The 111463-nt window shown below is 33.1% G+C and overlaps 3 protein-coding genes across 3 annotated transcripts; 1 reads left to right on the forward strand and 2 right to left on the reverse strand.

Annotated features, from left to right (window-relative positions):
• Window positions 1–391: 391 nt before the first annotated feature.
• Window positions 392–19889, reverse strand: LOC124359180. Its single transcript, XM_046811713.1, has 7 exons — window positions 19781–19889; window positions 17787–17881; window positions 12824–13090; window positions 12322–12510; window positions 5359–5580; window positions 2396–2515; window positions 392–736 (listed from the first exon to the last, which is right to left on the reverse strand). Exons 1-7 carry the CDS (start codon window positions 19842–19844, stop codon window positions 494–496), a joined length of 1200 nt encoding a protein of 399 aa, XP_046667669.1. The 5' UTR covers window positions 19845–19889; the 3' UTR covers window positions 392–493.
• Window positions 19890–39093: 19204 nt separating this feature from the next.
• Window positions 39094–58549, forward strand: LOC124359182 (aldehyde dehydrogenase 1A1). The gene is made up of 12 exons (XM_046811716.1): window positions 39094–39296; window positions 43820–43924; window positions 45976–46077; window positions 46663–46828; window positions 52405–52595; window positions 52743–52856; window positions 53493–53595; window positions 53904–54088; window positions 54821–54985; window positions 56998–57155; window positions 57332–57406; window positions 58365–58549. Exons 1-12 carry the CDS (start codon window positions 39261–39263, stop codon window positions 58435–58437), a joined length of 1473 nt encoding a protein of 490 aa, XP_046667672.1. The 5' UTR covers window positions 39094–39260; the 3' UTR covers window positions 58438–58549.
• Window positions 58550–60584: 2035 nt separating this feature from the next.
• On the reverse strand, window positions 60585–104612 carry LOC124359181 (aldehyde dehydrogenase, mitochondrial). Its single transcript, XM_046811715.1, has 10 exons — window positions 104163–104612; window positions 97840–97944; window positions 80383–80523; window positions 79308–79554; window positions 76709–76893; window positions 73514–73663; window positions 69305–69442; window positions 67154–67318; window positions 63927–64084; window positions 60585–61754 (listed from the first exon to the last, which is right to left on the reverse strand). The coding sequence occupies exons 1-10, from the start codon at window positions 104268–104270 to the stop codon at window positions 61607–61609; spliced, it is 1545 nt and encodes a 514-aa protein (XP_046667671.1). The 5' UTR covers window positions 104271–104612; the 3' UTR covers window positions 60585–61606.
• Window positions 104613–111463: the final 6851 nt, after the last annotated feature.

Raw genomic sequence — 111463 nt, forward strand, 5'->3', positions numbered from 1 at the left:
AAGTAACAGTATATGCAAATTTGATATAAATTAAAATTAATTTTCATGAGCTATTAAATCTCTTAAAACTCTCAAATAACACTTAATTACATCACATATTTATTTATATATTAACCGCCAGTTTCCTTACGAAACCTTGATTTAATTAATATCTTTGTTCCATAGAATTCACAATACGTATAGTAAAGATAGCTATTAAATAAACACATAAAATATGTAAATGTATAAATAAATACACAAATAAATATTTTGTAAATTGATTAAAGAGCATAATATATCTTTCTTTGGTAAGACCAATATAACTAATAGTTCAATGATCAATTTTAGTGTATTATAACGGTACGAAATTCGAGTAAAATTGTGGATGGATGGGAGAAAGGTACTGATACAGTTCTCATGAAACTCTTAAATCTTATTTAACTTAACATAATAACAGTTATTGGTAATCAGTAGTACGAATATTCCGGTGACAAATCTCGGTCCAATAAACATTTCACGATGGAAATTCTAGAAGACCGTCACATTCCACCTGCGGGACGTAGGTAACAGTCTCCGAGAAGCTGTGGTAGTCGCAGTAGTAGATGTAGCCCTTGCGGAGATCTGTAAGCTTGGGCCAGCCTGAGGGGTCGGCGGGGGAGCAGAGCGTGGAGGGTGGTTTGGTTAGGAACACGTTATTGTAGCCCACCACCACAGTGCAAGAGCTGGACCCCTCGTGGCGCACCAGCTTCCAGAACACCTGACCATACAAGGGTAAACACATAAGAGAGGTTAAACATTAGCGATAATGTTTTAAAGGTAAATCAAAACAACTTGGTCAATGAGATCTAATTTTAGTGAGATACATAACATTGGTGACGTTCTATATACGAATTAACGTCATAATGTGACTTCAAAATGCTACTTCCTGCCTGACAAATAGCCAAATACAAAGTAGTTAATTAATAGCAATCATATACTTCATTAAGATATCGCTATTATTCATTGAAATGTTGTCTTCCTTGTTGAATAAGAAAATTCATAGATTGGTGTGTTTTTGCATCGTATTCTTTCATATGCATTATTTGGAGGGGGAGGCGCTCCAAAGTCATCCTATGAGATTTTCAGATAGCAAAAGATAGAGATTAGGATTAGCTGTGGTCTCAAAGGTCACGAAGGTAAAGACAGATCATTTCGCAAGGAAGTGCTCTTAACCCCTCCCCCCCACCCCTATATGTTTATGAAGTTTCGGTGTCCACTTTCGAAAATATCACATTATTTAAGACCCATACCCACCCATTTGTTCAAATTCATAATAATAATCTCTTAAAAAAAACATTATGTATCTTAGTCCTTAAAATCTTTAACGTTCTTTCGATTAATGCCAAAACATTCGAATGCCTAGTGTGTTTTAAAAATAGACTGAGGCACTATCTCATGATAAAGGATTTTTTTCCATTCACGTTGTGTTTATGCAATCGGTTGCATTAGTTACTGTTTTGACTGCGTATCTAAGTTTCACAATGTTCCATATAACTTTGCTTCTTGAAACGATTACCTGATTTATTGATCTGATGAGCTACAATGGCTTATTGTTTGTTCACAACGATTACATCAGAGTATTTAATATTACTATTTAATGCTATTATTATTAATTTTTATATTAACAGGCTAAAGGCGTTCTGTATTAAAATAATCTTTCACTATCCGATTACTGAAAATTAAATTTAATAATATTAAAACTATTTTTATTATTTTAAAATGAACCCAAAATGTAAGCTTCGGTTCAATTTTAGGTAGCTATTAGCATTTTAAAGACGGTTTCAACACTTAAATGAAAACTTCTAGGAAAAAGCAAAAAGACCGCATATAAAATTTACCATTTATTTAAAGAATTCTTATTTAATCAGTTATCAGTGAAAAAATCTACACGAGCACGCCACCGTTTTAATACAAGTTTTTCGTATGAAGTGAATGTTTGTTATTGTGACCAAATTTTAAAATATACTTGTTCACTGTGAATACTTTAGTGAACATACTCTAAGAGTTTCTTGTAAATCTTGTATATATCTTTTAAAGTTCAATTTCAGCATCAAGAGGACAAAATAAAAGGATTTTGAGAAAAACATAATTATTAGTCAGCCAGACACCTCTATAGTTCAATAAGCTATTGGATTTGGTCGTTGACAAGAATTTCACATCTGAGTTCATGTAGAAGTAGGAACAGCATGGGTCTGACTTTTTATCACAAATCTTCCAAAATATACTATTGCACATTAGTGATCGTAATAATAATAGTAAAGTATCAACTTTAAAACTATCTTAGTTTCTATTTCCGATTATTATAAAATATTAATACTATTTATATATAAATAATTATATATAGCCAAAATTTAAGTACTAATGTATTACGTAGTACCTCAGGCACCGGAACTAGTTTCTTGGTGGGTTCCAAATATATCATCCTCTCTTGTCCCTTATTGTTTTTCAACTTAAGTACGCCGTAGGTGCCTGTGTACACGTCCAGCTTGTCATCGACCTGCATCAAACACTTTGCATTTTAGACTGGTGTATCTGTTGTAATAATATTTTTAACTCAGAAACGAAATATTTTGTATGTGTATAAATTTAAATTTAGACATATCTGACGATCAATCACAATCATATACATATATATGGATGTCATTCATATATATTTATATATAAATAATATATATATATATATATAATATATATAGTATATAATGTTTATATATGAATTTTGAAGATGAAGAACTCAGTGGACGACCATCAACCTCACGGATGGATGTCAACTCGGCCAGGGTGTGTGAACTCGTACGATCTGATCGAATATTACCCGTGAAAATTATTGCAGAAGAACTAAACATCAATCGATGAACGGTTCATCTAGTAATAACTAAAGATCTTGGTATGAGAAAGATTTGTGCAAAATGGTCCCCAAAAATCTCACACCACAACAGCGAGAAACACAGGAAAATGTGGCAGCCGATCTGTTAAAGCAAACGGAAATTAATCCAGAATTGTTGAGCCGTGTTATCACTCATGATGAAAGTTGGGTTTCAATACGATCCAGAGACAAAACGCCAAAGTTCGCTATGGTGCTCAAAGGGATCACCCAGACCAAAAACCTCGCATGTCAGTCAAAAGTGAAATGCATGCTTGTATGCTTCTTTGATTCATAAGGAGTGGGTGCCTCCTGGACAAACATTTAAACCAATATTACTACACAGAAATTTTACAAAGGCTTCGTAAAAGATTTCTTCCGTGTCCGTGCCAACATTGCTGATAATTGGATTCTGCATGAATATAAAGCCCCATCCCTTATTGCTCTGTCAGTACAGCAATTTTTAATTTTCAATGGTAATTTAGCTATATTTCACCCAAAAATACGTACTAAAAACTTTATATCTTGATGTATATAAAGTATTCTGACTATAGTATTCTAAATGGTATGTACAAGTAACTTTGAAAAAGTATTAAAATTGAAAACTTTACTTTGAACAATACTTGCAACGACATGTACTCTCTTGAAGATTTCCGTTAGTTATTAAGTGAATTCAAACCTTCATATTTCCTTGTGTATCAAAATAATACAATGATTCTTGTAAAAGAGAGCTAACATCAGTTAACAATAAATTTACCATATGAAAATTGTAATTCGACTATAAAATAGCTACTTATGCAAAACTCCACGCACACTTGTAGAGTAATAATTAAATAAAAAACCACCAATAATTAAATCGAAAACATGTATTCAAAAATAAGCCGAAAAACGAGTGTTGAAGTTTTATACCGACCCTTCCCCCTAACCAGCTAACACCGACGCCTTTGATTGCCCTCCGACTATCCAATCACAACGCCAGAGGGACTCGTTGTCAACCCCTATTGTAATTTTTTTAACAATGTAGATTACCAGAAAACCCTGCTGTCTTACTTTACCATTCCTACATCCGCGGACCCTTTCTTGAGAAATTACATTATTTATTTCACCTGATTATTTATATCACTAGTGGAATTCTAAAAAAATTTTCGCGAATATTTTCTTCCATAAATATTAAGTAAATAAATTTCAAATTTCCTATGCAGTAAATGCTACAATAAATACATACAATATATATATATATATATATATATATTATATATATATACATATACACACACACACACTTTTCCATCAAAATTGAAACATATACATGTAGAGATATACAAAAACAAACATCTAACTTCATGTGAAAGCTCAAATGAAAATATCTAACAAAAGTGATAAAACACCAAACAGTTTAACAGTAAATAGTCGTGTAACATTTCATCCAACTGCTAAGGGATAATTTTATAGAACTCCGATCTGTTTTAATGTCTTTTTTGTTTTTCGAGCCATTCTTTCCAAAACTACGTCTTCATTCAAATTTAATAGGCTTTTTTAAATTAAATAGAGTCCTCCAAAGTGGTTCCACTCCAACCTTTTTAGGATTTGAGTAATATATGAACATGAAATCAAGGAAATTGGGAGAATATTTTGTTTGTGCTTATGTCCCGAATGATGTCCATGTTGGAGGTAATGTAAATCCTATTCTAGAGCAGTGAGAAAAGAAAAAGATGCTGAGTAGTGGTTTTTATCTATGAACTAATAAGATCCTTGATTTCTGATTGCACATATGTTGAAGTAGCAGTGAAATATATGTCATGGGATAACAGGACATGATAGAATGCAGAGCTTCCGATTTCTGTAAATAATCATAACAAATCTTAGACTAGTAATGGTTAAGAGTTTTTAGCAATGATCGGTAAGATCGTCTATAACTATGGTCCGCGTAAAATTAACAACATAAAATCTATCTTCTGATGAGTCCCTGAACGTTAAGTGGTAGTCCCTCAGCATAATCATCTGGATTCATGATTACAGGTTAGATATCGTCAAGCATAAAGCTGGCTACTCACGAGTTAAGTTTATATATTAAAGTATGTTTGTTCTTTTATATTATAAATGTTTAATTTACAATCCATTCAAGAGTTCAACAATTAGTATAACACATGGCAAATAAAACAGAAAACACGAGTTTTAGTTTCATCCAGAGTTACGAAAACTGACTTGCATCGATCAGTATCATCACTGTCTTAAACGGATTATAAGTTCCGGTGTTTTACCTAGTCTTCATAGTAGATTATATTGTCACTGCTATCCAATGAATTTACAGCTAGGGTGTTACTCAGTTAGTTGCCTACCAATATGCTTGAACTGTACCCTTCACGTTTTTTGATTGGTTTTAAACTTTTCCTTATGGAATTTTTTGACCCTCAACACTATACAATTTTGATTACGGGTTAGTAAAGTGTGAATATTTTGCAATATATGTGATTCACCTGAGCTGAGAGACGCCTGACGGCGTTCTCGACGGATATCCAGTTACCAGCATTGAACTTCTGCCACTGTGGCGCGGCATTCACATAGTAGTAAGTCAGCATCTGTCCGGAGTTGAAGATGAAGTCGGCATCCGGGGAAAGGTGACCTTTGGCTAAGAAATTGCTTCCATTTAGGTATGAGCTACTGCCAAGAATCTTCTTAAATACTTCCTTTTGTCGTTTCTGAAAAAATCGTTCGATTCAAAACCTTAAAGATCTACATTTTACCGATAATGTTGTATACATTGAAGAGATAAAATTTTGAATTATTCCATATTACAGGACAATATTCTTGATCCAAATTAACTATTAAATTTGATTGCCAAAATTATACCTTAACTGTCTGCTATTTCAAGCACATAGTACAGTTAAATATTCTCGGAAGGATTCACTTCTGGTGGTGTATACCATCCAGTTGAACCTATAATGGGTACATCAAAATGTATGTGTCATTTACATTTGGTCTACCCTATGGATGACCAGGAGCAAACGCCATCAATATTGAAATTTTGGTAAAAAGTTGATCCTAATATACTGCGGAGGATCAGTGTTGGAGTGGGTGGATTACGTTTTAGTGCAGTCATTGAAGCATTATTGCTCCGAATTTTTTTACTGTGAACCGAATTGCATACAATTTATGGAATTAGGTTCATCTTACCCTTCACTTCAAAAGTGAAAATGATTTGAACTCCGCAACCACCCTGGGGGTGAATTTATTTTTTTTCCAAATAACCTCGGATATCGATAGAAGGCCTAATTTTAAGCAAAAAATCATCTATTACGTTTTTTCGAAAAATCCAATACTTTTCAAGTTATTGGCAATTGAAAATCGCAATTTTTTCACGTTTTTCATCGGTTTTTTGCAAATATCTCCAAAAATATACGTTTTATCGAAAACTGTATTAAGAACACAATTGTAGCAGGTACAACAATGAACCATTTGGTTTTTTATAAAGTACTCTAAGTGCAATATTAAGCTAGATATTAAAAATCAAAGTTTTTTATTTTGTCTGAAATTTAATCGATGTGGTCAATGCCATCTAGCGGCGAGTAGATGCATTTTAGGCATTCTAATAAAAAAGAGTTTTATAGTGCTTGAAATAAGCTTTAAAATGAGCACTATTAAAAGTCTTTTGCACGTAAAATAAGTGAGCTGTATTTGCAAATAAGAGGAGCATCTAATGTGTTTTATTTTAAATCAACGGGTTTCATAAGTGCCATTTCCACCAAAATTAAAATTAATCGTATTCTGCCTAGAATCAACTTTATTATGAAGATTTTGATAGATTGTATCAGTTTGGCTGCTTCAGGACACATATTTTTCAAAAAAAGTCACGATTAAAAAAAGATTCAAATTTTTTAAAAACACCTTTTTTCATAATAATCTAAAAATGACGACATATACGTATAAAAGTGTAGGGATGAAAAAATGTAGGTATATTTCTGACAAACAATTTGGATTTTTAGATTTTTCTGTCAAACAAAAATTGACGGAAATATGATTGTTTAAAGAGCGCGTGGCAGCGCAATCACACAGCCTCTCTTAAGCCCTTAACCCTTCAACCGTTTGAGAAAAAGGTTTTTTACTATATATGGCAATAAAGGATTTGTAGCTCTTTTAATTACCTTTACAATGGTTTTTTTTAAATTGTGATAGCATGAAAAATTGAAGGAGTTATGATCAAAAAACTTATCATATTTTTTTCTGCTTAGTAACTGAAAATTTCGGAGTGTGAATATTTGGAGTAAGTGTGAAAGTACGCAGTATAATAGAGATCCAAAACTATTGTAATGTGTATATATATATATATACATAATATGGCTCATATATTTGGAAACGTAGGCATGAATACATACCAACGTTCTTATATGTATAACACATTTGAGTGAATTTTATAAAATGTGTAAATATATTATTCAATAAATCGCAATTTTTTACTCTAAATTAAATTATTTTGAAATGTGTAATCAATATATATTTACTTTTTTTAATTTAGGGGTAGATTTAAGGGTAGAAAAGCTTAAGAATATGATAATCATTTTCGAGAGTGTGGAATAATATTTAAATCCTTTTCATTTTATCAAAACAATTTTTTAGAGAGGTAGATTTCAAGGGTTGAACGGGGGTTAAAAATTTGATAATTATTATAGAGAATATAAAATATTACTTACTCTATACTTACATCTTTTTATGTCATACCAAAGTATTTTTTTGTGATTTTTTCAATTTAGGGGTTGTTTGCAAGGGTTGTAAGATTTTCAAGGGGGTTGAAAATGATTTTAATATGAGGTAATTGTGTTAGAAAACACTTTACAATTTCACCACTTACTATTAAACATGTTTTCTAGCGATAAAATGGCTCAATGTCGATTTTTCCATTAAGGGGTTGTTTATACCCCTTAAAAATAATAGGCGGAGTTCAGATAATTTTCACTTTTGAAGTTGAGGGTAAGATGAGCCTAATTCCAAAATTTCATGCAAATCGGTTCACAGTAAAAAATTCGGAGGTAAGACCGTATTTTTTCGCTTCAATGACTGCACTATTTATAGTTTAATGATGTTTCTAGTTTAATCGTGTTGTTTACCTTGACCTACCCTCTTTAACAAAGCTAGCCCCCTTCTTCTAAGGTGATATAACAGATTTTACCCTCTATCTCTCCTCATGGGATCTCAACAGGAAGTGGTTCCTACCTTATCCATCCTGAATATCTGTTAATGCGAAGGTTCATTTAGGAATAAGTGAAATGGGAGGATTATCAGCTTTGTCCTAAGTGAACGGAAATGCGGTCAACGAGGATGTTACAACGAAGGGCTAAAATATTTGTCATTCTTATTCCTGTTCAAATAAAAGTGTGCAACATCTCACACGTTTAAATATTTGATAACTGTAGTTGTATTTGTAGTTAATTATAATCCGGGAATAGGCCTACAACATTTCACAACCTAAACGAATGCGGTTGGCATTATAGGAGGAGATATTTTTATCGATTTCACGAAAAACTAGGCTGTAGTATAGAATGCTAATTGACCCTATTCAGCCATGGGCGGATTTACCGTATCACACACGTTGCAGTGGCGAGGGGGCCCAGGATAATGTCTACTGTTCTTATTTGTAACGGGAACGTGTCAAGTTCGCAAATTAGTCAAGTTCGTGAATGACCGAATCGCAACGCTGTAAATAAAGAAGCACACAGATTTGTATTTCGAAATAAAAATATAGATGGCTGTAGAAGACAAAAAAACATTAGCAAAATACAGTGTTATATAAAATAAAAATGATACTTTAGTATTTATTTAATATTCAGCCTAACATTAAAAAAGGTTACGCTAAAAAAATATTTATTACTCGTTAATACTTGATGATAAATTAGGACAATTAAATTTTTAAGATAAACAATTACAATTATTTATATTTTTATTCACACAACATTTAATTACACGGAAATTACTGTTATTGTATTTTCCTAAGTACGCGACCAACAAAATTTTATTTCATGTTATTATACAGCAATAAAATTTACTAACGTTAATAGCACATAATTGTTAACTATTTAGGGCACCATCCAATTTTTGTGTTCACCAGAGATAAATGCGCACTTTTTATTATATTAAAGCAAATGCATTGTAACTAAATCACCTTGGTGTACCGAAAATAGTTTGATACACCAAAATATATCTATTAAAAATTTTATTACTTTATTAAAGTAATAAAAACAAATAATTAACTTCTTGGTGCACCAATACCTGTTTGGTGTACCGACCCATAAGCATTTACAAGTATTTAATTCATTATAACTATCGCGGTTGGGGCTGACAACACAAGATAGAGAGAGGGTCGAACAGTACAGTAGTAGTTGTTCATCACGCAGTAAAATATCTAAATTGTTGTTTGTTTACACTTGTGTAATCGTCGTAATGTGAATATCGTCTTCATTAAGTATTTTATTAAGTGTGGTCAGTGTTAATCGCAAACTCATGAGGACTACACCATGAAACGAACTTATGAGTCTGGTGCAACAAAGTGAAAGAAAAGAAAATAAAATTAAGAAAATCTTTTGAAACGAAAATACAGCATGTTGCAATTTTTTAAGAAGACCGACATAAGTTATCTGAAATCAGTCGATGAGATCGCAGAAGGTATGTCTATATCTAATTCTAATACAAGTATATCAGTTGATTAATGTTTTATTAACAAACGAAACGTTAACACTGAAGAGTTAGACAAAGTTGAACAATTGTTTATGTACATCTCACACTTTCTTTATCAAGATGAAACCAGGATTAATCTGATTTTCTCTTGCATGCCTGAATCTGAATTGTCTAAGTAATATTGAGCATGAAGCTATTGCAGAACCTGAGCTCATCCTTATGCCTAGGCATACTACTAGGCATTGGGAGTGCCGATGGCGAGTGGTCTAAGACGTCGGACTTTGAGTCTGAGTTAGAGATAGCGCAGGTTCGAATCCTGTCTGTGACCCTTGCACTTTTTATCAGTCCCATTGACCTTGTACTGTATCGACTCTCCCCCTTATTCTGTTTGATAAGATCCTCGCACAGGCCAGTGGCCTATGAGGACGGGCAGAATAAGGCTTAAAAGAGGATCGGCTTCTCCTGTTTTGTTAAAAAAAAAAAAAACGAGACAGAATTTGCCTGACATCGCACTGTGGTCACCAAACCCTACAAACGAAATTATAGATTTTTCACCAAAAACGTACCAAAAAATGTTGGCACAATTTAAAATCTAAAAAGAAATGTACTCAGAGTAATAACACTTTTTTTAAGCCCCTACACCAAAAACAATTTTTTACGATAAAATTATTGGGGAGAATAAAAAGGAAATCGGTTAATGTTTGAGACCTCTACGTTAGTCTTTTGCTATGTTTGTAAACTGTTTCCTAACCCTAAAGAAACTCGACATATCCTATTGAAGAGTTTTCTGATCGAGAATATTACAAGTATTAGATATCCCCAAAACATCAAAAGCTCATTTAACAGCTATGAAAAGTTTCTTTGCAAGAAGCCATATAAAAAGTAGAGTACATTATGAATTAATTTCTCAAATTTGAAAGTGTATGGTAACTGGAGGTAAGTTCTACATCGTGTATTAACTACTGTTAACCTGCTCCCAAGTATGTAAATCCGCTACTGCCCTTAGCCCGTGACTGTTATCAGCCTACCTATTAGTTATTATCCTCGTCTACAAAATAAACACGTTTACGAAAATAGAAGTAAAGTCTAGTAAAGAATCAAATATACGCAGTGTATAGAACGTTGTTTGTTGATTGCTTAGAACACACTCCTCTATCGCCTGCTTATATTTTATCTTCACACTGTGAAGAGCGTTAAGTATGCGACAAAAAGGACAAGTTGTTTGTAGAATGTTCTCTTTATTCTAAGTAGAGAGTAGTATTTAACCTGACTCGAATACATATACTGTAACTGATTTCCACACAAAATTATACCGCAGCAAAAACGATCCAGTTAACTGACCTCCTAAGCAACTGAATAATGAAGATTTTAGTTTTCTCTAAAAGGTATATTCTTATCGTTCACATACAAAAACACGGAATGCTATCTGGCGTGATGCAAACATATCACCAGGCGTTTGAGTAGTCGACGCGATACTACTTGTTAACTAACTGTACCAGCTGCAAACAACTTATTGGTCGACACTAGCTCGATCTAAATCAAAATAAAAAACCTTATTTGCTGAGCGTTAGCGAAGCCTATCACTCGAGCAGCTTGAACATTTTGAATTTCCGTCCGTCTGCCTGTTTACCCGCACGATTTCTAGAAAACTAACTGACCTATAGAAATGTTTAATAAAACCTCATTTCGATAAAGACAACGTCAAGTTGACATTGGTCTTATGGGTTGCAGCGCAGTAACGACAGGCGGACAACTCGTGTGTACATGTAACATCGCGCGACCGCGTGTTTGTGTCAACGTGCGAGTGATATTTGTTTATTTATTTATATGTGTAATGTGTATTTTTAATTTTATGATAAACCCATCCACCACCGTGGTTACTAAAAGTTCGACTATGAAGGTTAACCCTCAAAACATGTTACCATAACACACGAACTTTTATTGGGTTAACGGTAGTACACAAAACTTATTTAATTTGGGTAATTATAATCGATCCTGGGCTAACTGCAATGAATTATAACTTAAAACTACATTTCTACATAGACTAGCATAGGTTCTATGATCGTAAACGTCTATTCGTGGGGTTCAGCTAAGCGTAGGCCTACTTGATATAAATGAATGTTTGTATGTACGTCCTCGATAGAATCGAACTATATGACCGATGATTATGAAAATGTGTACGTATTTGTATTTTTCCACGGAGAAGGTTTATATGCTATGCCTATTGGTGTAACTCGCCACAAGGCGGCGTTGCAAACTAACCAAGTTTTCAAATAGCCTGCACATAATAAACGGCAATTACGAGAGAGTTACGTATATTAAATAGCTGCGTATACTACTATCTGAAGGCGCTATTTTATTATGTATATTTATCTTTAAAATAAATTTCTGGTTCAACCTAAAGTTTGAGTGTTAGACCACTTTATAATAAAGGACATGTACGTACGTGTACAATGGCTATAAACGTACACTTTTGACAGATTTTCTTGATGGTATCATCAAGATAAACTCTATATGGCGCTGGAAATATAATTCACTTGGACCAGAAGTGCTCATACACGGACAAAACTTACGAAAAGCGTGCGAAGCCTCTGGAAACAGCTAGTGAGCTGTAAAGTTAACATGCAATCCAAGCGAAGCAGTTTACGAAAAGTATGGTGTGATGTTCCCAACTTATTGTGATGTTAAGTTATAATATTAAAATCTCCCAATATCCATAAAATTAAAATAAACAGCAACACATTTTAAGATAATACTAAAGATAGTTAATTTACCTGTGTATAGAGCGTATTCGGACTGATTCCAGGAAACAGTTCCGTTGGTCCTATCTTGAAATTCCCCCGCTGGTTGGACTTGACCGCACCTTCGATGGAGTGTCCCGCGAGAGGGTGGTAGGTGTAGAGAGTGACTCCACGCGAGATGTTGTGACAAACCTCCACCAAAGGGAGCCATTCCTTCATCACCTGCATGAGAACGTTGATTAAGGATCGATTAGTTTTCTTCAATCCCAGTGCTTTCAAAACCTTCAGAATATCTTAGCCTTTATATACATAAAACATCAATTTTGTAACCATGGGAAGTCTTCAGGACCATTCGTTCAAAATTTGTATTTACCACTATCTTTTTACAATACATTTGCCAATGCTGCCACCAATCTTTTAAATTACTGTAAATAACATTACTACTTACAGTAGTAAACTGTTAGGAATAATTTCAGCAAAAATGAAGCATGATTAAAAGTCAATCGTTTATACAAATCCAAACTGAGAACATAACCTGATAGCCGAGTTGTATCACGGTGCCCTTGTAAATTCCGCTGCCGCAGCTCAGCTGTGATATCCAAATCTCGGAATCAGCGATAGAGTGAGAGCAGCGCAGTCCTCCCTCGGCCACACGCTTGGAGCCGATTTTGAGGCTTCCTCGGTCGCACTTGACATAAGCTGTCTCTTCGCCGTTGGCTTTCACGTTGTTCTTACTCCCCGGACAAGCTATCACCAAGTGCTTCCCTGTCTCGAGAGATATCACTCCCTGATTGTTCCTCACCTTTAAAAACATACATTGTTTATCTCTGAAAAGTTCTGTGTACTAGTAATTACAACTTATTACTTTTAGGTGATGATAATAATAGCCCTTGATATTTGGGTACGTCAAAATTCACTATCATTTTATATTTGTTTCTGAAAATTTAAAGACGGAATCCGTAATGAACCCAGATTTATACAGTCAGATAATTTAAACCAGTTTAAAGCTCTTCTGAAACGCATACTGGTGTAGAATGCGCTTTATTCTGTCGAAGAGTTCATGGCTGGCTGCTGTGAGAATTAGAATCAAAATTTAAATAAAAATTCATTAGTTAGAGCCCCGAGTCTCATGTTGAATGAATGTTGGCGTAAATGGTCAAGAGATGTATGTTTGAATGAGTATGGTAAGTATGAATGTGTATAATAGTAGGGATTTTAACTAATAACATAAACCTGACTTTTGCAATGCAATGTCTTATTGCCAAAATGTAATAAAAGAATAATAATTATTATTATTAGATGTATATTAAGTTTGGATTTTTCACTCATACTACAACCTGAACGGGTATAACGGTTTAACCCAGTTGTTCTTATATTTTATTACAAACATATTACGCTGTATAGAAACAGATGATGGTATAGAATCAGGTGATTGATCTATCATTGTTCAACGTATTTGATCGACCCTTCTATGTAGTAAGGACATCATATGACGTCACGTGAGCTCGGACGTCGCGGCGTCACGTCGCTAAAATGTGGATCTTGAACTACGTTGCTCGTTTTGGGGCCGACCATATATCCGTTGTCATTTCCCTTCTTTACAATTATGTTATTTTAATTTACCCACAAGATGAGGGTATTTATACCACCCCCTTGTTTAAAATGTAGTTTTTGAGCTTGTCTTTCGCGACCATTGTTAAATGTGGTTTTCCCGTGTTGTTGACCATCCCCCCGCGATGCCAAGTGACTCCGAGTGTGAACTATGTGCTTGTCTCTCACATATATGTGCCTACAGTCAGTGTGTCGAGCCTGTGACAGGATGAGGATACTTTGGGAGGAAGATACATCCCTGAAATGTATCGTGGTGGGTGTTACAGGAGAAGACGAGTTCGGTGAGTGGCACAACAGTTTTATTTAACCCTTTCCGCTTTGTGTACAACTCCCCCTTACTATCCACGGTTGAGTATATATTGTTTACTGTTATATCTAAAGCTAAATTATGTTAACTTGGTCATTACCCTAAAGCAAGCTAGTTATGCTCCGTATCGCTTAACTGGCATCTCTTTCTTCAAACCATTCATTGTCCTCCGAGTTTTGTTTGCCTTCCATGATTTTTTCTTAGGTTAAATTATTTGATTATTAAAAAGTTATTGTTAACTAGATGAAAGTCATATTAATATATTTCTTTATAATAGAATAAAACGTGTACTCAATGTTTGAATTACGTGTCATACATGGGGAAAACGTTTTTTTACTGTACTTTTTTGAATTGTTATCTGAGCGTTAGCGAATTACTCAAGAGGCTGGAAGAATCTCATGTCTGTCTGATGTCTGTTTCTGTATATGTCTGTCTGTCCGCAAGAAATCTCGAAAACTAAATGTGAATAGACTTTAAATTGTGCATGAAGCTTAATTTCTATACGAGGAACACTGAGTTAGATAATGACACATGTCATTCCATAGGTAACCATAATAACAATGAAAAAATAACAGCATGAATACATTTTTTAAACAAACTTAATACATTGCAAGAGATTTTAAAACATGAAATATTAACTCGTGCAGCCTAACTATCTACATACACATACAACATAAGTTTATAGTAACGGCGTGTATATTAAGTAGTATTACAATAAATGTGAATGTATCATGTTGCAAAATACCTCGAGAAAGATTTTATTTGTGATTTTGATTTTACGTGAGACTTCATTTCTACCAAGACAAGATGCATTTTATGATGGTGCATGTCCAACCATGGAATCTGGTTGTGTTATTAAAGCCTGTCACTCAGTAGGATGATGCAATTTTTCTTTTGTTTGCCGAAGGATGAGAAATGTCTTTTTTTGTCGTTCCATGTGTTAATAATGAAATGATATATAGACCTGAGATTTTGCATTGCAGCTCAGTAATGTTTGTTACGCGACACGTGTAGCGATGTACCTGTATTCCTATCTAGTTTATTATATGTTTGCATCATAAATTAGCCTTCCGATATTTAAACACTATGTCCTGTAATTTGTAACCTTTTTCTTATTTTATTTTCTGTAACTTTTTTGCTCTACGGAGTTTCCTTTGATGATTAATCACATAGCTAAATTTTATCTAACAAATAACTTGTTCTTCCTTCTTTGTTACAGATACTAAGCGTGGAGCAATTTTCATCGGTTATTATACTGGGTATCGAAGGGTTTTAAATATTAAGCAACACGTGTTTACCAATTAAAAGACAATAAAGTATGCACTGTATTACATTAAAATAACTTAGTCAAATTCTCGATATTGTATATGTGGATTTGGAGTAACTCCTTGTAGTAGGCTAATGTATTTTCTTAATACTTAAGTTAAGTTACTTAGACAAGGTGTCCAAAAATTCTCGGGCGGGTTAAATATATTTGAAACTTTTTAATATAGAACTATATAACTTGGTACATAATTACTGGAAAAAATCTAATTTAAAATATACAGGGTGATTCATGAAGTTCTCCCCCCACTTCTACAGCACATTGTACTAGTAAAAATAATGAAAAAAAGTGTTATATAAAAATAGGTCCGAAAACTGCATTTCGATGATTAATAAACAATAATGGGAAAATGTTTGCTTCATTTATTTTCGAACATTTGATGTAAATTTTTATTTAAAAAAAAAATACAACGTAATAAAACATGATATTTTTATTTACAAACAAATTTATTCAACAGTTAATCTTGTTTTCTCAATTTATCTCATCATTAAGGAACAAACATTTTGTTTTTGTTTTATTTTAACTAAATACCGTACGGTATTTCTTTACAGCTAGTAATGTATTATACTGAATAAAATCGATTTTTTGGTACTTATTTCTGTTTTATTTTAGACTTTGATTATATCAATTTTCTCAGAATTAAATTCTCTACAATTAATGTTTGTTGATTTTATGTATTTATTACCAATTTAACAAAGTTATTGTACATCAAACTTAAAAAAACATTGTTTCGTGCCCCGATTTTTTGCATTTAACCCTGAATCTCTCAAAAACTACTACAGGCACAGTTCTGAAACCTATTTTATTAGCTTTATCAGGTAAAAATACATAAGAATCCACGATATTTCTTACTTAATTAACCTTTCCAAAAGTTCAGTATGGCTTTATTTTACTCTTTACCCAGGAATTCAGGCGAAATCTTTCGCTAGCTGTAACTCGCTAACGAAGCGTTTTCGGACCTATGTTTATATAACATTTTTTCATTATTTTTACTAGTACAATGTGCTGTAGAAGTGGGGGGAGAACTTCATGAATCACCCTGTATACAGTGACCTGGTACATCCTCAGGGGTACGGCCCACAAGATAATAGATTGGTATGCACATCAAATTAAAAGTATTTATTAGTATAGATGCTGCAAACCTGACTTCAAATGGGCAACAGAGCCGGAAATAGCATCCGTTCAAAGTTAGCTTGAACTTACAATAGGGTAAACGTAACCAAGATCACGGGGTTTTATTAATTTATTCATAGGCAAACTAGATCAACTGATGATGATTGCCATTACAATGGCATCTAGGGATTCAAGCATTATTAGTTTATAATTTGCATTGCTTCACTGAAAATTCAAACCATCCAGACGGTAAACTAAGCAAGATAACAATATACCTTATACGATGTTTTTACTTAATTTAACCTAGAAATATAACAGTGCAGTTTTAAAGAACAATTTAAGGACACTGTATAATTTTAATTTTAATTAATTATATTGCTACGATTCTAGTAAAAGGCTACATTATAATTATAATGTGAATTTAGACCACATAAGTGTACTAACGTGCATAGTATACCACCGATTTCTAGCGGCAATATTTCTAAATTACAATTTTTTAAGTAGCTTTTTTACAAAGCGGGGGCGACGCGAAGCGATGGTTCAGGATGTTATAGAATGCGTATAATTTGGAGGTAATGCTCAGAATATTTTATGTCTTAACTATCGGCAAATGGAGAAATGGATGCATACCATTGCATTAATATAAGAATCGAGTACTAATTAATTAAAATTTGTTTATTTCAATCAAATTAACGCCTAAAAGATATATTTTATACATTCTCCTAAGAAATTTCGAAAGTATTTAGTTTTTATTATGGCGCACACTATAACCGTATGTGAAGAAGAATTTTAAATTATCATTATTAGCTATTTCATCTTTAATTAGAAAAGCCAGTAGTAAATCAGACTTGTAATAGAAATGGCTTCAAAAATTCTGTTTGATTAATTATGCAAAGCTAATATTGTGTAAATGAAACAAATCTTATAAAATTTATTTTTTAAGATAACAGAATTTTACTTTATCTTCTGTAAAAGACACCCAACAAGGAATCTCTTCACTGCAAGAAGTACACGTTATAACTGGTACTTCATGGTTTCACAAGATGAAGATTTGCTATTATATTTAAAACAGTAATACGATGATTACACTGTTTCTCATACAAGCCACCGACTTTGTAATATTTAATAAGCTCCATATACGACCTCAGGCATAATCCATTCCAAGTTATCCTGGACAACAGTCAGGACCAGAGGCTCGTTCTGACTCAAGTCCTTCTGCAACGACAGATTGCAGGATCCTGTAAGAAAGATTACATTAATGACTATGGCGGTATAACTTTGTATTCAGACGCTTTTTGGAAAAATTTTTGATGTGATCTCGTGTTATATTTTATTAATTTCAAGGTGACTCGGTTTTGGCAAGCTTATGTTTTAAGATGGCTTTCCTAAAGACAGTAATATATCGGGGAAATATTTAATTATGAATGCACAAGGATGCGTATGCATTTGAAATATTCATTTTAATTTTGTCAATTTGTCAACAGACCCAATGAAAACGTATTTGTATAACGAATATATTTTTACGGAAATTTCATGTTTCCTAATGGAATATAACTTAATCAAACAATTTTTAAAAGTGAAATATAACTTTGAAAATTTCCAAGGTTTTTAGTTAATACTTTCGATACAAATAAGGCGTAATTTTCTTCTATCAAGCTACTATATACGTATTGTAAGATATTCACATCAACCAGAGCCATGAACCTGACTACAAAATGGCCCTAAATCATTGCTTTTAAGGAATACATTTCCTCGACAAATTATTAAAAAAAACATATTTATCATCTTCATGAAAGCTATTCTAGGGTTGAAAACGAAACAAGTTTTAAAGAGCTCTGTTTAAATAATAATCCGAAGGTTGATTGTTCCACCTTATATTACTTGTATGCATACATGTATTCATAAACTGTCTCCTTATCTTGCTCCAAATATCATCGTAAGCACTATATTATAGATACATTTTAAGATTATTTTATTACTGGCCTACTTTTATTTAGTATACAGTAACTGTTCGATGACTTACTATCCTCTTGAGTGCGGTTTCGGATGTGGTAAGCGGTTAGTAGGTTTTGTTTATTTTTGTTTTGTTATATTATATTTTCGCACTAATATTCTTGTGAAGCCAAATGATTACAATCGAAAAAGCGTCATTTGGATAAATCAATATGGATGCCTCAAGAATTTATTCTTAATATTACTTGTTCGTTTTGTTGCTGATAACACTGTTGATGCCTGACACTGTATATACATCGATGACTGTATATGGTACGCAACAATGACTGTTTTTGTAGTTAATAGTCACCCAAAAGTCATAACTATTACAAAAATAATAATATTCAATACACTCCATGCACTCAAACGCTTTGTTTAGGTGTTACAAATTAAATTTGTAATGAACTTACTTTTTTAACTTGATATCGATAGGCTACTGTATTTCAAGTACCTCGATTTCCTGTGCATCCTTAAATTAAATGATTCGTATTTAATGTTATAATATATAACATTAAATGTCTTATATAAAGAGATATACCGTATTAGACTACAGATAGTAATCTACAGAAAAGAAACGTTTTGTGCCCGATAAGCGATTTATGCTAAATACTTTCTTGATTTCATCTGCATTTTTAAGGGGAAATAACCGCTTCCTTCTTCTATTTAAACTATACAACAGGTTGGAAAGCACTACCAAAGTCCTGATTAGTTCTTTTTTTAATATTAACTTTCTTTGTGACCTAACAAATTTAGCCATAGCCTACAGAAACTAAAACTATCTCTGATATGACAGGCTATGGTGCAATGAAAATAAATAACCAGGAAATGACAATACTGCCTGTTCAGGTAGTGCGTAGATGTCAGGGGTCGACGACTGGTCTTGTACCATGTACTTCGAATCAGCGTGACAAGTGATTGTTACTGTAGTTTGAAAGGCTTAAAGCCACTTAATGGATTCATCAAAACATCTTATATCATGAAAACTGCTTTTACTATGGACCTTCGTTTACTATAATCCTTCAGCTATTTCATTCTTAATTTTATTTTGTCCAGTTTTAAATAATTGTTAACATGTGACTTTCGTGAAAATTTGTGATATAATATTCGCAGTGTAAACTTGTTACATTGAATAAATTTTCTCTCACCTGTCTTGCATTGAGCACTTTGAACAATAACTACTACAACAAGGGTTACGGTAACCACCAACATTGCGTTGATAAGTCACTACAGAAGTTTCTCGTGAGACTACCGAACCTTATCAAACAAGTGTGTAAGATTAGCGGAAGTGTGAAAATGATTGCGGTTTGAGCGTGGTCGAAACGAATTGATGACGTGTTGCTCCTACGATAAAAATTTATAACGACTAGAATATGATCACAAGCTTTTTCAGGTGCATCCTCGATTTAAAATACAATACTAGAATATATACAGGGTGTACATTTGATCTGTGGCACCATTGATATCTCAAAAACGGCTACATTAACGAGAAAGTTGAAATCGAGTAACTCTATAGTGATAGTTAAAATATTGTTTTGTAATTTCGAAATTTTGGCTGTAGGCTAATTTTCCAATATAGTGAGCAGTTTTAAAATTTCTTATGGAACACTATATATTCCTGTCGTTTTGGATAACAACGGTTTTATTCTTGGTTTTTATCTTGAAATTAAAAAATCAAATTTTTAATTGTCATTAAAAAGTAGATGCTAACAGATATGTGCTACTTATCAACAACAAAAATAAAGATTGATAAACAGAAAATAATAGGCCGCAATAAACATTGCATGTACCATAAAACAAAACTGGACATACATTCTGTAAAATACCGAAGTGTTTAGTAGATTAGAAGCGTCCACGTAACGTACTGCATATCTTTAGTAACGTCGATCATGTTGTGAAAAGTATTGATTTTTTATTTACTGCTAGCCTTGTAATCTAATCTATTACCCTTTCTTCAAGTAAACTTTCCACACTTTTGAAGGAATCTGTTCACTTTAGGCTACATTATACCACATTCATACAACGATCTTCGCCTCTTTCCCAAACTATATATTACAACTTCTTTGGGCCCACCATATTATGGGTACATCACTGCCTTCAAGGCATAATACATAATTGGGCACAATTAAAGAAACGAGGATGTTATTGTTTTGTCCTCACAAAAAATTGATGTAACATTAGTTCTTTGTTAAAGTTTGTTATTGACGATGGAAGATAATATATACAAGGAAAAGTTAAAAGGATTTTTCATTCAGGACAAGCATTCGTTTAGTTAAATAAATTCAGTAACACTACCTTCGTAGCATAAGTAATATAAACGCCAATTCCTGATTAATAACATGGACGTCATAACATATCCTTTTTAAATGGCATATCAAGAACCTCTGAGATAAGGGAAGGTCATTGGAAGATATTCTGATCTCTTGATCCACTTAAGAATAATTGGACTATAATTTTAAATCACAATCAGAGTCCTGTGGCCCTGAAATCGGAGAATGAACAGTTTTATAAACACTAATAAAATAACTCGAATTTTTAAGCAACATTTCTCATTATTTTATTATATAGTTCCAGAAAATTTAGTGGCACTTTTACAGTTTTAGACCATTCGAGAGGAAACCTTAAGCTGGAGTCAAAGTTTTCTTAGTGAAAGCACCTATATTAATATGATGGGGTCTTGCAGCATTCGGGAGGAATCTGTAAGTTAAAGTCCAAGTTTCTGAGTGAAAACATTAATATGATGGGTACTTGCAGAATCAGAGTTTCCAGTGGCCCTCTGAACGCACTAAAGTAGAAAATTAAATCCAATTATAATTTCTATCTAGTAAATTGCAAATGCAGAAATTTTAACTGCAATGCACTTTTAACAACTTTCATAGTGAACATTCGTCAAAGAAAGCAAGAAAAATTCATTTACTTTGCAACGCTTTAATAATTTCTCATCGTTTTATAATTCAATTTCCTTTTAAAGTGCTTCAAATTTAATAAGGGTGTCTTTCACGAAAATTAAAAATGTATTTCTTTTAGTATAAACATTATCATAAAACTCATAGAACACATTTCGGAAAGGGGTGGATGCAAATATTTTTGGGCTTAGCGGCTCAAAAAGAAAAATCCGACACTGTCAATTAAATCCACTCCAAATTTACGTGGAAAACCCATAAATCAACTCGGGTTTAAATCAAACTGTTATATGAAGAATCTTGGAGCATTGGAACAAAGTGTTATTTACTATCACTGGTAAATGAATACAAATTTTCCAATATTAATATTATTATTCCAAGGCCTTTCGGAATCAATGATTCCATCATCAGTCGCTTCACAAATGAACAAATTATGGAATTATTGATTCCGAACGGCTTTGCAATAATAAAATTAATATTGGAAAATTTGTACTAATTTACCAGTGATAGTATATCAAACTGTTATAGTTATATATTTCTATTATTTTGGCCACCTTACCATAAATTTAAAATTAACTCTGTATAACATTGGTTATGGAATAATCCTGAGTAGTAGCTACTGCCAGTTTGTGGTCCTCAGACATGGCAAGTTAGGGGCGCCCTAACTTTATTCCACGTAATCCGCTGCACATGTCGCTTCTTCTAGAGTGCCTTCAATGTTTCGCTGCACACTCCTATGCCTGAATTCCACTCGATCCCCTTCGGTCTAGTTTATTTCTTGTAAATCTAATAGTTACAGACAACTTCCCTAAAGGCAGGAAAATATTTTTATATCTCCAAGAGAAACTATAGACATTAAAAATGCTCATTTTGGGCAGTTTCGCCATGAGGGCTAATGGAAAACAGCTGAAAATAAAGGACGTAAAACTTTTACAATATTTGTTTGAAATTTACTTAAACTGACATATTGTAATATGAAATATGGCTGAAGAAAGATACTATTACATTAAATGCATCTTATAAAAATTATATATTTTTAATGTATATTGCCCAAAAAAGTACATATTCTATAATAACTTGTTATGTTTCCAGTTGGTTTCTGTACAATTGTTTTAGAAGTTTGCAATAAAATTGAATCAATGCAAGTTAATATACAAACTAAGCAAAAAAAAGGGGGGAAAAAAAGTTGGTTGACCAGTTTGATAAACCATTTTTCAATTTTACTACGCATTTTTTCAAGATCGGTCCCATAAGAGTTTTTCTATTACCAAAAATTGGGGATATGAATGCTGAAAAGTACTTGGTATAAAATTTATATTAGCTAAATTAATCGTTTGTGTGTGCGCGTGCGTGCGTGTGTTTGCGTGTGTTCATCTGTGTTCACGTAAAAACTACTGAACCGATTGTATTGAAATTTTACATGGGCATTCTTAGGGTCGCTGGTTAACATATAAGCCTGTTCCTATTTTGAAAATCCCTCCTGGCTACGCCCCACTTGTCTTGAAAACTTTCCTTTTGGATTATTTTGGATTAGTCAACAAATAATAAACGTGTTCTTGTAAACACTATAATGTAATAACACAATCATTGTAAAAATTTTATTTTAACTGTAAATTTTAACAAATATTAAGTATACAGTGCTTGAACGTTAGTGTAATGCAGATATCAAAGACAAATATACAAATATAAAAATTATTATGAAACATATCTTAGTTATTTTTGGACTGAAATAGGCATTTTAGACCAACTCAGCTGTGCCAGAAATACCTTAGACCTGAATAAATTACAATGTCCATAGGTATATGCTTGTTGACCCAAGTAGGCTTCTCAGGCCAAAGTATGTGTATACATATATTTTTGACTGGACCATCAACGCAAAATCAACGTATGTTACCAACTGACATAGAACTTTGAAACTTACAAAAACAGTTTTACTTTCCAACTTGAGGGCCTCAAAACACTGTTCTTTGAACTTAAATATAAAATGAATCATAAGATCGGAATATGTTTCAGCGATTACCACCTAACTCAGGAGTATTTAGGATGCTATTTAAAACTACTATATCCACGATGTCCCCGTTTTTCAGTACGAAGTTGCGCGCGCACAAAGCCGCGGGTTGTTGCTAGTTCTCTGTAATAAAGGCATATCATAAGTGACTGTCAACAATTAATATCTACCAAGTTACAACATCTGGTACCAATTTTATCTTATCTTAATAACTGATAAGATTAAAAGTTGTAATTCTAATTTTGCAAAAGGGTGTGCAAGGTCTTTTTTAATTGTACTAGACTTTTTATATTGAATCTTGTATATTTCGCAATACACTTTGAGTAACAATTACCATACATATTTATGAGTTTCAATTACAATGTTGAAATGTTTAACGTTCTTTAGCATAAATGAATTATTAATAGTTCTATTATTAGATGTAAATAAATTAATCTTCTGACTGGCTTCCACGTGCATGTTTTCTTACATTTTATAGAGCAGATGCCTTCAAATTTCATATTACTAGCTAAAAATATCCAAATGATGTAGAATTGGAATTTTTTGTGTGATCCATATATGTATATACAGAGAGAGAGGGAGAGAGGGGAGGGGAGAGAGAGGGGAGAGAGCATCTTTTATTAGGTCATTGTCCTTCCAAGAGAGAAACTCATTCACTGCATAAAATGGCTGCTGCACCAACCACCTCCTCAGGTGTCGTCTGAAGGTGAGATCGCTTAAGTTCTTCAGCTCAACCGGAAGGAGATTGAACAATCTGGAACCTGCGTAGGAAGGTTTCTTCGCAAACAGCGCTGTGCGATGAGAAAGAAGGTTGAAATTGTTCGCATTCCTGGTTCGGTGCTGGTGGATAGCTGAATTTATCGGTGAGCTGCTATTGCAGGCTTCCATTATAGTTGCCAAGATGTAAGCTGATGCCACGGTTAGGATTTCCCACTTACGGAAGGTTTCCCTACAGCCTTCACGGAATCCCAGTCCAGCCATTGCTCTAATCGTCCTCTTCTGGATAAGTAGGATTCTCACCAAATTGAAGCAGGACGATCCACCCCACAAAGCGATCCCATAGGTCATATGGCTATCAAACAAGGCAAAGTAAGTCGCTCTGACTGCCTCCTCAGTTCCCACAGCTACAATTCTTGTACTCGCAGAGTATTCGCAAAAGGATGTTACAAACTTCTGTGGTATTCATCATTTCAAACAAAATATGTCCTATAAATATAGTTTGAGAAATGTGTACTTTAGCCACTACCCACCATTTTGAATTTGTTATAAACAATTAACATCTCTAGAACTAGTAAAGCTACATATACCAAACTTTTCACTTAGGTATTAATAAAAAAGAGAAAACTTTTAAAACAATATTGGTGTCATTTTCCTTAATTTTAACAAAACTGGACCTGTTGAAATTTTTTAAAGTCAAATAACGAAAACCCATTATAATTATAAAATCATATAGGTTACCAACTATTTTGTATTTTTATAAAGCTTCCAACGGGACTTCATTCAATGAAATCCATCAACGCATAAACGACCACGATCACTGTTGAGGTATGCTTGGGCAAGCCGGGAGCAACAAACATGTCACAGTTTACAGGTATCAGCTGATTGTTCACTAATGCTCAGCCAATAAAAGGTTTGCACGAGTAAGAGCATGGAAATCAAAGGCATCGGTAATTCTGTCTTTGAGGATTTGGAAGAAGGCTGAATTAATGAGTTGATTCATAAACATGGGAAGAACAAGATATGAAGTTACATGGTATAAAGACCTGTTCATAAATACGTATCAAGTCGCCAATAGTTGAAGTGGTGACAGTGTAAGATAATGTTTGTGAAAAAATTTGTAACTTACATATAATACATTTATATTTTTACATCAATAAAAGAGTAACAATATTGCTTAAATAATAAATATAAAGTGTTATTCACTAACAAAGCTTCCAGAAAAGTGCCAATAATAATTGTATTCCTGGGCTGAAAATGTTCACTATTGATTCTAGTGAAGAAATAAATCATAAAATATTCACGACAAATTTCCTTTACATCTGATCAATAAAAGGAGATTCAGACCAGTCTTTATTTAGTGTTTTCATTGTAGATTATGTTGTTTCTTATCATATTTCATTGAAATATTATGTTTAGCCTTATCTTTTCATATTTTGACATAACGAATTTATGGTTGGATCTCAAGGGCAAAGCCCAATTTTTATCAACTATGACTAGAGGTGGTAAAGAAAGCTCTAGGATAGAAGCAGTGAATCAAGTCACTCTCATAAGACTGACCAAAACTTGAGTTTGGCTATTGTACGGTTTATTTCTAAACTCAGAATTCATAATCAACACATCTTTACTTTAGCCAATGAACCAGAGATCCAAGACTTTATCAAATTTCAACAACACTATTTCAGGAGCATTGTTAATAATGAATCCTTGACATAGTAATTTTATGTGTTCACTCCAAGGACATGATTTGATTTGAAGCAAATTGTTTTCAACCTAATAATCGATTCAAAGAAATTATCTCTAGTAATGAAATATTAATAAAAAGCTAGATTTACCAATAGTACAGTAGTATTATATTCTCCAATTACATTAAACTAAGTTCAAGATTTTACCCCAGGAGGATTCCACTTCTGGCTGGTTTATTCCTTCCAGTTGAATGTTCACTAGGTACACCCGAAAATGATGTGTCACTTTCATCTAGGTAATCCCTTGGATATTCAGGAGTGGCACCACAAATGTTGAGATATAAAATGTTTAAGGGTAGATCGATAGGTATAGTCTACTGCGGAGGATAATAGTTGAAGTGGGTGGAACTCCTTTAGTAAACGATTATTATCATTTAAATAATTTAATATTACTGACATGTACTGTGAAGGAAACAGGATTTAACAGGACATTTGCCATGGTTTAGTGATACAAAAAAATCAGTAACACTACATTTTGAGCTCTGCAATCTGATCTCTTCTTGAGGTAAATAACTAATTAACACATAATTACAAACCGTAGTAGATGGTTGGTCGGTGAATGCAGACCTAATGTGACCTGTATTGTGTAGTTCAGTTGTAATAATTAGTGTTGTGTTTTGTTTTTTTATTAATTGCATGTTCTAGAGTTAGTGAAGTTGACACACAACATGGTGGTTGTGATTCCTGACTCATGTGCCACGACGCTCTGGAATGATTTGTTTATTTTGACCTAATTTGTAATTATGTGTTAATTAGTTATTTACCTGAAGAAGAGATCAGATTGCAAATCTCGAAACGTAATGTTACTGATTTTTTGTATGACATAGTTAATAAATGTATATAAAAGTTATAATAACTTATAATGTGTAGTCTATGCCAAATATTCAATGTAACCAGGTTACTAAATAAATAGAAATGTTTGAATTGAATGACTGAAATTATACAGCACACTATCTCTCTGATGGGATCTCGACAGGAGGCGGCCTCTAACACCAACCTTACCTATCCTAAAAATAATAGTACTTCCGAAGCAAGTGCAAAGGTTCTTGGCTAAGATAAAAATGCAGGAATTTATACACTTGACACATAATAAAAATATTTTTATAACATATCATTTGTAGTGCCACTCCTGAATATCCAAGGGATTACCTAGATGAAAGTGACACATCATTTTCGGGTGTACCTAGTGAATGTTCAACTGGAAGGAATAAAACCAGCCAGAAGTGGAACCCTCCTGGGGCAAAGTCTTGAACATAGTTTAATGTAATTTTAGAATATAACACAACTGTACTATTGGTAAATTTAATAAATTAGCTTTTTATTACTATTTCATTACTAGTGATATACCTTTAGAATCGACTATTAAGCTTAAAAACTATTTACTTCAAATCAAATCCTGTACTTGGAGTGAACACATAAAGTTATTATGTCAAGGATTCATCATTAACAATGCTCCTGAAATAGTGTTGTTGAAATTTGTTAAAATCTCGGATCTCTGTAAAATCTGTCCTAGTTCTCTCTTCATAAAGCTGTTGATGCTTCAGCTCAGAACATTGGCCTCCTGATTAACTCCTTCCTGAATGGTTATGATTAATATCTTTGTCTTCGTCTATGGACTAGATGGGTACCACGCCACGCCGAAAGAAGCGCTACTCAAGGCACCTTGTTTTTGATTGGCTGATGGTGTTTCACTCTGATTGCCAAAGAATCAGCTGAGATATATAAACTAAACTGTTAATCATTATTTATGTTCTTTGCAGTTTCCATTATTAAACTGTTGTTAAAATTATTTTATATACACTACTATAATTATTTGTTACTTTTCTTGATCCATCGTAAGCCATGTGTTTATATCACACAAATTATTTACCACTGTTCTTTTATCTTATCAACACTATACAGTATTGTACGGTAATGAATAAAAGTGCAATCAAAAACAATTAACCATTTTAAGAGAAATGTGTAGAACTCAGTCAGAAGAATTTATTAGTTTTTAGCTGAATAACGTCATACAAGTGAATATGGTACATGATGGATATTAGAGCAACGTGTCCGAACACGGTGAGACAGGGAGGTACAAAGCGAGCTCATGTTAAGATTAAATCTGAGAATTGACTTTTGACACAAATCTTCCACTCCGTTTTTGTTCTTTACGCTTTGAATTTATCATATTATAATAGGTTAGGCTAAGTAGATTATTTGTTAGCATGTGAAAGTCCAGTTCCTAAAACAGGATCTGAACCCATGACACAAAGGTGATATGATGAAATGTAACCCATTCAAGTACCAGAGGTGATAGTATGACTGCTTTCAGAAACTGTTTTATATAGCACTGTATCAAAAATACAATAAATTACAGTAGTTACTTACAAAATTAAAACAATTAAACTTATAAAAATTGAGAAATTGTCTGATAATAACAGTTAATTATGAATTACTAAATGGAAAGCTTAATTTTGAAATTAATGTCATTTTTTGGTACCCACTGTATTGTAACATATAAAAACGCATAACATTAAGAGAGAACAAAGTCTATTGTAACTGTATCATATTATGTAGTTGCAAAGTTACTGTCTTCTGTTTGTGCTGTTTGTGTACTTTACGTCTGTCTGAAATTTACACCTTGAGCATTGTTTTGTAACAGCTGAAACTGAATGAAACTCAATGTACATCAAATAACATAATGATAAAAAATGTTATTGTTCATTTTATTTAGTACTAATAAACATTATTTCTTGTGGGATTTGCCAAGAAGTACGATGTGGTCGAAGGAAAATCACCAAAAACCACGATAAAATTCTTGAAAAAACCAGTGGACTGTATAAACGGATATGATTCATTTATGTGATTGGCCATGTGGCTAGAGAGATAGAAAGAGATTGTTCTCACATATTATGTTGAGTGGCTGTAACAACCTGGCACATTCTTTAAAATTTTATTAGCTTATAATTCATATGTTTAACTTGTAAATGCTATGAAGGTAAATGATAGTCTTTGTTATTGCATAACTCTTTGATCATTGTAGATGAGCATGATGATGTATACACAGTCACAGTTTTCAATACATAAAACTAAGTATACAAAATCTTGGTCTAATATTATTTTTTCCTATTTTCCTTTTATAAATTAATTTATTGATATGATAAAAAGGTCATACAAATTACTTTTAAGAATTCAAATAAATAAATAGTTCTTCAACATCTGAAACATTTAGGTAGATAAAAATTTAGTAAACATATTGCAATCACCCTCATGAAGGAAGTTCCGGGAGATTTTTTACATTTTCTACAAATATGTCACCCAAAATCAAGAATTATCACAATCCAAAAATGTGTGTGTGTTGTGTATGTGTATATATATATAAAACGCAAGTTTGTGGACATGATAACTGCCATAATTTTCAAAATATCCAGACTAATCTTGGTACAAAGCCAGTATTTGCACATAGCTTGGATGAGTTCGAGTTAGTCTTTACCAATAAAAATTTCAAGATATCGGCCACTTGCATGTGAGCTAAAGTTTTAACTCAACTTATTCCAAATATGGACCAAAACAATACATTTTAAAACCTATACTAGATAATAATAAACTAATGCTATTCTTTCACTTTTTTGTATCTCGTAAGGTTTCAAGAAGGCAGTCATTCAAAACACGTCTCACGTCATTTACAATGATGTTTCTTCTTCTTTGTTTTCTGATATCTTGTAAAATTTCTTTTCATAACAAAAATCAAAATGAATGGGGCCATTTAAAGTTATAGAATATACAATCGATCCTTTATCTATACTAATAAATATCGAATCTTGTGTATGTGTGTTGGAGTGTGTTTTATCTGAGTAAACACTACTGGACCGATTTTACTTAAATTCTACATAGACATTCTTAGTCTCTTCTTAACATATAGGCCTATTTTTATTTTGAAAATTCCTCCGGACTACGCCCCTCTGGTTCCTAAAGTTGGGAAAAATTCCATCTTGGACTCTAAAGTTGCATTACAGCAAACAAAATATATTGTTAATAATTACTGAAATATTGGAAGAGACTGTTAAATGTAATCAACTGTTCTATGTAAACATTGTTTTATGACTTCATGACCAAATGTGTTATCAGTTTAATTCAAACACAGCACTATCACTATCTTTAATTTGTTTACATTTATAGTTTCAAAAATGTAGAGGAAGCTTGACAGTAACAACACTTCTCATTTCAACCTTTTCTTCAACCACTTGAGAATAGAGCAAGAAAATATAAGAATGTAGGAAAATCACCAAAAAAGTGAAAGAACAGCATTAGTTTATTATTATCTAGTATAGGTTTTAAAATGTATTGTTTTGGTCCATATTTGGAATAAGTTGAGTTAAAACTTTATCTCGCATGCAAGTGGCCGATATCTTGAAATTCTAATTGGTAAAGACTGACTCGAACTCATCCCAAGCTATGTGCAAATACTAGCCACATGGCCAATCACATAAATGAATCATATCTGTTTATACAGTCCACTGGATTTTTCAAGAATTTTATTGTGGTTTTTGGTGATTTTCCTCCAAATAGGACAGATAAGAATATGAAAAGTTTTAGTAAAAATGTGCTAATTGTACATTTTATCAAATATTAAGTATGTAGTACTTGTTCAGTACTGTACTGCAGATATCAAAGACAAAGTTACTATCTAACTTTTACTATACTTTGTGATTTAATGTTTGTTGAAATTTTACTATACATTTAAAGACTGTTTAAACCCTCAGTTTAGTTGTCATGAACAGAAGTTGGATTCTCAGACCTGTGTATGTATATATTTTTTCTTGATCAAGGAAACAAGGCAAAATCAACAATGGCACAAAAAATAATAAGACTGGAGCAAATTACAACGGCCATGAATGTACACTGACATATTTTCTTGGTTGTGACAACAAGGCACACTCAACATTGGCGTTGGAAATATAATTCACTCGAACTAAGAATGTTGATATATGTGCAAAGCCACGGATAACTGGTAGTAAGCATATGTATTTATAAACACAATTTTTGTTTAGTTGTAAATAAATTTATTCTGTGTTTTTACAGAAAAATTTGTATGCTTATAACAATCTTTGTCTTGTAAGTATTCAGGATTACGGAGTTTCTAAATGTTTGAAAGAGTAACGAATACAACTATATTAACATGCCAACATTAAGAGTTGCTGTCTCATCAATCTTATGCAAATTAAACATCTAAACGAATAATGTATCTACGTATGTAACTAATCTGTAGTTTGAGGCTCAGAGATAACGGCCACATGTGAAATCTACCTTTCTTCCAATTGAGCCGGAAGGGATATTTTCTCTTTAAGTTCGGCTGTTTCTGAAAATACACGAAAGTCTTTCATACTGTAAACCCCTTTGTTTATTAAAAACTAGCTGGCCCGGCGAACTTAGTCCCGCCTTAAAGGCAATATCACATGATCACATTTTTTTACTTTTTAAATTAGGATAATTGTAAATAAAAAAATATGATTATTCAATGATTCTTTATTTGCCATTTATTGTAGCACCTTGTGATAAGCTACATTTTTGGTTTTTTTATTAGGCGCGAAAACAAATAACGCGTGATGGTCTTCCACGCGGACATGCCACATTTAATTGGTTGGCCACGGGGGAAAAACATGGATGTTTGAGATTAAGACCACAAACTTTCAACGATTGGCCTTGTGACTTATTTACAGTCATGGCGAATGCAAGACGGGATCGGAAATTGAAACCGTTTAAACTCAAATGGCATGTCGGGTGGGATCATCGGGATCCTCGGAATGAGAATTTCCTCACCTTTGAGATTGTGGTGTAAATCAAATTGTTCATCAATTTACTTACCACTAAACTTGTTCCGTTGCACAGTTTTGGTTGGTATAAGTTTCGAAGCATGATTACTACGGAACCAATATTTAGTTGTAAAATTGTGCCAGGTACATCCAAGGAGTTTTAAACATTCAATTGGATAATTGGTGGCATCATCTTCATTTGTTACACAGTCAACAAATTTGAAAGAATGCAGTGTACCAATGATCTCATTCTGAATTATGTAGTTTAAGTCATCTACATCTTTATTCTTAGCTGCCAAAATTGCTCGCTCCACTCAACCATTCATTATTTTTGAGGTTAGTAATGATGTTTGGGAATAACTTTGTTGATGAGTTCGTCTTTCGATGAGACAAAGTTACAGATATTCCGAGGAAATGGAATCAATCCGCTCGATTCGTCGACAGGTACTCGACCATTACCGATAGTTCAACAATTACTCAGAGAAATCTTCAGCAGATGAATCGTTTCAGCAATGCAACTCTCATGTTTGTTGTCAGCTGAAGTTTCCTAACATAGCGCCATAGATTCGATGATTTGAGGCAAGCGTTTATTTTTGTCGGCAGCAGTGGATCTGGGAATTACTGGCAATGTTTTGGCGGAAATCGCCAGACATTAAAATAGTTGCGCCTCCAAAACATTTTGAGTCATTACGTAGATCTTGCAATGTTACGTTTAACTGCTTCCAATGCACGTTTATGCGCTATTGTGCAATTCGTCCCAGATGATGATCTTCGATTCTGATAAAACTTTCGCCATAGCGGAGCGCTTTGTAATGTTGCATGTTGGTTCTTCAACAGATTGAAGATTTTAACGGCAATTTTTAATGCAGAATGTGCCGTACGACATCCTTCTAGCAATGTGGCTGATATTCCAGAAGAAGCAACTGAAACTGCAATGTTGGATCTTGCACGAACAGTGGCTAAAACTACTGAAATGAGGAATGTCTTACCAGTTTCCACCATGTAAATATAAACCACCGTTTCCATCATCAATTGCCTTCATTAATGTATCATAAACTTCCTTTTGTTGGGGGTTCATCAGGGCACATTTGTTTGAACTACTAAATCTAATTCCTGGTGATCATATTCACGTTCCCGTTTCAATTCTCGATTAAATGCTCATTCATTTTACGATTTGGCGCTGGCATTCCTAACCTGACTAATAAACTACCACACATGAGATAACACATGTCTTCGATCAAGAGTAAGGCCCTATTATGTATCTCCTCATTCATTTTAAGATCGGAATTTATTGAACTGACACGAATTTGATGTTAAATTATCTTCTGCCATATTATCCTTGTATTTGTGCCACAGGTTAGATGGGTTCGATGGAAAGCATATCGAAATGATGATAGCAAAATCATGTACGTATCTGACTTGGAGATGCAGAGATAACTGGCTTTGAATTGTAAAAAATTAAAATTTGAATTGTATTATCTGGATAGTAAAGTCTATGCTTAACAGTGATTGCAGAAACAGTTGAAACAAAATTTGCTGTTTCTCTTAAGCTTACTCTATGCTTTAAAAACTATAAAATGTAAAGAAATTTAAATTGGTAATTAAATGATATAAACATATTTCTTTTGTTGCATTATATATGTTTACAAAAAACAGCTGATTCAATTTGAACAGGCCCTTTCACTTAATAACATATGTTCGCTATAATGCATTTCCTACGGGTATTTCCGTAACTTTTAGAGACCAGTGGGGCGGAATCCTGAATCGGGAACGGGATAAAAAAGTATCCTATGTGTTTTCTCCCAGTTCTTAGCTACCTCCCTACCAATTTTCAGCCAAATCGGATCAGCCGTTCTTGACTTATAAAATAGTGTAACTAACACGACTTTCTTTTATATATATAGATAATTCATTGACTCGCATTCTTGTCTGCATGTTAAGTATAAATTTGGTAATCGTTTTTAAACTAACTTAGTGAAACCCTAGAGACTTGACAATGTTAATATAGCTCAGAAACAGATCACAGCATAATAACATGCATTAGCATATATTATGCATTATTATATTCTATTTGTACTTTTTAAAATATAGTAAAATACTGTACTGTTAATTTATCCAAACATAAATGTGAGATGCATGGTTGATGATTGTATATAAATCACTTATATATTCCTTTTGCGCCCTTTGCTACTTTTTTTTTTTTGCTCTGTATTTTACAAGTATCAGCTTTTAAAAATCACTATTACACAATTTTAGTGCGAACTAAACAGGCATTATGTGTTTATTTGTTTACAGGAGAAACTATTTGATCTTTTTAGTCAGATTTTAATGGGTTTTTAATTGTATTATGGTTTTTTTTGATGATTCATTCTTAGTTTTTCCCAGAATATATTCCTGAGCACATTTAGAAATACATTTTCTTTTTTCAAACAAACAGTCTTAATTTGTCTGACCTTATAGATAACTGTTTAAACAATATTATAGAGTTGTCTAGTTTAAAACTTGTCAATACAGTAGTTTCTGCCAGAACCAACTAAGGATATAAGTGCGTGAAATGCCAGTCTCACCATTCCACTTACTTATACAAATCATTAGCATACTGATCCACAGCAGGACTAGACTATAGTCCCAGGTCCACAGCTCACATAACTTTTGTATTCTACTAATAAAATTTGGTGGTTCAAAAACATTTTAATATAAAATGATTATTAAGCTTTTTCTACATATTATGATAAGATTTCCTCTCATGGGTTACAATCCCACAGCAGGCAGTAGGTTATCAGCTTGTTGCTGAGACAATACATGATGCATTCATTTCTCTCACGTTATATAACCGCCTTTCATAAAATTGCTAAAACTCCTGGAGTCCGATTGGCCACTTTGAATATTGAACTTCTTCAGAGGAACCATTTGAAGAAAATTATCTATTTGTATTTATTTCATTGAAGTAGATTGGGATATGGACTTCAAGCCAATAAATCTAGTCAGTTGGTTTACTGAAGCCTCTCACTCCACAGAGAACACTCAGAGTGCTTATTTACTTCATGCTTCAGTATACAGCATCGGATGAGTTATCCCTTGCTTAGAAACTAATACGATTACATAAATTACGTACTCTGGGAAATAACATGTTTCTCAGTGAGATATCACTTATGGAAATTGCATGTTATTCATATAAAAGCAAGTCATTCTCTTTATTGCTGTAATTTACGTCTTTGAGGACCTGTTATTAATCTTTACTGCTTTTTCCTATTTCTATATTTTAAATCCTCACTCAGCACGATCTTAGAGAATTAATTTGGTTCCTTCTTCTGAAAATTAATAAGCTATGTGAACCAATTTTCGGTTTTCAAGTTCACGAGTTCTGTGTCATCAATTTCTATTATCTCTTTTCTATTTCCTTTTGCTGGTCATATGTTAAGTGAATATTGTGTAAAGATAGGTTATTGGATCCAACTTTTTCAAAAAATTCAAAGTAAAGTTTTTATTTGTTAAAGCAGTTTAGCTGCAGAATCTCCTACAGAATAAAGCCTATAAGGAAAATCATAGGCGAGCTCTTTACTATGATTTATAACTTCCCTCGTAAACAATATGGTGACAATTTTGTTTTTGGACTGAGTTAAGTAACATTGTGTTAATTTCTGCTTGTACTGTTTATTGTATATTATTATGTATTTATTTTAGGGGCTAAAACTTTGCCAAGTGGGTTCCTTTTCCCTCATTAGGCTCACGGTGGGACCAGCTCCGAGTATCTCTTCGCCATCGTCTTATATTGATGGGTTTCTCAATTCAATTGACCGTATTTGAAGGTGTTTGCTGATAGAAAATGCACAAGCACAATGTACTACATCGTATTATCACATTTTATATGTACCGTTAAATGATATCTTTAGAAATAAAGTTCGTCTGTACTGACACTAAGATAATGCCATTGCAGTGCACAATGGAAGCTGTACCTGCTGAAGACAAGTTGTGAGTGAAGATGTACAACAGTTAATATGTACAGAGGAAGGCGAGCTCAAGGTCACAGCTGAGACTCGGCGGCAGACTGGAGAGCAAATGGTAGAACGTGTTATTTACATCTTCAACAATGACAGCAGTTCGTTTTGTTCGAGGTCGAGAAGGTTCTTCTTCTTACTGCTTGTCCTGCTGCCCGGCACATTCAGTTTTACATTTAAAATTTAGTTTTCGAACTCGAATTTTAAATTTAAAACTGCTCTAAAATAAACATATATCTATTCATTCAATCCTATAAGCATGGAAATATTTATTCATACACTGAACATTAAAGATGCGTGTAACATTGAGCTTAGATTACAGGTATTTTAATGTCTTCATAACATTTTTATTTCTATAGTTATTTCATTCTTGATAGTTATATTTTTTCAAAAACGCTACTGAAAATTAAAGAAGTGTAATGAAGCAACATGATCTGGTTTTCTTTTTAGCTATATATAATTTGTACGGGTGATGCAAAATTATGGAAAATGACGGTAACTCGGCTTTTAGTAGTAAATACTTGAAAATAACCATTACAAAGGTTTCTTTTCTTTTTATATACGATAGTTAAGGTCTTCATATAATCGAGACCTATATAGCCTACACGGTAAAACAAACAACAGTGCAATATACACAATGTTGTAAAACATAAAATTTGGTTTATTTTTGTTCTTCAAATGAAAACCATATTATTTTGCCATTAATAAATAACTTAATTGAAGCATAACTTATTGAAATTTTTTTAAATCTTCTTTATTACAACAGGAACAGGTCTGTTTTTATAATATAGGAACGACGGACGCTTCTTAGAAGGATAACAGATTTTTTTCTACATTTCCAGGTAAATAATGTGGAATTTTATATTGCAGTACAATGTCATAAAACGCCGCCAAAAACAAGTTTCAAATGTATATTCTGTGTGTTCAATTTATTAACTATCGTTTTTGTAGTTTTTAGTCATTTATAAAAGTGAGATGAGTTACAAAAATTGTTACGTATATGTTGAATAGAGTAAAATGAGAAAAAGTTTTACACTTATAATTCAATTACAAGTAATAATGGCGCCAACAGTTTAACTTAAAATATTATTGATATTAGTAAATGTTGAGTAATAATAACTAAAGTACTTACTTTTTATGCTGAATTTCTAAGCTTACAAATGAAACTCATTTTATATTTGTTTTATGTTTTATTCTTTATTGACTTCTTACGCCTGAACATTTTTAAAACTACGCCTTATGTTTATTTTTAAAACTACTACTTTTTGGCATAAGTCGTTTAAAAGCCAAAATGTCAGTTTACCCTGTTTAGTACAGTTTTTACTTTTTTTGAAGTTAATTTACTACAGAACATTATTTATGTCTTGTATAACAACAATAGTATCTTATCTACGTATAAAAACATAAGAAATTAGCGTATCAAATGAAATAAATTGTAATTAAGATTGACGTAATTATATTTACACTATATTTGTTTGATATAAAGTTCCTTTAGTAAATTAAAATATGGATTGAGTAGAGACATGAATAAGTACTATGCTCTAAACTAAGTAACTGTCAAATGGTGAACTCAGATGTGTTGAATCATGCTCTGATACAAAAGGTCTAGATAAGGATATGAGTGTGTATTAGTCAATTCCCCTATCGTCCATTCTCTTATGGAACATCAACAACAACAAATAATTAAATTATATTTTGAAAATATGTTTTAAAATATTATGTGCTATTTCAGAATTGGCTTAATAATACAACGTGGTTTTTGTAACAATCAAATAAAAAGATAACATGTTTATACTTATTGTTATTTGTATTAGTCTTGGTGGTATGTGTATATTACGAGTAAATAACATTAAGAGATCAAAATACTCAATACTTCTATCTCTCTTTAGTAAACATCCAATGATCATAAGGCTTTAGTGGAAGTTGAATACATTCGAAGCTACCTTTCGTTTATCAGGCTATAAAGGGGTAGAATATGCCCGAACATTTCCTAAAACTTGTCGATATGCAACAACAAGATCCTCCCACAACTTTTTTGTCCTTAAATTCTTAGAAAATTTCAAATTTATAGTTCACCAAGGACGTAGCCAGCGAGGGGGTCCAAGAGTCCGAACCCCCTTCCAAATTTCAATTGTTTCAATTAATTATTTAGTTAACTATTATTATTATTTGAATAATTCAGTATTTGTACGGCTGAAAGATCGTTCTCAACAGTGATACGAGTCAAGAACTTTTTAAGGAACAAAATGAGGCCTGTCTACTTTGGAAAAATATCAGTTGTCTTGACCCCTCCCCGATTTTGTCTAGCTACGTTCTTGTAGTTCACCACATGTATCTAAGATCTAAAAATATTAGATAATATGAGTGTAAAAATTATGCCAATTTTAAAGTAAAAACAAAAACTAAAAATATGATACCCCATATTTAATACTCCATTTAGCTTGAAACGAGTTATAGATCGAGCGGCCACAGAGGTTTACAAATTGTCTGTTTACTGTTTCAGCCACGTGAAATGCCTCAACACAATATGATAGAAATTCAGTTTAATTGTGAGAAATTACATAAAACCCCTACTTTGTTGAAACGTCCAAGTTTTACAATTGGTTGTATGTAAAATGTTACTGTAAAATGTAATAATGTTTGAGGAGTATATGTGTACTATCTTCGACCGTCACGTTTATTATTTTAATTTGAAAAATCTTGAAGATGTCTTAACAAATGAAATGTTAGAGGGTAGATTGCATATGGGAGAGTTTGGTTTTATTTTTTCGGATTCAACTACCTATCTAACAGTGTATCATATTTATCAATAGAAATTTCGGCTAAATTCATATTAAAAGAGACACATCTTAAAAATCAAATTTGTGCAATCTTTATATTTTTAATAGTTCAACTAAACACCGTTTACAGTAACTACGAGGTAACAATTTATATACGATAAATGTTATGGTATGGTTTCAAAAAGATGTAATATTATTATTACATTTATGTTTCATATCGTACAGGAAAATTGAACCACGGTTGCATTCGCACCAGGTATGTATTCAGTAGCGGTCAACGGAATTTTCACATCAAATTTGTAAGAACGGGATGGGCGAGGCCAGAGTAGTTCATGGAACACAATGTGGACACAGCACATCGGGATCGCTTTGAATACCGGACCAGGAAAATACCTCCACACAGAAATAAATTACCAACTAACTGCGTGTGCGTCGGGCGTGTTTCCCAAGGGAAGGGGAGAGGAACCTGTTTCCAGCCCATTACCGTCGGACTCGGAGTGCCAGTGTGAAGCAGTGACGCCACAGACACCAGCTGTCACAAGGCAGCCTCTCTGTTATCTACCGCTGATAAGACGCCTGCCACACAGCCACCACTCCGTACAACTGCTGGTGTATTTACGGCCCTCATCTGAACCGGCGACTGTATTCCTTGACTCCATCTCTGCGACTACATACATCAGACATGCCGAACCGCACTCCTAAAATCAAATACACTAAGGTAAGTTGATCTCTTTTCTTGACTGTCTTCATATGTGTACATATGACACTAATTGTTAACTTTTACTTCTTAACTGTTTGCAGAAACTACAGTGACGTATTTACCAATAAGCCATTATACCGGGTCTACGGGCTGCATATTACACAATTAACTCAAATTAATTACAGTATCTGACTAATTCCAACAAAAATCCACAAATACTACATGACAAGACTTTTTCGTCAATGTATCGTTTGGCTACTCAAAGATAATGTATTTTCTTTCAAAGTTTATAAAAATATCTTTCATAATGATTATAAATTTGTCTTTTTTCCACCTCTAGAAAAATTTTCACAACAAGTTGTTAATGGGCCGCATTGTTTGGACCCATGGGCCCGAGAAAATGAATTCCGCTACTGAGAAAATAACATACTCTGTGTATATTCTAATTTAACGCCAACGCCCTTGGCATTTCCAATTAGACATTCGACCTTGTTTGTGACTTAGTTGATCGTGACTACCATATCACTAAAAATAAACGCGTTTTTGTTGTTGGAATTATATTACATATAATATTTTTTTTAATCCTTCTGTTTGTTACTAAATCACGTAAAAACTACTGGACCAATTGTACTGAAATTTTACATGGACATTCTTAGGGTTACTGATTAACATATAGGCCTATTCCTATTTCACTCTTGAAATCTCCCTTTTTGATTTAATTAGCAGATAATAAATGTGTTTTTGTGAACATTATAATGTGACAACACTTTCTCATAATTTGTAATAATATACCTACTTTTAACTGTAATTTTGAGCAAATATAAAGTATGCAGTGTTTGAGCATTAGGGTAATGCAGATATAAAAGACAAACTTTCTATCTAACTTTTGTTATAAATATAAAAACTGTCATAAAACACATCTTGGCTGTTTTTAACGGAAGAAAACAATTTAAAACAAACTCACTATGGCACCAGAAATACCTTAGACCGGAATAACTACAATGGCCGTAGTTATATAAGCTACTCTTTAAACGAAATAAGCTTCTCAGACCAGCGTATGCATATACAGTTTTGACCGGGTCAACAATGACAATTCAACTTCCGTTTCAAAATAACATAGAGCTCCATTATTCATTACAGCATACTGTGTTAACTGAGAAGCTAAGAACTTCGACTAAAAGATGCCTCCACGGTGGCCTAAAATAGTTTAATTGTTAATGAAATTGTTTATTATGAAATATTGGAGAGAAATTCGAGTTATTTCACAATACCTATAACAACCGTTTCACTTCCCGACTTGAGGGCCCCAAAACATTGCTCTTAACTTGGGGATTCACTACTGAAACTAGTGATTTTCTTTAAAACAAGTTTAATAATAATTATAATATGTATATATTTTGATTCTTTTGGTCCTAGAATAATGATTGCCACTGTTATATTTAAAAAAAATATGTATATATTTACCTCTTTTTTGGAATTTTTGAGTTGTTTTTTAGAAAAATACATGGGATTTTGATTGTCTTATAACTTTGTAACTAATGAACCAATTTATTGTTTATTATCTCATTTTTAAGGACGTGACAAGTACTAAGTTTTTGTGCATGCTCAAGTTTATTTCTCAAATGGTTTTAAATTTATGGCTTTACAAAAAGTTTAAAAAAATTTTTTATAAATAGTATTTTTATTTATTTTTTATTTAAACTTTTGTTTAATATATAATAATATCCATGCATAAAAAGTTTTACAACATTATAAATAGTATGTAGTAAAAGTTTCACTGCTTTAGCTTTAATAGTTAAAAAGTTATAAGAACTTTTGTGTGAAAAATATAAAAATTTTAAATCTGCGGGAATCAGCGTTTGAAGTTTACACAAGCTATTTAGTAGCTATAGATGAAAGTAACTTACCATACTGGTCCTTGTAGTCGGTGAATGGTATGTTTATATATTGAAGACATATGTAGGCCTAATAAACCACTAACAAGAAAGAGAAAAGGCTATATTTGCTATATTATCACTAAAAAAGGATGGCTGGAGTCTGGTTCTGGCACTGGCTGAGTAGACCGAAAGTAGGTGTGCATGCTCCTCTTCAAATATTTTTTTCACAGCAAGTTATATTATAGTAAATGTTATGTTTTTGCGGTTTCTTATAAGCCATAGAATTAAAATAAATATAAAAGTTAATTTCAATTTTTTTGTCAAAATTGGTCATTTTTCAGTAGGGAATCCCCTTAACTAATTTAAGTTAAGCATTAGAGTACCTGCTTAGTACTCTAATGCATGTACCAAAGACAAAGTTACTGTCTAACTTTTACGTGTGTGTGTTTATATATATATATATATATATATATATATATATATATATATATATATATATATATGATATGATATGATTTCTTCAAACTGTATATATATATAGTTTGAAGAAATCCACGAACTACTAATTTATTTGTTAATGAATCCAACGTAAAATTGATTAACTTATTCCATCATTTAATAACAGTATTTAAAGCTCATCGGAGTCTTAATTCCATTTTAGCACTGTTCATATATTAATTCTTATTCCAGTTCACTACTAGTTTCGTTGTGACGAGATTTAAAAATAAATTGATTAGATCTTTGCAAAGTGTAATGTAATTCTGAGAGAAATTTAGTCTTTCTGTTGATTATAATTATAACTCTTATTCAATTATATTGAGCCTTACTTTGCATTCACTTAAGAAATAAATTACGTAAATACAGATTGTAACACAAATTTTCTGAAGAAACATCAAAACCATTAATTTACTTTTTAAAAGATAAATTAAATTTAACAATGTAAACGATAAAACATAATTACAAAGAAATATGGAAAAACAATAGATGCTATCTATGTTAAGCAATATTGTATTCCAGAATTTTTATTTCTTATTCAGTTATTATAAACCCATGGTTTCATTTTTAGAATATAAGGACAATGAAATCGAAGTAATTATTTCGGAAATACGAGATTGTTGTGAAAATGATATTAAACAAATTATAGAAACTATTATAAACGATATTAAAGAAAATGTATAAATATTTCTTTCTTTAATATTTAGAAGTCAGTGATCATTACAATATATGAAATGTAAAAAATATTACAAAACTATGGATAAAATTAATATAAAATGTAAAACATTTTTTGTTAAAGAATTTAGTGTCTCATATTATTTTAAGTATAAAAAACCATCACTATACCTACTTTTTCAAGACATGCTTTTTTTCTTTTTTTCTTTTTTTACATTTTTTCTCTGCCCGTTATAAGAATTAGTCACTTCTGTCGGTCAGTCCTGTAACTGAATGTCCAGTTTTCTGTATTCAGGGAAGTTATCTTAAAAAGCTAAGAATATAACATAAAACAATTCCAAAACCCAAATAGATTTCACCGCCTTAAATATACACTATACATGTGGATAAGTGAACAGATCTATGTCTCTTTGTGTTGCGATGGATAATGTGAATTGCCAAATATATTTACTGGTACTGATCTTATATTGACACTCGACTATACAAATACTTCTTAATCCAGTTCTGGCTGGAATGAACATTCCTAAACTTAACTAAAACCGAAAAATGAAATTTACACGTTTAAATGGCGAAGGCACTAATTTTACTTTTGCTTTACGTTTCAAAGAGCTCACCCTTGTCTGGGATTGGGCAGAAGTAATTATTACCACTACTAGATGAATGTACAATTTGAATAAATACTACAGTTATAAATATAATTATACCATTATAAATATACATATACGGTAATGGTAAATAATCAAAATTAAATATTTAAAATAATTAAATGTAACCGCTCCTAAATATAAATTAATGCTTGCAAACCCACACAGAAATAAAATTTTAATACTGTGGGATACAAGTCCCACAATAAAAATCCATAAATTTTATGAAATATCCACAAATTTATATAGTGTGAAATATTACATGCTGTGAGCACAAGATATTTTAGGGTATGGAGTATCACACATTGCTACAACTTTGATTTGTATGCTGCTAAGGATAACTGTAATAAATTATCAAAAAAGTTACATAAATAATCCATGAAGCCCAAAATGGGGCAAAATATTAAAACGCATTGAGTGAATGAGATGAGATAACCATTGTGACTGTATCAATACATCAATACATTAACTTATCAAAAGTATCAATACATTAACTTTAGCCAACTCATTAGCATGTAAGTTGGACGAAATGCCTGGTCTATACACAAATGCAAGAGAAATAAAAACCGTTAGTATTTTTATAGTCTCCATATTGTGCCTGATATCAAAATATTAGTACAATTCAGATGGTAACTGACTGATGTACCTCACAATTGGGTGTATAAGGTGTTGCTTCATATTGTAAGGTAGGTTTTTATAGGTAAACATCTATGATATTGATAGAGACTCTGCTATTACAAAAAAATTTTGTATTACAAGAACATCAGTTTAAGATGGCTTTGTCATGTTATAGAAGTACAATATTAAACATTTGGCCAAGATTAAGGATTAACATTGCTATTTGTTTCAGCACTTCATCAACAATGAGTTTGTGGACTCCTTGGACAAGAAAACCTTTGCAGTACTAAATCCTTGCACAGCAGAGAAAATCTGTGATGTGGCTGAAGGTTTTAAGGTACCGTATGTTTAGTTGTATTGTTAATGATTATTTGTAGTAAATGAACATTTCCATTACACTGAAACACCATAGTTTGCTTTTCAAATGCAAGCAGTAAATACCTGAGGTGATATTTTGTCACGTAGTTGTCTAACTGCAAAAAAGAAATCAGCTGCATGGTACAACATATAGCTAAAATCTTTTTCAATGACAATGATCAAATATTGATGTAGTTATTCAATGAAATGAATTTTACTGTAAAAGCTATTAAGGGCTTTTGAAAAAAGTGCAGGGTCAACACTATTTTATATACAACTACCATGGACATGTTATGGATGTACACTTAAAACAAAGTTGGCATCAACATCCTTCAGAATCCAAATTGTATGCATACTGAATAGATCTTGGAAACTATAACAGAAACAGCAAAGGTTATATGGACAAAGTTGTGCATAATAAGACCAACAAATCAATTTGATTAAGTTAATTACTGGTTGTGTTTTCACTTGCTAGGCTTAAAAATTGTTTTTGGTCATAATGTTCAAACTGTCACAGCTGCCTTATTAGTACCTATAATTGAATATTTTTCACATAAATTCTGCATGCAATTTCATCTAATTATTTTATATTATAATGAAAATGTTTTAATACCAGCAAACAGGAGGTGTAGGATTTAAGTCAATTGTTTATGCAATGCCCTATTTTTACTTAAAAGAAAGATTTTACTGTCATATATCATATATCTTATACTTTATTTGTGGGTTTTTGTTAAATAAATCATTAAAACCCTGCTTTTTGTATGGTTGTTTGCAGGGAACTTTTATTATACTATTCAGATGGTTGATAAACCTGACTGATATTTCACTGCACAAAGTGTTGGAATCAGCTGTTTAGTGAAACAGAAATTATCTGACAAGGTCAGTCTAAAAATGACAGTACTGACATTTTTGGGACTGATTAGAACAATAGCATGCTAGTTTCCTTTACCAGGAACTCCCAAAGACCTTGAGCTCACACAGACATAAGATCCCAGTTGTTGAATCTTTGAGGAACTGGATTCATCCACAGACTCAAAGATTGAATTCCAATGGCTAAAAACTTCAAGAGGCTGGGAGCTTTCTGAAGCCAAGTGGTCTCAAAAACCAGACCATCTCAAAACTCAGGAGTCCAAAATTTTCCAGAGATTGGGTGGATGGTCCCAGTAATTGGATAGTCTGAGAATCAGAGAATAATACATTCAGAAGTCAAGTAAAGTATGGGAAAACCCTGAGGACCAGATGGTAATTTGTAAAGGCATGGTGGAACCAGAGACAAAGGATTCTAGATTCCATAAGGCTGAGTGCCAAATGTGCTTGTATATACTTAGATGCTATTAGAAGTTAAGTTGCTCCAGAGGTGGTATAAACTCAAATAATTAAACTAAATCTTATTTTAGTGGCAAGTTTTGTTTTATCACCCAGTAGGTTCTTTGTTTGGAGTTTTTTTATGATGGAGGGAATGTGAAGAAAACCGGATTTTTTCGGACATTTACCATCATTCAGTGATACAAAAAATCAGTAACACTAGGTTTCGAGATCTGCAATCGAGATCATACAACAACACTGGTATGATTATTTTATTTTTATGTAGTTTGTAAAACTATTATGTGTTAGGTTAGTTATTTGCCTGAAGAAGAGATCAGATTGCAGATCTCAAAACATAGTGTTACTGATTTTTTTTGTATCACTGAACGATTGCAAATATCTGGAAAAATCCTTTTTCCTTCACCCTGTAGATGTCTGAAATTTATAATACATCGGCAATTGTCATTGAATTTTGAAAGACATATCAGTGGACTTCTTTGGAGTGAAGGGGTAGATAAATTATTGGTGGTCCTTATTATTAAGCTTGACTTCAAGAGAAAGATATTGTCTTCTTTTATTCTCCTGGAAGAAGGCTATAAAAATCCGTAAGTACAGCTATAATTCTGATTATATAATATTCAACATATTACAATTAATATTTTTAATTTTTTTAATTACGCAAAAGCCAGTTTATAATATTTCTTTAAATTTGGTTTTGTTCAACAGGCCGATGTCGACATTGCAGTGAAAGCAGCAAAGGCAGCCTTCCAGCAAAACTCTGCCTGGAGAACCTTGGATCCCTCAGCCAGAGAGGTCCTCATGAACAAGGTAATTATAATGAAATAAATAAAGTTTTTCAAATTTAATGACATTCGGCACATTAATTTCAGTCAGTATTTATGTGGCCAACTAATAAAACATAGTAGCTGTAAGATTAAGAAAACACTTTACAGTTAGAATCTTTTAAATGGTACAAAATAATTTTTAATACAATGAAAAAATAATTAAGTTAATTAATGGTATAGCAAAGTGTGTAATCCTTAATCACTCAACAATCTCACCTCTTCTAACAATCTTTTTTTAGTGAAGTGAAAATCAGTACAAGCAGAATCACAATTATTGTATAATAACATTTTAAGTTTTTGTGTAGACCATTCTGGATATAATGCATGAGACATGTATTTTGAACTGGACTTAAAATTGGTTTTTTGTTTATTTAGTGATTGATTGTTAATATTGATACTAGCTGATTCCACTGAGCTGTACACTAACATGATGAATTATTACAGATATGTATAGGGCACATTAAAAACAAGCAAAGACATGGTGGGGATGGGATGAGAATAAATCTAAACTTTATCCTCAAAACCTAACAACAGGATTAATTTTATTGGATTGTTTTTAATATAACAGTTGGCTGACCTAATCGAGAGAGACGCAGATGAACTAGCCAGTATACTCACATTGGAAAATGGAAAACCATTCAAGGCAGCATTGTGGGAAATCCATAATGCCGCCAAAACCATGCGTTACTACGGTGGGTGGTGTGACAAGATTTATGGCAAGACTATACCTGTAGGTAAGTACCTCTCTGTTAGTCAGAATGTATTACAACATTAATTTTTCATTGCAATTTATTTCGTTATAATTTACTGGAATCAAATGATCAAATGAACAAGGCAGTTTGTTAGCTTTAATTTTAATTTTACGTTACTTATAATTTTCCAACATTTTTAAGAAAATCTCCAATTGTTTCAGTGGCGACACTTGTTTAGGTAGGCTTTATAAAAATCTGCTGCCACTTGAGCTGCTACTCAAATACCAGTGCTCTCTCAAAATGTCCACTGATTATGCCAATCAGACCTCATATCTACCACATCCAATTTAAATGTTTATACTGATTAAGAGTATATGAGGTGGGCCTAACCATAGCGCAAACTGTAATAGTTTAATAATCATTACTTACCAAAAACATTTTTTTATAGCTTAATTTTGGATTCAGTTGCCAGACATCTGATTTCATTTTTATTTCTGAAATGGCGATCACTTACATTAAATCTTTTAGAAAATGTACTAATTTAGGCTACAATCCAATAAAGAACAAAAAAGGAATTTTTAAATGAACTGGTGCATAAAATATGTAAACTTCATGAAAACCTCATATAGTAAAGAATAAAACAATAAATTATAAATCACAAAAGGATTGTTTTTTTAAACATCCAATCTCACGCCATGACAGACAAACACCAGGACTGGTCTGTGGTGTGGGCAGTAGTTGATTGGGCATATTCCCCATAACAGCATGTGTCACTGCTGAGTTCAAGTAGCTAGTTTGTGCTAAGTTGCATAAACATGGACGCGTAATGTGAATTGAGGATTTTTATTCATTTTCTGCTAGCAGAAGGAACTAATTCAGTAGAAATCCATTGCAGAATGTGCTGTGTTGACAGAGAAAACATTATTAGTGATGATATACTGAGTAGTGTAGGCATTTTTATTGTTTAGAAAATCGATTAAGATTTGCAATTAAAACCAGTTGATCATTTAGAACATAATCTCTAAGGCAAAGTTACCAGAATAATTATTAGTTTTGATAGATTTTCTTATGGAAATGATAAATTTGAAATTGATTCATTTGAAGCCAAAATTAGGGATTGTTCACTTTTAGTTGGCTAAGGAGGATACCACAACTCAGGAGTGCATGGCAGTCAAATTTTGTCACCAACTTTTGACAAGGACTTTCCACTCTATTTTTTTCAATTTTTACTCTTTGTCCACCCCCTCCCTATGCAGTAAGAGTGCCACTAGCTGATACTTAAAATTAATCTAATTGAAGTGATTAATAACTAGTTTTATGATAAATTGTAATATGAATATTTTGAGGTAAAGGGAAGAAAGTCGAGAGCAGAAAAAATTGTTCCAGTTATGTGACCCTGTTTATTTGTAATTAACACTTAGCTCATAAATTACTAAATTTTGTGTTGCATAACAACAATGAAACATATTGTAACCGATATGAGCCTTTAAGGTACTTGACAGAAATAAGCAGTGTTGTAATGGTTATGTAATGGCAATGCTGAGTCTCTTGATAACAATATCTTTAGTCACTCAACTTGTTGTTTTAAAAGACTGAGAAAAGATAAGCTATTATCTATCAAGCTGACTAGAGTGTAACAACTTGACAGTCTAGACATGCAAGTCTATTGTGTAGTTACTGTTATCTATTGACATAATGGTTGTTTACTTATAAATAAAATGTTAATATTCTCTAAGAGTATTTTTTCGCAAAGCTGCTGAAGCCTAAGAAAACAAAAGTGACAAAATATACACCTTCAATTAAATAAATATTACACTTTTCTTGTTAAGAGATCAGAACTAATGACTCACATATAAGTTCATCTGATGTCAAAAGGGCCACTTATATCTCCTATGTCAATGCTAGATATAAATCTGACACCAAGTTGTCTTTCCTCAGTATACCATGTCTCATGCTTGTCCAGCATATTGGAGATGCATCCATTGTAATCGAGTATGCTTCTCCGAGTATTATAATCAACAGGATTCAATCCTTCAACAATTGTAATTAAAGATTATCAGTGACCCTTATGACATAAACAAGTCTGTTTGTGATCCATCTTTTTTTAGTGGCTTAAGTTAATGGAGCTAAACAAATCAAACAAAAAATGCAAGAATGTTATGGCTTAACATTGATTTTGTTTGTTAGAGTGACATGAATATAATTGGCAATATGATTAGAAATATTTCCAGCACTGCAGTTCCTGTATTTAGTTATGTGACCACTGACAAACATTTTATTCAAGAGATGACGTAGTATTCATAGACGTACAATGAATTTCTAAACAAAATCACTCAATAAAATCACTCATGAATCTCTAATAATTCTTAAATGGTGGTTTGAATTCTTAAATCTCAATATTAAAAATTGGGTAAGCTTAGAAGCCCAGAAATACAGATGAACTCAGTTATCAACCAACAGAAGAACTGAAACCTACTTGACATCTATGAATGTCAAGATTTATCATATTAGGTCTTCAATAAATGTTTTATTTGCTGCTGTCTTTCATGTCTGTTCAGAAAAAGGATGTTTGGATTTATGATTAATTTTTACTACAGGAGAAAAGCTAAAACGGTTTCATTCAATCAGTTTTAAACAAAAGTAAAGAGTTTAAAGTGTAAAAAAAACAGTTAAAGTTTTTTTAAAGTCATTAGAATAGAAAAAGTTAACCCTTTTTAAGTCAACAAAAACTTTTGTAATTTTTTCCAGTACATACTTTTGAGATAACTTCTTTTTTCTGAAGGGTGTACTGAAAAGACAAAGGTGATAATAGGGAAAATTTAAACATTAATACATTTATTATAAGAATAGTATAATAAAGATACATACAGGGTGACAATTAAGTCTGGAACCTCTTTTTTAATTTTTAAACCACAATAGAACAAAATACCAAAGTTCACACGTGCTTACTGGTGATAGTAACGCACACATCTGCCCAATTACCGACCGGATAATCCCTTTGGGGGACGGTCCACAAGGAGTCAGACAAAATTCTTAAATAGCAGCATAGGTCAACTTTGGTATCAAATTAAAGGTCTTACTTAGCAGAGTACAATGCTGCAAACCGGACTTCAAAAGGTGGATTCCTTCAGTAGTTATAGCTATTTGAATTTTAAAACAATTGAATAATGTAAATTATTAAGTATTACAAGTAAACACCAATTTTTAAGTACCTGTGATCAAAGTAAGTGTTCAAAATGTTCCCGTCCCATCGTCTGGCAATGTCCTAGGCGGTTGTAAAAGCCATCCACTGCATTTTGAAGGTAGTCACGAGGAATATCTTGAGCTTCTTGGACTATGAGATTTCTTAGGTGCGCCAAATCTCGAGGCTTAGTACGATAAACTTTATCTTTGAGGTATCCCCAAAGAAAAAAATCCAGCGGAGATAAATCAGGGCAACGAGCAGGCCACTCTACTGCACCACGTCTTCCAATCCATCTGAGAAGGAATATTGTATCCAAGTATTCTCTAACAAGGAGAGCAAAGTGTGGTGGCGCGCCATCTTGTTGGAAATAAATTCTTTGGAATTGTCGACCAAGAGCAGCTTGTAGTGCAGGAATTATCTCATTTTGGAGCATTGCTAGATACGAGTCACCATTTAAATTACCATTGATAAATAATGGGCTCATAATTTGATTTCCTATAATACCTGCCCAAACGTTAAGTTTCTGTGGATGCTGTGTATGACTCAATCTGCCACTTTTACATTCTAACAGTAGTTGTGTTATTGGTAATAATTATTGATTCCTGGCTTCGTCAGATGATGGGAGGGGAACATTTTGAACACTTACTTTGATCACAGGTACTTAAAAATTGGTGTTTACTTGTAATACTTAATAATTTACATTGTTCAATTGTTTTAAAATTCAAATAGCTATAACTACTGAATTAATCCACTTTTTGAAGTCCGGTTTGCAGCATTGTACTCTACTAAGTAAGACCTTTAATTTGATACCAAAGTTGACCTATGCTGCTATTTAAGAATTTTGTCTGACTCCTTGTGGACCGTCCCCCAAAGGGATTATCCGGTCGGTAATTGGGCAGATGTGTGCGTTACTATCACCAGTAAGCACGTATGAACTTTGGTATTTCGTTCTATTGTGGTTCAAAAATTAAAAAAGAGGTTCCAGACTTAATCGTCACCCTGTATAATTTTTATCATATTAGTCACAATATACAAGCATGATGACACAGATGAAGTGACATGTGCAACAGTAGTTACATGATAAAAAAGATGTAAAATACTTATATTGCCACCCTGACTGCATAAAATATTTGTAGAAAGGTTATATGACATATATTAGTAAAGAGAATCGTGATTTTATGGTGTTTTCTGACTAATAAATGTTAATAAAAAAGCGGATTACAGACAGCTCACTCACCTTTTCCAGCAAAACTACGGCTACATGTAGACCGCATCTTCCTCTTGGACAACATACTTTGAAGACTATAATTAGTCTGATAACATATAGGAAATGTTAAAATAGTGCAAGCATTGTTCAAAAATGTGAGAAAGATAATTACAAATTTAAAAATAATAACACAATAACCAATATTTTCAAAAGAAATCAAGGTGAAGATTGGAAATGTAATGTGGTCAAACACTTTTAATACAAGACATTTTCAATTATTGCTTATCTTATGTTGTTTCAGCATAGCCTTTATCATTTAAGAAGTTGATCATTTCATCACTTCAGTTTTACCATCAAGTTTGTAAATACCAGTCACACTATCTATGTAAAAATATTTGCTGATATCCACAGATATAGCCAAAATTTACTGTTAGTAACAGTCTACATGTTAAATAATAGTTAATGAGTAAAATATGTTTTCATATGTTTACCTTTAGAAGTTTTCCAAGTGGATCCTCAGACTTTCTTTCCTTTTCCAGAAATATTTTATATATTTCCTACACCCTGTCAGTTGGACTCTTCTTCCCCCGAAATGAATTCTTGGTTACGTGTCTAAATGAAATACTAAAATATAAATTAAACAGTTTATTGAATGGTTTAAATAAGAATGGCACATTATAAAAATATCAAGTAAAACTTGGAAACCAATATAGTGTTAGAATTTTTAAAAGATTTCAATTTATTATTGGCACTTTTGTTTAACGAAATAAACAAGGAAATAAAAGTCAAACTTCTATACTAATCAAAACAGAAACCAAGATTTTCAAAATAAATCAAACACTTGAATTAATAAAGCAGGCAAATCGGACATAAACAGGAGTCTTGATGTAACTCTTTTATATTACGATTATAACTTTAAAATAAAACCTGCGATGAAACACTATTAGACAGGGTTGTACAACATGTTTTTCTATCTCATCAAGTGCTATTCTCAACACCTGCATCACTTGAGAATGGATTGTATATAATTTATTAATCTTAATGTTTATGAATTACTCTATTTTATTCTGACAACACACAATTAACTCCGGTCTCAGATGTGTGCCAATATCTAACTTGAGAAAACTAAAATTTAGTTATTAATAACATAAAAATAATTTACTATCACAGATATATTAATAATAGATATTATTTGCTGATGTTAAAATGTAAATTTCAATGTTACAGATGGTCCGTTTTTCACAATAACCCTAAAGGAGCCTGTGGGAGTGACTGGTCAGATCTTGCCATGGAATTTCCCTGTAGCCCTCCTTGCAGCCAAGTGGGGACCTGCCCTTGCTGCTGGATGTACTACTGTGCTCAAACCAGCTGAGCAGACACCGATCACAATCCTTCAGATCGCTGCACTCACCAAAGAGGTCTTTGTTGTTTTTAAATAAAATATGTTTCAGTTAATCTAGATTAGTTCTTGATTAAATAAATTAGCTTTATATTTTTTCTCAATTGAATCCTTTTTCATACAATTCTTCCATTTTTTCATCTTCATTTGAATCTTTGGCTTGCAGGCTGGGTTTCCTCCAGGAGTGATAAATGTTGTCAACGGTTTTGGTCCCACTGCTGGAGCAGCCATTACAAACCACCCTGACATTTCAAAAATAGCTTTCGTAGGCTCCACTGAGGTAAGTAATCTAATTACAGCTGATAATCAACATTCATTTAAACATAAAACATCTTATAATATAAAGCATTCATATAATTATAGAGTTCATCGATTTTGCTAAAAGATTTCACTAAAGTATTCTCAGAAATTCATACAAGCTGTATACTGGATTGTCTTGTAGATATTTCTACAGCTCCTCCTTTAGATTTTGTCCAGTCAAGCTATAAATGCTGGCAGCTATTCTTCAGTTTACATCTACCATTGAAAAGTTCTTTTATAGAGGTCTGTCTCTCAAGTGTCATGAGAAGGAATATCTTGCAATATGCCTGGTGTCATTGTAAGAGATTATGGTAAAGAATGAAGAAGCAGTGACTTTATAATGATTAAACTCTTTAAAAGCTTGTCTGAAACTCTTTTAATGTGTGATAATAAATTTGAATCTGATGTTCTGTTTAGAATGGTATCATAAAGGCAAACAATTGTTTAATGAATTGTTTTAATGTTAGAGTAAAACTTAAAAATTCTGTTCTGTTAATGTTGTCATAAATAAGCTCTTGATATTTGCTAAAACAGTAATTATAAAATAAAAAGTGTAAGATAATTAATTTTTAATTTTACTGTAACAGTCGATGAGTAATTAAAATGTCTGTTTTAGGTTGGCAGAATAATCATGGAGTCAGCTGCCAAGTCCAACCTGAAGAGAGTTGGTTTGGAGCTTGGAGGAAAGAGCCCAATTGCTATATTTGATGATGTTGATGGTACGTTACTATATATTAAAACTTCTTACCTCATAAATATTTGTACTGATATTTCAAAATAGGTAGGAATTTGATTATCCATGATCCATTATTAAAAGTTAAAGAATTATTTAAGTGAAATTTTCACAAGACTAAGCTCCAGTCCAAATTATGCACTCTCTTTAAAAGTGTTGAATATTTCAGTAATCCTTCAAAGTATCATTAAAAATTATCAAAGGCTGTTTTTATACCTTTGTAATTTATTTTATAATTTTAAGACACTAATTTAATACATATACATGATGTTAAATAAAGCTTAATTTTTGCAGTTGACAAGGCAGTAGAAATTGCTTATGAGGCTGTATTTATCAACGGAGGCCAGGCATGTTGTGCTGGCACCAGAACCTTTGTTCAGGACACAATCTACGATGCCTTTGTTAAGAAGGCAGCAGAAAGAGCGGCCAAGAGGAAAGTTGGAGACCCATTCAGTGATGAAACGGAACAGGGTCCTCAGGTACAACACGTCTTCTTGAATTAAAAAAGATTCAGGACATGTAATAAGGAAGAGTATAATCATGTGTTGCATAATTGATGCCAGGATACTGCATTTCATTTTGTTTCTGTGTATGAACAGAAAGGCCTATGATACAAGGAGAAGTTTGAGGACACATGTTTTGTATTATATAGAAAGGAATTCAAGTAAAATTTAAATTGCCAACAGGTTTTGGTTTTAACAATTGCTTGACTCACCAATAATTAATTATTTAATCTTCAATACCATTTAAAATGTATCTTTAGCTTATACTACAATGCATTGCAATGTTTTACCCACTGAAACTTGTAAATATTAACAAGATGTACTGTATTTATTTATGATACTGCTTTGACGTATATTTTTATGAGTATACTTATTTATATTTAATAAGGGTTTCAATGTAAAAAAACCAAAAAAATTGCTATCAAAACAACTTTGTGATTACCTTGAAACCTCTGATTATTAAATTAACATCTTATCTATGCCAACTCACTTGGTTGTTACAAAATGATTGGAATATATTTGTTAAAGTAAGAACAAAAATATATGGTATATGAATAGTAAAACATATAACCCTCTGGAGCCCAAGTCACAGTTTTATAGTACAGTAAATCGATTCTTCTCTTCTACAAGATTGTCACTTGGAATTCAGTGGATTTAATAGCTATTTCTCGAAACCAGGTTAATAATCATAAATAACCTACTGTTTAGGTTGACGAGGAAATGTTCACCAAAGCCCTGCGGATGATAGAGTCAGGGAAGAAGGAAGGAGCTAAGCTGGAGACAGGAGGCAGCAGGATTGGAGACAAGGGATACTTCATCCAGCCTACAGTATTCTCCAATGTTACAGACAACATGACCATCGCTCGAGAGGAGGTGATTTAGAGAATGTTTTATCCTTCCCTATGCGGTGATAACTACTTGGTTTATTTGATAAAAATAACTAAGATTGGCTGATATTTTTTATTGCTTGTAATTTGTGTTTTATAGGCCTAACAAAAGTTGTATTTCATTAATTATTTATATATTTTTTGTATTTCTGAACTTTAAACTATGAAACTCCGAATGGATAATCCTTGCTTTTTGATACTTATTGAATATGACTTGTAAGAAGTTGAAACTATAATTTATGACTACTATTTGAACTGTTTGATGAAGGTATGTGTAACTAATGTCTACATATATGGAGTTCAGACTTATAATCATACAGAAAAAAACATTGCTGGTGAAATGTTGCTAGTAACTAGCATGATCTGGTGACTATTATGAGAACTAACTCTAATAGAATGTGTAAGCTAGAGACATTGCCTTAGCTGGGACTGCAGGTGAAATTAACTAGTTATCTTTAGCAATGAGATAAACCTGCTATCCTAGAACCAAGTAAACTGATCTATATGTCTCATTTATACAATGTGTATTAATTTTTTTTTAATGTTATTAGTCTGGTAGGTGAAATCAAATTTGCATTGGATAAGAAAACAATTTTTTTTTGTAAATTTAATTAAGGAATAGTTTTGATGACGGTTGAAATGTAATGAGATCAAATTAATTAAAAATGCTGCTGATAAACTTTTATTTTAGTAGTTCACACACACATAACCAGAGTGTGACACATAAATAGTAGTCATATTAGAGTTTACTATTGAGATAAAATTACTGAAAATATAACATAAAATTTACCATTTTTTAGTCTCTTATCTTGTTGGCAGTCACTAATAAAACTATCATGTATATTTTACTTTTAAGAAGCTGAAACGAAAAAGTGACTTGTGAAAAATGTATTGTTGTTTTTAATCCTTTCATTACATTCTCGTTTAGACTCCTAACCAACAACTGATTTCTTTCTTAAGGGAAATTTCTTTGTTCACAAAAAGCTATGTTGTGTTCTAATTCGATGCTAATTGGCTTTTGCCTCCTAGAGTGTACTCTACAGTTCAAAGTGAGCCATTCTGTTGTTTTATACCATTTCCACTACAAATGCACTATTTCAAAGTTTATACTCTAAAATCTTGAAAATTTATTTCGAAGCTATCCTATCAAATTGTACATAATTATGGGTTTATAGCTTACCTGTTGGAGCCACAAAGCTACATAAAACTTACAAATAAAATCCTGAGAAACCTTCTCTTCATCTTCCTGGGTAGTTGCGATAGCAGTTGCAAGCTGTAGAAGTTACATGTGGAGTCTCTCATTTGCAAATATTAGTTTCGTGAAAATGGTGCATCATAGCCAACAAATGTGAACAATGTTCCCTGTTTCTACAATAATTGTTCAAGTAAAATGTAGTAATACAATAAAATTTAACATTTTTTATTTAAATTTTGGTAACAAAATATCTTCTTTCGAAAAAATTATTCTCAAAAGATCTTTTAAGCTTCTTAGACAAGCTATTATCCTTGAAATATATTATACTATTAAAAACTTACAGATTCCTAATTTTATTCAATTTATCTTAATAGCATAACTGATTTTATCGAAATTTGGAGGGTCCTAGTTGCATAGAAATTTATTATCGGAAAAGTTTTAACACAGAAGAAAAATTTCATTTTACTACCAGGATAATTTCCAGAAGTCTGTTGTTGAATTCAGAAATACTATGTGAATTTTCTAAGAGAAAGTTATACTTACCATTTGTTGTATGTTTTATAGCTTATTCTACCAGATAAAGGTAGGTCTGTATACCCTTACACCTCATCTTGGCAGGTGGTTGTTTTTCTGAATTTTCTGTAGCAAGGAAGTAATCGTTCAAATTACTTCAGAAAAGGCCATTCACTAGAATCAAATCAAGAACCTCCAGAACGTGAGGCATGAAATGTTACCACTTAGCTACCACCACAAGGTGTCTATTAAATTACCAATATCTATACTAATTTCCTCGGAAATTTCAGATTTTTGGCCCAGTCCAGCAGATCCTGAAGTTCTCTTCTGTGGAAGAGCTAGTGGAAAGAGCTAACAACACTACGTATGGTCTGGCCGCTGGCATTGTCACCAATGACCTCAACAAAGCCATCGCCTTTGCCAAGGCTGCCCAGGCTGGCAGTGTCTGGTGAGAAACTCTCCAAATTCATTATACTTTATATATGGCATCAAATTTTGGGTTATAACTCTTTAATAAATAAGCATTCTATTTCATTACTGAAATAATTTGTAATATTCAGATTTCAAAAGCCTCAGTAAATATTTTCTTGCCAATTTCCTACAAAGCATCTTTATACTTTTCAGGGTGAATTGTTTCAACATTGTGAGCTATCAAGCACCTTTTGGTGGTTACAAGGAATCTGGATTCGGAAAGGATATGTAAGTACATCTTTTACATAAATATCAATCTATAATCATGTCTTATGTTTAAATTTTAAACTTTCACCCTTTTTAAAATAAGATTAATAAAGATTTTTATAACAAATAAATTATTAATAAGTTTTTAGTCAGTACATTTTAAATGGATCTTTCTACTAGTTTTGCAATGATAGTGTAGTTGGACGAATGAGCCTGGCCAACTACATTACCTGTTACTGTGTACTTCTAAAGTTTAACTTCAATACATAGTATGTTTGTACGAATAATTCCTTGTACTGGTGTCCGTGCACCTTGTTGGACAAAAGTGAGAAAGTACCAGAATTATGGTTAATTTTTTTAAAGATTACATATCTATATATTAAAATAATTATTTGATATTGATATATAAATTATATACCCTTTTGGCCAAGGTTGTAAAGAGGTTGTGTGGAGAAAGGTTCTAATTAATACAAATTTTTGGCAATAGATATTTTTATCCACTTTGGAAAGCAGAATATCAGTAAAAAAAGAACACAAACATTAGATTTAAATTATTTCATTAACTAACAGGAAACATTTTGATTTTTCTTAAACTGAATTAAAGCAGTAAAAAAGAGATCTTGAATGAATTCCAGGTAAATTCCCTTCAGTAATAACAAAGTGAACTAACTGAATAAACCTATCGGCAGCAGAGTATCGAAGAGCCTAAAAGAATGTAACTAACAAATTTTATCAAACTGAATTCAAGGAGAATTTTGGTGCCCTTTAACCATAAAATTTAAAAAATCTGTGTTCAGGACTATTTCTAATCTTAAGAATCTTTGTATAGAACAATCAAAACAATTATAAAACTTAAAGAAGGATCTAATGAGTCCTTGACAATGAATTGGTTTTATGATTTCAAGTTATATACATTATACACAAAACTACTTTTTGATACAACGTAATGATGCAAATTCTGATTTTTTTCTGACTATAGGGGAGAGGAAGCTATTCACGAGTACCTCAACATCAAGACTGTCACCATTGCACTGCCTACACCATCAAAGTAACATCTACTACGCTCACTGCATTTTTGTTATATAAATCATTTTTACCACATTTCATGTTGCAATAACTGTTTAAAAAACAAATTTGTTCAATAAACTTATCTACAATAATGTATATTGCATTCCTGCTGTTTATCCCCATTTTCTTAAGAGTTTATTTCTACAGCAAGTTCTGAAATGACTGTTACTTGTGAGAGGGGCCAAATAGTTTACTGATAATAATGCAAACTAAAAAATCAAATAATTGCAGCTTTTCAATAAAAACAACCAATATAGAAGTTAAAATTAGTAACAATTATAGTTTAGTGTTGTTACCCAAATATATAATACGTATTTGTATGCTTTACTAGATGCATTTAACTTTAAAACAATTATTTCATAACAACATAATCACACTGAAAAGTAATAAAATTATACAAGCCTGCAAAGCTCTAATACAATAAAAGTAAAGTTAAATTGTTTTTAAACTCAAACAAGACTCTTCCCTTTTAAAAACTCTTTTCCATTAAAACCAACTTACTTCCACCAAGGATACAAAGCAGAAGACTCTTCCCGTCACAAAGTTACAGCAGGTTTGAGTTGTAAATCATAAAAGCTAATGTGTGAAACTTCCAGGCATTGGATGATGTGAATAAAATCTAATAGAATATTTGACTAAAATGGAAAAGGTCCATTTCCAGTAAATAAAAATCTAGCAATTAATTTTTACTGCAAACAGTTGTTAGAATATTCCCGATATCGACTATTTTGGCATTTGTCTATACTATTATATTGATGATCATACCATTTTCAATTTTGAAGATCAAATTTCCCAAAATCTATTGTTGTTTACAGTTGCATATGTGATTTGTTTTAATTAGTTGTCATCTGAAATGAGGTTGTGGTAAAATGACATCATTTTCTGAGTTTTTGTGGAGAACATACTCAATGAAAATAAAAATGAACTGGGTAATGATAACCTTGGTGACGACGAAATTTTGAGATGGTAATTTTTATGAAGAAATTAAAAATAATTATGTTACAAGGCCTAACCTTCAAACTTGGTAGCCTTGGCAAGCTAATGATCTATATAATTTTATTTTTAGTGATAGATCTGGTATAAGTCTAATCATTGCTAAGCAACTAAATACTTAAAATATAAGATATAAAATACAATTTTAATATTTTTAATTGGCCCTCTAATGATTTCCATTACAAAATGAAAATTTAATTTGGTACTTGAGGGTAAAAATTTTTGAATTTTAATTGGTCGTCAATGGGTTAAGAAAAGTTCAAAAATAATTTAATAACACTTGAGAAAAACTGATTTTTGTTAACTCAATATATTTAATAAATTACCAAATGATAGAGGCCACTCAACTGCTATGGTGTATGACATCAGTAGATTGTAAAAGGATTTTATTGGACATTTGCCATTGTTCAGTGATGCAAAAGTTGTCAGTTGATCATTCAATGCAGACCCGTTCTCTTATCTGTATTCCTTATTACAGTAGTTATAATTAGTGTTATGTTTTATTAAGTGGATGTTTTTAGAGATAATGTTCATGGAGTTGACACAACATGTTTGTTGTGATTCCTGACTGTGTGTGTCACAACACTCTGGTACGATTTATTTGTTATAACCTCTATCGTTGTTATAAGTTAGCTTAGTTATCCACCTTTAGCTTAATTACATGTTTTCATATTTATGACTTAATTACCATGTATTATGCCGCACTTGCTAAGAAGGTGAAGTGCGTAAGATAGCAGTATTTTTCATAAGAGAAACAACACCAAGACTATGTGGAATATAGGTATAAGTAGTAAGACACTTAAATATTATAGTGTTGAATGTATGACAGATTATTTTTTGGGTGGATGGATACTCAAAAACAAAGAGATAAAGCGTTGTCATCTAAACAAAGAATGCCATTTTTACGATTTTTACCAGGGTTACCAAAATGGCATTGCTGAGGGCATTGGAGTCAGCAGATCAACAGTTACAAAAAATAATGCCTTCATTTTGGAAAATATTGTAGAGAAATCTATAGTAAGGAGTGGTTAGTATTCTCTACTAAAAGGACAACTGAAGAAGCAAAAGTACAACTTCATTTCACCAAAATTAATTAACAAATTAAGATGGAGGCATGAATTAATTCAAAATAAAAAAGCTTGCTATATAAAACATTTATTCACTCATAACATACAAATATAAAAAATGTGTTTAGAACAGTATTTTTCTTATCAGTATTGTTTCCTCAAACCATAACTTTCAAATATTGTTTACACCACACGTCCACTGTAATTTTCAGTCAAGGTCCAGTAAATTTGATTTAAAGATATAGTGCAGATTGTAAAGAATGAAACTGCAATTAGTTAAAATTCAGTATTACTCATATGTTGTAAACTATGTTTACAAATATGTGTAATGTATATCTAGAGTTAAATAGAAATACTATTTATTGGATATACTGTAAGGTTACTTTAAGTAGAAAAATTACCATATTTCCAAAATAAACACTCTGGCTTCAGGAATACACAGTAAGCGTACACATTATAAGGTTTGAGAATCACGCCAAGATCACATTAAAATATTAAAACTATGTAATTGCTTGAAGCTACAAAAATGCATATGAAATAAAAGGATTAAGCATAAAACTAACATGATGACAATAAACGTAATTAATTAGATAGTATATATTGTTTTAGATAGTATAAAAAGATAAACATTTTAAAATCTAACTTCACTTTACAAATCAGGACTTAACTTTAAAATATCCATTTATTACTACCGTTTTATTAAGTATTTTTAACTATTTTCTATGTAAAATCCATTCTGCAGCAAACAAGAAATAAGCTAGTAACTTTTATAAGTTTTTTAATTAAGGTAATAATATTAAGGGGAAGTTTACCACATTTTTGTTACATTCTATTTATTATTATCTCCATCACAAAATGAATACTGATTTGTCAGTGGTAATTGAAACATTACAAGAAAAACATCTAGCAAAATCTGTTGTAGGCTACATACATTACTGCTACCTGAACAAACAAACAACTTTGATTTTTTTGCTCTACTGTGTGGAAGAAATGATTAACCTACTCTTAATTTTCTGAAACTAATTTAGACATGGCACAATTTTAACATTCACTTTTACACAGTCTTACTTTTTTGTATCATTAAACTATACATTTAGCTGTTTTTGGATGGAATTTTGACAATGACTGTCTTCACCTCCGTGTACGCTTGCAGTCCATACTCTCCCAGCTCCCTACCATTTCCTGACATCTTGAACCCTCCGAACGGGGCCTGAGCCTCTAAAACGTTGTAACAGTTCACCCTGAAATATATACAGAGACTTGTAAAATCATAAATATTTGCACTACAATAAAATTTCAAATAAGTTTTTTCATCCAAGTAAACATTAATTGTTTATTGTTTAGCAAGCAATCATACAATCATAAAGCTGATATGTTGTGTACGATGCGTATCCAGAAAGTAAGTGTACTGAGGCTTTCACTGGCATATAGGTTTTTTGTATGACATGTTGGCTACACTGTTTCCTCTCCACCCCAAACAATACCCGTTCGAGGTCAGTACATTGAGAACTGTCGATGCGACAATATGTTTTGTGAAAATTGTCAATTCAATCTCCTACCAACTGTGAAATACGTGGCATTATCTGTTATCTCGTTTGGAAGGGAAAACCTCTTGCTGAGGTTTATAATGAGGTAAAAACTGCATGATTTCAAACTATTGAAAGGTGGAATTTATCTCCATGGAATTTGTAGCATCTCTAAAAAAACTCTTGCCCGCCCGCCCCTCACTCAATTCAACATGTGTTGGCCTGTCAACTGTTTTGGGACCCACCTGGCGGACATTTTCAGATATCCAAGGTTTTCTGTAATGGTTTCGTGTAGCAGAGACCTGGAGATTTATGGAAATATCGCAGAAAGTTAATCTATAGTCTATCTGCAATCGTTACGGAGGGTATTTTCTATTTTTTTCTAGAATTTCAGTCACAACTGAAGGTCTTCCGCTCCTCGGTTCATCATGCCCAGACGTACAACAGTTTTTAAACTCGAGACACCGCTTAAACACACTCTATTATTCATAGCTTTATCATCACATGCAGTTTTTATCTCATTATAAATCTCAACTGGAGTTTTTCCTTCTGAACGAGATAACAGATGTCGCCACATATTTCGCACTTGGCAGGAGATTAGACTGACATTTTTCACAAAATGTACTGTCACATCAATATTTCTCAATGTATTGACCTCGAAACAATCTTGTTGCAGAGGGGAGGAATCAGGCTACACGGCAGTGTAGCCAACACGCCAAAAGAAAAATTAGAGACAGGCGAGAACAGTGTGAGTATAGTTCATTCTAGCGAATCTATTCTGTAAACAAGCTGTTATTCAATCCAGCCACTGATGTAAATAGGCAAACAATCTAACCTCTTTCCCTCTCCACCCCTCATCATGTGTTGTACACGCCGGAGCATAGCCTTCTTTACTCCCCGCCCACACCATACCAACCGTAACAATGCCAAGACCCCCTCTTTCACTGCGCACCTCATCGACCACTATTAGCGGGTTGACAAGCGCAACTTACAAAATGTTTGCTTACCACATTGTACTTACAGTAACATATTGATGGTCTTATTATTAACATTTAAGGAAGTGCTTTTTTATACAATTTATTGTTAAACTTGGTACTGGTGCATCAGCAAAAGTATACTGATGATTTACACAAAATATGTTTGGACGATTTCGACAAATAAAATATGTTTATCTATCTATGTTTTATTATCCATCCTTTCTATTGTTAAATATTTTATTACAAAGTAAATAAGTTATCTCATGCCTATTAATTGAATACTTTATTTCATTCCCAAAAGTTATATTATTTAAAACATTGTTCAAAAGTTATTATAAATATCACAGATATTTTTAACTAAATTTGTAGTGTAATTTTCTCTTCTTCCTTTAAAATGCTACATTAAATGAAATGAGACTTCCAAACTTTAAAATATTCATACACTAATGACCAAGTTCTATTGTTCAGTTGTAAAAATCTTTTATAATTTACTAATTTATAATTTTTATTTAAAGTTTATTAAATAGAGACTACTTTATTTATATAATAATACTAGCAGTTATCAGCAGATTCGCACGCATTCAAATCATGTACTAAACATTTACATCTATGGAACATTAAAAAGGTAAGTTATTAGAGTGGCAGATTCAGATACACTTGAAACACTCAAACAACTCAATAAACTATAACAATGACATCTTGTTATATTACATATTCTTGTTAGAAAGCAATTGATTAGAATATGAAAGGACTAAGAATAGCATTGACCCGGGAATTCATAAGAAGCTGGGTTGATCCATAAAATTGAGACTTTAGACTTTCCCTAAATTTAAAATTCTTTAGCCCAATACATATCTCTTAGACTTTGTAAGTAGTTATAACCACCATCACAAGTATAAATAATTCTTACCAAACAGTACCGGCCTTGACTGCCTGCACTATAGTGTTGACAGTGTCAATATTCTTGGAATACACAGCAGCCGCCAGACCGTACTCTGTGTTGTTAGCACGCTCAATCACTTCATCAATGGTCTTGAACTTGAGCAACTGTTGCACAGGTCCAAATATCTGCAATAAAAAGGTACTGATGAGTATATATTTTTCTCAAGAGTTTGTAATAATACAGGGTGACACAGAATAATGGGAATTTTTGTAACGCATCGTCGCAGCCGTGAGCAGGTGGCAGCACTGCGGGACAGTGACAGTGACCAAGTAAACAAGCCGCCATTACAGTAGCCATGGACCAGTGGAACGGGCAACAGCGTGCGTTAGCTATAAAAATGGTGATAGTTTGAAAGCTGCCCAGATTGAGTTCCGACGTTTTTACAACTTACGACGTCATGATTCTGTTCCGTCAAAACATGCCATTAGAAGTTGGATTAATAATTTTGAAGAGAGTGGATCAGCTTTAAAGAAGAAACCAACGGGACCAAGAAGTGCTCGTACTGCACAGAACATTGATGTTGTACGATGATCTGTATTGAGGAGTCCACGCCGTTCAATTCGTAAGCAAGCAGCTGCGGTTGAAATGTCCCGTGAGAGTGTTTGCAGAATTCTTTATTTAGAATTAAAATTTCACCCCTACAAGCTGCAGATAGTGCAACAGTTGAAGGAAAATTATTACCAGTCGCGATTGCAATTCTTCCAACAAATGTTAACACACATAAACAATGAAGATGAATTTCTAAGCAAGTTGTGGATGTCAGATGAGGCCCACTTTCATCTCACAGGTTATGTTAACAAGCAGAACTACCGATACTGGGCAGACAGAAATCCTAATAAACTTCATGAGCGCCCTTTACACGCTAATAAGATTACAGTATGGTGTGCTGTTTCATTACATGGGATCATTGGACCTTATTTTTTTGAGGATGAACGGGGGATTGCAGTAACTGTCAATTCTGATCATTACGTGGAAATATTACGTTTCGTTACACCTGAATTGAACAATTTTCCAGACGTTCAAGAATCCTGGTTTCAACAGGATGGTGCGACATCACACACTGCACGACAGTCAATGGAAGCTGTGCGAGTATTGTTTGGTAACCGTGTCATCTCAAGATTCGGTAACGTTTCCTGGCCCCCTAGATCGCCAGATTTGACCGTGTGCGATTTCTTTTTGTGGGGCTACCTCAAACCTAAAGTGTTCACAACTCGACCAAGAACTGTAAATGAGTTAAAATTGAGAATTCGGGATGAAATTAACAGTATTCCAGTTGAGATGTTGCAGCGGTCAATGAGGAATCTCCACTGCAGACTTCAAGAATGCATTCGTAGACGAGGACTCCACCTAAAGGATGTTGTTTTAAAAAAATCATAAATTCCATCAGTGTTTCATAAATGGCAAGTTTTGATGTTTCATTTAATACAAATAAAACCATTTTCTTTCATCACTCTCATTTTTAGAATTGTTTTAAAAATTCCAGTTATTCTGTGTCACCCTGTATCATTAATATTCTATGTAACAGATTAAAATATATAATTAGAAAAAATCAATTTAATTTGAAAAGTCCAACGAAAATCATCATTACTATGATTTAATTATATGATGATACTATTTTTTGTAAATATTGTGTTTACGAATACCCACTAAAATTATCTAAAACCACAAATAAAATATTCCTGATTACATAAACTGTCGATTACCAAGATTTTTAGAAAGAATATTAAAAAGTAGTAAAAAATAATAACAATCCAAATTTAACCTTACCCACTTATAATCAACAACTACAGGATTGGGAAGGAATCAAGTTCTGGGTGGATTATAATTTACAATTTGATGTAAACAAATAAAAACTCACTTAACCTAACTGTTGGACCTACCCGAGAGCCAACCTAATTACCTACGCCAACTGCCATAACTACTTTATTCCATGCTTCCTCACCCACTCTGTAGTTGCTCTACAGACCACTCACGTTCCCTCAATATTTGTAGTGACCAGGCCAAGGTGCTCTCCCTTGTCCTGATCAGAGATATGGAGCTTCTCCAGCAGAGTTACAAGGTCCTTCTTCGGTCATGTCCTTCTCAAACTCGAGGGCTCTGGTGACTGGGTTTACACATGGCTCTTTCTGTCTAGTATCTTCCTTCTCCCCAGCATCCCGTGCAACTTTTTTTGAGCAGCATTACACCCCTGCACTTCTGGCTTGACTCCCAGTGAATTAGTGTCATCATTCTTAGGGGAGCGAATAGTCCTCAGAGAATCTGTTTGTGCAATTCATAACTGTTTACCAGTGCTTTATATGGCAATGGGCAGACTGGAGTAAGCAGAAATAGGTGTACCCTTAAAAATGTCCCTACTTCAGTTCTCTGAAGTCTGGTTCCCATTTTCTCCATCACAAAATACACGGACAGACAAGGGCTCACCCGTGGCCCAAAGTCCAATCTCTGTGTCCATGTTGCCCTACCTGATTAGTGGCTTGCTTCTGATCTCTGCTGAGAGACCCATTGGCAGAACAAGTTCACACACCCCACCGTCAGGAGAGGTCTGAGATCTGGACAATAGGCACTACCAGGGCCATCTTTGACGGTGCCAATCAATTTTTGGACAACCCTCTGGGGAAAAATAAAGATAGGAAAAGGGGGTAAGGAGGACAAATAAAAAGTTAAAGAGAGGCCAATAAACCAGACAAGTCATCAAGTGTCAAAAAAGCTCTGAAAAAAATCAGCCCTGATTGGCTGATTGGTAGTTGGAGTCCTAATTGGAAATAAAATAATGCAGGACCCCAGAAAAGAATCTGCCACAGGTGGAAGTATTGGCAGACACACCTCCAATACCACATAGTAGTCACTAACGTAATTCCCTAGAATTGAAGATGTCCGTATGAGAAAATAAATACAAAAAAAAAAGAAAAATTAAAATACTATTGGAATTTTCAGTTTCTAAAATACAAAAGGTTAGCCAAGAGCAATCAGTAAATTAATAAATAGGTATGAGATCTCATTTGGAAAGGAAACAAGGATCCTTGTTATGGATCCAAAAGTGTCTATTTTTTAAGAGGTAGATATCTGAATGCTGTTCTGGAATGTTCCACCTTTCAAATCGAGCATTGTTTGTATATGTAGTCCACAAATACCAAATACTTATCAATCTTGCAACATTTAGAATAAACCAATAACTAGAAAAAGCAATAACCTACCTCCTCTCTTGCTATGCGCATATTGTCGGTGACATCAGCAAATACTGTGGGCTGTATGAAGAAGCCTTTGTCTCCGACCCGATTGCCTCCCGCTACGAGCCGAGCCCCTTCTTTCTTTCCACTCTCAATAAAATCCAGGATCTTACTGTGCTGCTCCCCATCAACCTACAATGCACATACAAGTTGAGATGCACTATATGGGATTGAGTTACCATGTTATAATGCATCATACAAACATAAACATAAAAAGTTTGTCAGAGTTATAATTTAAACCTTAAGATCAAGCCAATATTTTAGACAAAAGTTATGAAAACATATGCTAAATAACATGGTAACATTCCATCTATATTTAAACTATAATTTATTTGTAATTACGTAATAAATTGTTAGTACAATCAACTTTGTCTAGAATAAGTCCATCTTCAACACTCCCACAACAGTGCGTGTTCAGGTTACTATCTGTTGACTAAAATATTTAATAAAATTGCTATTGGCTATGACAACAACAGAATAATGTTTAAACTCTAATTTAATAAATGTTTAACCCTTTTAGGACCTGACCAATATTTGACATGTGCAAAGAAAATTTTTGCGTTTTTCTGGCCATGCTCCAAGAACTGTGCATATTAAAAATGTGCGATTTTTCAAGCGTTTGATAGAAAAATCATATCTTCACAACTAATTACTGTACAGATTTGTTTTTAGGCTTAAAATGTTTATAATTAAATTGTTCATTTTGAAAAAATAAATTTAAGTTATTATATAGCAAAAAACAATTTGATTTATCTGTTTATCAAATAAAAAAAGAAAAAAAATTTAAAAAATTGAGTTTGTTCTTTAATAACTACCAAAAATAAGAATAAATTATCTGTGGGAAATGGTATTTATTAGTTCTACATATAATTCTCTATAACTGTACAAAATTTGAAAGCCCTGGAATAAAAAATAAAAAGTTTGTAAATTAATTAACTTTTTCTGTAACACTGGTTAAAACACACTTTTCAGCATTAGCCTAACATACAAAACCTTAGAGGCTACTAAGGATATTATTCGGTACTTTGGGATTATACCGACCACACCGGTATGAATAACACAAAAATATACATTTATAGAAACAAAACATGATAGAACGAAAAAGCAACTCTTTAATTACAAAATTACAAACTTACAACGATTATCAGTTGTTAATGGGGTCAGATTCCGTTATATGCCCCCAACGCTTAAACTTTTTTCAATGAACTTAGAACGTTATAAAACGATGTAGTTGAGTAACGGAACTAACATTCCATCAATCAACAAGCGTTTCCAGGTATTGTGATCGGTACTGTTGTCACTGTTATCTTATCTTTCTCGAGAATCCCGATTACGGCAGGCCGCGTGGCATCACATGATTATAAGTTTTTTGCACGGTACATAAAAACAAGTTTTGTCTGTTTTTTTTCAATAAAGAGTTTAGTTTTTGTTGAATTTTTGTGTTTGTAGAAATGTAGGGGTAAAACACGGAAGTACAACAAAGCGACGCACCAGCTGAACGGGCGGCGAGACTGCAATCACGTTATCTATTAGACCGTTCGACTTTGACCTCTGTCTGAGGATGGGGAGGGGTTTGCGATAAGACAATTCCTGTTTTATATTGACGAAATTTGTTCTACGCTAATCTAGTAATCAGTATAAGCAAAATGTCAAATAACGATTCATGTCTGGGTGTGGTCGGTATAATCCCAAAGTACCTTGATAACATTACGATGCAACATGGCCGTAAAATATTTTTTTCACCAAGCTGATGATTCCAAAGACGTTTAAAATTTGATATCATAGTAAGAAACATACAGGGAATAGAAAAATAGTATATTTATTCCATATAGAAGATTAAAATATCTCTTAAAAAATATGAAAAGTCCGCCGGCGATAAATCAGACGGCTGGTCCTTTTCGCATAGTACACCGCCGGCGATAAATCGGACGACTGGTCCTTTTCGCATAATACGCCACCGGCGATAAATCAGACGGTTGGTCCTTAAAGGGTTAAATACAAAATTAAAACACAAACCTAATCCTCATTTAGAAGTTTATACAATCTAAAATCATATTTTGTTAGTCTTATGTAAAGGATACAAATAATACAAAATAAAATGTTTACAACTCTACTAACCACAGGTCCCAGTTCACAATCAGGTTCGAATGGATTTGTAACCTTCCGCTTTTTAGCGAAATCTGCACTTCTTTCTACAAACTCATCGTAAATACTCTCGTGAACAAATGTACGTGAGCCTGCACAGCAGCATTGGCCCTGTAAAAATGAGGAAAATGTGTTTAATACATGAGTAACTTAAGAAATTGATTATTAGATCAATTTAACATACTAGCTGTTACCCACGGCTTCGCATGCAATCTTAGAACTAAAGTCCTTATATTACTTAGTAAAAGCAATTATGATGTAATATGATGGGAGTCCTATAAAAATTTTAAAACGTAAGTAGGAATACATCAGGTAGATACTATTTAAGTTCGTGGTAAACAGTATCAGAGTTTAACTTAATTATTATATCATGTTTGGCACGTGTAGGAGCATTTCTGGTTCTAATTAATTATATACATAACGTTACAGCTGAGTCTGCCTTGTCATCCCGATCAAGAAAACACAAATCTAAGATCACACAGGTCTCGAAACTTACTTCGGTCAAAAAGCGTATATTTCCAGTCCTTGTCATATATTTTAGGTCTAAGATATTTCCAGTACTAGTAGAGTTTGCCTTGTTGTTCTGACGAAGAAGAAATATATATATATATATATATATATATATACTTACGTAGGCCCGAGATACCTACTTCGGTTAAATAGTGCCTACTTAAGACTACTATGTCACAGTTTAGCTTGCCATATTGCCTCGATCAAATTTTATATACGTTCGATTATCTAGTTCTCGGAAATCTACTTTAGTCAAAATCGTGTTGACATAGTTGAGTTTTTCCTTGTCCTGATGAAGAAAATACACACATAATTAAGACTGAAAAGCCTATTACAACCTAGGGGAGAGTCCTACCTACTTACTATGTACTTTCGGTATAAGAGAGAAATTCTTATTAAGGTTTTGCAACTTTCCAAAATAATCGTTATTAAAGTTTTGCGTTACTCTTGTTTTTTGGACTGTAGCCAGGGAAAGAATGAATCGTTGAGGCATGTTAGTATTAATTTCTCTGTTTTTCCATTAGCCATTGTTAAAATGTAATATCATAATGTCAAGGAAGCCCGCCAGTTTAAAATAACTTATGTGAAAACATTCATAACCTTGTTCATTAAGGTTAGTTTTATAACAGTATTTAATGCATTAGATGATTTTAATTCGTCACTGGCGCAATCTGGAGTAAAATTTATATGTTAATGTTTTATTTACTATCTGCATTACACTACCGATCAAGTACTGTTTACTTATTGTTGATCAAATTCAAATGTAAACAGATGTTCAGAAAGTTTGTCAAACTATAGCTGTCAACAGCTGTCAAAATACGTTTCAATCAAGAATCAAGAACTTTATTTTCCATTAAGTAAACAAGTCACAATAGGCATCGTCAAGAAGTTATAAACAAAATAATTTCGTTCTTATCATAAGATTTGAATGTAAAAAAACTAATTTTTCAATTTGAATTCAACTTTATTTGGTAAAATGAATGTGTTATGGGTAGTAAAAAGCACTCTAAATGTTAATTCATACCTGTTCCAAATTTCAGCACAATCCGTATAGCAGTTTCAGTGTGATTCGAGGACAAACCTCCAAACATCAAAATATCCAAACTTTCGCATTTATAATATTAGTGGGATTACTCCTCATCTATATTGATGAAAAATAACGAAAAGGAATGATAAAAGTATGAACAATCTTTTTCAGAGGTTTGTCATAGTTAAGTAAAATAAAAATAATAAACACTAAATTCGAGATCTGCAATCTAATCTCTTCCTCTGTAAACAAACCAACCTGACACATACACTATAAACTATTATAAATTAAGCAAATTGTATCAATGCGTTGTGACAGTCTATAGTCACAACAAACATGTTGTATGTCAATTCCAGGCACATTATCTCAAAAACATGAACTTTAAAAAATCTAACACAACTAGTTCTTTGTTTTTAATTTGTTTTTGACGATGGAAGGATTGCGAAGACAGGATTTTTCTGGATATTTACCATCGTTCAGAGATACAGTACAATCAGTAACACTATGTTTCGATATTTTCAATATGATCTCTTCCTCAGGTGTATGACTAACATAATATACAAGTACAACTGCAGTCTAGGTTAAAGTAAACAAAACATACCAGATTGGTTACGTTGTGACACGTAAAAATCCGGAACCACATTTGATTGTATTGTATCACTGAACGATAGCAAATGTCCAGAAAAATCCAGTTTCCTTTACTAATTAGTTGTCAATGGTTGGTTGTTAAGAGCAGAGGTGTTACCACCTGTATCTATCAGTACTGTTACGAGGGTCGTCCAGAAAGTAAAGAACGTTTTGTTATAAGTCAATAAAAACAAAAGATAAGAGCATGAAAATTTATTTATAAATACTTATAAACTTACTCTATTTTTCTACAAAATCGCCGGAACTGTCAAGGCACTTGTTGTAGCGTGGCACCAGTTTTTCTATACCGACGTTATACTGTTCTGCCGCCAAGGAAAGAAGCCACGTTTTTACTCCTTCTTTGAGGTCTTCGTCACCCAAAAAGTTTTTTCCGCCTAAAAACACTTTCAACTTTGGAAACAAGTGATAGTCACTCGGAGCCAGATCTGGACTATACGGAGGGTGTCCGAAGATTTGCCATTTGAAAGAATTGAGTTCTGCTTTGGTTCGTGCACTGCAATGAGGCCGAGCATTGTCGTGGATCAGCACCACTTTCGACGACAGCATTCCGCGTCGTTTGTTCTGAATAGCGCGGCGAAGCCGATGCAAGGTCTCGATGTAGGCCTCTGAGTTGATTGTTTCGCCTCTCGGCATGAACTCCACATGGATTAGGCCTTTTCGGTCCCAAAAAACTGTTGCCATCAATTTCCTGGTGTTCAAATTTGGTTTTTCTTTCCTGTTTTTTGTTGGTGAATTCGAGTGATGCCATTCCATTGACTGGAGCTTTGTCACCGTAAACTGCCTTAATTTGCCTATAAATTTCAATAGGTCGAACATTCTGTGCATTCAGAAACCGTATCACACTACGCAGTTCACACTTGGCGGGATTTTCAATTAACGCCGCCATTTTAAACTTTCACAGGAGACGCAAACGTGACCTCACGGTACCGCTACTCAGCTCACACTGAGGCAGAAGGTGTGGCTAACGAACAAGCTATCTACCGCGGTGGTTGGTGAACTGCGCCGCCCGTGATGCGCAATCGTTCTTTACTTTCTGGACGACCCTCGTATATTAGTGTTAATTTTATTAACTGTATGTTTTAGTGATAGTGTGATTAACACACAATATGTTTGAAGGGATTTCTAATATCTGTTTGTCACAAAGGATTGCTATGATTTGTTTAATTTACATTAGAATGTGTTAGATTAGTTATCCACCTGGGGAAAAGACCCGATTGCAGATCTAAAAATGTAAACAATGGTAAATTATCTTCATAAACTGACATCGTCAGAAACTAATATTAAACCAAGAAAAATAATATTGTAATGAAACTAAGATGTGCACAATATAGATTAACTTAGCTCTCCTGAGTGATAATTGGATCAGTTACAACTAACACTTCTCAATATTGAGAGAACAATATAACTGTATCACTCATGAATTGTAAAAGACTATACATACAAATGTACAGTTGGAGGAATTTAGCTGTGCTCATAGGGCCCTAATACTACCCTTTCAAAAAATACACGCTATCTGTGTGGCGGGTTGCGTTTACGTGCTAGCCGCTGAGATGAAGGCGCAACAATCTCTTTAACGACTTTAAGCTCACGATTTAGATTTGCAGATTAGTATTGACAAATGCGTTATTTTCAAAAACACGTTAAACAACATTATAGCAACTGAAAAACAAGGATAAGTCCTGTTATTGCTATTATTTGGTATTCTCTTATTATTTGATTCCACCACAATCATCACTGTCACAAAACAGACTGATTTTAGCAAATGTGATGAGTTATTTGGGTCATTACGATTCCTGAAAGGAGGGTTTTACCCATGAGTCACAGGAAATGTTTTCGGGACGCAGCGCATAATGCTACCCCGCCACCCCTCCCGCCATTAACCACACACTGAATGTCACGCGCTCAGCTAAAGTCCTCGAACTGTAAGTCATACATCAAACGGAAATGTATATAAAAATCTGGTCTAAACTGGAGTAATAAATTTCTGCAGACTGTACCATGTTGAAGAAGAGACCAAAGTGAGCACCCTCCACAGCCTTCTCCATATCACAATCAGGGAAGATGATGTTTGGAGATTTTCCACCTAACTCCAGGGTGACTCGCTTCAGGTTTGTTGCTCCTGCAGTCTGCTTGATTAGTTTTCCTACCTAAAAACATTCAATTAAATCTTGACTTTTTTTTTACTACTCTGAATCATGGTACAATCTTTGAAATCTGTGTGAAAGATTTGATTCCAAATCCGGAGTCATGTTTGTCTGAAGAAATACACAAACATCGGCATGAACAAGCTCAAAATGAACTCTACATCGTTTGACATCAGAGACACCTAGGACTAAGAGTAATGTGAACTGGAACTAAACTCAATATTCAAATTTATTACAGCATTTCTTGCTTCAGTGATTTTTATTAAAAACACTCTTATGGGATTCACATGTAATCAATATTTTAAAATCAGTTTGATACACAACAAAATTGTGTATAATAAGAAGTTAAGGAATTCCTATTTACATTCCTAAACACTTTATATTTTTTCTCTACGTCAATAAGGAATGAAGTTCTGAATTTAAACAAAATTTAATGCCTGCAATATTGGAAAAAAAATGGTGTACCAATATGTCCAATGAATTTAACCAAGATATGTACAACATCAACATCCAACTTGTTTGGGATTTTTGTTAAACAGTTTACAGTTTCCACAAACTGGATGGTTTTAGACTCTGAGAGACATGTTCGGTGAAGTTATGTAGGCATTTTCCAAAAGTGCTACATGAGGACAATTGCAATAAGCCAATTTTATTTACAAAATCAACTACAGATTTTTTTTATGTAACAACAATACATATAGTAGATAATGTGTCAGAAATCAGTTTCAATCAATATTTTATAGAAGTAACCAAACTCAAACAAGTGTGTAATAAAATCAAAAATATATTTATTTTGTCACACAAGGTAATACACAAATTATAATAAACTGTACATTTTTGACAATTTTGTAAGAATGAAAAAAACTAAAATATGAAGTTATATTTAAAGTTAAACTTAATCTAATGTATGAAAATAAAATATAAAATAAATATGGGCTATGGGAAAAGCCTGAACTGGTAGTTTAGCTTTGCACAGGCTTGAGTTGTTTTCTGTCTTACAATAGCCTTTTACAAACATTTTACTATTAAACAGAAAAAGTTAATGGAAAGAGAACATAAGGATTAATGGTGATTTCCTAGTTAGTTTTTTAAATGAAGTTTATAGCAACTGAAAGATGTGGATTAAAAGAGTTTTAATCATCATATTGAGTAACCTAAATTTAAATAAGAACTGGTTTTAAACTTCCTTAGTGCTCTTCTTCTTTCTCGAGGCAGGCAGGAGATGTCTTAGGTGGACATTCTTCTGTCCACCAAAAGATGTAGTTTTGTTTTGGGGATCCAGAAGATTTTGTGAAACTGTGTAGAGCTGTGTGCATGATAGAATTATTAAAATAATTTATTGCTGTATTAGTTACTGCTGTACTACCGACAAAAATGTTTATTTCTGGTATCTTTTTTAAACGTGTTCCAATTGGCTTAATTTATAGTCCAGTGCGGTCTTGTGTTCCTTCAAATATTTTTGTGTTCCAGAAAACTAATCTGGATCGGAGTGTGGTTGCTTCCATGTAAGTCTGATATCAGCTCCCAGTCTGCTCAGTATCTGAGACCCAGACTGCACACTGAAAGATCAATGACAGATCTAGATCCAGTTCGAGGACATAAGTATGTAGGAGTACTATTATTCAGAAGTACCAAGTTAAGTTCATTACAAATCCTGACAATCAGGTTGCCCTTGGGGAACAGGTATTAGAGCCCAAGACACGTGATTGTGTGCACTAAAGTCACCACGAGTAGGAATGGAGGAGGCAACTGATTAATTAGGTCTAGCAGGTCACTTCTATCGAGGAGGAAAGGAGCTGGAGGTATGTATATGGAGCATATGTTTATTTTAATAGGGGTCGATATTGATATACAGGATGCTTAGAGGGGACTTTTTAGGTTCACACAGTTTGTGTATAATGCTTCTTCCACGAAGATAGATGTGCCTCCACAAGCAATACCGTCATGGAAGTTATCGTAATGGTGGATTTTGTATCCCTTCAAGTCCAATGTAGTTTCTTGTACACAGACGATACTGACCTATGTTCCTGAAAGATTTGTTTTAGTTCTTCTAAATGCGATCTTATTCTGTTTACATTCCATTGGTTTATGGTTAGCACAAATTAATGTTGTGTTATAGTGAAAATGTTATTTTATTCCTTCGTTTAGAAAAAGGGATTTTTAAATTTTTCTGTAACTGTCCAAATTCTGTTTGTAATAAAAGGTCCTCCACACGGCTGTCCTTCTCCATAATTATCTGGAAGAGAAACGTGTCTGTAGAGGGGTGTTTATTGAGAACTATTTTCTATTTTGGCTTTGACATTCAAGAGGTGCAGGCCAAATGTCAGAAACAGGCGTGCCCTCAGGTCCTTGAACAAACGGGCCCTATCCCAGTTTCCTGGGCCTTGGTTTCGGCTAGTTTAATCGAGACGGGAATACATGCATGACTTGGACTTGCACGTAGAAGCAGAAACTCCTGACATCTCCATTCATTGTGTACTTCCTGAATAAAGACTGACATGGCTGGTCTCAGATCCGTATTGTCATTGATGTACTGGCAGCGAAGCACACATCAGCGGGTGACGAAGAGGAACAGAGTCGGGTGGGGATGGGTAGGAGTTGGGATAAAGATTAGGGAAGAAGAGGCTTTTTTGCTCTAAAATGGCCTGACTGTACTCAGTAAAACTATAATAAGCATTATATGTGGGCAAAAGTACGCAGGAGACGCTATAAGCGGGTTCCACTATATTGGCAAAAAATTACTCAATAACCTGTAAGTGAGTTTTCAGGCTTCAACTTAAAACAAAAATTAATTTTTGCCAGTAATTAATTCTGTATAGGGCTGAATTATAATTTAAATATGCCATACCATCATATCCGGTTCATGGCTTTGGACAACATTAGCCAGAATAGATAGGGTCATTTAAATATTTATTTTAATATTGCACAATATTACAGTTACATAATTTGATAAAGTGACAAATTTTAAAAACAATCTAATAAAGATTACAACAGGTTTTACACTTGTTTTCTTTTTCAAACCAACAAGGGAAACAAATGTGAACTAACCTCTGTAGAGCCTGTGAAAGCCACTTTGTCTACCAAGGGGTGTGAGGACAAGGCAGCTCCAGCATCCCCAAAGCCAGGAACCATGTTGATAACTCCTGGAGGAAACCCAGCCTCTCGGCTCAGCTCGGCCAAGTACAGAGCTGTAAGTGGAGTCTGCTCTGCAGGCTTCATCACAATCACATTTCCTATAAAACAGGAATAGAGACAGTTTACTTCTTTGATTATTTGGGGGATAAAACGTCCCCTATATATATCACCCTATAGTTGATCACCCTGCACATATATAAATATATATATATATATATATATATATATATATATATATATATATATATATATATATATATATATATATATTTATATATGTGCAGGGTGATCAACTCAAGACCTCCATCTCAGAACGTATTGATTTTACAACAAATTTAAAATTGGGAATTGGCTCAGTAAAAACACTTGTAACAGTTTTAATGTTGTAAACATCTTACAAGATGATGCTACGTGAAAAACTCAATTGTATGAGTGGTTTTCTTGTTTTGAGAATGATAACATTTTTATTGTTTACCAATGTAGTTCTAGACGACCAATAACTGTCCAAACTGATGAAAATGTTGATTAAATTTGAGAAAATTTGCTCACAGACTATTAAAAAAAGGCCTCGTATCACTGCCACTCACATTTTATTCACCTGACTAAGCTTTGAGTTATTTTTTTATTTACAAATATAAATATGCATACAAAAAGATTCGGACAAGACAAAATTGATGGTGTTAAGAAAAAATGTGCACCACAAACATATTAATTAATTTTATAAAGAGATTAATATTATCCAGACAATCACGTAACCTGGAGACCTTACATTGATTACATCAGCAAAAGTTTCACAGTATTTACTGACCTAAGTTTCCTCTATGCACATAGATATATTATCTAAAACATGCATGTTTTATTTATTTCCACTTATCAATCAGATAAAGACAAAATTTATGACCTATAGTATGATTACAGATAAACCTTTTGCTTAAAAACAATTTTAATTAGTTTCAGGTTTAAATATAAAGATTATTCGTAATGCTAAGATTTATTGCATAATTTATTCAAGATTAAATTATGCTCACATTTAATTACATCATTCTTAACGAAATATTAAAAATATAACAAAATAACTTCTAAGACCAATCAAGTATATTAACACAATAATCATGAATTTATAAGCTTAAAAATGTAAATGTTTCTCTTAAATATTTTAAATAACAAGCCCTTCCTCTGATTTATAAAACCAAATACTAAAACCACCTTTTAATCCTTAGAACAAATTGTATTCTATAAAAAAAACCATTTTACCTGAACACTTTAAAAATATGTTTGTACATTTTTATTACCAATTTATGTTATTTTATTTCTTGTACCTTTATTAAGCCGTAAATGTTAATAGATGTTGTTAATAAAATATCATTAAGTGGAAATAACATATAATTGCAATATATTTTTATTCACTTTTAACCTCCTGAGGAGTATCTAAGAGTGGTTCTAATGAAGTACTGACAGTTATACTCATTTGATCCCAAGAGAGTAATGACGGTTTTAACCATCCATCATGGATTTGCTTGTCCAAATAATCAATATTACGTTTATATTTTATAGTGGCGTTATTACATAGTATTTCGACTGTGAAATCTTCAAAGTAAATATTGCTGTATGGTGCTGGTTCCTAGTGACAGAATATATAATCACAGCTCTACTGCCAATTTCCTGTGCAAGTCAATTTATAGGTGATTCTCAGTTCGTGCAATTCATTGATTGCCAGTATTGATGTGCAGTACTACCGGCTCCTAGCACCAGAATAGTAAATTATTATTATAAAAAAATGTTTAAATAGTGATGTGTAAACTGCAAAGTAGATTTATTCGCATTAAAATTCATTCAAGTGATTGAATAGATAACTATGCTCTGCTAAATTGAAACTTTTTAGCAATTAAATCTATATGGTTGTTAAAAAAAAAAACATTTTAAAATGCAGAAAAATAAAAATCTTAAAAACAGGGATTATTTCCCCCAAATTTAAGATGTGTTAGATTTACAGTTTAGAATATTCAAATGGACGCCTATTTAAAAAGATTTTTTCCCAAGGTTAAACTCCATAAGGAATCTCAACAATTTCAGCTGATATATCTCCGTTATAAAGGAAAATATAAAAATGTACAAAGAAAAAGTCTTAAATTTACTTTTCCTATCGAACATAATAATAAAATACAAGGTGTTTCATAAGAAAAAAACAAAGTTGCATGGCATATTGAAAATAGCAGCAGTTTTTAAAAGTTTGAAATACAAACAATATTTTAAATGTGCCTAAAAGGGAAGGTTTTCTAAAGTTTGCTGCCAGGTTTATACATCCTACGTTCACAACGGTGAGCTATTAAAAAAAGACACCTTATATATTCCTTTATATAAATTTATTATTTAAATGATGTTTACATAATATTTTAAGTTTTCTTGTATCCTAAAAAGACTTTAAAAGCCCATTGATTTTTCTGTAATTTGTATTTTATTCTTAAAACAAATACAATAATCATGAAAAAATAAAGTACTTTAAAAATCAAACCTGTAGCAATTGCAGGTCCTATTTTCCAAGCGGCCATGAGCATTGGGAAGTTCCAAGGGATGATCTGAGCGCATACACCCACTGGCTCATGACGAGTGTACGTGAAATACTCTCCATCAAAAGGCACCGTCTTGCCATGATTCTTGTCTGCAAAGCCTGCATAATAGCGCAAACACTTGACACTGAGGGGCAGGTCCACTCCATATGACCAAGCATACAGCTTTCCATTGTCAAGAGTCTCCAGGCTCTAGGTAAAATGAGAAAACAAAGTGTAAATGTTTACATAATAGGTTAATTTTATAAATCGTGATTCAAGAAAATTAGCACTAGAACATTTCCTATAATAAATATAAAGCAATCATCCAATGTGTCAACATGGCTTACCTTTTAGAAGGCAGTGGAATGTACTACTCAGTTTGACCCCCAAATTAGCAAAATCAACTCGACTTTGAGAATATAGTCAATAAGCTGGTTACAAGTTCAATAAGAGTGCCCTTACTTTAAAAAAATTCCTTGTACTAAACATTTTGTATATTTATAAGATAGTTTTTGAATCTATAAAAAAATGTTTTGTATTTTACATTGATTTTTGTAAATTTTCCATTGTCACAATTTAGATATTAATTAAAATATGTTATATTATTAGTAGTAAGTTATATTATAGTACAATAGACATTCAGGACAAAATCTAATACTATAAATTAATGTAATTGGGAATTTTTCGACAGAAAATACAGACAGACAAAAAATTACATGAAATAAGACAAAACAATCTCCCGAACAGAACCTTTTCTGCTTACTAACTGCCATTTCTCCAAGTTTTACCACTCACTGATGAAACAGCCTATGTATCACACTCACTGTTCACATTGGAACAAAACAAAATAATTAAAATTCCTAACTTGGTGATTATTTAACTATTTTTGGAGTGTGGCCAACGGATTACATCGTCCTACGTAACAACATTCAGCATAGTAAATTTCTAAAGGTAATTATCATGACACTGTTAGATTAATACATTAATGTATTAATCTAACACTACTAGGCATAAACATAAATCTACAATGTAACTTACAGCTAAGTACTGAGCATCTCGTTCCATCAAATCAGCCAAGCGGTTTAAGAGCAATCCTCTTCGAGATGCATCCATTTTCCTCCAAGGAGAATTCAGTTTGAAGGCCTGAATTGCTGCATGAACTGCCTTGTCCACATCATTCTGAAGCAAGTTTCATTAGTATATTTCATACTGTAATTATAAAAAAGTACATTTAAATTAAGTTAATGGCTCAACAAATACTATCTCTTTTCAAAATAATATAAACATTACTTCAAATTTATGACAAATTCATTTTCAACTTTACCATTAGCCTGGTAGCAATTAACCCTTAAATAAATTACAATGTACTTAATTGACATTTATTTCAATGATTAAACAGTTATATTTGTTTTATTTCACAATAGAGCCCATTGTATGACACATAATACATTCACATATCTTGGGTACAGAAGTTGAACAATAGTATTACTGTACTTGACAACTAAAAAGGATGTGAATATCTGACTTGATAAATTTGCCTTATTTACACAATGATTTTTGGGACAGAGTGAATTTTTGGTCTGGTGCACTCATGGCCAGTAGTACAAATTACGGTAAGGTAACCTAAATTTAATGATGATTGATGATTGTTTAGCACAATCTATGTTTCCTTAAATAAATATGTAATAGGCCAAAGATATCAATTATGCCTTTTATGTATAAAACATCATAGCATTGGAGAATTGTTTTTTCCATAACCATGTAAAAGCTTTCACATTGAAGAGTTATTAACTTAATATGTTTAATTTTGTATTTATATGTAAAGTAAACTTCTCACAGTATTGCAGCATTTTACACTAACAACGATTTTATATACTTTGAGGAATGTCATGTGTGATTGAGTTGATCTTATTATATGTGGCAATATTATTATTGACAATATGCTGAAGTGTCAATGCTTAAAAGCAATTAAACATTATAAATAGAACAGCTTCCAATTTCTGACCCTGTCTCCTAACTTAACATATTTTGGTCAAACTAACAGGAAGACAAGCATCACTTGGAGCACTCAAATAAAATAATTAATTTGGGAGAATCGACCAAAGACTGTAGAAATTCAAGTCTAGGTGTGTAGGTTATTTAAACAGGCAAACGTTGTTGACGTATATTGAAAGTCTGATGTGTCGGTCATTCAGTTGCCCAAGGTTGGTTGTCTCATATGTAGAAGTTTGGTGTATAGGTCAAATTTAATCGCCCAATGCAGCCATAAGATGTGGATTGGCTGTGTAACTGCCCATGTGGTGACGTATGTTGAAGGTCATGTGTGTATTCAAATGAGAAAAGTATTTCCCCTTATGTTGTTTGCACCAAATGTAGAAATTCAGAAATGTGCATCAGAAAATAAAAGCCTAGCCCAGTGTAAGTAGTACCAGGTCAAGCCTCTCTTTATGCACCCTAGTGTCAATAATCTACTATACTCACCACTGATGTACACTTCAGGATAACATTTTTTCAGTTTTAATTTAAATTTGACTTTAATCATAAACTTTGTACGACCAATTGGTTTCGGGGGTCACCAGCTTTATTGTTTTTACTATTTTTCTGAATTACTACTCATCATTAAAAAATGTTTGTGTACCTATAGTATTTAATTTACCGTTTACTGCTTCACTTCAAATCACTGACAGACAAATTATGAAGTGTATTAAATCGCTTCACAGTAGCATCAGCCCCATCCACCATGAAAGCCAAGGGATGAAAAAGAATGAGATCACAAGCAAAAAAGGGTTAACGGGAATGGAAATCCTAACTTTAAATCTTGGATCCAAACAAGTACGGTTGAATTTAATATTTTGTTAATACTGTTTATTAAACATGAATTGTTTCAGTAATTATTACAATTAAATAATTTGAATTTATTTTAATATAAAGTTAACTTATTGTAGCGTTTTTAAAGCTACATTGGTTGATTTTTTAATTAAAACTTGAATTAAATGAAAACTTTGGGAAAGAAATATTGGGATTTAATTTTAATTAGATTGTGAGAAGTTAGGATAAAAACGAATATGTAATCCTTTGGCAAGTTAGTGCTGGTAATTTTAAATTATTAGGAAGGCAGTTCACTGCCTTGAATTGATCAGAACTTGTCTTGTTCTGCAGTTACGTTAGATCTGAGAAGGCTATTGTTCTCTAGTTGGATACGGCTGGGCCAATAAGAGAACACCGCGGATGTCCATCAGAATTGGGGGGAAGGGGAACTATAAAAACCGCCAGCTCATAATTTTCGCCCTTCTTTTGGTAATTTATCGTGAATTAAGTTGATTACAGTGCGCTGTGTTTCTAAATTTTTTCCGTGAGGGATTTTGAGGTAAGCACTAAATTTATTGTACGTTATATTGAAATAGTCTTCCAGATCTGATATTAAATTAATTTTGTTGTCTTTTTTTATAGGGAAAATTAAATTCATAGAAACTACAGAGCAATCTGCATAACTGATTCTCAATGAACAATAGAGCACAATAGAATCATACAAGTTACATTTGGTTGAAACTTGCAAGAAAAGTTAATTAAAATTGAACTTTGTTAATAACTTTAATTGAGATTTGGAAATTTAGTAATTTATTAATATTTAATTGGAACTGTTTTATTGTGAATTATTAATTGGAAATTAATTGAACATTAATTATACAGATACAGATACAGATACAGATATACTTTATTCATGATCATTAAGAACAGAATATGTGTCAAATCAAATGTACAGAGAATAAACATATAAAATACAAGTCAAGCATCGGTATTTTGTCTTCTTGCAGCTTCAAAGTACTCCTTGAGGTTGTAGAAAGGATTTTGTTCAAGCCACTGTTGAAGCTGGTGTTTCAGGGTCCTTCCTCTAAGACCTTCGAATTGTCTTGGTAGGGAGTTGAATAGTTGACGTCCAATGTAAGATGGTTTTTTTTTTTTTTGTATAGAATTGTGGTGCGGTGGGTTGGCAGATAGTAGTTTCTTGCTTGTCGAGTACTGTAGCTATGGATGGCATCACATCTAGGTAGATCAAGGTTGTCAACATGAAGAGTAACAGCTTCAATGTATAATGCCATCCACTGTCCGTATTTTGAGAGCTTTAAATGCTTCACGGCAGCTCTCCCTTGGTTGTAGATTAGCCAGGATTCGTATGGCTCTTTTTTGTAATACTAAAACCCTTTTGAGGTTTCCTTCAGATGTGCCTCCCCATAGGACTAGACCATATCGAATGGTGGGCTTCAACTAGTGCATAGTAGGCTGTTCTAGCGATGTTCAGGCCTCCCAACATTTGCATACGTCTGACTACGTATATCCCTGTCCCATCTGGCTACAAAGTTTGTTGATGTGACTTGTCCAAGCTAGATCAGAGTCTATTGTCATTCCTAATAGTCGTGCTTCCTGTTCCAATTTTATGTTGGGGTACATGTGGTACAGGTTCTGTCCTACGGCTAAAATTTAATTGTATGGACTTTTTAGGATTTATTTTTAGGTCATTTTTGTCAGCATATTCAATTGCTTTGTTAAGGGTTGTGTTTATGTCATCAGAAAGGTCTTGAGATAGTTTATTTTTCACTATTACAGTAGTATCGTCAGCATACATGACACATTTGTTCTCAGTGCTGTCATTTATGGAATTTAGGAAAGTCATTAGTTAAAAGGATGAACAAGACTGGACCAAGAATTGATCCTTGAGGTACACCCCTTTTGACTGGCAGTGGCTTTGATGTAACTGAGCTTTTTATGTTGTTTTTGAATTTGCTGTACTTCCACTCTTTGAGTCCGGCCTATTAAATAGGTCTTAAACCAATCCAATTCTCTGTGTGCCACTCCAAGAGATTCGAGCTTCTGTAGTATTAACTCATGTCCAAGGCAGTCAAATGCTTTCGAATAGTCCGAGGAGAATTGCTGATACATAATTTGAGTCTTCTAGCTGGTCAATAATATATTCAGTTATATCTGTTAAGGCAGTGATTGTAGACCTACCCTCAAGGAAACCGTGCTGATTGTTTGGTAATGAGACTGTTGGTTTTTAAGATGAGACATCAGCTGAGAAAGTACTATTTTTTCAAATATTTTTTGCAAAAGTTGAGATGTTTATTGATATTGGTCTGAAGTTGGCAATATCTGTCTTGGATCCTGATTTATGCTTAGGAAAGATTCTTGATTGTTTTTAGGGATGAAGGGAATTTTCCCTGTACTAAAGATTTTATTTATTAGGTAGGTCAGCGGCACAACAAGTTCCAGGGCACAGTGTTTTACAAATTTAGCTGGAATTTCATCTATTCCACAGGATAGTGATGGTTTCAAGGAATGTATTACATCTATAACTGTTGTAGGTGTGATTTCGGTAAAATGAAACATACAAGTATGTTGACTAGGAGGAGATTTTAGGTGATATGAGGTTTTTTAGAGCTTTGAGGTTTTTGTAAGGTTTTGTCTGCTATTTCAGAAAAGAAGGTGTTGAAGTAGGATGCTAGTTTATCAGGTTGGTTTTCTGGTTTTCCCGTTAATATCTATAGTCATCAATTCCATATCTGTTGTCTTCTTATTTTTTCCTTTCTGAATTGATAACTTCCCACAGAGCTCGGGACTTGTTATGTGCAGAGTCAATGTATTCTGTAGTAGAATTTTGTCTAAGTTTCCTTAAATGTAAGTCATAATTTTGCTTTCTTTGAATCATGTCAAGTTTGTCTTCTGGTTTCCCTGAAAATCCTAAACTTGTTTAATGCTTCTAGGTAGCTCTGTTTTAGTCGGTTTGCTAACTGATCGAATATAGTTTTGGGCTTTGTGATTTGCTTTTGATCTTGATTTTTTTCTTTGGGCATATTTCTTCAAGAGTACCTCTGATTATTCTTTGGAAGTTGTTATAAGAAATGTCAATATCAGCACTGCTGTATACAGTAATCCAATCTTCTTGTTGAAGGATTCGCTTTAGGGAGTTTAAGTTGTCCTGAGAGTAATTTCTCTTATATATTGAGGGCAGAGTTATCTTGTTTTCTGATATGTAAGTTAAGGTAAGTGTTTGCGCAGTATGGTCAGAGAGTCCTGTTTCAGAAACCGAGAATTGGATTAGCTGGTCATCTATATTAGTACAAATACAATCTATTGAAGTAGAAGTCATGGCCGTAATTCTAGTTGCAGGTAAGGGGAGTCTTCTTATATTATGGTCAGTAATTCCTCTTCAAGTCTTCTGGTGTCCGCATGGTCTTCCATCCAGTCTATCAATATTTATGTCCCCCATAACAATTACTGATTTTGATTGTGTTTGCGCATAGTCAAGAATATTAGATATTGATTCTATTGATGACTCTGCTGGACCTCCTGGTGATCTATAAATTCCTAGTAGGTAAAACAGGTGGTTACCACAATTTACAGAGATCATGGCTGCTTCACATACAAATTGTCTGCAGAGACTCGAAAACATCTATATTCGTTGTTTTCATTTCTGTTAAAACATTCTTGAAGATGGCTACTCCTCCCAAATTTCTGTTTCTTCTCTACTGAAGTTTGCTAACAGTGAGTATCCAGTTATATTAGTATTTCTCAGTTTTGATGAATTTAATCCATGTTCAGTCAGAATTAAGAAAGATGGTTTAGTTTCTTGTAGGAGTTGGGTTAAATGTTCTGTTTTATTAGCCAAGCCTCTAATGTTTTGGTGAAGAACTGTTATGACCTTCTTAAGTTTGCCCGGTTTTTGATTTTGAAATATTCTGCTTTTGTAACGGACATGGGGTGTTATGGTTTTCTTCTAAAAAAGAATGTTGGTGTGAATTGATAAAGGGATTTGGATGTCTTCTAAGATAGTTTTCTTATGAGTATCAGTATTTTTTAGGTTTTGTTGTCCAAGAAGTGTTTTTTATAAAAGTCAATATTTTCTGTAAAAAATTGTTCATGTGTTTGTCCAGTTTTTCAAGATCCTGGCTGTAATTGGAGGTTTTGTATTAATTTGTATTTTGGGCAATGTCCATACTTGATAGGTGCTCTGTTTTTGTGACGGGTTTGACTATCTCCCCCACTCTTCCCTATTAGCTGGTCAGGTTGTTACTTGGGCTAAGCCTTGTGTCGTCACTTGATAGGTGCTCAGTTTTGGGGTTTGCAGTTTTCTCCTGGAGTCTTTGGACAATGATTTATTAGCATTTTCGTCTGCTGGGGGTGTGTAAGGCTGTATATGTCCGACCCCAGTGGTGTTTGTTTGTTTCGTGTGTTGTATGCAGAGTTGATAAAGATTCTTGATTTCTGCAGTTGTGATCCATGTCTTTGTCGCTTGGGGATTTTTTCAACATCAACGGTTTGTGCACGGTGAATTTTTACTTCTGAGGATTTGATTACTTCTTCAGTTTTGGATTTCTGCAATTTCAAATCCAGAGATATCCGTTCTGTTTTTTGATTTAGGGTTTATTCCCTGAGAAGTTCTGTTTTTCTCTTTTTGAGCACTGGGTAGGATCCATCAGAGTACTGGTGTATTATGGGTTTGACTACAATAATCTCAGAGTGTGTGCAAGTCAATGAGGTCGACTCCTTGTTAGATTGGGCAGCAGATAGCAACGAGCTGAGTGGCTGACCGTGTTTGATTTCAGGGACATATATTGCAGTGGCTTCCTTTGCTACAGGGGTCTGAGAGCTGTTTGGTTCATCAATCTCATTGAGTGTCACACTGATGAGTTCTGATTAGCAGTTGATTGTGTGGATAGAGTTTTAGTTTGGTTATCTGATATTTGTGGGATTTGGTTAAGTTTCTCCCCACTTTCTTTTTCTGTAAAGTTCTTTTTTCGTTTAGAAATGAAACTTCTTCAGAAAGATTTTCATCACCTTCACCTTTATTTAAGTGTGGCTCAGAGTTAAGAGCCAAGGTGAGCTCTAAAAATTCAATCCTTTCCATCAGTTCAATATTGCAACCTTTCCAGATTTTCTTTTTCTAACTGCAGTTTTTTAACATTAGTATCTTCTTCTTCTCTGTACAGATTTATTGTTTCCCTCAAGGATTTAATTTCTTTCTTTAGTTTTTCTATGGTATCTGTCTGCATTTTTTGACATTTTGTCATTGATTTCTGATGCCTGTTGGTATTCCTCTTTGGTGGTTTTAAGGGAGGAGCAGGCAAGGTTCAAGTGTTCTTCATAGTATAGCTTATTCTTGTTAGCGACATCTTCTAAGCTTTTTATCTTACTTTCATACGCACTTTGATCCTTTTCTGTTTGTTCCTCAAAATCTTCTAGCATTTGTTCTTTTGTCTTTAATTTTTTTGAGAAAGATGGGATTTTTCTATGCTGAAATCCTTTTTCAGGTTATTAAGTAGTTGATTGAAGTTTTCTATTTGCTCCTCTGAGGCTTTTAGTTTTATCTTCTAATTCTGATTGAAGAATGAAATATTTCTCGTTAAGGTCAGAAATCTGTTGTTTTAAGCTATTATTCTCGGCCAAGTAGCAAAGTTCCTGCTTCTGCAGCAAGACTTAGGGAGGTTTTCCAAGTCCTGGTTTTCGTTTATAGTTAGGTTTAAAATTTTTTCCTTTAAACTCTTGTTCACTGCATTCATAATTTGTTTTTGAATCATGGGAGTGTAACTCCAATTTTTTATCTGTCAATAGTGATTTTTTTTGCTTCATCTAGTGCCTTTTGAAAGTCAGGCTTTAAGCTTTGATTTTTTTTGGAATTTCATTTTCAAGAAAGAAGTTATAAAAAGGGAAAATTTCTTTTTAGATTATTATTGTTTGAGAGAGTTGTATCTGATTTTCAAAGACTTGAAAGTTAAGGTACAACTAGTGGAAAGAGAAGTTTGATTTTTTATTTTGAATTTTGAGTGAACTAAGAAGTGAACATTTTACTTTTAAGTTATTTCCAAGTGGTATTTGATTTTTATTTGAAAACTTTATTATTTTATTTCAGAAGAGAGCTCTGATTTTTAGTTTGATATATTTGATAATATTTTTATTTCTTGCCAAAGGACCTTTTGAAATTACTAAACGGTTTGTCAATTCTTTGTGGAAAATAGAGTGATTAAAATTCTCAAACATTAAACTTATTAATTTGCCAGTGTAAAATAAATCCATTATTTTAATTTAGAACTGTGATTTTTATTTAAGACAAACCAGAGAATATTTAATAGTTAAAAATCTAGTAATAAATTGTACTGAATATTCAAATACTAATAAAAAAATATTTTATATTGTCTTAGATGTCTGAATAAATATCTACAATCCAAGTCATTATACTTATGTTTTCTTAATTAATTATTTTACCTTCACATGTGATTCTGTGTTAGTCAACGACAAGACAATCATGCTATAGTTGATTTGGCTGTAGGCATATCCGACAGTATCCACCTACCGATTTGCCTCGAACTATTGAATTTAAAATGAACTGATCTGTTACAAGATGTGATTGCATCCTGATGGTGACAAGTTGTTGAATGATAAACAACAAATTGTCATGGACAAACTACATTGTTTTATTGCCAAATTTAGAACTAATATTGCATATACAGTTAATTCTTTCTAACAGCTGAATAACAGTTCTAAGAAATCTAGTGATTAATCACATCTAGTGTGTCTCTTAACACGTTCACTGTGGCATTAGTCCTGTATCAATTTTAGGACAGCCAGAATTGTAGTAGAAAACATCCACTGAAGTATTGTGTAAACTTTATAATGCCTCTAACTATAGTATATGCAGTTAAGATGTTAACTGTACCATGAGTCATGTACCGATTTTAGCACGGCCAGAATTGTAGTAGGATGAATCCACAGCAGTGAATAATTAGAAACATCAAGAAATTTGTTTCATAATAATCACAAATTTGGTGCTTATGAGCTATTGATGAAGTTTTTAACTTAAATAAACAGCAATTTGTTTCACTTTGGTGTACCAGAATTACTGTTGACTTTAGACTAAATCTAACTAAATACTGTCTAAACATAAACTGATAGTCATAACATGTTTATGACTTATGTATGAAATATTACCACCAACAGACTTGCACTCAGCTCCCTTCAGTCCAGGGTATTTATAAAGCTGACACTAGGTATCAGTAGAGCACAAAGTACCCCAGATATATATATAGACATATATAAAGATGGTGTTATGCTTGCTGTTCCCTACAAGTGAGAATTTATATTTTATTTAAATATAATTCCACTTGACCTAATAACGACTCCTTTGCAGGAACTTAAAGGTGGTTGTCCCTTAATTATCCAAATTTATTTTTTTGTTCAAGTAAGACTCTGGATGCATGGGGTGATTCCACTCTATTCTTCAATTCCGTAAGACATAACGGAGGAAAAGTAACCATAATAAACCATTAGCAATGTATCTGAATAAAAAAGAGAATGTAATGTTTTGAGAGCAAAAATGATTTGGCTTAGTTTATTGCAAAGCTTGGAAATGTGAGGCAACCATGTTGTTATTATCGACTATCAAACCCAAAAATTTCACTGAAGAGTTCTCAGTGATACGAAAGTCTTTTAGTGATTGTATTCCTAGTCAAAAATTGAATAAAAGAAGTTTTATTTACAATTAACAACAGATTATTGTTCGTCAACTATGTTTGAAATGTTGAGATCGATTCAGAGATTCTGGATATTAAGCTCTGGACTACCAAACAATAAGGTGGTGTCATCCACAAACATTATGGGTTTTGACAGAGGTAAACTCTGGATTACGTCACTAATGTACACGATGAAGAGCAGAGGCCCCAGAACACTGCCCTGGAGTACACCACACTTGGATTCTACAAGCTCTGAATGAGATCTAAATACTTCAACAAACTGATGGCGTTTCAATTAAAAGGATTTGAACCAAAAGAGTGGCAAACCACGCATGACAAATTTTAAAAGCTTTTCACAACTTGCTGAGATTACAGAAGACTCCCAGAGCAGGCTCACAACGCTCAAGATTGCAAACTATTTCCTGCAAGAAGTCATTGATTGCATGAATTGTTGATCGCCCAGCTCTGAAACCATATTGGTTTGGAACGAGGATGTTGAACTTGTTTAAGTGGGCTAGAAGTATTTCATAAATGAGTTTTTTCCAATACTTTAGATATGGTGCAGAGAATAGATATCGGGCGGTAATTATTTATGTTATTTTTATCACCTTTTTTGATGATGGAAACAATCTTTAGACACCTTGAAAACATTTGGAAATATTCCCGAAGCTATTCAGTCATTGAAAAAAATATTTTTAGTGGTGTGAGAATAGTTTTGTAAAACTGGAAATACTAGAAAAATGACTGTTAAAGAGGTTTGCAACTTAGCCTGCTAAATTAACCAAGACTCCTTCATTTGAGAACTAAGGAATTGACAAGTGATGTTAAGAACCTTGTTTCCCTGTGCACAATATTTCACACATCTTTTGTAAACATTCAGTGTCTTGAATTTTATGGGTGATACATCTGTTTTTCTCCTCATTCAAAAGCTTACGAAATAGTTTTCTTCTTTTTTTATACAGCATTTTCAATTGGAAATCAGTGGAATCGCGAGCAAGAAGACCAAGGTTAACATTCTCGTCTGCATTATGAATTTTGTGAAAAAATATTTCAAATTTTAAATTGATGTCATCAGTCTTGTTTAAAAAACTCCAGTGCAATAAGAGATTAATGAATTCAGTTACGTTATGATTTAAGGAGCTTCTTTTATTAAAATAATCTTTAGGCTGTTAAATAGAGTAATTTAAATAAATTAATTGAGCATGGTGGTCAGATAAAGTACTAAAAAACGAATCACAAGAAACATTATTTCTGCCAAAATTGTTTATGACATTATACAACACAGTTTTATCGTTACAAGTTACTCTAGTTGGAGTACGTACAAGTTCATAAATGTCATATGAACAAAAAAATACCTCTTAGTGATTTAATATTACTGTTTGAAATATATTTAAAAAATAAAATTCCAATCACCACAGACTGTAAGTAAATCATACAGCTTTCTATAAACAATAAATGTGTCTTTCAAAGTTTTTCAAAAATGTAGGTACATTGCTTTGAGGAGCTCTGTACAAGCAAACCCATCAGAACTTGATAGTAGCTTTTGCATTGAGATTATTTAAAAGTTCAATTGAGAGTATTACACATTCAAAGAATAGTTCATTACAAAACTGTTCAGATAATGTAGCCTTAACAGCAGCTCTACAACCAGAATTAACATGACTGTTAATTAACCTAGAACTCTTGTGCATTCATGGAATAGATTACAACCTAGAACTCTTGTGCATTCATGGAGAAAACTTTTGAACGATTTAGGCAATGAGTTTGCTGGTGAATTAGAAGAGGCTGACAATAATTCTGAATTGTTCAGCATTATGAAACAACTGTGTTGCCTTTTCTACTTCATCAATTACATGCTCAGTGAGGTCAATGATTATACGAGGGGTATCCAAAAAGTAAGTTTCCCTGTTCTGTAAAAAGACGCGTACGTAACACAGCGTGCAGCTGTGGGCGGGGATATGTAGCGCGGTTCGGTTGGCAACAGGTGCGCCGGTCACTGGCCCATTGTCACGCTTCTCAGTCAGTTGCTGCCCAAACATCATGGAGACTCCACTGCGTTCTGCCGCCAGTTGCGAAGTCCGTAGTGTTATTCGTTTCTTGACCGCCAAAAACGAAACTGCCGTTGAAATTCATCGTCAGTTGTGTCAAGTGTATGGTGAACATGTTATGTCCGTTCAGATGGTCCGTCGTTGGCGTGCAATGTTTTTGGAAGGAAGAGAAAATGTTCATGACGATGAGCGTAGTGGCCGACCGGCCAATTCTCGGCAACCTGACGTCATTAATGCTGTACGAGCAGTTATTGACAATGATAAGCGAGTGACTCTCGATGAAATTATGGATAAACTGCCGTCAAGTGTTGAAGTTAGCCGGTCATCTGTGCACAATATCATGACAGAAGATCTTCAGCTTGCAAAAGTGTGTGCAAGATGGGTGCCTCACTTATTGAGCAATGCCCATAAACAACAACGAATGGCTGCTGCCCAGTCTTTCTTGCGATTGTTTGACGATGAAGATGAAAACCTTTTCAGTAGAATAGTCACTGGTGATGAAACATGGATTCACCACTCAACTCCAGAGACCAAACGCCAGAGTATGGTGTGGCAAAAAAAAGGAGAGGCAGCTCCTCAAAAAGCCAAAGTTTTTGAGTCGGCAGGAAAGGTAATGGCTACAGTTTTTTGGGACTGCCGTGGAGTGTTATTGATTGACTATCTTCCTCGTGGCGAAACCATAAATGCAGAAAGGTATTGTGAAGTTCTCACCAGAATAAACGGCGCGGACTTTTGTCGCGCACGGTTCTGCTTATTCAAGATAACGCCCGACCACACGCTGCTCGTGCAACAATGGAACTTTTGAGGAAATTTAAGTGGGATGTTTTTGGTCATCCTCCATACTCACCAGATCTTGCGCCTAGCGATTTTCATCTGTTTCCGGAGCTGAAAAGACACCTTGGCGGTCAGCGATTTGCCAACAGCGATGACCTTCAAAATGAGGTGGATACTTGGCTTAAAATTTGGCGGGTGAATTTTGTGAGGCTGGAATAAAAAAACTACTTCCTAGATACCAAGAGTGCTTAGAAAGGGATGGTAACTATGTAGAAAAATAAGGTATGATGTAAAAAGTTGAATAAATGTGTTTCAGTTATTTTTTGAGTCTTTTTAACTTTTTCATAATTAATGGAAACTTACTTTTTGGATACCCCTCGTATGTATGTGGAATGAGGAATAGGATAATAAAGTCATTAAATAATAGTCATTTACAGTGTTTACTCTTAATGTTCTGGATAACTTGACAACTCCAAAATTCAACACCTTTATAATCCACATTGTATCAAGTATTTAGGTTCTACTGAACAGAATAATCAGATAATATTGCATTGAATAAGTTGTTGGTCCAGCGTTTCTTAATTAATATTCTAGTCAGATACCAAATGTTACAATTTGATAACACATTGTCAGTACATTTATTTATATCTTTACATAGATTTAGGTTTGAGTGTAGCTAGACTGTAGTACTTAAAGATCTCAAAGTTTAATAAACATGGCCTTGTCTATAGTTATGCTAATATTCAAAGTATATATTATACATATCATTGTATGTACCCATACCTGTGTAAAACATTGTTCTCTATAGAAAATATTAAATATTTGTGTTTTGTAACATTTAAAAACAATTCATTTGCAGCATACAACAGCCACTCCTGTTTTGTTAAAACATTATATTTATCATATTATCAAGCTGAGATAATAGCTATCAAAAAGGTGACATCATCTGTGAACACATTAGCAGATATATTCTTAGCAAGTTATTGACCTTGGCTACATAGAAGAAATATCCAATACTAATTTAAGCCTTTTTAAAACATTTTAAGATATTTTAGTATGTGTTTAATAATGTTATGTTAGTCAATGATCCATGTTACTCTTTACCTGTTTGTATTTTATTGTAAGCTTGATATGTATTTAATTTATTATTTATAAACAACTGTTAAGGTTTGACCCAAAATAAAACTAGGCTCCAGGCATTCAAATACAACTTTATTTATAGTACAATTAATTTAAAACCATGGTACAACTATGAGGGATTGATATTGCTTAAATCCAACATGAATAATAACTATACGTCTTCAGTGATTATATCAACTTATTAACAACTTTAAAAACAATTTTCTATTACTTTTGAATTTTGTGAATACCAAAAAAACTTGGGAAAATGTTGTAATTTGAAATGGTAATTTTCAAAAGGTTACCAATTTGGGGAAGCCCCAAAACCTAAACCTGAATCGTTCAATTTAAATAAGAGGAAGCATGTTAAAATTTATGACATTAATATTCATAGTGCTCGATATAAAGTGGATAAGCTTTGCGCCTCCTGGGACCAGCCACCAGACGTTCTCTGTCTCACAGAGCTTTGGCTGCGGGAGGATGAGCCTCTCATCATACCTGACTTTACTGTGTATCTAAGAATTGTCGAAAATCAGGTTTAGGTGGTAGTGTAGCAATATATCTTAATAACAGTCATGTTAATTCTGGTTGTAGAGCTGCTGTTAAGGCTACATTATCTGAACAGTTTTGTAATGAACTATCCTTTGAATGTGTAATACTCTTAATTGAACATTTAAATAATCTCAATGCAAAAGCTACTATCAAGTTCTCATGGGGTTGCTTGTACAGAGCTCCTCAAAACAATGTACCTACATTTTTGGAAAACTTTGAAAGACACATTTATTGTTTATAGAAAGCTGTATGATTTACTTACAGTCTGTGATGATTGGAATTGTATTTTTTAAATATATTTCAAACAGTAATATTAAATCACTAAGAGGTACTTTTTTGTTCATATGACATTTATGAACTTGTACGTACTCCAACTAGAGTAACTTGTAACGGTAAAACTGTGTTGCTCCAATTGCTCCAAGAGTCTACAATAATCCACTAGTTTATAAAAATTTAAATGCAAACCGGGGGTTGATAAAATAAATGTTTCTATTTTATAGGTCTCTTGTCCACTCAATTATCAAGAAATAAACATCAGACAACAACCCTTAAAACCTTAAGATATTTCCAGTTATGTGTCAGTAATATTAATTAAATTCCTATAGGGACAAAGCAAATACAAAGGTTTACATTAAATCCAGAGGCCAGTAGGCTTAAATATATCGAAAACTTTGAATAGGTCTTTTTATATTGTGGTACCAGCAACATCATTAATATTAAAAATGAGTCTGACACAGACTGGTGCATGTTGTACACTGAACTCTGATACAGTATTGCTAGTTACCAATGACTTTCTACAATAAATATGCTAAAGAACACTAAACATGACCAAACCATACTGATAAAAAATGATTGAAGGTTGAACTCTGTTACGGGTTGGTAACTTAACTGACAGATATCAAATATTCACCAGACCATCAGATGTCTATCACTCGGCTGTTATCAAATTATCTTGTTGACCTTCAATAACTGTTGAGCAAGATAGTTTCATCATGTTTGACGTCCTCTTTCAAAAGAAAAAAAATGTATATTGTATATTATTCCTATAGAAAATATTAACAAAAGCTGACACAATCTCGCAACATTCAGAAACAAGACGAACCCTGGTGAACTCGCTAACACAAAGCAAATGGCATCCCAGTAATAAACTGCAATACCTACTGGATAGCAATATCCTACTCAGCTGATAACTAGGTAACAAAGGGGTGGGGGTTACTCATATAGTTAGTATTGTATGAATCATTGAAATATCTCGAGCGTGGCATTTAAAGGGTTAAGCTTCTATTAAAAAAGTACATGACATTGGCTGAGGTGAGATGGATGCTTAGGCTACTCCTGCACCATAACTTCTACATCAGGAGTAGCAACATATTTGTCGGAAGATATCCAAACTGCATTGCTTCTACACACAATCCTGCACTGGCTTCTATGGTAACTGTTGTTTTGACTGAGAGTCAAAATCTGTTATTGCTTATTATTTATCTAATATTAACCTAGTGGTAACTAGAGGAGTACCACAGGGATCAGTACTCAGCCCTGTCCTCTATATCCTACTAATAAATTATAGTCATCCTTCTGTGAGGCAGTCACGTTTGCATATGATACAGCACTGATCGTTGGTGACAAGAACCAAACACATGGACAACAACCCAACATGGACATCACACATAAATCAGCTGACTAAATAAAAAGTAGAGAAACTAACTTCATCCTTGTTAAAAAGTACTTTATCACAGTAACACTGAGAGGCAGAATGTTGCGTTACATTCAAAGCTGTTTAATGACAATTACTACTAGGAAGTCGTGTATTTATAAAATTTATTTTCACTTAATGAAACTACAAAATAATAGTATCATCAGGATGAACAAATTAAAATACTAGTAATGGTTTTCTTGCGGGATAGATGAATGCTTTATTTGAGATTATGGGCAGGAAGAAATAAAACAGGGCCTGCTTTAGTGACAGCAAGATTAGCATAGAAAACAGACCTTCTGTTGATGCATACAACTTTCTCAATTACAACTATTTTTATATATCTTCTCCAAATAAATATTTTGCAATTTGTTCTGCTAGAAAGATTTTAAAATTGAAATTCCAAATGTAAACAATTTATCAATGTATTCATATATATTTAGAGAATATAATCACAATAACTTTTTGTTACTTTCCATGTAAATAATTTGTTTAAACAAAATTGTTTAAAAACTATTTTTTCAATTATTTTTGTAAATATTTTGTTGTGTAACTACTTAGCAATAAGATTTACATCAAAACTGTAAATGTATAACTTATTCTAAATTTTGTGCCAATTCCAAAAATACAAAGCTATCCTAATTTTTACCTCAAAATTTATTTGTTATATGTCTCTGTCTAAAAAAGCACGCGCATTTACCTTTTTTTATATAGGTATATATTTTAAGAAATAGTATCATTCATGGGTAAACATAATTTTATGACTACATTTATACTTTGTATAAGTATAATAGTTCAAACAAAAATAAAATGAAATACTAAATTTGAATACTACCTTATTAACATATCTACAATATATACAAATTTTCATCTTTCACTAAGAGTCACTGGATTCCACCCTGTGTTTGCAGCCTCCCTGTGAAACTAGTCTGGCATAATATTTGAGCTGATGGTAGGACTTAGGGTGAACTCCACAATTACATCCAGGGCAAAAGAAATTGTTTTCTTTTTTTAGATTTTACTAATATACAGCACAAGAACAACATTTTGAGATGGAGAGTTTGCAAGTTCATGAGCAGGGCCAAGTACATCACCAGTTGGAGGAACAACTTCTCTCTCTGACTCACACAACTGTGAGATAACACTTACTAGGATATCTCGTCTGCTACATGGTCTGTCAGGTTTACCTCAATGTCAGAATAAATTTCTTGATCATTAGAAATAGGATGATCCAAAACGAGCTCTCTAAAATCACATGATCGTATAACACTTACTAGGATATCACGTCTGCTACATGGTCTGTCAGGTTTACCTCAATGTCAGAATAAATTTCTTGATCATTAGAAATAGGATGATCCAAAACGAGCTCTCTAAAATCACATGATCGTATAACACTTACTAGGATATCTCGTCTGCTACATGGTCTGTCAGGTTTACCTCAATGTCAGAATAAATTTCTTGATCATTAGAAATAGGATGATCCAAAACGAGCTCTCTAAAATCACATGATCGTATAACACTTACTAGGATATCACGTCTGCTACATGGTCTGTCAGGTTTACCTCAATGTCAGAATAAATTTCTTGATCATTAGAAATAGGATGATCCAAAACGAGCTCTCTAAAATCACATGATCGGTCTCTAAGGCATTCACCTGTAATATACAACTAAACCATTGCACATGTAAACCAATAATAGTTGATTATGTAATTATTTTACTAGTTATTACTTCAGAATACAATTCTGAATTTGAGTAATTAACATTCTGTGTAATGATTATTTATATAAGAGGAACAGATGTTCTTACCTTATCCGAACGTTGAACCTCAGCAATGATATTTCCTGTTGCTGGATCAACTGTTTGAAATGTTTTCCCAGAACTTGACTTCAGCCATTCATTGTTAATGAAAATCTAGAGAAATAAAAAGGTTTGATTATAACAAATGAAAAAATGGTGTAACTTATATGACTCCATGTAAATTTAAAAATAATAATTGATCAGATTGCTCTAATAAATAACTCTTATCAACTCTTAAAAAATCTTATTAATATTTCCAAAAAAATGTGTTTATTTACTTTTGTTTGTATTATTTTCTTTTATATTTTATAAAATTTATGTGCCTGAAGATGGTTTTTAGCGAAATATAGAGCCAATGTTTAAAAAACAATCTTATTTGTAGTCATTTACTAAAAGTATCATATAAAGCCTCTAGGCATCAACTCTCAAAGTAAAAGTATATATGTATATTTAACAATCCTTCCATAGCATCAAAATGGGAAAAAAATCAATGTAATAAATTAAGAAAAGTTAGTTTTTAACACAATCAAATCCAGCCCTTTTTCAAGGTACATATTAGCACCTGAAATACCAAAGAATTCAACTTAAATTTTTGACTACAAATTAGCTAAAACTAAATTTTTTAACATTAAAAAATAATCAATACTTTGAAGATATATTTCTGGAAACCAAGGCTGATTTGATATTCTTTGACATATTTAAATAACATATGATATAGTGATAAGTACGATTTAATATTAAATAGTAAGATTCTTAAAAAGATGGCTTTAAAATATCCCTTTACTCAAAACCACCATGGTGGAATTGAATGTATTAAAGTAATATAACTTAGTCACATAATAAAATTTTCTTTCACAATTCCAGTGACATTTAAAGGATTAAATGCATTACAAAAAGAATTTTTTTTAATAACATTTGAGATGATTACACGTCTTGGAAAGACAAAAATAATATAATGGTATTTTGGTATTATCCTGAGGCCACTCTGTCCCTATCTACTACTTGTTATTATGTGATATTATCTTAAATATACTACTGGTAGTAACAAAGTTAAAGTTAACGTTTACCAGTGCTCATGTAATCTAAGCTTGAATTTGGGTAGTATTTCGATGGATTTTTTTCACCTTAAGTACATAAAAGCCCACAATGATGCCAGGGGCATTTCCGATGAGTACTTTCCTGCACAATATGATCTGAGTTTGGAAAAGTTGGACAGTCCAGGATTTGACCTGAAGTTGCAAAAGCCACTTAACTTTTTATTTTTATAATATGTACGTATGTATTTACCTACTTATATAGAATAGTGACAAATAGTAGATAGGGGTATAATGGCCTCCAGATAATACCAAACTACCAAAATATTAATAACAAATATTGAATGAAGCTAACATAGTAGATCCTTTGTCCCTATCTTCTACTTTAGTTATCACATGATACAGGTAGGTATTATATTATATATTATAACTATCAGTAAAATATCAAATTCTAGAGGGGCTGATCAGAAATATAAATTGAAAAGTAATGCAAAAAAGTTTATATATTCATCGTATATATTATATATGAAAAAAACTGTGAAACCGTACAACTTTTGACATTTTACACCATCCTGTTACACTGTTTGTCCCACTCGGATAGTCACACAGTAGCATATTACCATGGTCACTTATCTATCTTTCAAGGCTGAATTGCAGTGTTGCCTCAGTGACCACCAGGGAGAGCTTATTTTTTACGGACCTCAATAGTTAACCACCAAACTGTATACAAGAAGCGAAATAAATCAAAACTTTTGTTCAAAATTATCAGTAAATCCTTTAAAATGAAGTATAGTTTGACCTACATTTACATCTGAAAATCTCACAGAAATGACCCCGACGACCCTGCCCGAATGTGCCATATTGGGGTATTAAAACTTATTTTCCTGAATCCTTTGGGATCGAAATATTTATAATCGAGTTTTCATTAAAACAAAAAAGGTAGGTTTCTCGGTTCAGCCTCAATAAATCGAATGGAAGAGTGGTCTGCCTCACTGTGTTTATTTGTCTAATAAATAGCAATAATATTATTGTTTAATGTCACTAATAACAAAATATTGCTCCAAAAATCTTGACCTTAAGTTGCAACTGCTGGCTATTCATACATAATTATATACAGTGTAATTGCTGTATTATTTATTTTTTAAGTATCAAGGGCTATAATTTTATTAACACAGTTGTACATTTACTGATATGACCCATCAAACAATGCTTTGTTCTAAAAATGTCTTCTCGGGAAGGCATAAAATCTTAATAAATCCTACTAAATTGTTTCAACTAGAGATCGAAAGCATGTTTTTATGGGAGTTGATATGCTTAAATTTTGTGTTTGAGGTGCTGCAATCACACATAACACTGGATTTTAACTTAGGAAGGGTAAACATGCTTCAAGAACTTATTGTTTAAGCTAGTTTAAATTGAGTACTGGGATTCAATACTTTTAGATTAAATTAGTTTCCATGAAAACTGCACTTAAAGTGACAAGTAATGTAACACAAGTTTATGAGAGACATCGTCAAACTAACCTTGAGGTGTAGAAAGTCTGAAGAATTAAGAAATAAAAAGGAACAAGTAGTTCAATAAGTACACAGTAATTCCTCCAGCCACACAGCAGTACCTTTAGTGATTCATGCTGATGGTGACAAACAAAAAGGATCCCTCAAGATAATAACTTCTATACTTATAAATAAAATATCGAAATTCTAAAGGCTCTGAACACATACTATGCTTTGGGTGCCCCCAGATTGATGGACTATTTTTAGATATAAACAAAATTCGGTAATTCTAAGCAATATATGGGTCAACCTCGATTTTTCTCATATTACAATATATTGTTCCAATAGTCAATTAGAGAAGGAAATGACTAGAATTTCTTGCCGGAAAGCAGTTATAGGGAGCAGGCAACTGCCAGACGGTCATATATTGCTTAGAGTTACCTATTAGTGATCAGGGGCACTGACGTGATCTGGGCTTCAAATTTGGAACTACTCGAGTTAATTTTTTTCTAAAAGAGCAAGCAGTGCGAAGCGCTGCGCAGCGGGCAGGCATCGTGCGTGATCCTTTTTTTTATTAAAAATTTTTGATAAATTGTTATTACATATTACAATATAATGTAGGTAATGTATGTAAAACAATTTTAAACACATAATTACATGCTGGAAAGCAAAGTAAACCAATATAATCCGCCCAATACAAAATCTCCGTAAAAATCTGGTAAAGTAATCTGTGTCATTCCTTTGGCCTGAATCAATTCAGTATAGACGAAGATCACGCACGATGCTTGCCCGCTGCGCAGCGCTTCGCGCTGCTTGCTCTTTTAGAAAAAAAATTAACTCGAGTAGTTCCAAATTTGAAGCCCAGATCACGTCAGTGCCCCTGATCACTAATAGGTAATTCTCGCGGTTGCCTGCTCCCTATAACTGCTTTCCAGCAAGAAATTCTAGTCATTTCCTTTTCTAATTGACTATTGGAACATTATAATGTAATATGAGTTGCCTGCTCCCTATAACTGCTTTCCGGCAAGAAATTCTAGTCATTTCCTTTTCTAATTGACTATTGGAACATTATATTGTAATATGAGAAAAATCGAGGTTGACCCATATATTGCTTAGAATTACCCAAAATTCCAAATAGGAACGTAACAAATTTTTATAATATAGGCTATAGATTATGAGCACACAAAAAAATACTTGTGAAAATAGTACAGGTCTACTACTAGAATATAATTATTTATATCATATTATACAACATGAATAAGTAATTATAATCTGAATAAATTATTATTTTCACTGTCATATAATTATTTAAAAAAATTCTAAACCAAAGTTTTGACTGTAACTATAACAAAAAACTTATCCTTAACCTTCCGAAAGCCATTCAACGTATATCAGTCGTTTATTTTCACTCCTTAAACACCACTCAATGGGTATCCGTTGATTTGGCCCACTTATATTCATTTGTTATAATACGTAAACAATCGTGATTCATATACCATTGAAAAGATAGAGTTGCCAAACACAGCACTGGGTTTTTAATTGTTTAATGACAGCGGAGTAATTTTAGGATCACATTGCTACTTTCATCTTTGCAGAAAAATGTTTCAGCCACATTTTTGTTTTTGTAAGTGTTATTTTATAATAAGATATTACTACATCTGTATATAGAAAAAACTGTACTAAATCTATGACTTTTAGGTGTCAGAGTGTTCTTTTGGACATGTTGGGAGTTTACGTTTTGACCGTATCGAGGTTATTTCCTTTTAATGGAACGTGTTCTCTATTAATGTCCATCTATATACTAATATTGGGTTTTTACATGATTTGTTACGTTTTTTTTAAACTTTACACAACTTTTTTGCATTACTTTTCAATTTATATTTCTGATCAGCCCCTCTAGAATTTGATATTTTAGGCCTACTGATAGTTACTACCTCGAGGGATGGTTTTCTTTCGTTGACATCAGCGCAGGGCAGCAACTTGCCTGCTGCAGCCCACGCTGATGTCAGGAGGCACTTGGGTACTTTGGGATTATACCGACCACACCCAGATATGAATCGTTATTTGACATTTTGCTTCTACTGATTACTAGATTAGCGTAGAACAATATTTCGTCAATATAAAACAGGAATTGTCTTATCGCAAACCCCTCCCCATCCTCAGACAGAGGTCAAAGTCGAGCGGTCTAGTAGATAACATGATTGCAGAATCTCGCCACCCGTTCAGCTGGTGCGTCGCTTTGTACTTCCGTGTTTTACCCGTACATTTCTCCAAATACAAAAATTCAACAAAAACAAACATTACCATGAACAAAAACTAAACTCTTTATTGAAAAAAAAACACTCAAAGCTTGTTTTCGTTCTTGATCACACTCCACCACCCAAAATGCGAGTGCCTCCGGCCATCAGCGCGGGCTTCGGCAGCACTGCCCCGCGCTGATGTCGATAAAAGAAAAACATCCCTCGAGATAGTACCTATCAGTAAAATATCAAATTCTAGAAGGGCTGATCAGAAATATAAATTAAATTGTAATGGAAAGGCAATTATGTACTGTGCAAAAAGCTTAAATAATCATGATGCCGCGCGGCCTGCCGTAATCGGGATTCTCGAGAAAGATAAGATAACAGCGACAACAATACCGATCACAATACCTGGAAATGCTTGTAATTTTGTAATTAAAGAGTTGTTTTTTCGTTCTATCATGTTTGTTTCTATAAATTTATATTTTTGTGTTCTTCATACGGGTGTGGTCGGTATAATCCCAAAGTACCGGCACTTGTCTCAACCTGATAACAACTAATTAATTTGTAGCTTGAAATTAAGAAAAACATCATTTGGCTGAAAATTTTGATCATGCATTATTTTTAATTTACGTTTCCAAAAATAGCGGCGCATCCGATGACGTCATCACAAGGTTGAATCACGATCACAAAAGGTCACATGACACCCAACGCGGATGTACAACATGGAAATATTACTTCGCATGTAAAAGTAGTTCCATTTTTTATGTTCTAGTAGGCTACTTTGTTATTTCTCACTTCCACCCCATAAAACCTTACATTCTTTAATTCAGTAGAGCGACTCCAATAAATTAATAGTGCGAAACTTGTATTTTGCTGCTCAGCCGTTACTTTCACAATTGCCATTTTTATCAGGTAATTATCCCTTTGTTTAGAAACGTATTATATCAGTTTTGATTTCTACTAATCATAAAAAATAAAAACCTTGGGTTTTCTCACATTATTTATGGTGTATAATTTAAGTTATTGTAGGCCTAAATATACAATTCTACAAAATATAGAATTTATGTTTAAGTTAACATTTCATAACAATTTATAAACATTGTTACAAATTGATGTGTTTTTGATCACGAAGCTCACGTTTCTTGTACTACTGTGCTAAAACTAATTTATTTACCCAAAAGGACTCATACAAAACTATACACTTTCTGAAATTAGGCTAAATTTGAGACCTTTAGGCTATCTTGGAATTTGAATTGTATATATACTTAACTATATCTTGCAGGCACACCCCACCCACTTATTTACATGCAAAAAACAAACAAAAAAATCCTCACTCACTCACAGTAAAAAATTCAAATGAAAATAATTACCCTATACTAGTTACTTATTATCATTGTATTACACTGTTTATTGTGAACTATTTTGGAAAGATTTTAAAAATAAAGCTTTCAAAACTGGAAAAAACTGCTTGGCATTTAAGGAAAAATACAAAGGGCAGTCAGAGGGTTAAAGGATCTGTAAGTACTACAGTAAATTTTAATAGGCAACAAAACCATACTCACTCCAGTAGCTTGAATTTTAGGAGAAGGGTTTGGTGCCGGTAAAACCGTCGAATAAGCCCGTGCCCGGTGACAAGCAATACTTTTATAAATTAATTGTTTTGAATACATTGTTTTAGACCTATAGAAAAATTGAAATAGTAGTCCACAAGAAAAAGTTTGTAGAAGTATAATTTAAAACCGATTACAACAGAAATTATTAAACATTAATAGGCTGCGAGGCGAATCGGAAAGAAAAGACTTAAACTAAATTGAATTTCTCAACAGATTCAAACACAAACAGGAATAAGAATGGACTGTTCTACTCTTAAAACCCAATAGCCTATTACATAACAGGATTTCGAGCCTGTCTTGTCAGTCATGGAACGATAACAAAATGATAACCGGTTATTTGACCTTGAATGGAACGCCACGATTACACCAAAGACCACCCTGAATGAACTAAATGTGCGTCAAATTTAATCTTCCCGAATTTGGATGTTGAGTTATAAACATTAAATGTGATTAAAAGTTTCTAAAGCTCTGAGTGGACAACCCTGGGTAAATTATAATAAAGACATGTGCGCCAATTCTCATCGGATTTGGATGTGAAAATAGTAATATAAATAAATAAATGTTATATGTGTGTGGTTAACATTTTCTAAAGCTCCCAGTCCTAAGATTGGATTCTCATATTGTGAATGTACGTAAAAAGATTTCAAAAAGCACGTTTATGATTAGAAGATTAAAATTATCTGTTAGTTTTATATATATATATATATATATATATATATATATATATATATATATATATATATATATATATATATATATTAATGGCAGTTCGTTATGCATGCAAACAGCCATTTTTCATATGGAATAATTGTCTAGGACTCTGATACTAATGTAAGATAGCTTTAAGTTTACAAAAGAAATTTTAATAATTAATCGTAATGTTATTAATATAACTCATTTTAAACCTTTGTTTAAATCTTGGTCTTTTGACCGTTCCTACATTGTATTTAATGCACTGTGCTATTGTATCTAAGGGCAAGTTTAGATTGTATTCCCATAAACATCTCGGTTCATGATTATTTTACCAGACGAAGTAACTTTCAGTCTGGAATTGGATAATGTAATTATCAAAAAAATATTAAATCAAATTTTTGACTGGTAAACAACATTTATATAATCTGTTATCTGAAGAAATAAACTATCTAGATAATAAGTAATTTTAAAATAAATTAAAATCCGTGCTGATAGCACTAAGTATATGATTCTAAGGAATGTATAATATATTACAACCTCAATCAAAATTCAATGTTATAGCCTAGTTATGTAGAGTATGCCAGATAATGTGTCTTACCATGTGAACTTGACAATGCTCTGCATGTAAATATATTTTACGACAATACAATTGTATTTCAATTGATTAGGGGAAAACTTCGTAGCTGATTGCTGACAATTCCACTATATAGCCTTAATTGTGAAAGAATATTTTAAGCCGAGTTTTAGGACATGTGAAGGAAACGAAAGCTGAGGAGAATATAGGATGTTGGATACCGGAGATATTATCGAACGCGTCACCCCCGTTACACTTCCAAACTACTAATGTAAGTAGACAAACACAAAAATATTATATATATAAAATACTATGACAGTAAATTTACAATATTTACCTAAATAGTTAGGGGCGTCAAACAGATACGAACTTTTGATTAGGAGATCTCTGTGCAAGTTTAAATACAGCCATAAACTATGACCTGTTTAAGCTCTGCTATTTGGTCAATACATTGCTGTCTATTCATTGCGCTTTTTCAACTTATATAGTTTGAGGTAAGTTTCATGAATTATTATAATGTAGAACGATACATATACACATTAAACTGTATAAATGGCAATAGCCTTTTTTAATTTCAATAAACATTGAATCGCAAAAAGTACTTGCTCCGCCGGGAGTCGAACCCGGATCTCTCACTTGCCGGGTGAATGTGCTATCATTACTCACGTGCTCACTTTTTTCCGCGTGTATATATATATATACACGATAAACTGCATACACAAAGGTAGAATTCGTTTGAGCAGGTAGATTTTGGCAATTTTAAATCAATTTTAGGCGGAAGGTCAGGCAGTCAATATCAGCAGTTATTATTTTATTAAGGAAGACCGTATTTACCTGTTGTCTCCTTGAATCCAGTGATCCAAGACAGAAAATTAGTCAGCAGATCCACAGTACAATAGATTAATCGTATCCAAATCTGAAAGTATCAAATCTCAGGAAACACCTCTGAATCCTTTCAAGACGATCGATGTGGCCAGAGTGGAAGAGACACAAAACCGCACTATTGCACTCCATGATACTTATAACAACAGAAATGTAGATGATCTTCATAGCTTCAACATTTATACCATGCTTGGCGGAATAGAAAATTAACGTCAGTGCTCTTGATGCTCTATTACAAAAGCGGTTTATTTCAAGTTTTGGTTTTAAGTCCGACAACATCAATACTCCAAGAATCCTAACACTGTTCTCCTTAGATAAAGTGGTACTATTAAGGTTATAATTTTTTTAATGGGGGTTTTATATTGACAAAAATAATGTTGACAAACTTTTTTCGTTAACCCTCGTACAATTTGCATCACACCTTTGCTTAATGTTCTGCTTGCTGAGTTGAAGGCGAGGGTATTCATCTAAGCTAGTTACGATACAAAAAAAATTATGGTTGCCTGTAAAGTCGGTTTTACGGGCGAAGATTTTACGTGACAACGTCTTTTTCTCGGTAGAATATTTATTGATATGAATATTATTAAATTGCACAATAGGAACAAGGAATTGAATGAAAATAAGAATTGCACAAATTTTAACTATAGAAATATATTTTGTTTACTAAAACATTGTACATAATTTGAAATTAATTAAAATTTGTTATTGTAAATGGTAAAGTTGAATAAAACATTTACTAAAATTGGAATTTGAAATTCTTGCTAAACACAGTTAAATTCTAACTCCGCGCGTGGTGATTGGTCGGTTTAGTTTGTTTGTTTGGTCGCACTGTTATGACAGGTTAGAGGTTATAATTTGTTATTTTAAATGTTTGACTAGCAATACGCGCTGTTTCTTCTCAATCGACTGAATTACGATTGATTGCAGAGTGATTTAAACTAATAATTTACTTAACACTATCAACATTTGTCAATAGTATGACATAACCTATAAACTCAGTTTCTCAACTTTTGTGTCAATCTAACAATTAATCAATCAATCATAGTTTACGATAATGAAATATCAGTGTACAATTATTTACCTTTATTGTTTTAGTTGTTGTAAATGACGAATTTAAGCACTCCACATTTTCACGAATAAACATAGTTATCTGCTTTATCCCGTGCGGCGGACCCACAGTTATCTGCTTTATCCCGTGCGGATCCCGTGCGGCGGACCCACTGGACGGGCATCGTAACGTTACCGGGCGTTACACTTTTTCATGAGTGACTCCGAGCCGCAACCTAATTTAAGACGTTGTCACGTCAAAAAAAACCTTGATATCATTGAGCGTTATTTCTTTATTAGAAATCTTCTGGATGAAACTGAGCAACTATTAGAATAGAATAAAAATAACTTTCTCATTAAATAAGTCCCGCGTCTTTGTAATTATTTAGGTCTAACAATAAATGTTCTTTTACTCGTCTCAGTTAACCGTTGTGACGATTCTCGTAATCAACTGAGACAAAAGATATACAATTATTACAGAAATCTGCACTCTGAGATGACTGTTCGGAATTATATTATAGTACTCGATAAAAATATAGTTCGTCATTGAAACTATTTGTCTATCTGAAAGAGAACCCATTTCTAAAAGATAACTGTGAGATGGTTATCTTATAACTAATTATCTCATTTAAACTTAGTTAACTAAGTTCCAGTTTTAAAACTGGAATTGTACTTATCATTTCAGTTTTAATGACAAACACGTCAATACCTCTTTCACAGATCCATTAGTTAGTTACAGGTTTGTGTGTACTCAATATTTCGACAGTTTTCATTTAAAAACTTTTCAAAGTTTTCACTTTTGCGCCAAATTAGTGAGTGTTTCATCTCATAAACGAACTGAATTCGTAGGTATCACATAATTACTAAGCATTGAATTTATTTTCTCCAAAGACAATTGCATGAAAACTATAACCTAGAAAATGTATACTGCATGAATTTTTTAAGTGCATGACAAGATTTTAATGATTATGAACAGTGAAAATTTTTAAATCTAACAGCTTGAAATAGTTTAAAGATTGTCATACCCGTGAACACTTTTATTTCCTATTTCCACTTAGTGATAACTCTAATTTTAACCATATGGCCTGTCTTGTCATAACAAGTAAGCATTACTGGATAACTAAATAATCTTACCAGCATCTGACAACTGGCTATTCACGTACTGACATAGCTCAGGGGAATAGTATCCTGCTTCTAACCTCAAGGAACCTGGATCAAATCCCACCCAAGGCAATATCTTTTTGCTTGAAAATTCAAAATGATTTAATTTCATTTTGAGAGTTCATATCTATATCAAATATTATTTTATTGAGACTGACTGTGCAAGTGTGTTATTTTAAGTGACATTCTCAATATTTGCCTAGTTAATCATCCATGTTTTTAATTGTTTACTGACACAGCTGAAAGTGCATGTCTATATCCTTGTAACAGTTGTTCTAGTCTTCTGTGCATCGTTTTAATCTTTTATTGGTGCAAATCAAATTACTTTGTCTTACTTTGTGGACTTTTTCAAAATCATAAATTTTATATTTCTTTGTCTTGTCTTTTTAAATCTTTAAGTAATAAGTCACACATTTCTCGAACTTAGGTCGGATTTTGATTTCTCGCAGAATCTCGTCTTTCTGCGAGAAGTATCGTGATCTCTCCAGAAACGAGAGTTGTAAACTTTTCGCGAGATCTCGCTAAGAACGATATTTTGACCAGTTCTGAGAACAACACAGTTAATGCCAAAGAGGACAGAATGAAGACTTGCAGTGGAAACGGAGTAGAACTACAAGGTGTTTCAAAAATTACAGAGAACCCTAAAGTCTGTGACATGTCATGTGGACATTGCAATCAACCAGTTGCAAATGATTTTGCAATGTTATGCGATGGATTTTGTCATTCTTCGTTCCATCCCGGTTGTGTTGATATAGATAATGACATTTTCGTTTTAATTAACGACAAACCTGTTTCTGACTACACTAAGTGGTTTTGCCACAAGTGTTTGACAAAGCTTGAAATGTTATTCAACTCTTCTATTAAACCTGACCAAGGCTGTGATTGGCCTAGTATATTAAATGTAGTACTTGACCAACTTGACATTCAAGGTAAAAACAGTATTTCTCTTTGTGAGCGTATGGACAGCTTATTCGAGCAATATGAACGAGTCTGTAAAGAATTAACGGATCTGAAGAGTAAATATTCGCAGCTTGAGTTACTGGTCAAACCTGACAGGTCTCTGAGGCATGGTTCTAACCAGGGCAACATCTCTTCTGGCGATAGGCCTAATAAACAGAATATCTTGCCACTGACAGTCAAAGAATCCAGCGTTAAACAAGTGACTGGGACTAGAGTTAACAGCGTTTATAGTGAAAATGATAATTTAACTTATTCAGAGGCAGTAAAAAATAGTTCCTTCAGTCATAGGCCTAACGACAGTTCCGGTCAAGGTTCAAACCAGACCATTGAGATGGTCTCTAAGGATCACTTCAACAAATGGTATGGACACCAATGACAACTATCAGGCAGATTTACCCAAAAAGTCTAAGTCAGCTCCCAACAACTCTCTTATACCTGTCAGACCTAGCCCACCTGTGGCTAAAAAGAAGATTGTTTTGGGTACTAAATCCACTCAAGACAGAAAACTAACTGTAGCCAGTGTTAAGAGGAAGTCGTGGGTATTTGTATCTAGATTGAATACTACTGTGACATGTGAGGTTATGGAGCAGTATCTTAGAGATTCTGATCTATCCGATTTTATTTGTGTGGAACTCAAACCTAAGTTTGGCGACTACAAGTCCTTCAGAATAGGCGTAAGTGAAGACACTGCTACTGTCATCTTGAATCCAGAATTTGGGAGGAGGGAATTCTAGTCAAGGAGTTTGTTTTCCCTCGGCGTTACCAAAACGATTTTTTAGGCCAATAACGGGGTTAGGTTTGGCTTCACCCAACCTATCAGAATGTTCGAGTGATGTCTCCTGCATTACATCTGTAGACACCTTCAATGCTAAAATACTTTATTTAAATGCTCAGTCATTGATGGACAAACGTGACATGCTTGAGATTGTTTTGGCGGAATCTTGCTTTATTGGACTCTGTGTCAGTGAACACTGGTGCTCGGAGCTAACTTCTGATATGGTTAACATCCAAGACTTTGTGCCAGCTAGCATGTACTGCCGATCAATTAGTCAACGGGGTGGCTCGGGTGTACTTCTGAGGCAGGGAATCAAGTTCACTGTTGTAGATGTTGATGAATTTTGCAGTGAGATGAACATTGAAGTGGCAGCAGTTATGTTAACGGAGTATAAAATTATCTTACTTGCACTCTATAGACCTCCTGGGGGGAATATGGACACTTTTATGAGTCTCTTTGAACGATTGTTTGACCACCTGATTAAGTTTAAATGTTTTATTATATGTTGTGGTGATTTCAATATTGATTTTTTGAATGTAAACTCTTCCAATGTTCGTGGTTTGAAAGACATTCTAAGATCAGTGGACTGTAAATAGACTATAAATACTCCCACAAGAGGCAATGCTTGCCTAGACAATATTGTGACTAATCGGCTGAAGCAGTTAAAAACAAAAATAGAGCTTGGCGAGAATGGTTTAAGGATAGGTCAAACGAAAAGAGGGATAAATGGAAGAGACTTGCAAGGGCATCAGCAAAGATGATGAAGGAGGCAAAGGAGAGGACATGGAAGGATTTTGAAGAAAAACTGAAATCAAACTTCAAAGGAAATAAGAAGATTTTTTTATGGGGTGATAAGGAACAAGACGAAACCTAAAGAAATGTTGACTAAGGTGGTGGATGTTTCAGGGGAAATCAAATGGGAGGAGAAAGAGGTTTTGAAGACGTGGAAAGAGTATTTTAAGGAACTACTGGAAGGAACAGAAAATGAAGAGGAAAGAAGAGATATGACAGAGGAGACAGAAGATGAAGAGGATTTTAGTATGTGCGAATTGGAAAAAGCGGTTAAAGAGATGAAAGAGGGGAAATCTGCGGGAATAGACGAGCTGACGGCTGAGATGATAAAGGCGGCGGGCCCATTGGGAATTCAATGGTTGTACA

The sequence above is a fragment of the Homalodisca vitripennis genome, chromosome 4, assembly GCF_021130785.1.
Source record: "Homalodisca vitripennis isolate AUS2020 chromosome 4, UT_GWSS_2.1, whole genome shotgun sequence".
In the NCBI taxonomy this organism is placed as follows: Eukaryota; Metazoa; Arthropoda; class Insecta; order Hemiptera; family Cicadellidae; genus Homalodisca; species Homalodisca vitripennis.

Coding starts and splice junctions, on each gene's coding strand:
- LOC124359180 (XM_046811713.1), bottom strand. CDS start 19,844: ATGTTGGTGGTTACCGTAACCCTTGTTGTAGTAGTTATTGTTCAAAGT. Junction 5,581..12,321: donor CGAATACGCTCTATACACAG/GTAAATTAACTA, acceptor CGATTTTTTCAG/AAACGACAAAAGGAAGTATT. Junction 737..2,395: donor AACTAGTTCCGGTGCCTGAG/GTACTACGTAAT, acceptor TTGTATGGTCAG/GTGTTCTGGAAGCTGGTGCG.
- LOC124359182 (XM_046811716.1), top strand. CDS start 39,261: ATGCCGAACCGCACTCCTAAAATCAAATACACTAAG. Junction 46,078..46,662: donor GAGAGGTCCTCATGAACAAG/GTAATTATAATG, acceptor TTAATATAACAG/TTGGCTGACCTAATCGAGAG. Junction 53,596..53,903: donor TATATTTGATGATGTTGATG/GTACGTTACTAT, acceptor TAATTTTTGCAG/TTGACAAGGCAGTAGAAATT.
- LOC124359181 (XM_046811715.1), bottom strand. CDS start 104,270: ATGTATTCAAAACAATTAATTTATAAAAGTATTGCTTGTCACCGGGCA. Junction 97,945..104,162: donor CTAAAATTCAAGCTACTGGA/GTGAGTATGGTT, acceptor TTATTTCTCTAG/ATTTTCATTAACAATGAATG. Junction 79,555..80,382: donor GAGATGCTCAGTACTTAGCT/GTAAGTTACATT, acceptor CATTTTACCTAG/AGCCTGGAGACTCTTGACAA.